The sequence below is a fragment of the Salmo trutta genome, chromosome 18, assembly GCF_901001165.1.
Source record: "Salmo trutta chromosome 18, fSalTru1.1, whole genome shotgun sequence".
In the NCBI taxonomy this organism is placed as follows: domain Eukaryota; kingdom Metazoa; phylum Chordata; class Actinopteri; order Salmoniformes; family Salmonidae; genus Salmo; species Salmo trutta.
Genome location: NC_042974.1, coordinates 23,515,576 through 23,625,879, shown reverse-complemented (window position 1 = coordinate 23,625,879; position 110,304 = coordinate 23,515,576). Strand labels below are relative to the sequence as shown.

Sequence of the window (110,304 nt, the reverse complement as noted above, 5' to 3'; positions counted from 1 at the left end):
AGTTAAGAACAAATTCTTATTTACAATGGCGGCCTACCCGTCATTGTATGGAGGGTAGGCCACTTGAGGCTAGGCCACAATAATGATGGAGGCCACTGTGTTCTTGGGGACCTCCAATGCTGCAGACATTTTTTGGTACCCTTCCCCAGATCTGTGCCTCGACACAATTCTGTCTCGGAGCTCTAAGGACAATTCCTTCGACCTCATGGCTTAGTTTTTGCTCTGACATGCACTGTCAACTGGGGACCTAATATAGACAGGTGTGTACCTTTCCAAATCATGTCCAATCAATTGAATTTACCACAGGTGGACTCCAATCAAGTTGTAGAAACATCTCAAGGATGATCATGGAAACAGGATGCACCACAGCTCAATTTCAAGTCTCATAGTAAAGGGTCTGAATAATTGTGTAAATAAGGTATTTCTGTTTTTTAAGTTTAATACATTTGCAAACATGTCTAAAAATCGGTTTTCGCTTTGTCATTATGGGGTATTATGTGTAGATTATTGAGGGAAAAAATGTATTTAATCCATTTAAGAATAAGGCTGTAACGTAACAAAATGTGGAAAAAGGGAAGGGGTCTGAATACTTTCCGAATGTACTGTATGTGTATGCTGTAACATTTTGTCTGTCATGTGTTATTGTCTCCAAATGGTATTAACAGTTATGTACTGTATTACGTTTATGAACACTGCATGATTTTTGTTGAATATGATACCTTTAATGAGAATCTTTAAACGTGTCTTCCAGCCAGCTTCAGAAGATGGTCCAGGATATCAAGAAGAATGATGGCAGTATCCTAAACAGGCTGAGAAGGTCAGTTGATCAAAATAAATGTTTGACACTCCATAAACAGAGAGCATTGCTTAACACTACTCTCTGTTACCCACAAGTTCGCAAGGACACCAGTTGTGCCCCAAGTTCCTTATATTGAGTTATACACTACACTGACGAGGTAGAGGTTGGCATTTATCTGAAACGCAGTATATGAGGGGAATGAGATTCCAGCATCTCTATATGTGGGAACAAGAACAGAGAACAGTATGGCATTGGAAATACAGCTCAGTTCAGCTGAGAGTGCAGTGCACTCACATGGTATAATTTCTTCAATGTTTTTTTGTGGTGATAAACAAGGTTATTAAAGGTTTTTAACTCGTTTTTTCATTTATTTTTAGTTGTATAAAAATATATGTCATATTTTGGTTTGGTTTTATATTATTTAGTTTCAGTTTTAGGTTTAGTGTTAGGGACAAGAGGGGGGGGGGGGGGGGGGTTGGTTGAAATTCTAAAGTACATTTCAATGTGACTTGGATTTAAAGGGAATAGCCCCGAGACAAAAATTTGCTGGAAATGTATCTCGCCCATGTTTAACCCAATCCAATGCTTTTTAACTTTTGCAAGAAGAATCAAATTAGCTACCAAGAATATTTTTTTGCACGTTAACTAGTGATAGCTAGTGATAGTAAAGCACAAGCTATGCCTGTTTGAAACATCGCAGTCGCCTGGCCGCATTAACCCCCAAGATAATAGTTTCAGTACAGTTTTTTTTTTACAGGTTTGTTCATTATTTTATTTCAGTTTACTAAATCGTTTTTTCATGATTAGTTTTAGTTTCAGTTTTAGTTTACTACAGTAACCTTGGTGATAAGTGTCTATTCCTCTTTCTTCAATCTGAAAATAGGCAAACAGAGAAACATGTACAGACAGCTGGCTTTACTCTCTCTCTTTCCCTCCTTGAAAATGAGCCGCTGGATCACACCTGTATATGTAAACATGCTGTAGAATTAAAGTATTCAGTAATAGATAATGAAGAAATGGCATAGGTTTCAGAATGAGCAGGTGATACTACACAGAACTGGGAGGAGTAACATTAATGTGTACAATCACTCTTCAGGCCCAAAGTTGAATGTCTAAAAAATAGTCCATTCTTGTTTCTAAAACATTGGCTTTTACTCCTAACTGGTCTGTCTGTACTGTAGATTTCAAAACAAGTCATCTCCAAAACTACCTGTAAGAGACTATCAAGGTAAGACCTATCTACATGTCTCACAATGTGGCCCTTGAACTAGTGTATATAATAGTAACAATAGTTTGTTTTTGGGGACAATGGTCAGCAATATTTTTGCAGCAATATGTTCAGAATATGATTTCAGAAGCTACGATGCATGTCTTCCCAATGCTGTAATATCCAATGACTTTGCATCTCATACTGTGGGGCCCTTATTTAATATTTATCTTTACAGGTAATGACGTGAAAGAAGAACAGCGGTCTGAAAAAGAGTTTGTGAGTTCAATCCACATGCTATATTGATTCTAAAACACTAAAATATTACAGAAATGCTTCTAATATAAACTTGCATCTGACAGTGCTCCCACAGACGTTTGACTAATGTCAGCAGCTGTACAGTGTTTACACTTTACATCGACCAAAGAGGTGGGACTGAGCATCTTAACGATATCATGATGTTGCAGGACAGTGACACTTATGAGGTCCCTCAAGAGGAGAAGGATGACAGCTATGAGACTCCTCCCTGTCAGAGAGTCTTCACCTCAACTTCGTCTGCCTCCTTTCCCAGGGGGGACTACATAGGTGAGAACTCGTCCACTCTGCCACACACACACACACACACACGTACGCATCCATGCCGGCATGCACACACGCAGGCACTCACACACACGCACAACCACACAAAACTACTACTTTAAATGTGCAAGACACATTTCAGTTGAATGCATTCAGTAGGTATCCCCTTTTCCCTTTCCTTACTCTCTCTCTAACACACACACACACACACGCACGCACGCACACACACACACGCACACACACACACACACACACACACACACGCTCACACACACACACACACACACACACACACACACACACACACACACACACACAGTACACACACACACACAGTACACACACACGCACACACACACACACACACACACACACACGCTCACACACACACACACACACACACACACACACACACACACACACACACACACACACACACGCACACACACACACACACACACGCTCACAACACACACACACACACACACACACACACACACACACACACACACACACACACACACACACACACACACACACACACACACACACACAGTACACACACACAAATCGACCCATCATGCAGCCATGCATGCCAAGCTTCTAGGTAACAAATGAAAGAATACCATGTCTGGCTATTCAAGACTACTCTATCCTCTATCTACATGTATCTATTTCATGTAGAAGCTGTGTTTAGCTCATGGTAGGAGGACTACTGTATATAAATCACATATTTGACATGCTTGCATGCATGAAGGAAACGGCTGATAATATTTCTGAGTGACCACTTGAAATGACGTGGAAACAACGTTGACTCAACCAGTATGTGCCCAGGGAGTAGTCAGTGGACTGTGGCAGACACCGGTCACCGCAATGACCACGTGTTGTAGCGTTATGCAAATACTGATGTCCTGTTTCTGCTTTTGCTTCTCTTTTCCAGGCAGCTGCCACAGCAGGCCACACCACTCACCCAGGAAGCCCATCTGGCCTCCAAAGACCACCAAACCATCAAAGTCACCATCACTGCCCCCTAAACCCAACCAGCAGGACTATGATGAAGTAATGTGAAGTTGTTAGGCAAAACAAGAATGATTCTTGTTGCTTTCTGTTTTCATGACAGTGCGTTATCTGTCATACCTTTATGACAGCATATTGACACCGTATTTGCCTCATACTTTTTCATGACACATTGTATGATCGCTGTCTTTAGGAAGACTACGTCAACCCAGAAAGTGACGATGAAGACAACTATATAAACCCCACAGAGGAATCACCTGCTAGTAAGCTATCCCAATAAATGAATCAGACACTGGAAATATGATCCATATTTACAGTATACTATGTTCCTCAATTATATTATCTTCAACATACAGGTGTCATGAAACCATTGCACATTTTTATCTGTTGCCAATCACCTTCAGACAAATGTTACCAAGACACCTTAATGTCAACATACAATCCACATGTAAACTTCCCTTCAGACCGTCCGATGCATGGAAGAGGCAAACTGATAACGAGCAGTCCTTCAATGTCCAAGACTGTGCCAGAGCGCTCAAATAGCCCAGGTATGTAACTGCATCTCAGCAGAGGCACTGAATATATGGAATTGTTTGGGGGGATTGATTGAATTTCAACAGATTTCCACACGTTTCCTTTATTGTGCTTAATGTGCCCGACTGAGTTAGAATTTTGAGGCTTAGTCTTTTTGTTTTGTTTTTCAGATGTGTATGAAGTTCCTGACATGGAGGTAGGTTTGATAACCAACGGCTAATACATTACAATTAATAGTATAGTTAATGACTGTAGGACTATGCTTGATGTGTCCCATGTTCTCTTTCATCTAAAGGAAAACTCTCCTCCCCCAGTGAGCAGGTCAGTTCTGGTTCAGGGATGGTAGCACTTTTCAGACCGGGTCAAATGGGATCAACATTTCCCCTGACAGAAATACAGTATCTAAATATCTATTTATTGGAAAAGACACAAAAATGACAGCTTTTTTACATTTATTTTTTACAGACCTTCCACACTCCTCAGAGTCCCTACACAGAGTTTGCCCCCTAGAGCCAGCCCAAGGTGCTAACAATGACTACAACCTCTTCTGGAGACCAGGAAACATGGATTTTATGCATGATTGCCATTGAAAGATAAACTATTTAATAAACATGAGGTCGTTTTCCTCTGTTTCATTGCCACACTGACATGAATAATTCATATGTTCTCTTCCTTCTCCAGAATGCACATAAGGAATTGTCATCCCATCCCAGTAAGTGCTACTATACCAAAAAGACTCTGGACTTTGTACCTGACCCCAAATACTTTCTTTGATGAGATAGTAATAGAACAGTAAAGAGTGGATATTATCAGCATTGGAATCATGAACCATTTTTCGGTTATTGTCACCCAGATCCAGGAGCCCATAGATGATGACGAATATGAAGTCTGCAATCCAGACACAAGTATGTTTTCATCCATATTACCACCATCAGCCAAATGACTAAACCTTCGAACATCAATGTGACAATAATACATTCTAAAAGAAAACAGACAACTATTAACAAAGAACATTATTCCATATCCTCCAAAATATTTGATGTACTATGTTGGTAGTTACTTCAACTGGCTAATTATGCCATCTAGTGGATTGCCAGATGCAAAACAAAAATGGAACATTAGTAAGTTGCATGGACTCACTCTATGTGCATAATAGTGTTTAACATGGTTTTTGAATGACTACCTCATCTCTGTACCTCACACATACAATTATACGTAAGGTCCCTCAGTCGAGCAGTGAATTTTAAACAAAGCGGCTTGAAAATCTATGGCAAGACTTGAAAATGGCTGTCTAGCAATGATCAACAACCAACTTGACAGAGCTTGAAAAGAATAATGTGCAAATACTGTACAATCCAGGTGTGCAAAGCTCTTATAGACTTACCCAGAAAGACTGCTGTAATCACTGCCAAAGGTGATTCTAGCATGTATTGACTCAGGGGGTTGAAAACTTATGTAATGAAGTTATATTTGTGTTTATATTTCATATTTTGTTTTACAAATTTTGGAATTTTTCTTACATTTTGACATTACAGAGTATTTTGTGTAGATCTTTGACAAAAAATGACAATTTAATCAATTTTAATCCCACCTTGTAACACAACTAAATGTGGAAAAAGTCAAGGGGTGTGAATACTTTCTGAAGGCACTGTACATGAGACACAACACAACATACATTACAATGAATGGAAGTTAAAATATTGTAAAAGAGCATAAAATAACTTAACACTGTGTTACTTAACAGAACTTACTTTATATGTGTGAATTTACTGTATGTCATCTCTGTTCTCCTAGCTGGCAGTACAATGTCTGGGGAAAAACCTCTGCCTGCACTTCCCAAACCAATGCCCAGAGAGACGTACGTGTCACTCACTAAAATTATATATCATATTTTCTGTTCATTGCTGGCTGCTCGTTCACTTAGAAGACCACCGGAAAAGTCTGGTTTCAGGCTATACCTAACTCACATAATCCTCTCTATTTTAGGAAGCCATTGAAGCCATATTTTAGAACGGTAGGGGAAACTCAAAAGTATATTTTGGGAAAAAAACAAAGTGTGAAATTCTAAATTCTATGGGAAATGGTGCAGGGTGGTCATGTTTGTCTTTTTTCAGAGGCCAGATATTGCATCTGGGGGAAATGAAGGTAGTTACCTATTCCTAAACTGATTTCCTAAACTGATTTGATTTTATAACCTTTTATGCCTATGAAATGCATTATAGTACATAAAACACACAATTCAATGAATGACATTGTTAAATCCAGAAAGTGTTTATGCAGTCATCCACTTGCATAATAGTAGACCACTGTAACACACTCTCTTGCTGTATCTGCTTTTCCACAGGCACAGCACTGGCCACGAGGCACATTAACCAGAATCTCACGGCCACACCCCAGCCCTCTGAATACAAGCGTGCCATGTAAGAAACATCATGACTTCATAAGAAATCTCTCTATTTTGCGCCATGCAGATATCTCTTTATAGCCTGGCCCCAGATCTGTGTGTACTGTCTTGCAGAGTTAGCAAGACAGCACAAACCGACATGTGTCAAGGCCAATATAAATTATCCCGGAATGTTCTTCTTTTCTCTACTGCAGGATTCCTCTGCCACAGATGTTGACCTCTCACAGTAAGTACAGGTCTGAGAGAGTCATGTTGATTATAAATGATACGCAAACGGCCACAGGCAGATGACCATAACCTCGACCCTGACAGTGACACAACACAGCAAATATTTATTCTGTGAATGGATTCTGCTGTGTCTATACAACACTAAATAAGTACTTAAATAAAAAAGAAAATTATACTGTTTTCTAATTCCCAGAAACTGATAGAGGAACTGTACCCACAGATGAAAATGGGTTAAAAGATGCTGAAGAGGTGATTAAAAACTTGACCTAAATGTCACAATTTTATTTATAACATACTACGATGTAGCTCAGAATGCTGGTGATGGCATGCACAATGCATGGATGAATACACTATTGAAGTTTGTGAAAACTGCAAAGCATATTAGAGCCACATGGACTTGACTTTAAACCCACTTTCTTGTTACTGTATTTGTGTGGTTGTTGTAGGGGACAGATATCTTGAACAAACCCTGGTATGCCAGCACCTGTGACCGTAAGACAGCTGAGGATGCCTTGGTTCGCTCAAATAAGGCGAGTCTCACTCACAAGAATTACGGACAATTAAACATACTCTTATTATAATCTCGGTCTTAAGATCAACTTGCATTTTTTAATAAACTAAATCACGGGTGTTAGGATAAAAACGAGACTTTGATTGCTCCAGCTGACTGTACTGTGCATCTCCTTTGTTTCAGGATGGGTCCTTCCTAATAAGGAAGAGCTCTGGTCAGGACACACAGCAGCCATACACTTTAGTGGTGTTTTACAACAGTAGAGTCTACAACATCCCAGTGCGCTACATCCAAGCATCGCAGCAATACGCACTTGGAAGGGAGAAGAAAGGAGAGGAGGTAGACAACATCTCATCTTGACGGGCTACAAAACAATTTTCTGATATCCATGAAATATAGATGGCTTGATTCCTAACCTATAGGCCTGACACCTTTTATTGTATTCCCTCAGCGTTTCACCAGTGTTTCCCACATCATTGAGAACCATCAGAGGAACCCCCTGGTACTGATTGATAGCCAGAGTAACACCAAGGACTCTACCAAACTGTGCTATGCTGTGAATCCTTAGGCCTCACTAGACACTAACTAGTCCAATGGACCATCAGGGATTTAAGGTTCGGACTTGGAGTCACATTCCAAATCAGTGCGTCTAGTGGAAGACCTGTGTGCAAGTCATCAGGCAATTTGAGGCTGCTCTCAGTCTGAAATGACTGACCATCTGTTCAGGGTTTGTGACAAACAGTTGGATTAGTCTAGTCACATTCACCAGCCATGGCTATCCAAGCAAGATCAGAATGAAATTGACTTACTGTAATGTGCTAGTCTCTCTAGACAGACGGGTTGCTTTTGGCAATGTACCAATGCTCCAGCTTAACACGTCTGTACGTAATATAACGTCAGTTGGACATAGAGGAACTACATCACTGCCTTCTCCGCCTGTTGCCCACATCCCCCGGCCACAAAATAGAAGCTATCAAGATGAAGATCACAGAGGTTATTTTTAATGAGTGCATTTGGTAATTGGCTAGTTTGCATCAACTACCTTTACTAAAACCACTGCAAAGGTTTTGCCTGCAAACTTTGTATCGTGATTTGATGGGAGAGGTGCCTGTCTGAGGAGGACCCTCCTGGAACAATTTTTTCCCCTCTTTTCGAAATGTACTAAGTCAGTCCGTCATGATTACCAGACCCTAGTCACTGCTATTGCCTAGGGTCGTGTTTCCGAGACCAGTACTGTGCCAATTCAGTAAAATAGTTCATGTGTGTACATTTTCAAACTTGCGTTGAACATTTTGCATTCTATGGGGTCTTTTCCACCAACCAAGCATGGCCCCTCGAATAGTGCCATTATGTATTCTTAAAGAATCAAATATTGTAGAAATATTATAAATAGAAAGTAACTACAGTAAGCGTGAATGGTATATGATGCTGGAAAGCAACACCAATAGAACAAAGAAATGTCTGCAGCATTGCATTTTATACCTTAATCTTTAGTTGTGTTCATTAACTCAAAATGATTGATATACCTTTCCTTTCTTAATTGTGTTACCTGACTTACATACATATTCAATAATCACACATATATTGTCAAACTATTTGTATTTATTGATCTGTACAACACATAATGCTACCAGGTGTGTATCAAGATAAATTCATATTCATTGTGTAAAGGTCAGGCACTTGGAGAAAAACAAATATTTTTTAAGTCAAAATTGTACCTCTTTCCCTGACTTCTCAATGCTATTCCAAACCAGGTACGTCCTATAATTCATCCATGCCAGAGAGAGAGAGAGAGAGAAAGAGATGCCTAGAGGGGCTGCTGAACATACGCGCCATTACAATGATACACTGTGATTGTGATGTGGAGAGACACTGACAATTTTCTGTTTAAATGCAAAAATACATGGTGGCTGACTAATGCAGATGTGTGCAGACATGTGCAAGGTCAGAAAGATGTGCTATGTGTATTTATGATTTGGGTCCATTTGACCAAGGGTCCTGGGCTGACTAACTAAAAGTAGCCCTTGTCATGGATACTGTCAGAACATAAGGAAACATACAGTAACATGCATATCAATATTGCCATAAGCTTCATAAAGTGAGATAATGGGAAGAAGTATTCACTGTCTGTTCATAATCCTATTAAAAAACATGATCATTTCAAGTCACAATAGGAATTTCTTTCAGAAAAACAATATTTTGCATGTAAAACCAGCATTGTTAGGCTATATGCAGACATGCCATCAGTCATCCTATAACATACTATGAATTTTGTTGAATTATAAAAAGGTGAATACTTTGGACTACTCCTGCAGGAATATCTTAACAAAATGTGCCTCACACATGGATACTACTATATTTGAAACCATTAATATTTTTGGTACGTACTGTCCTGTATGCATTCAAACAAAACCAAACACATTCACTATTTTCTATGACCAATAACAGGGGCGGAGAATAAAACACAGTGTACATCTGAAAATCAGAAATAAAATGTCAAATAAATTAGCTTTTCAATTTTTTTTTGATAAAGCCTAGTAACATAAGAAACCTGCCATCCCCTCCAAAACCTATAATCATACCACACACACTATACATACCCGTATAATGTTAAATGTTCACGTTTAGAGCTTTAGGAGTATGGCTCATTCGTGTCCTTATTACAGTGTTCTGTGAAAGAGTCTCTATGACAATGTACTTACATCAACTTATTTAGCATTGCATATTGGCTAGACATAACTGAAACAACAAATAGATTGCATCCTATCTAAAACGATGATAGCACTGAAACATAAGTGGGTTTCAAATGAAATACTTAGATATGAGCAAATGAAAAAATAAACATTAAAAAAAGAAATGCAAATTTTACCTGAGTGTTAGAGCCCTGTATTTTCAAAGAACTCATGTTGTTACATAGATTTTGTACACTATTATTTTGTCATCAACATTATTCTCTAATAAGACAGTGAAATTAATTTCATATTTTCTGTCCATTGCTTTTGTGCAGGATCACCTTTCTCAACTTTGAATCCAGTGTAGATTACATTATGACTTTTCACATTCCAGCTTATCCCACTCTCTAGTAGATTCCATCAGATGGCGCTGGCCATGTCCAATCCAAACCTCCTGATCACTGAAGACTCGGCCACAAAACCAGCAGCTAAATCGTAATGGAGGCTCAGTGCTGTGTGAGATTGCATTCACCACTTTGTACTTCTTTCTGCTCATCTTTTTCAGCTTCAATTTCAAGATGAATCTCTCTTTCACTCTGCTCTCAGGCCACATACGTTGATGAGAGATGGAGGTATTCGTTGGGGCATTTGCCCTAAACATATTACAATCCATGCCTGCAAGGGCCTTCAATGTTTTTCGAGACAGCAGAACTTTTTGGACCTCCCCTTTGTACCTGTGGACAGTTTCCATGATATTTGTAACCTCGGGAATGTCTGTGTCTGGGTGATTTAGCACTACAACAGGCTGGTCTCCCCTTGGACATGTAATGAGTTGAGTGGGACTTAATGGCAATAGCTTCAGGGTCCTCTCCACATCTCTAGGGCCTGGCTCCCAGTGATGCGCCGCTGCTGGTGAAGCCTCTTCTTCTTCCACAACTTTGCTGGAGGGTTTATTGGCTTTTGAGAGGGGCTCAGGAAAGTCCTCTGTGGACAGTTCGCTCTGCCTCTTTCCTCTGACTGTCTGTTTATTTTGCTGTGGTGAGAGGCAAATCCTGTCAAAGACCTCCTGTTTTCCTCCATCTCTTAGTGTGGTATTGGGAGGGAAGTCCTGAGAATAAACATCTGGAGTATGGACTGGAATCTCTGACCAGTTTGTTATACCTGTTGAAATATTCAAAAAGAGAACAAATCACAATTAGTTCAGTAAAAAGGGAAGTAAACTGCTACAATAATGTCTATCATACAACATAGAGCAGCATGGACAGAATCATGCATGACAGGTAATCAGAAGTAAATAAGGGAAATACATTTAACAAATCAAATGTAATTAATTTAAGCAAGATAGTGTTGATTACCTTGTGGGGAAGTAAGGTAATTGAGTATAGGGGAGGGAGACACCATGATGACCTGAGCTTCTGTAGTTCCAACCCCTTCCAGGTCAGGCTTCTCTTCCGTTATCTGGTCCAAATCATTTCCATCTGATTTGGCTCCATTAGATACATGAGGTAGGCCTACCCTTGGACAATCTTGGCCATCTAGGCCATGAGAATCCACGCCATTGTTCCTTCCTTCTGTGTTTTCAGAACTGACATTAGTGTTTGGAAGGTCCACATTTTCAAAATGATATTCTAGGTTACTCTTTGTTACAGTGCTTGGAGGGATTTTAGAACTTGGCTGACTTTTCAAGACAAAGACTAAACTGTTCTGGCTCATAGTGCAACTTTCAGATGCAGTGTTGTCTTCCTTTGTCTCAACGGAATGCAAGGATGCCTCTGTTTTGTCTGATGGTGTAACCTTAAGAACCAAATGCTTTTTGCCATCCACCATTTTGAAACCCATGGCCTCTGTAGTGCAATTGGGAGGAACTAAAATCGAATTTTTTACCATGAGGGTACTAAGGTTGTTAACTCTGGAGCTGAAATGTCCAAGGTTTGGAATAAAGCCTCCCTCTGACTTTGATGACCTACTGACCACTTTGGAGTTGGTATGTTTCTTTTTGCCATTTTCCGCTGACAGTGCTCTTTTAAGAAATTGCTGCGTCTCCTCCAACGTTTTCTGTGGGTGCTCTAGTCTGTGGTAATTGTTCAGCAAACCTCCTCCTAACAGCGGAAGAGGACCTTGTGACATCCACTGCATTTCCTTAACTGGGTTCTTCTTCAGGAGGAGCTTTAATGCTGGTGATGATTTTTTCTCTACAGTTTTAGGGCTGACCACTTTCGTTCTCCCCCTTTTTTTGTCCCCCATATTCTTGGAAGAGCACAGAGCTTCAGGAAAGGATTTTAGCTTTTTCTCACTTTTCTCCATTGTCAACTTCGGCACTTTCATGTCCTCTGCCGTATCTTCACAGTGATTCACATCTTTGGGTTCTGCGTCATGTCTCTGGTGTTCCTGGCCAACCCTTGTTTCCTGGTTCTCTCTATTTTCTTGAGTTTGATCAAATTCTACTAACTTTAGGGTTGAAATAGTGCCAACATCATTTTGTGTCAAGAATGATTCTGGACAAGTGGGTGGCCTGGTCTTTGGGGGGATAGTTGAATTCGATTGGCATCCGTTTGCATTGGAGTCCCCAGCACTAGTTTGACAAGCAATCTTCTCTGATTCCTGCTCAGTGACACACAATAACGTCTTTGTTGTGTCAGAGGTCTCTTGCTTTGCTGCTGGTGTAACCTTGAGAACCAAATGCTTTTTGCCTTCCACCATTTTGAAACCAATGGCTTCAGTAGTGACATCCGGAGGAACTGAAATCTTGTTTTTGAGCATGAGGACAGTGAGGTCTTTGTCTGTGTTTGTGAATCCAGCATTGGATATCAAGCAGTTTTCTGAGTTTGAAAAGGAAGTGATGGCTTGGGGCACATTTGAAAGTACAGTCTTAAGAGCTTCGTTCCATGTCTGCCCACCTGTTTCAGCAGCCACAGACTTCTCTAAAAATTGCTTTGTCTCCTCCAAAGCCCTCTCTGGATTTGACAATCTGCAATATTTATCCAGGAATCCTTCCCCTGGCAGAGAAAGACAGCCTTGTGACATCCAGTTATTTTCCCTCACTGTACTCGTCACTGTGTGCTTCAGTCTTGGAGATGAGTTATCTACTGTTTTAGGACCAACGTCTTTCATTTTCGGCTTGTTTTTCTGGCTCTTCTCTTCACCATGAATGGTGGCCATGTGCTTTGTGATGATATATTTTCGATGAGATTTATAGTCACAGAACTGGCAACTGAAGCGGAATTGTGCTGTTTTGGCCATGAGATGTCTCATCAAATCCTGGTCAGCAGGACCTGCTTGCGGCGCAATGTTATGTAGATACAGGTGCTCCAAAAATGCTCCTACATCTCTTGTGGAGAACTTGCACTTCTCACAACAGTAGTGGCCGTTCAAGCTGTGGTGCATGTTTAAATGTGTGGTGAGCTGCAAGAGGGTGTGCTGGACATTGTCATTGCATATGTTGCAGCTGACAAAAGTGTCTCTGTGGCCTAACTGGTGGACTTTAAGGCGGGAGAATTCATGTGTAATAAAACTGCACATGTGACAAGGAAAGATTGGTTGGCTTCCTGGGTGAGTCTCCTGAAAGTGCCTCAGTAAGTCATTAGGGCTGAATTCTGTGCTGTCCTTGCATTCAGAGCATCTAAACCCAAGTACATTCCCAGAAACCTTTGTCACATGTTGACCCTCTTGTGCTTTAAGGGGCGTCTTCTTCAAATACGTCTGCTCTGTGCTTTTCTCCATGTCCTCTGTTATCTTCTTTGGCCCATGCTTATCTTTACTTTGCATGGCTGGGGGCTGAACGGCAGCTTTCCTGAGACGGAGTCGTTTGTTCCAGTTTCTGTCATCATCGACAACTTGTATATTACCTCCAGCAGGGACATCTAATTCAGCGCGCGCTGGATCCATATCAATTCAGGCCTCTGTAACAGAGTTAAAAGAAACAATCAACAATTGATTTGCAAGCCAGACATTCATTATAGACATTGAACTTCTGACCTCATTGTAAAAAACATAAACAGTCAACCATATTGATTTAACTTGGTTTTATATTTTTGAGAGAAGATATCAAATTAGCCTAATTAGCCCAGCACAAAACATTTGCAGCAATTTAACAATTTCCTGGTCTATAAACTGGCAACCATCAAATATATGCAAATGTCCCCTCGGAATCTAGTCTACAGCCCACACAAGAGACCTGACCTGAGAAAATACCATATTAGGATGTATGTTTGAAATGGGGATAAAATGATCCTGATCTGTAATCATTTATACAAGAATTATGCTGTGTTTTATTACCACAGTCAATAAGTGCAAACTCTTGTAGTGCAGTAGGCTTCACTATAAGGCTAGTAGCCTACAAAATTCAAAATTCAAAACTACTCTGCTGCCTACCTGCGTGGTGTATTGCCTGAGTAGTGCATGTTCTCACAACATAACCAACAGCATGGGCCAACCTTATCCACCTGTTGCAGATTCAATGTAATTACATTTCAGACTATTTACTATAGTGGAAATGTCTTACTCCATAATCTTTTACTCAAATGATGTGCCATGTAAATTTCTCAATGTGACTGACCACAGGACTTGCAACAATCCACCAAATCTGACAAAAAAAATGCATTTGTAATGGATCTCAGTCGAAGAAAAGATTATATGCTAAAGCACACCTGTTCAGATTATATCCCAATAGGTCTCAGTAGAAGATAATATTATATGCTAAATTGGTTGCTGGCCGCAAAACAATATTACAGAATGTCAACTTTGCATCAGGTCAAAGATGTCAGCCATTTCTATTGTGCTATTTGACTTGAGCAAACAAACACACTGAGAAGGTTCATTAACATGTAACAAACAAACGCGTTCATTTATTGTTTTAAAGCAATTCATATTTTTGCTTCGACCATCACTTATCATCACCTTTACCTCACTGCGTTGTAAAACATTTTCTCTGAAGTGTGAGCTTTCGAACGGCTGGCTGATTTGCCAATTGATTGATTTGAATTAAATACACATGAAGAGCTTAGGTTGTGACAAAGTGCACAGAAAAATTGCGCGACAAAAAGTTAATCTCATCAATGTATCTCAACCAAAATGTATTTACCGCTGAGTAAAACTCTGATATAATTGACAACGACGACATAATTCGAGACTTCGGTTGGCTTTTACCTTTGTTTTGTAGGCTTGACAGCTCAGCGAATGGCAGCCATGACAGCTTCATCCGGGGATTACGCAGAGTTGAGCGAGAGCTGTACAACAGAGTAGCCTACCAGCACGGATGATTAATGGCTCATGCACCGTTTAGCCTACATGGCGGAGGCACGGCTTGAGTATACTATCCAAAAGTGTTTTATTATATCGCTAGTCGGTATAATACTTTTTTTTTTACTGTTACTTTCAGTACGTGCAGCTCCATAGTTTATAACAGTGGTATAACTGTTCGAGGGAGTCATAACAAGATTGCACTTCCTTTGCCCCTCCAAATAGCCTACTGTTCACTGAACCATCTCTTCTTGGTATTTTATTGTCAGCCTGTTAGTGAGAAGATTATTATGAAAAATAAATACAAAAATGTAGATTTCACCCTTAAAAATAATAATAATACGATGTAAGGTAAATACTGCTGGGTAAATGTTCACTTGTATGTGATAGGCTATTTGGGTCATATATTTGTTAGCACTTTGATAGGGGTGGGATGGTGCCTCAATCAGACCAAAGAAGCCTGCTGATTAAATCACATGAGAGACTAAAGATTCTGGAGAGAGGAAGCAGGAGGCTACGTGCCCATGTCCTTTGCTGCTTGCGCAATGGAAAAAGGTGTTGGACTAACAGATCAAGGAATTGGGTTGAAGACATGCTTGGGATACAGCGCTAATCGGTGGCTTGTATGCATGGATGCCAATAGCCACCAGGTTTCCCCCAAAAATGAAGAAGAAAAAACCTACAGAAATATACATTTAGTCCCTGTGTTTCATAATTTTCCTTGAATTCGCAAGAGGCTGAATGTATCTCACAGAAGAAATCATCCGAGCGAGCGAAACAGCGCCCCTCTGTCTCTCTACGTGTAGGCCATATGTCTGATGCTGTCTGGTCCAAACGAGTATGACATTGTTGCCGTCCGTAGCATTGAAGGCAAGAGAAGCCAGCGAGCATCTGGCCTACCTTGACCAAAAAAAGTATAACAAATGTGCCAATCAAGTTGAGCTAAAATGAGCGAGCTCGACTCTGAATGGTCCTGGCGCACCCAAAAAAAAGTGTGAAGGGAAGCAAGTTTGGATTTTGGCGTCACTCCCATCAAATCCAATTGAGAGCATATGTCATTGGCAGAAAAACTTAGAATTGTTACATCTCGTTGTGTTGTTGTCTTCCGGTGGCTAGCTAGCCAGCTAGCTAAAATTGGCCCGTTCCTAAATTAGCCGTGGAGGAGATAGGGATTTGGACTATGTTTTTACATCATTCTCCAATAATTATAACAGCGATTCTGATCCAAACATGAATTAATATATTGTTGTGCCCCTGGCCCGAGAGGTTGGAAGTTCAATATGTAGCTAGATGTAGGCCTAAAATACAAATTGTAACTAGCTAACGTTGCCCATGAATAGAAGTTAGGCTAGCGACGAAGGATTTTAGCTAGGTAGCCAAGGACATAAAAAAATAAAAGCGTGTACTGTATGACCGAGTGCGAGAACGTTTCGTCAACATGAAAGAGAGGAGGATAGCATTGGCGTTTCTCTACAAGTAGGGTGAGTTAACATGTTTTTCTAATTGGAGCAAATTGGTTTTTAAAAAATATATATTTTAGTTGTCACTGTATTAGACTAAGCAGAGGTGATTTGATTATGTTGAAGTTGAGGGGAAAAAGAAACCGGCACACTGCTCTTTAATAAGCTTTAGTCAGAGCTTTCGTGAGTTTTTTAAATTAGCACCATTATGTAGACATAGCCCCACCCAGATCCGTTCCACGCATCGAATGTGGTTGGAGTCGAGGGAAAACACTCTGCGCCGGATATGCTACTCCACAGAGGACTATCTAGAAAAAGCAGCGGAGGTGCGTAATAGGTTTCTAAGAAGAGGCTACTCTTCACAATGTGTGGGTGAAGCTCTTAGTTTGGGATTGGGTGGGGGGGACACTAGATGAACTGCTACAAAAAAGACCCACTAGAGCTAAAGAACACTCTGTGATGTTCACCACCACATATACGTTGAACTCTCGAAAAGTGGGAGATGTTGTCAAGAAACACTGGCATGTTTTATCATCGGACCCAGCTTTGCCAGCTGAATTTAAGAATCCACCACTAATTGTATATAGGAGAGGTCGCAATTTACGCGATAAATGGCTCCATGCCAACTGAAAAAAAAGAAAATCAGCCAGGCTCTTTTACGCCCTCTTCGGAATGGTAGCTATAAATGCAGAGGTTGCGCACAGTGCAACAATATGATGGAGTGTGAATATTTCTGCCACCCACATACGGGAAAACGGTTCCAAATAAATGACATTATTACCTGCTACCCCCCCCCCCCCCCCATAAAAGTTCAATCAGGAGAAACGACAGGGATTATCCAGTCGCAAAACATTTTAATGACCTGAAACATGACATTTCTAACTTTAGATTTTGTGGCATAGAGAAAGTTAATATATCAGACAGGGGGTGTGATATAAATAATACTCTGAGCAAAATATAATGTTTTGGGATTTTCACCCTCCAGACAGAAATGCCTATATGTTATGTTGTAAATGTGAGTATTAATTATGCCCCCATTTCAGATTACTCTGATGTTTTTCTTGCGCTGTACCCAATGATTTATGAAAACTTGCTTGGTAGGTCGATGTCCTCATTGTGGTTTTACAGACGTGTTTAATACGTTTTATGTACACACTTTCTTTGAATATTTATGACAAGCATATTGTTATATTTGGTAGCACTTATTTGTTTTCCCTCGACTCCAACCACATTCGACGAGTGGAACGGATGTGGGTGGGGCTATGTCTACATAAGGGTGCTAATTAAAAATGCCCACAAAAGGTTTGACGAAGGCCGTGAGGCCGATGCATGAAGCTTAATAAAGAGCAGTGTTACTATCAAGAGCAGTGTGCGTTTTTTAAAAAATTTTCTCATCTTATTCAACTGTTACCATGCACCTGCCAAAAGTGCCTTTTGAATTTTGAAATGTGGAAGTTGAAACGGTGCTGGAATAATGGAGGCAGCTCCTGTTTTCTTTGTGACTTGCTGTAACTCTCTGTGGTTCAAGAGTTGTTTAGTGGTCTGAAAATGTTGGAGACATTAACTTGCTTGACCATGCTGTAGGTCATGTAACTGTCTGTTACTGTACATGCAATATGCTTTGTGGGCTTCACTGGACAGAGGTTGCTATCCGGTTTTGTGATAAAAACAAAGGTGTGGTTGAATTTATTCTGCCACTGTGTCTTATTGTCTCGGCCTTCAGACTTATATATCACGGTCGCAAGGCATATGCGTTAACAGGTTATAGAGCAAACAATGCAATTATCACAACACATAGGTTGTAATATGTATTTTTTGAGGGGTGGGGGGGTCTTGGCTTCCCCAGTGATTTTTAACCGCTAATGACGCTAATTGAAATCCTTTCAACGGAGCATTTAGTCGTCTTTTGTAATCCGTGATGATATTAATTTAGCTGCTTGAAATTATGGCAATACTTTACCTAAAGCCTATGGTAATGATTTATTATTTGTTACAAGCATGTATGAGTTATAATGTCTTATATAGCCTTATAATAAGTTGTCTCTATGTATGACATTTTCTACTGACTCAAAATAGTTGATATTTAGTTTAGATCATTATGAAATTATAATAAAGGGTAATACATGCTTAAGACAAGTCTTACAATGCATAATAGCAGCATCATAATGCATTACTGGCAAGTGTTACTCAAATGACTCCTAATTTTGCAGCAATTTTTCAAGAAGTCTCATAGCCTGTGCTGGGTTTTTGGCTGTGACATTGTTGTCCATCTCTTTTTAATTCAGATGACCACCTTGGACCGATTTTTCGCCTATATTTGCTATGCCCTTATAAACACAGGAAGCTGGAGAGCTGTAGAATAGAGTGGACTGAGACATATTTGTGTGAGACTTATTCAATTGGCACAGCACAGGCTCAAATACATAATAGAACAAATATTTTTTGAAAAAATATATTGAGAATCAAATATAAAATGTATTAACATTTTAAAAAGTCTTTTCACCCTTACAATAATTTCCAGATATTGTTTTAAACAGAGGTTGCATGAAAGTACATGAAGGATTACTTGTCGTATACTGTTCAAACGTATTATTAAGTTATGAGTAATGGTTACGAAATCACCAAATTGAACAATGTCTGTGGTACTAACAGTACTTCCATTCATTTCACTTGCAGCGTTGGCCCCCTCTGTCAGACACTGACAAAAAAATAGGCCTACACCAAACAATGCATATTGAGCAGCCCATTCACATTTTTCTTGTTTGTAGTCTTCAGGTCTGGGGCTAATGTATAGTTCTATAACGACGAAAGTTAGTTATTTGCAATCCCTTGTTCGAAAAGAAAACATTGGTACCAAATATGCAGCTGTAAGTGGTGCGGTAGTCCGTGTACATTTCCGTGTGTGAGCATGCATTTGTTTTCTCATGTCTTGCATGACCATAATGGGAACGAAAAAGCATATGCATGCTAGCACACGGAAGAGTATCGCTCGAGTCCAACAAAATGGAATTGTAACGGTTCTGTAACCACAGACGCTGGGAGGCGGGAAGCAAGTACAGGGTGAGGATTTAATAATAAATAGACATGAAACTAAACAAGAACAGCGTCTGCACAAGAGAAACAAAACAACATCAATGCAGACACCGGGATGAAACTGAGGAAGTGACAGATATAGGGGAGGCAATCAATGACATGATGGAGTCCAGGTGAGTTCGATGAAGCGCTGGTGCGCGTAACGATGGTGACAGGTGTGTGTAATGATGAGCAGCCTGGCGGCCTCGAGCACCGGAGAGGTGTAGCGGGAGCAGACGTGACAGGAATATAACGTTGCGAATAATGTTCGGAACGTCTAAAGACCTGCATCACTATACTTTTAACTTTGTCATTTCTAAAAGGACATATATGGTTGTTTTTGGAGCCTTTTGTTCATTTTTATCCATGTCCCATACTGCAGAACGAGCAATGAGGAAGTCATTTCCTGGTGGGGTAAGTTTCACAAAACAAAAAGTGAAATCTAAGAAAAATAAGTGTCTGGACACTTCTATAACATTCCATTTACATTAAAAAAAAAAGATAGATTTGGTTAAAAAAAGTGAACTTTCCTTTAAATCTCATGAGCCAAATTCAATATGGAAGGTTTGTCATTTGAGTGTAGTACCACTACTATCCACTGGAGGGGAGCAAAGCTGTACTCATTTGAAGCACAGGTTCCAGGTGCTTCCAATGGTATCTGGTTGATACGGTCAGATATAGTTTGATAAAATCGAACAAAAACTGAAATAAAAACAGCTTAGTCCTCGAAATCGGACACCAGTCAGCTCATGGGCTTATTAAAGGCATTTTGTTATCACACTGGATGTTACGAATTCCCTGCCAGTGACTTTAACACAATCTCACAGCCCTCTCTCAGAGACACAAACATTCAGACTTTCTGACTCTTCAGTAGGCACCCCTCCCCCGGCAGGAGCCTAGCATGCTAGGGGGTCATAAACTGGCCCTTCACGTCTATGACACTGGCCACTGGTTTGTCGCTAGGGGCTATTCCCAGGGGTCCAGTCATGGGTTCATCAGCCTGGCTCTGCAGGTCACATTCTTCTTGCAGTCTCCTCCAAGCAGAGAGAGAGAGAGCAGCAAGCTCACCTCTGTCCTGGACAGCAACATCTCAATTTTATCTCTGGGCCAATGGTAGGCATGTTTAAAACCACTACCATTCCCATAATTTCCATACAATGTCTTTTGTATGTCAATAAAGTATCCTTGTGTGTAACTCTGTGAGGTTGCCTCATTCCCCTCTTACCAGGGGAGGTGCTAGCGGGTCACAGATCAGCTCAAATGGACACTGCACAATGCACAATGCACACTCAGAGGTGTCTGATACTGACCTAAGCCTAAACCGATTCCTCCTATACTGCTGTGTAAATCCACCAGATCATGACGTAGGACGCTACATCTTAGGCCAATCTACCACCATCCAGCTGAAACAACTCCAGCTTTTTTGTATTTGAATGTGAGACATGAATTTACAATGACTATGCTAGTATCCATCAAATGGTCTACCTGATACTGTGTTTTAGGATGGGGTAAATATCATGGTATAGGCTACACAGAACAGTACTTTCCCAGCCATTCATTTCAGACATGAAGTTTATTAATTCTGAAATGGACATTTCCTGTTTTGATGTAATAGCTGATATTGCTCATGGGGCACCTTTCTTCATTAGAGGCTGTAGACCAGCATTCCCCACACACTGCCCTAGTTCTCTACCTGAGAGACTGTGATACCAACGAATACCCATCAAACTTTATTCTAGATCTGGCTGAATATGTTTTGACGTAGAACTATGTGTGACCCGTTACAGAAAGCTGGCCATGTGACACACGTTACTACTTCACAGGAGAGGCATTTGAACGTATTTTCATCAATATGCGTTTTTTTTGCAGAAATGCCTTCTTGAACATGTGAACTTTCATGTGCCTTAATAAAAACTCGTATGTAACCTATAAATAAAATGTGAAATTACAAAGTTGTTTAGACATGGAGAAAATACCAAATCTTGCCTAGCTATGATTGGTTTAGATAATGAGGGGCTGGGATATTCATGAGAAAAAGAGTCCGTATCGTCACCCAAGGCTTCTCTGTCAAAGGGCACATCCTGCTCTCTGCTACCGCGGATATTTGAAAGATCCATTTACTAATATTTTCATCATCGACTACATGCAAAGTGCAGCTACAGCTTTCAATACCAGTGTTGTCCTGAATACAGCTGCTGGTATCTTATCGACACAGCTCTGTCTTCTGTGACTAAATCAGTCTGGACTGGTTGAAGCCGAGTGGGAAGGATTGTTTATAAAGTGTTTCAGTCTGCCGTGAATCATCGTAATCCATACACCGGTAAGAGTCTACAGTTAAAATGCCAAGATAGCTACATGTACAGTTGAAGTCAGAAGTTTACATATACCTTAGCCAAATACATTTAAACTCAGTTTTTCACAATTCCTGACATTTAATCCTAGTAAAAATTCCCTGTCTTAGGTCAGTTAGGATCACCACTTTATTTTAAGAATGTGAAATGTCAGAATAATAGTAGAGAGAGAGAATCATTTTTTTCAGCTTTTATTTCTTTTATCACATTCCCAGTGGGTCAGAAGTTTACATACACTCAATTAGTATTTGGTAGCATTGCCTTTAAATTGTTTAACTTGGGTCAAACGTTTCGGGTAGCCTTCCACAAGCTTCCCACAATAAATTGGGTGAATTTTGGCCCATTCCTCCTGACAGAGCTGGTGTAACTGAGTCAGGTTTGTAGGCCTCCTTGCTCGCACATGCTTTTTCAGTTCTGCCCACAAATCTTCTATAGGATTGAGGTCAGGGCTTTGTGATGGCCACTCCAATACCTTGACTTTGTCCTTAAGCCATTTTGCCACAACTTTGGAAGTATGCTTGGGTTCATTGTCAATTTGGTAGACCCATTTGCGACCAAGCTTTAACTTCCTGACTGATGTCTTGAGATTTTGCTTCAATATATCCACGTCATTTTCCGGCCTCATGATGCCATCTATTTTGTGAAGTGCACCAGTCCCTCCTGCAGCAAAGCACCCCCACAACGTGATGCTGCCACCCCCGTGCTTCACGGTTGGGATGGTGTTCTTCGGCTTGCAAGCCTCCCCCTTTTTCCTCCAAACATAACAATGGTCATTATGGCCAAACAGTTCTATTTTTGTTTCATCAGACCAGAGGACATTTCTCCAAAAAGTACGATCTTTGTCTCCATGTGCAGTTGCAAACTGTAGTCTGGCTTTTTTATGGCGGTTTTGGAGCAATGGCTTCTTCCTCGCTGAGCGGCAAGGCATTGTGTCGAGGCACAGATCTGGGGAAGGGTACCAAAACATTTCTGCAGCATTGAAGGTCCCCAAGAACACAGTGGCCTCCATCATTCTTAAATGGAAGAAGTTTGAAACCGCCAAGAGTCTTCCTAGAACTGGCCACCCGACCAAACTGAGCAATTGGGGGAGAAGGGCCTTGGGCAGGGACGTGACCAAGAATCCGGTGGTCACTCTGACAGAGCTCCAGAGTTCCTCTGTGGAGATGGGAGAACCTTCCAAAAGGACAACCATCTCCGTAGCACTCAACCAGTCAGGCCTTAATAGTAGAGTGGCAAGACAGAAGCCACTCCTCAGTAAAAGACGCATGACTGCCCACTTGGAGTTTGCCTAAAGGACTCTGAGACCATAAGAGACAAGAAACCAAGATTGAACTCTTTGGCCTGAATGCCAAGTGTCACATCTGGAGGAAATCTGGCACCATCTCTACGGTGAAGCATGGTGGTGGCAGCATCATGCTTGGGGATCTTTTTCAGCAGCAGGGACTGGGAGACTAGTCATGATCGAAGGAAAGATAAATGGAGCAAAGTACTGTACAGCGAGATCCTTGATGAAAACCTACTCCAGAGCGCTCAGGACCTCAGACTGGGGTGAAAGTTTTCCTTCCGACAGGACGGAGCATTGAAGGTCCCCAAGAACACAGTGGCCTCCCTCATTCTTAAATGGAAGAAGTTTGGAACCACCAAGACTTCCTAGAGCTGGCCGCCAAGCCAAACTGAGCAATCGGGGGAGAAGGGCCTTGGTCAGGAAGTTGACCAAGAACCCGATGGTCACTCTGACTGAGCTCCAGAGTTCCTCTGTGGAGATGGGAGAACCTTCCAGAAGGACAACCATCACTGCAGCACTCCACCAATCAATCAATCAATCTATCTATCAAATGTATTTATAAAGCCCTTTTTACATCAGCAGATGTCACAAAGTGCTATACAGAAACCCAGCCTAAAACCCCAAACAGCAAGCAATGCAAATGTAGAAGCACGGTGGCTAGGAAAAACTCCCTAGAAAGGCGGGAACCTAGGAAGAAACCTAGAGAGGAACCAGGCCTCTTCTGGCTGTGCCGGGTGGAGATTATAACAGTACATGGCCAAGATGTTCAAACGTTCATAGATGACCAGCAGGGTCAAATAATAATAATCACAGTGGTTGTAGAGGGTGCAATAGGTCAGCACCTCATGTCAGTTGGTTTTTCATAGCCAATCATTCAGAGTTAGAGACAGCAGGTGCAGTAGAGAGAGAGAATCAAAAACAGCAGGTCCGGGACAGGTAGCACGTCCGGTGAATAGGTCAGGGTTCCAGTTGCAGGACAGTTGAAACTAGAGCAGCAGCATGATCAGGTGGACTGGGGACAGCAAGGAGTCATCATGCCAGGTAGTCCTGAGGCATTGTCCTAGGGCTCAGGTCCTCCGAGAGAAGCGAGAAAAGAGAGAAAGTTAGAGGGAACATACTTTAATTCACACAGGACATCGAATAAGACAGGAGAAATACTCCAGATATAACAAACTGATCCTAGCTCCCCGACACAAACTATTGCAGCATAAATACTGGAGGCTGAAACAGGAGGGGTCAGGAGAAACTGTGGCCCCGTCCGACGATACCCCCGGACAGGGCCAACCAGGCAGGATATAACCCCATCCACTTTGCCCAAGCACAGCCCCCACACCACTAGAGGGATATATTCAAACCCCCAACTTACTACCCTGAGATAAGGCCGAGCATAGCCCACAAAGATCTCCCCCACGGCACGAACCCGAGGCCTTTATGGTAGAGTGGCCAGATGAAAGCCACTCCTCGGTAAAAGGCATATGACAGCCCGCTTGGAGTTGCCAAAAGGCACCTAAAGGACTCTCAGACCATGAGAAACAAGATTCTCTGGTCTGATTAAACAAAGATTGAACTCTTTGGCCTGAATGCCAAGCGTCATCCCTATGGTGAAGCATGCTGTGGGGATGAAGCATGCTGTGGGGATGATTTTCAGGGGCCGGGACTGGGAGACTAGTCAGGATCAAAGGAAAGGTGAACGAAGCAAAGTACAGAGATCCTTGAGGAAAACCTGTTCCAGAGTGAGTGCTCAAGGTTCACCTTCCAACTGGACAACGACCCTAAGCACACAGCCAAGACAACGCAGCAGTGGCTTCGGGACAAGTCTCTGAATGTCCTTGAGTGGCCCAGCCAGAGCCCGGACTTGAACCCGATCAAACATCTTTGGAGAGACCTGAAAATAGCTGTCTAGCGACGCTTCCCATCCAACCTGACAGAGCTTGAGAGGATCTGCAGAAAAGAATGGGATTAACTCCCCAAATACAGGTGTGCCAAGCTTGTAGCGTCATAAACAAGAAGACTCAAGGCTTTAATAGATGCAAAAGGTGCTTCAACAAAGTACTGAGTAAAAGCATGAGCATAATTTTATTTCTAACTTTATTTTTTAAAACATTATCGGTTGATCAGATTAGAGCCAAAGCAATGTAGCAGTTACTGGAATAACTCAACATAAATTAAGCATGGGAAACATACAAGACATGAAATAATACATTTTATTTTCATTCACAATAACTGACATAACTGGACCTCTTGTGATTGCCAAATCAACAGAGTTGATTGGAATTTGTTTCAGTGCACCTCATACAAACAAAAGACAGTAAAAACATTATCACAAAATAAAAAACATCCATAAAAGCATTCGTATTTTATCAATACTCTAGATCTCGAGGGCCTCTGTACATACTGGTGACAAGTGTTAACCAGAATAGTATTGTCCTCACTAAAGTGCCAGTCAAAGAAAGCTACTAGACTATTGAGACACAGACGCAGCCACAGTGTGTGTCCTCAAGGTGAGGAGGTGTTGAAGGTGCCCCCCGGTGGTTGGCAGGAGGCAAAGATGTCCTTGCGGGCGAACATGATGACCTCGCTCAGTTTTCATAGTAGCAGGAACTGCAGGAAGTCGACCCATCATGGCTTGGAGCTCTGGGTGCTGCCGCTGGTACAAGGCATGCTCCACCTTCAACTCCTCCTGTAACACACATGTCAGGTCATGTTGGAAACTTAGGGGTTAGTGGTTTATGTGTGTGTACCTGTGTATGTGTGTACTTGGGGTAGGACCAGTAAGAGCCTCATGTTGACAGAGAGCCCACCTGCACTCGGGTAGCCAGGTGCCTGAACAGGATATGACGACAAAGAGAGAAAGAGATGAATGGAGCACTGGTGTCTTGTATGTAAATTACATTTGCTTGATTTATTGTTTAAGTAGAGTGACGTCTTACCCGTCAGGTAGGAAGTAGCAGTGCCAACACTGCCAAGTGCCTGGAATGTCCTCCAACTGAATCCACTGTCCTCTCCACCCCAAACACCTCCACCACCATCTGCTGTCTGCACCCTAGATCCCTCTGAAGACAGATAGACCTGGGTGTTGCCGCAGGTAATACGCATGCTCCGCCATCAACTCCTCCTATAACATACACATACACACAAGTCAGGTCATGTTGGAAACTTAGGGGTTACATCAAAATAAAGCTTAACTTGTTGTTAATTCAGCCAAGGTGTCAGATTTCAAAAAGGCTTTACGGCGAAAGCAAACCATGCGATTATCTGAGGACAGCGTCCAGCACACAAATGCATAACAAATCATTTTCAACCAGGGAGTTGCGACACGAAAGTCAGAAATAGCGATATAATATATGCCTTACCTTTGAAGATCTTCTTCGGTTGGCACTCCAAAATGTCCCAGTTACATTACAAATGGTCCTTTTGCTCGATAAATTCCTTCTTTATATCCATAAAAACTCAGTTTAGCTGGCGCGCTTCAGTCAATAATCCACTCGGTTTCCCTCCTTCAAAATGCATACAAAATGAATCCTAAACGTTACCAATAAACTTATCCAAACAAGTCAATCAATGTTTATAATCAAACCTTAGATACCCTAATACGCAAATAAACAAAATTTAAGAAGGAGAATCATTATTGTCTTTACCGGATATAAACAAAGAGAACGCGCTCTCTCGGCCATGCGCTTGGAAACACTACAGCCAAAACGGGAGCCACTTAGAAAAACTACAACTTCTCCCTCATTTTTCCAAAAACCAGCCTGAAACTCTTTCTAAAGACTGACATCTAGTGGAAGCCCTAGGAACTGCAATCGGGGACGATTTTGCCCTATTATAAAAGTGCCAGGCATTGAAATCAGTGGTATGCTGAATATTTTTTTTTTCTTTTCGGTTTGTCCTCGGGGTTTCGCCTGCCATTTTAGTTCTGTTATACTCACAGACATTATTTTAACAGTTTTAGAAATTTTAGAGTGTTTTCTATCCAAATCTACCAATTATATGCATATCCTAGCTTCTGGGCCTGAGTAGCACTTTTCATCCGGACGTCAAAATACCGCCCCGTATCCCAAATTAGTTAATAGTGTGTGTGTACCTGTGTATTTGGGGTGGGAGCAGCAGGAGCTTCATGTTGAGGGGAGAGTCCACCTGCACTCGGCTAGCAACGTACCTTAACAGGATATGACATCACAAGCAGAAGTGATGTCCACTTACCCATCAGGTAGGAAGTAACAGTGCCAACACTGTCAAGTGGCTGGGATGTCCTCCACTGAATTCACTGTCCTCTCCACGCCAAACACCTCCACCACCATCTGCTGTCTGCACCCCAGATCCCTCTAACCATATATAGACCACACATTAACCACACAACATGGTCAATTATAGACGGTCAAATCAAACACAAACTTCAAAGAACAGTGAATTTGTAGCTAGGCAATAACGTTAGCTAGCTAGCGTGTCTAGCCACAAACAGTTGTGGTGATTTGGCCACAAACACAAATTACACTCACTTGAGACTGTGTGGGTAGCTAGCTGCCCTAACGGTAACGTTAGCTTATGTTAACTACACTAGGAACAAAATCAAAACGCACCCTCCCCTTTCCCGCCTACCTTGATTGACAGTGCTTGTTTTCCAATATCTGAAACGAAAAAGGTAGCTTTCTGTCAATTTTGATCAACTTGAAATAACATAAAACGAATAATGAGTGGCGAATCACTATCCGTCATCCTGGTTAATGTAGGATAGCCATTGTCTAGAAGGTACACGGACCCTGCCGGCCTAGTCTAGGATCAGATGGGGCCATTAGTGGAATATTGGTGATGTTTTAAAGGGTGTAGAGTTAGTTGGTAGGGCAACTAACTCTACACTGGACTCACACTTATGTACCGTAGGTGGCGGTGTATGCACCTTTCAATTTAAAGAAGAAGAAGCAGACAAAGAATTTTAGAACTAGATCAACATGGACCACTACAGTCTGTCGTTTCAAAGGGAAACAAATGAGCCATAGTGGGCAGAACAAGCAAGGAGGTGGGCAGAGCCAAGCACGAGCAAACAAGATTCTAGCATGCATTTGCATAGTTCCGTTGTGGAATGCCTACTTTGTAAAGTGCGCGTGTGCAATAACAACTCAATTCGCCTTTGCACTCCTTTTTTTTCCTTTGGCAAAGGGTAAAGTCTACAAAACTTTGTCCACTCTGTTTGTAACAGATTGTTGTTTTGGGAACAGAAAACTATTTTGAAATAAAATGTTTCATCGATGAGTAACTTAGCAGAATGTCGGCCAAAATCCATCTCTTCCATCTTCTCCCACTGCCGGTGTTGTGCCAAAAATCTCCCCCCTGACAGAATTCTCTCCCCCCCTTCTAATTTCCATAATTTGTGGCTAGAGTCAAATACTTTGTGGCAAACATCAGAGTCAAATACTTTCTATAGAACAAACTTCACATCAGGATAGGCAAGCGAAATTAATAATACATGTATGTGTTACATTAAACATAGAGGAGGGAGTAAAATGTTGTCAAGCAATAAACATTTCAGAGCAACTATGGCTAAATTATTATTCTTACACTTTCAAAAAAACTAGTTGAATAAGACATAGGAGAGATGACGAATTTTGGCAAAGAGATTTATTTATAGACTAATACAAAATCAGCAGCGGATTTAAGTACGGGCGACATGGGCAGCCGCCCAGGGCGGCATCTTGCCGGGGGCGCCCCCGGGTGCAGGCGGGGCAGGCGCCATACAAGCTAGAACAGCCACATACACTTGAAACAAATAGACAAACCGAAAACTGCAGACAAAAAGTCTTTCTGCTACTAAGATCAGTGAAATGTAGGCTAAACTGACAACAGAGTGAAGAGCAGAAATCCCAACTAGCAAGCGAGTTGCAGCAATGAAGAACGCGAAGGGGGGGGGGGGGGGGGTGAATTCTGGCAGGGGGGAGATTTTCAACACCGGCCACTGGGCTTCCTCTCGCTACCATATACATCTGGTGAAATATCTGTCTCATTGTTCTATCTGTGAAGCAGCTCTTTGGTTGTGCTTTTGCATTAGCACCCATTGCAGCAGCGCCCTTAGAAAAAACAATTGCAATTTTAAAAGTGCAGTAGCTGCAGTCGACTGTTGTATTTTGGACACAGTAATTGCAGAATAACTGCAGTTGAACTTGGGGATGCACTGTAATCCTGTGTAACAACAAAGCAACAAAAGTCCACTTTTGTTCAAAACTTATCTCACAAGATTATTGCAGGAAGAGAGTAAAGTATGTACCTGTATGCAACTATCTATGAAACTATTTCTGAAACCAAGCCAAAACATTGCAGAATATAGGGATGTACATGTACATTCCTATATAGGGATAACTACATGTACATATTACCTCAATTACCTCAACTAACCGGTGCCCCCGCACATTGACTCTGTACCAGTACCCCCTGTATATAGCCTTGCTATTCGTTATTTTTCAATTCTTCTTATTTTATTTATTTTTTACTTCAGTTTATTTTAGTAAATACTTTAACACTTTTTTTTCTCCTAAAACTGCATTTTGGTTAAGGGCTTGTAAGTAAGGTCTACACCTGTTGCATTCAGCGCATGTGACAAATAACATTTCATTTGATGAAGCCGTCTGGTCCCAGATCTGTTTGTGCTGTATAGCCAAACATTTGCATGACAATGACCATGCTGTAGGAATTGGCAAGACAGCACAAACTAATCTGGAACAAGACTAATAATGAGAAGGGCATTACAGCGAGCATGGGTTCAGTGATGTCTCTGTTGTGGAGAGGGATGGGGTTTGAGGGGCTGACATCCACAGCATGAGTGCTCCACAAGAGCAGAAAACCAAAGTGTCTGGACTTCTCCAGCTGCTCCTCTGTGGTGAAGTCAAACTCCGCCTCCAGGGCATGCAGGCGGAAGTGACCCGTGGCTCTGTCTCTCTGCTCACAGGCCTGCTATTGGTCAAACAATATGAAATGCTCACTTCAAACGTCCACTTCAAACCAAGTGTTCTGGGCAAGCTTTCATGTTTCAGCAATCTAGCTGTTTCCTGATTCGAATCCATAGCAACTACTGAGTGTTTTGTATCAACAACACAGCGTTGGGTTTATTTTGATAGAATACAAGTGTATGTTCTGAGTACAGTGTTACCACTCACCCTAATGAGTTCTGTGAGTTTCGTGTTAGCAGGGTAGTTGGGGTCAAACTGAAGGTCCCTGAAGGTCCCTGATCCATTCAAGCCTACTCGCATTGGGACCGCTGGCCATGGGTCTACAGGTAATGTAACATGGTTAGGGTTTGTATTGCAAGTCAACCTAAAGAAAAGCCTTCAATTTATAAGGTAACAGTCCCCCTCCCCCCCCCGCGCAAACTTGCTCTAACCAGAGTAGAAAGAGGAGTGGGAGGCCCCTATGCACAACAGAGAAAGAGGATAAGTACATTAGTGTCTAGTTTGAGAAACAGACGCCTCACAAGTCCTCAACTGGCAGCTTCATTAAATAGTACCCGCAAAACACCCGTCTCCACGTCAACAGTGAAGAGGCGACTCTGGGATGCTGGCCTTCTAGGCAGGTCCTCTGTCCACTGTCTGTGTTCTTTTGCCCATCTTAATCTTTTATTGGCCAGTCTGAGATATGGCTTTTTCTTTTTTATAGAATTTTTATGGAATATCTACATTGGCGTACAGAGGCCCATTATCAGCAACCATCACTCCTGTGTTCCAATGGCACGTTGTGTTAGCTAATCCAAGTTATAATTTTAAAAGGCTAATTGATCATTAGAAAACCCTTTTGCAATTATGTTAGCACAGCTGAAAACTGTTTTTCTGATTAAAGAAGCAATAAAACTGGCCTTCTTAAGACTAGTTGAGTATCTGGAGCATCAGCATTTGTGGGTTCGATTACAGGCTCAAAATGGCCAGAAACAAATAACTTTCTTCTGAAACTCATCAGTCTATTCTTGTTCTGAGAAATGAAGGCTATTCCTTGTGAGAAATTGCCAAGAAACTGAAGATCTCGTACAACGCTGTGTACTACTCCGTTCATAGAACAGCGCACACTGGCTAACCAGAATAGAAAGAGGAGTGGGAGGCCTCGATGCACAACTGAGCAAGAGGACAAGTACATTAGAGTGTCTAGTTTGAGAAACAGACGCCTCACAAGTCCTCAACTGGCAGCTTCATTAAATAGTACCCGCATAACACTAGTCTCAACGTCAACAGTGAAGAGACGACTCCGGGATGCTGGCCTTCTAGGCAGAGTTGCAAAGAAAAAGCCATATCTGAGGCTGGCCAATAAAAATAAAAGTGGAAGATGGTTAAAAGAACACAGACACTGGACAGAGGAAGTTTGGAAAAAAGTGTTATGGACAGATTAATCTAAGTTTTGAGGTGTTCGGATCACAAAGAACAACATTCGTGAGATGCAGAAAAAATGAAAAGATGCTGGAGGAAAGCTTGACGCCATCTGTCAAGCATGTTGGAGGCAATGTGATGTCTGGGGGTGCTTTGGTGGTGGTAAAGTGGGAGATTTTTACAGGGTATAAGGGTTCTTGAAGAAGGAAGGCTATCACTCCATTTTGCAACGCCATGCCCTGTGGACGGCGCTTAATTGGAGCCAATTTCCTCCTACAACAGGACAATGACCCAAAGCACAGCTCCAAACCATGCAATAACTATTTAGGGAGGAAGCAGTCAGCTGGTATTCTGTCTATAATGAAGTGGCCAGCACAGTCACCGGATCTCAACCCTATTGAAGCATGGGGTGAAATCTCTTCAGATTACCTCAACAAATTGACAACTAGAATGCCAAAGGTCTGCAAGGCTGTAATTGCTGCAAATGGAGGATTCTTTGACGAAAGCAAAGTTTGAAGGACAAAATTATTATTTCAATTAAAAATCATTATTTATAATCTTGTCAACATCTTGACTATATTTCCTATCAATTTTGTAATTCATTTCATGTATGTTTTCATGGCAAACAAGGACATTTAGAAGTGACCCTAAACTTTTGAACGGTAGTGAACATACAGTTGAAGTCGGAAGTTTACATACACTTAGGTTGGAGTCATTTAAACTTGTTTTTCAACCACGCCACAAATTTCTTGTTAACAAAATATAGTTTTGGCAAGTCGGTTAGGACATCTACTTTCTGCATGACAGAAGTAATTTTTCCAACAATTGTTTACAGACAGATTATTTCACTTATAATTCACTGTATCACAATTCCAGTGGGTCAGTAGTTTACATACACAAAGTGCCTTTAAACAGCTTGGAAAATTCCAGAAAATTATGTGATGGCTTTAGAAGCTTCTGATAGGCTAATTGACATAATTAGAGCCAATTGGAGGTGTACCTGTGGATGTATTTCACGGCCTACCTTCAAACTCAGTGTCTCTTTGCTTGACATCATGGGAAAATCAAAATAAATCAGCCAAGACCTCAGAAAACAAATTGTAGACCTCCACAAGTCTGGTTCATCCTTGGGAGCAATTTCCAAACGCCTGAAGGTACCACGTTCATCTGTACAAACAATAGTATGCAAGTATAAACACCATGGGACCACGCAGCCATCATACCGCTCAGGAAGGAGATGCATTCTGTCTCCTAGAGATGAATAAACTTTGGTGCGAAAAGTGCAAATCAATCCCAGAACATCAGCAAAGGACCTTGTGAAAATGCTGGAGGAAACAGGTACAAAAGTATCTACATCCACAGTAAAATGAGTTCTATATCGACATAACCTGAAAGGCCACTCAGCAAGGAAGAAGGCACTGCTCCAAAACCGCCATAAAAAAGCCAGACTATGGTTTGCAACTGCACATGGGGACAAAGATCGTACTTTTTGGAGAAATGTCCTCTGGTCTGATGAAACAAAAATAGAACTGTTTTGCCATAATGACCATCGTTATGTTTGGAGGAAAAAGGGAGAGGCTTGCAAGCCCGAAGAACACCATCCCGACCGTGAAGCACGGGGGTGGCGGCATCATGTTGTGGAGGTGCTTTGCTGCAGGAGGGACTGGTGCACTTCACAAAATAGATGGCATCATAAGGGAGGAAAATGATGTGGTTATATTGAAGCAAATCTCAAGACATCAGTCAGGAAGTTAAAGCTTGGTTGCAAATGGGTCTTCCAAATGGACAATGACCCCAAGCATACTTCCAAAGTTGTGGCAAAATGGCTTAAGGACAACAAAGTCAAGGTATTGGAGTGGCCATCACAAAGCCCTGACCTCAATCCTATAGAAGATTTGTGGGCAGAACTGAAAAAGCATGGGCAAGCAAGGAGGCCTACAAACCTGACTCAGTTACACCAGCTCTGTCAGGAGGAATGGGCCAAGATTCACCCAACTTATTGTGGGAAGCTTGTGGAAGGCTACCCAAAACGTTTGACCCAAGTTAAACAATATAAAGGCAATGCTACCAAATACTAATTGAGTGTATGTAAACTTCTAACCCACTAGGAATGTGATGAAATAAATAAAATCTGAAATAAATCATTCTCTCTACTATTATTCTGACATTTCACATTCTTAAAATAAAAAGTGATGATCCTAACTGACCTAAGACGGGGCATTTTTACTAAGATGAAATGTCAGAAATTGTGAAAAACTGAGTTTAAATGTATTTCCAACTTCAACTTTAGGTAAAATATCATTTGTAATACTTATATGGATGTATAATATCACAGCCATCTTTGTACAATTTCCACCAAATGCATATTCTTCATTATTGTTCGGTTACCTGTTGTGAGAGTGTATCAGTGGTAGGTTCATTCTTCTCCAACTCATCAAATTTATGGCAGAAGAAGAGATAGGCTTCTTCCTTTGAGCATGACTTCAAAGAGAAAGTCAACGAAGGCAGTCCAGATAAGAGACATGCACTCTCATTTAAGTTAGTCTGTAGCAAATCAATAGTACAACCAAGCAATGAAAGCCAGACAATACCGTGCACGGTCAGACATCCATGTCTGTAATTTTTTGTTTTTATTTAACAAATTCTTATTTACAATGATGGCCTACCCCGGCCAAACCCAGACGACGCTGGGCCAATTGTGCACCGCCCTATGGGACTCCCAATCATGGCCGGTTATGATACAGCCTGGATTCGAACCAGGGTCTGTAGTGATGCCTCAAGCACTGAATGCGCTGCCTTAGACCGCTGCGCAACTTGGGAGCCATAATGCAAAAATGACAAGACCTGTATTTTCCCTACCTGCTCGTCAGCAATTTTCTGAAGTTATTTTATTCTCACTTCTCTTGATTTTACATTGAAGGGTTTTTCAGTAGATGAGGGAACATAAGAAGAATGACAAGACCAGCCTGTTCATATATCATGATTATAGCGTCTATTGAGGATTGATAGACTGACTCTAACCACAACTAGATAGCTCACCTTGTAATCCTGGAGCATGAGTCTACCTCTTTCTTGACTTCTGCTGAGCCTGATATGAGGGTGCTGTGGTATCACTCTCAAATTTGGTCAACAAGCGGAGTCAGTAAACAGACACACAACAACAACAATCAAATGTACAATTCGCTACTGAAAATGATTTTTTAAAAGCAGTATGCCAAATGCCAATACCCCATTCTTGGATGTGTACTCCATCTTGAAGTTGAAGCTTTTCCTTATTCTCTTTAGCAATCCTCGAAACAAATGCCAGATGTATGTGTCATACAGAAGTGTTTCACTAGTGCCAAGTGATAGCCTATTTCCTCAAGCGTCACCTTGAATTTGAGCAAAAATGAGATAGGCATTTCTTAAATTCAGTTAAATACCCACGAACCTCTTCTAGTGAGATCTGGCCTCCAAGTCACCATGGTGGCCAAACTAAAACACTTAAACAAACTCTGACAAAATACCAGTAATACAATCATGGTTAAATTGTAGAAAAATAAGTTGCTAACTCGACTCTCAACACAGATGAAAGGGGTTAGTTAGCTAGCTAGTTATCAAATTTGTCTCAGTATAGCTAGCTAGTTTGCTAGTTAGGTTACTGCCAAATGCATAATGCTAGCTAGCTAGAACTTGATAGGCTTTTCTTCAGACAGCTCCCTGGCACTGTTGCTAGATAGCATCTGATTCTATACCAAACAAAAGTCTGAGATTTCGTCCCCATAATTCCACTTCGCCATAATTTCACTGCTCCACTGTGTTAGCTAGCTATGGCCATCTATTGCCAGACCAGACAGTGTGCGCTAAATAAACATTATCCTCTTTGCATGAGCCTGGCACTGACAGTTTCAGCACTGGTCAGCTCCTGATGCTGAAACTCAGCTATGACAGCTGGTGGCTGCTTGCAGAAATAATCATTTTTGTTAAATGTACAAATTTAGCAGCTGGACACTTCAAAAATGAATACATTTGAGCTTGACCATTTTTTTGAAAGATGCGACTTTGTGACTCACAAGAAAAGTTTTAAATACTTTATTGGTGATGAAGCTTTGATGGACAGTTACATTAATTGTATTATTTATTTTATCACCATGAGGTTTGAGTTGCAACAGGTTGGTTTCACAGAGTGAGTAACATACTGTACCTTTTCAAATCAAATCAAATGTTATTGGTCACATACACATATTTAGCAGATGTTAGTGCAGGTGTAGCGAAATGCTTGTGTTCCTAGCTCCACCAGTGCAGTAGTATCTAAAAACGATTCACAACAAAAACACACAAATCTAAAAGTAAAAGAATGGAATGAAATATATAAATATTAGATTGAGCAATGTCGGAGTGGCATTGACTAAAATACAGTAGAATAGAATACAGTATATACATATGAGATGAGTAAAGCAGTATGTACACATTATTAAAGTGACTAGTGTTCCATTAAAGTAGCCAGTGATTCCAAGTCTATGTATATAGGGCAGCAGCCTCTAAGGTACAGGGTTGCCTAACTGGGTGGAAGCCAGCTAGTGATGGCTATTAAACAGTCGAATGGCCTTGAGATAGAAGCTGTTTTTCAGTCTCTTGGTCCCAGCTTTGATGCACCTGTACTGACCTCCCTTCTGGATAACAGTGAACAGGCCGTGGTTCGGGTGGTTGATGTCCTTGAAGATCTTTTTGGCCTTCCTGTGACATCGGGTGCTGTAGGTGTCCTAGAAGGCAGGTAGTTTGCCACCGGTGATTTGTTGGGCAGACCACACCACCCTCTGGAGAGCACTGCGGTTGCGGGCATTGCAGTTGCCATACCAGGCGATGATACAGCCGACAGGATGCTCTCAACTGTGCAGCTGTAAAAGTGTGTGAGGGTTTTAAGGGCCAAGCCAAATTTCTTCAGCCACCTGAGGTTGAACATGCACTGTTGGTAAAGGTTCTATGTTGAATGACAGGCGCGTGGGAGTGCTTTTGTCAATTAAAAAGGGGAAACAAGTCATTCCCGCGAGTAGCTTTTTCTTTTCTTTTTTTGCCGCTTTGTGCACTTCCTCTTTAATGTGCTTTTCGATTGGTCGCTGAAATGACTTGGAACCAATCAGCTGGCGCCTGCTATGGAGGAAGGAATAAATGCAAGATGGCTCCTCATATAAAATCAGCCTCCTGGGTTCCCTTTAGCGAACACAAAAATTACTCTTTAAATCTTATTAGATTAAAGTACTTATCTGGGAGTAGTTCAGAAGGTTGATACGAGGTTTAAGGTGATATAAGTTTAATAAATTACATTTTTCGGAGGAAGAAATTATTGAAGAGACAAGAGGGACCTACTTTGAAGACTTGATTTGATGAACTCATTTCGACAGGTTTCGGGTGGTGAGCTGTGAGAAGAGACGCACCAGCGGCCTCCCTTGCTAGGCTAGCTAGCGCTTTGGATTAGCGTCAAGTAAAGCGGATAACTTTAAATAAATGATCGCTCCTGTTCAATACGGATCACAAAAGAGCACATTTACACATTAAATTAATCGTCATGGCCGTTTCAAGGTGAGATTCCCTAACTATGTATTTAATATCCAATATTAACTTAGCCACTAGTTATCTAGCTTGTTAGCATGAACAGGCAATGGCATGGTGTTGATGGCTAGCTAGCCTAACACAACGGCCGGTGGTGATACCGGGCCAACCGCGCTTGGGTTCATGGCATGCGTTTTTCAACTAGGCAACGTTAGTTCTAGCTAAACAACAGTTTTAACTACCTAAGTTATATAGCAAGTTTAGCCAGGCAGTTTACTACTGAGCTACTAGCTACAAAAACGACAGCAATTCTTAATTAGCTAACGTTAAGTAGATAATTTGTTAGTTGCCAGCAGACCTGTCGCATGCAATTGATCATGATAATATAGTCTTAAAGACATGTTACCTTTTAGCTGTTACTTGATGTGCCATCTGCTTGCAAACGTGCCAGTATGTCATCTTGTGAATTGGATTATTGCTCATGCTTTATCCAGAGATTTATTTTGATGAGATTACTTTCCCACATGTGTGATTATTGTAGGGTGGTTTGTTTCACACGTGTCATATCCAGCATGTGTAAATGAGTTTGCTCTAAAATAACATGGACAATGGTTTCTGATCATAATCTCATGTGGCAGGTAGCCTAGTGGTTAGAGCGTTGGGCCAGTTACCCGAAAGGTTGCTGGATCAAACCCCCGAGCTGACAAGGTAAAAATATGTCGTTCTGCCCCTGAGAAAGGCAGTTAACCCATTATGGCTGGATGTAATGCAGCCCCCACACCTTCAGAGGGGTTGGGTTAAATGTGGAAGACACATTTTAGTTGATGGCACTCAGTTGTTCGGGTTTGCAAGAGGATGCATATTTGAAGCCTTCAGCTAATGCATTAGTGGTGGATTTGGCTCTGGTTAGCCCCTGCAGTCTTAATCCATACACGCTATATAGGCTATACACTCAATTGGCAGTGTCCCCCCGCCTCAAACAGCCTGAATTCTTCAGAAACATTCCACATCCAGAAGAGGACCCCCTCAGAGCCTGGTTCCTCTCTTGGTTTCTTCCTTGGTTCCGGCCTTTCTAGGGAGTTTTTCCTAGCCATCGTACTTCTACACATGCATTGTTTGGGGTTTTAGGCTGGGTTTCTGTACAGCACTTTGTGACATCAGCTGATGTAGAAAGGGCTTTATAAATACATTTTATTGGTCCATGGTGACGCGATGTCATCACGCAGTTACTGCAGATTGGACACGGTACATTCATGCTGCGCACAGGCAGTTCCATCTCATCCCAAAGATGCTCTATTGGGTTTGAGGTCTCTGGACTGCGACGGCAACTCAAGAAAACAGAACTTGCTGTCATGTTCCAGGCAATATTTTTCCACTCCTCAATTGTCCAATGTTGGTGATTGCCTGCCCACTAGAGCCCCTTATTGTTTTTAGCTGATAGGAGTGGAACCTGGTGTGGTTGTCTGCTGCAATAGCCCATTTGTGACAAGGATCAACAAGTTGTGCGCTCTCAGATACTGATCTGCACACCACTGTTATACTACACTGTTATTTATCGGTTTGTGGCCTGTTAGCTTGCACGATTCTTGCCGTTCGCCTTTGACCTCTCTCAATGAGCTGTTTTTGCCCACAGGACTGCCACTGTCTGGATGTTTATTGTTTGTCGCACCGTTCTCTGTAAATCATTGACACTGTCCAGGAGGCCAACCATTTCTGGGACACTGGATCTGGCACGCCTGGCATCAACAATCATACCACGCTCAGTCGCTTAGGTCACTCGTTTTTTCCCATTCTAACATTCACATGACTCACTGTCTGTAGGATTGATACATTTTTTTTGATGGGATGGTGTACCTAATAAACTGTCTGGTGACTGTATCCATAAACATGACCCGAAGGCTACCTGGATGCAATGATCCATTGACTGTTAGCCAGGCTACAGACAACTTCTGGTTTTTTAATTTCAATGATATGCGCTTTGTATCTGAACATCTGCTTATATTTTGATATCAAATTACCTAGTTTGTAGTACAATAACAAATCAAAACATTTCCACCTGGATCATTTGAATGCTCAAAGGGTAAAATAATTTTGTTTTGCCCTGCATAAACTATTCCTAATCCAAACAAGATGTACCTCAACCAGAACTGTATTAATGGATAGCCAAGAGGTGTTGGATTTGTTTTACTGAGTGGCTGGGCATGTTGCCACAGCACATAATCACTTTCCCTTCCTTTTTTTAAAATGTCCCTCTGTTTTATTTTTAGCAGAGTTGTGTTCAATAATCTTATCTCGGGCACAGTGTACTCTAGGAAGTTCAAGTTCCCACTTAGGATACTGCCGACAAGACCGGAGTTCTACAACGCTCCGTGGAGTTCATGTTCTGTTAACATTTGGAAGTATAATGTTAAACTAATGCAACTTCTCAAGTCTCATGTGCAATTGAGATCAATGCATGCATAATATATTTTTGTATCTACTTTTTTCTCCCACTCTCTCGTCTTCCAGGCTTGATCGTCTTTTTATCCTGCTTGACACTGGAACTACTCCGGTGACGAGGAAGGCTGCTGCCCAACAGCTGGGAGATGTGGTCAAACTCCACCCACATGAGCTCAACAACCTGTTGTCGAAGGTAAGTCTCCTCTTCCTCATGAGTGCCCACAGTTGGGTCCCTATCTACACCAGTGTCGTGTTCATTGGGCACCAAAAGGAAGAAAAGACTGAAATAGGGAGGGACTACTTGAACTTGTCTGAGATGTTTGTTTTCATTTTGCTACAGCATGTGCTAAGGAATATGATCCAGGGAGTCCACACTACAAGCAAGTCCTACCCCCTTGCTTGTAGTGCAGCCAAAAGGGCATCCATACTTAAATCACCCATAAAAATTTGCAAACCACTCTTTACCTTGTCTGGAAAAAATGGAGGCCCATAAAGGTCAGACTGCTGAATAGCCCACTGTCTTCGTTTCCTCGGCATGTTGAGTTGATTTATTAACTTCTTATGACATTAACAATAGCCAGTGAAAAATCAGAGCACCAAATTCAAAACATCTAATCATTTCAATTTCTCAAACATACGACTATTTTACACCATTTTAAAGATGCACTTCTCCTGAATCCAACCACGTTGTCCGATTTCAAAAAGGCTTTACAGCGAAAGCAAAACATTAGATTATGTTAGGACAGTTCATATACAAAAATAACCACACAGGAGATGTCACGAAAACCAGCTAAAATTATGCACTAACCTTTGACGATCTTCATCAGATGACACTCCTAGGACATCATGTTACACAATACATGCATTTTTTGTTCGATCAAGTTGCTATTTATATCCAAAAACAGCATTTTACATTGGCGCGTGATGTTCAGAAAATATTTAGCCTCCAATACTGCCGGTGAATCAGCACAACAATTTACAAAAATACTCATCATAAACGTTGAGAAAATATTAAACTGTTATTCAAAGAATTATAGATAAACATCTTTTTAGTGCAACCTCTGTGACAGATTTCAAAAAAGCTTCACGGGGAAAGCACACTTTGCAATCTGAGTACTGCGCTCCAAAAAAATACACCAGATACCCGCCATTTTGGAGTCATCTAAAATCATAAATAGCATTAGAAATATTCACTTACCTTTGATCTTCATCAGAAGGCACTTCCAGGTATCCCAGGTCCACAAATGTTGTTCGATAAAGTCCATAATTTATGTCCAAATACCTCCTTGTTGTTTGCGCGTTCAGTAAGCTACTCCAAATGTAGGAAGCGTGCGGAAAATTTCACGACAAAGTCAAAGTTCTATTTACTTTCATTGAAACATGTCAAACCTTGTAAAGCATCACTCTTTAGGGCCTTTTTAACGTAAAACTTCAATAATATTCAAACCGGACGACTCCAATGTCTTGAAAAACATTATGGAACACAGCTACCTCCTCACGTGAACGAGCGTCACTAAACTCATGTCATTTTCTGGGTCACCAACTTCCTGGCCTTCTTGTTCGCTCTCTGTTCACAGCAAAAGGCTGAAAGAAGGTTCTAAAGACTGTTGACATCTAGTGGAAGCCTTAGGTTTCATTTTGCACTTCCTAAGTCACTGTGTTGGATAGGCAATGACTTGAAAAGATTCCAAGCATCAGATTTGCCACTTCCTGGTTGGCTTTTTCTCAGGTTTTTGCCTGCCATATGTGTTCTGTTATACTTAGACATCATTCAAACAGTTTTAGAAACTTCAGTGTTTTCTATCCAAATCTACTAATAATATGCGTATCCTAGCTTCTGAGTTTGAGTAGGAGTCAGTTTAATATGGGCACATATTTCATCCGAATGTGAAAATACTGCCCCCTACACATAAGAGGTTAAACAAGTGGACTGTTTGATCTGGTGTAGTGCATAAGTTCCCACCATCTGATCTGACACGTGTTACATCCTACGAGTCCTGTGTTTTCTTGCTCACCCACAACCTACAGGTATTGACATACCTGAGAAGTCCAAACTGGGACACGCGTATCGCTGCGGGTCAAGCAGTGGAGGCCATTGTGAAGAATATCCCAGAGTGGAACCCATCACCCAAGCCCAAAGAAGGTGAACCAACCTTAACCTGCCACGTTATTCACAGCCAAGTGCCTCTGTTTTGTTACATTCCTGACGGTAGGAAACAAATAAAGCCTTAACATTCCCTTACTCACAGGATTAGCATTTTAAATGGCCTTTGTGGAATCTGTGACATGGCCTCTCGCTTTGTTTTTGCCACCAGGAATCGGTTTGAGTAGGTATGTTTATTTTTTTATTTTACTTTTATTTAACTAGGCAAGTCAGTGAAGAACAAATTCTTATTTTCAATGACTGCCTAGGAACAGTGGGTTAACTGTCTTGTTCAGGGGCAGAACGACAGATTTGTACCTTGTCAGCTCGGGGATTCGATCTTGCAACTTTTCGGTTACTAGTCCAACGCTCTAACCACTAGGCTACGCTGCAAATGTTTGCTCTAGGTGTTATACAACTGATGTCAGAGCTGCTCTTAAGTAACCATTGACAGTACTTGATGAGTTGTGTGTGTGTGTGTGAAGGCTTATGTTCTAACATTTGAAAAACACATTTCATCAGCAATCAACTGCTCATTATACAAAGCTCTGACGAAGGCTGGCAGGGTGACATGCATGCTTAAATAAACGAGTGATACCGGCAAGTGCAGTGTACGGGTTTATCTTTTTCCTGATTTAATATTTCCCACTCAACAGCGAAAAGTATGGTTCCTATTCTGAATGTAAGATAACTTTCACTTTTGATTGATGTTGTAACTTACGGTGCTGTGGGGATGCTTGTCTCTTCCAGAGTCATGTGCGGACTTTTCCCCGGAGGACTCCTACTCTGACCGTTTGAGTTTCTACCGTTTCGACATCTCCCGCCTGCTCAAACATGGTGCTTCTCTACTGGGTTCCGCCGGCGCTGAGTTTGAGGTCCAGGATGACAAGTCTGGTATACATCTGTATTTTGTTTTGGAACTCTAAATTCGTCCTACGAACACCTGTGTCAGTAATGTGAGGCTCCTAATAGGTTGGTTTGTCTGTTATCAAGTTATGGGAGAATCTGGTATGTGACCACATTGCTAGGCTGTTTTCGTGCTCTTTTGTGAAACAACCTCACTGGGCAAGCCACCATAGCCTCGGAGAACAGGGTTCGGGGGGGGTGATAGTCAAATGAATTCATACATGATATCAAATTGATTAATATAAATGCCATTTTAAATACTATTGAAATAGCTTGATGGTCCATGTTAGTCTCGATTTTAAGGACACTTGGGGTATCAGAAATAAATAGTTTTAATCTTTTTATATAGCTTTATAATGGCACGAAGATATGTCAAATCAGTTAATGACAAATTTCAGTCTGAAGGAAGTATATTTTGTGATGACGGAAAGTCTTTGGCATTCAACGACAGACTCATTTTCATACTAATTTCTTTCATTGCAAAATACTGCACCAACATCTTAGTTAATGTAAAATTGTGCGACTAAGATCTCTTTGGCGAAAATAAATCTGTCATTGAATTATCATAGATTAATTCTGACTATGTTGAGGAAGTGTATACTGGCTATGGTGTCAAAATGGACAAACAGAACTATTGCTACTTTTCTAGTTTTTTTCAAGTAAAGGTCTTTTAAGGGAGAATGCGAGGACACTCGTTCGGCTAGCCGAACTTAAGCATGCTGACACCTTAATGTCTTTCACCAGCCATGTAGGCGGGTGGCCAATTTTTTGGGTTCTGCAGTGCAAGCTTTGCATTTGCAAATAAAAATCAAGTTAAGTCAAGTATGCGCACATGTACGAGTTGTGATTTATAGCAGAAATGCTGCATTAGCTGTTCAAACTATTTTTGCCATTTGTTTCATAGCTGCTAATCGCACAAAGAAATACATCTATATCCCATCTCGGGCAGCAACACTGCCTGGCCTGGGGCGTTTTGTGCACTGTGCTTTTTCATTTTTCAAGGTGCTGTGCACCGGCATAGATGTTTGTCTAATTTACTCAAGTCTACAAAGTGAGACTTTGTCCTTGTGTTTCTTGGCTAGTTATATTTTGTTGAAGGTCTTGTTTTTCAATGTTAGTTTGAGTCTGCTTCAACTGATACTGAATAAATATTGTCTACTACTAGTCAGATCTAAAATCTCAAGACTCCACACTTAACATGACTTGAGTGGCCCCGTTACGATTAACCTCCCGCCCTTAAAGTGGCAGCTGAACATTTTTGGCTCATCTGATTTTTATTTTTTTTGGGGGGGGGGTTTAAGACTCTGGTCACAAAAATGAAATGAAATTCACCAATATATAACATTACTTCTTACTAAATCTAAGTGGCTGGTAGATTTTTCCATCTGTATTCTCTACATACATTTTGTTTTTCCATAGTTGGTGTTTTCTACAAGCTTCATACCCCATCTCTTTGCTCTCTCATGCCAGGTGAAGTGGACCCTAAGGAGCGTCTTACCCGCCAGAGGAAGCTGCTGCAGAGGAAGCTGGGACTGGACATAGGTGCCGCAATCGGCATGGACACGATGGAGCTGTTCAATGATGAGGACCTGGACACCCAGTACATCTCCACGCCCAGTGTCCCTAAGGGACAGGGAGGGAAGGGCTCTGGACCCTGCTCCAGCTCCCACAATCACGTGGTGAGTCAGCCACACTACCTCCATTTCCAACTCTCCTTTAGGCTGTTATTGAGTCGGTAATTCCGTTCAATTTTGAACAGCATCCTACAAAGCTTAACACTGAGGGTTGTGTTCATTAGGTCATGCTACAAAAAATCTTCTAGAACATTTTACAACGAAAAACAAAATGTGTATTTCTTATTGGATAAGTCCAGGTAATCCCTCCATTTCAAAGCCTACTGAATTCCACCCAGGTAGCATCAAGTGCAGGCTACTATCCCTTCTAAGTCTGGGTTCATCTGGTCACAACAGTGGCAGACAGTGTGAGGCTGGGCTTAGAAGCTTGGCGCTTCTTTCAGCACCTCAACTTTGCCAGGTATATTTTGGACCCTTCAGTCAACCTGGCTATTCGTACCCAAACTTGGACTGAGGAGGCATGCTGTAACTTGTTCAACCATGATTGGGACGTCTGTTAAGAAGACCTTGGAGTAGGTCCTGACATGACATGCTTTGGCTCAGACTGTTTGAAAATGTTACTAGCTGTCAAATCCTTGCTTCCGCCGTCCTTGTTTCCTCAATGCCTCTCAAAGCTCATTGGAGGAGAGGCTAAAGGTCCCTCAGAAAATTGAGGAAGGCATTGCGGAAACGAGGACGGAGGAAGCAAGGACTTGACAGCTAGTAACGTTTTCAGACGCGGCTATAGTCTGGGGAAAAACATCAGATAAATTGCAGAAAGCAAGCGTTCCATCTGAGTTGGCGTGCAGGAACACCCCCCCCCCCCCCTGTTTGTCTTTAACTATTTCTGGGTCTATCCTAATGATCAACTAGACCAGATGCAAAGCCAAGATGGCGGAGTTCCTGGTCAAACCCACTTATCTGACCTGCCCCTTTCAGGGTGCATGTGCCGTCTTCACTTTAGGATGTGAAGAAAACGCCATCATGCTCCCTGTCTGAGGAACAGTCTCTGTGGTCAGAAATGAATGACTCCCATCTTAAGATGTCTAGCTTTTTACTTTGTCTGAAAAACAAGTTGGCAATTGTTTTGTTCAATCACTAGAGACTAATGTTCAATGGTTATTGTTCCATACTCAGCCCATGCAGGCGGCTGAGATAATAGACTCGGAGTTTCGACCAGGCATGAGCAACCGACAGAAGAACAAGGCTAAGAGGATGGCCAAGCTAGTGGCCAAGCAGCGATCCAAAGACATGGATCCCAACGAGAGAAGGTATGTCCTATTTCTGCCAAAGCTTTTTAGACAGGGTTGTTCATTAGGCACCAAACTGAACAAATATTTTTGTAACTGAGTGGAAGGTGTAAATGAGCATTTATTGGACAAGTACAGATGGCTATGTTTGCTCTAATGAACATAACCCAGGTCGTTACGTCTTTGGTTTCCATCGGCATTGTGTAATGTAGGAGATGGGTCTTTCTGAATTGGTTGACCTGAGTTTATTGATCTGTGATTTGATTTCCATTCTTATTTCTGTAGTAATGACAGTTTTGATGGGGAGCCCGAGGAGAAGCGCAGGAAAACTACCAACGTAGTCATCGATCAACCAGCGATGGAGCATAAAGTCTTAATCGATAATGTTCCTGACAACTCCAGCCTCTTAGAAGAGGTAAGAAATGGGTCACCAACGATAAAGCTCTTATAAAGAATACAATCAAAGGAAACCATTTTACACAGAACTTGAAAATCCATTGACTAGGCGTCTGGAGAAACAGACGGTGTATATAGTTGAACTCTTAAAAAAACAGCGTCTTTGTCCAAACGTTGAACAGTTCTGATTAATCTTGTACTTTATTTCCAGACCCAGGAGTGGCCCCTGGAGAGCTTCTGTGATGAGCTCTGTAACGACCTCTTCAACCCCTCATGGGAGGTAATGACTTTCCGAGTCCTAGCAGATCTGTTCATGTCACCTGTAATCCTGCAGCTCCTTATGTAGCTGTCCTATAAGGATCCATTGTATAACACATAACAGGCAGCATATACACTGATCTGTGAAACCGCTAGTGCTCTGTGTGTCCAGATTCGTCATGGTGCAGGCACAGGCCTCAGGGAGATCCTCAAGTCTCAAGGTGCTGGAGGAGGGAAGCTGGTGGAATGCACTGCAGAACAGGTACTGTATCTGACTCCTCTGTGCTAGGGCCCCCCCTGGGTACAATGTTTCGAGTTTTACCCTAGCACTACACAGTGGATTGAAATAATCAGAGCTTGATAATGAGTTGGTTATTTGAATTGGCTGTGTCCGGGGGCAGGACCGAGTTTGGGGAAACCCTGCTCTATGCAACCTCAACATGAATAGTTCAGTTTACCTCTAATAGATATGACCACAATAGATGGCTGACCTTTGACCTTTCCCAGATGGCGCGGCAGCACCAGGAGTGGCTGGAGGACGTGGTTATCAGGCTGCTCTGTGTCTTTGCTCTGGACCGTTTTGGAGACTTTGTCTCTGATGAGGTGTGTCTTGTAGCATACCATGCTATTGAGTGGGATGGCTGAATTACATTTGTTATTTACTCCCTCTGGGGTAATGTTGGAAAATTCCGAAAACGTTCTAAAATGCCAGTTTACAGAATTTTGCTACCCTACTTACGGGCGCTTATGAGTCAGGAGTTGCTGTATGTCTAACATGTCGTGTCTCTCTCCTTTCTGGTCAGGTGGTGGCTCCGGTCAGAGAGACTTGTGCCCAGACACTGGGCGTGGCCTTGCGCCACATGAATGACAGCGGCGTTGCCATGACTGTAGACATCTTGCTGAAGCTGCTGACGGAGGACCAGTGGGAGGTCCGGCACGGCGGTCTTCTGGGCATCAAGTATGCCCTGGCTGTCCGAAAGGTACCAATAACCACCTGCTCCTGTCCTGTCTGCATCTGATGCCCATGATGCATGGTGTGTGTGTGTGTGTGTGTGATCCACTTTAAATCAGTAAAACAAGTGTTTTCTACATGTATAGACAGGACTCAATGTCTTCCTGTAACTTTTTCTCTCGCTCTTTTCTTTTGCCCCCTCTCTCCCACTCAGGACCTGATCTCCGCTATGCTTCCGCGGGTGCTCCCTGCCATCACAGAGGGGCTGCAGGACCTGGATGATGATGTCAGAGCAGTGGCAGCCGCGGCCCTCATCCCTGTGGTGGACGGCTTTGTACAGCTACTCCCCAACAAGGTCAGACAGGAGCATCTCACCGCGGTCCCTCTCCAAGTCTGGTCACCTTACCTGCCCTTTAGCCTTTCTCCAACCTCACCCCTCACCTAGTCCTAGCCATCTCATGGCTTGCCTTCTTGGTGTTGTGTATGTTAGCAGTTGATGTTATTCTTCAATAACACAGACCTCACAGCAAATCAGGGGGAGGAAAATGGGGTTTATTCGAAGAAAACAAATAATGCAGGGAGGTAGATGTTCATGCTCCCCCTGTCCTCAGTGATTCTCTCCACAGAACAAAGGGACATGATGTAGTTTTATAACCTAGCCTGTGGTTGGCCAATTAGAAGTCCTTGCAATAAAACTAGGCCAATGGCCAAATGGCAAGTATCCTATCCTTCAGAAGACATTCCTCCCATTGCTCATTAATTTCCATTGATCGTTATTACTCTTGACTTTTCGTCCTCTGCGTTGTGTATTTATCTTTAAAATATTGTTACATATACTACTTCATAGTAGGGTTGTGTTAAGTAAGCACCGTATGGCTACCTGGGCTTGTCCAGTAAATGCTGATTAGAGAATGCAAAGGAAAACATTAACACAACCCAGGCAGTTCATTTGCTGAATTTAAAATGTATTTTTTCAGTACTGCGCTAACTGTAGCATTTTTCTCCGTTGTGTAACTCCTGACCGCCGTGTCGTCTTTGTTGCTCAGGTCCCGTTCATAGTGAACACCCTGTGGGACGCTCTCCTGGAGCTGGATGACCTGACGGCCTCTACCAACAGTATCATGACCCTACTGTCCTCTCTGCTCACCTACCCCCAGGTCCGACAGTGCAGGTTAGTGTCTCTCCTTTCTGTACGGATATAACCTCTTCTCCCACTTGATCACAAACATCTCGAAGGGGAATTCCAATGAAGATCTATAGTTCATAATGTTACTCTAACAGTAGTTGTTTTAAAGAACAATTGTCTTGTAAAGTCTATGGCGTTGATGGCTGTGCAATGTTCTCACCAGTGATTTTTATTTTATATTTCTGGGTTCTTTTGTTTAAGAACATGACAGTGTAGAAAGTTGTATGTTTTTTGGGGGGTCATAGTACATGTAAATCACACTAGATGTTTCAGAGGACAACTTGTGCAAAGGTTAACAGGGCCAACAATTTTATATTTTGTCCCTCCAGCATGCAGCAGTCCCTAACGGTCCTTGTCCCTCGGGTCTGGCCATTCCTTAGACACACCATATCATCAGTCAGACGGGCCGCATTAGAGACCCTCTTTACCTTACTGTCCAAAGCTGACCAGGTGGGTTTGTAAGGGAAAGATGCCAATAGAGCTGTATGCACTAGTCTAGATCTGAGAGGATTGGATAGGTGTAAGCAATAAGGTAATAGCTCCGCCTTGCCCCCCCCCCATAGGCTAGGTGAAAGTTTCACCATATTGCTTATACCAATCAAATCCTCTCAGATTTCAACAAGTAGGAGTCCATTTGAGATTGGGCCAGTGATTTGAAATGCTAAACTATGACTACAACTGTTTATACAATTTGGCTGATTTCATCACTGAAGTCTGTTTTGTGGCGTTGCAGAGCTGCGCGCTATGGCTCAACCAGGTCCTACAAGACATGCTCCGACACATCTTCCAGTCTTGCATCCTGGAGAGCAATCAGGAGATCCTGGACCTCATCCAAAAGGTTTGTCACACACACTTTATCCAGGAGGTCATATATCCTGGCTGATGTTTTTAATAAGCGCATGTCTTGTAGGTGTGGACAGAGCTGCTGCGCCAGGCCCCTCAGCAGTACGTGGTGGCAGCCAGCTGTCCCTGGATGGGTGCCTGGCTCTGCCTGATGATGCAAGCCTCTCACATCCCCATAGACATCAACATGCTGCTGGAAGTCAAGGCTCGCTGCAAGGTGAGAGGGTGGTTACTCAGTTAGGACTGACCGTTACATCAGTTACAGGTTGTTGTATTCTCAAGTGTCCTTGTACTAATGTTACACAGGGCTTCTTTATGGGATAGGTTTATGTATTTTCCTCTGGTATTATGCAGTGATCTAGTTGTCTAAGGTCAGGCTCATTAGGCCACATTAACATTTTTGCTAAATGTTTTGCAACGGAAAACAAATGTGTTTCTTATTGGACAACCTCAGATGGTACTAATCTCTTCCGGACAGTTATTTTCCGTTTCGTGCCTACTGAACACTTTCCAGGCTTTGACGCATGTGTTCTCTGTGATTTGACAGGAGAAGGCTGGAGGTAAGCCTCGCCAGGGAGCCTTGGTTCAGGTGAAGGAGACTGTTCAGGAGTATATCGGTGGGGCGGAAACTGTGACCGAGGACCCAATTACGCGGGACTATGTGGTGACACGGGCTCGCCTCATGGCCGCAAAGTTAGTCCCTCTCTTTCTATTATTCTGCATCTAATTTTGATCCCTTGCGATATTGAAGACAAAAACTAATGTTGCTATTGGGACTATTGTTGGATCTGCTGGACCAACGCAGCACTGTATGGTTTCTGCAGCCAGCTGCTACTCTGGTTGGACTGCTCCTTAGTCAAGACAAGAGCAACTCTGCATCTGGCATCGTTGGTCTCCAGGCTTCTTAAGCCTTTTTCACACTGCAGGCCTTAATGCTCATTTTTTTAAATTAAATATTTGAATCGGGTATGCAAAAAATAAGATTTCACTTACTGCCAATGTGAACAAGGCTTTAGTGCCTGGAGTCCTGGTATGGTGATAAATGCTGGAATGTGTGAAATATTTTTCTCATTTAACAAACCAGTATGCAAACTGAAACTTGTATTCTCTTGACAAAAGACAAGAGAAAAAGAAACACAATGGTGGACTTGCGACAAATCCAGTTACAACATTTGCACTAAGTTACTATGAATGCCTAACAATTCATTTTTCTGTTCAGGCTGTTGGGGGCCTTGTGTCGGTGTATGTGCGACCCGCAGGTCAACTCATCCTCACAGGACATCCGACCGGCTGAGTCGCTGGGCCAGCTGCTCCTCTTCCACCTGAACTCCAAGTCTGCCCTGCAGCGCATCGCTGTGGCCCTGGTCCTTTGTGAGTGGGCTGCTGTGCAGAAGGTAGAACCTGAGTTTGTTTTTGTTATTGTTCTGTTTGGATAGGAGTTGTTCACCATAATGCTGTCGGGATTTATTTCAGAAAGGCTTTTATGGCCGGGATTCAAACAAACTCGTATAAACTTCCCGTGTAGGGTGATTTAGTAATTTCTGCTTGAGCTGATATCTCAAAGTGTGTGTGTGTGTAAAGTTGAAGTCGGAAGTTTACATACGCCTAGGTTGGAGTCATGAACTCGTTTTTCAACCACTCCACAAATTTCTTGTTAACGAACTATAGTTTTGGCAAGTCGTTTAGGACACCTACTTTGTACATGACACAAGTCATTTTTCCAACAATTGTTTACAGACAGATTATTTTACTTATAATTCACTGTCACAATTCCAGTGGGTCAGAAGTTTACATACACTAAGTTGACTGTGCCTTTAAACAGCTTGGAAAATGTCATGGCTTTAGAAGCTTCTGATAGGCTAATTGATGTGATTTGAGTCAATTGTAGGTGTACCTGTGGATGTATTTCAAGGCCTACCTTCAAACTGTGCCTCTTTGCTTGACATCATGGGAAAATCAAAATAAATCAGCCAAGACCTCAGAAAAAAATTGTGGACCTCCACAAGTCTGGTTCATCCTTGGGAGCAATTTCCAAACGCCTGAAGGTACCACGTTCATCTGTACAAAAAATAGTATGGAAGTATGAACACCATGGGACCACGCAGCCATCATACCGCTCAGCAAGGAGATGCTTTCTGTCCCCTCGAGATGAACGTACTTTGGTGCGAAAAGTGCAAATCAATCCTAGAACAACAGCAAAGGACCTTGTGAAGATGCTGGAGGAAACAGTACAGAAGTATCTACATCCACAGTAAAATGAGTCCTATATCGACATAACCTGAAAGGCCGCTCAGCAAGAAAGAAGCCACTGCTCCAAAACCGCCATAAAAAGCCAGACTACGGTTTGCAACTGCACATGGGGACAAAGATTGTCTTTTTGGAGAAATGTCCTCAGGTCTGATGAAACAAAAATAGAACTGTTTGGCCATAATGACCATCGTTATGTTTGGAGGGAAAAAGGGGGAGGCTTGCAAGCCGAGGAACACCATCCCGACCGTGAAGCACGGGGGTGGCAGCATGTTGTGGGGGTGCTTTGCTGCAGGAGGGACTGGTGCACTTTACAAAATAGATGGCATCATGAGGGAGAAAAATGTGTGTGTATATATATATATATATATATATTGAAGCAACATCTCAAGACATCAGTCAGGCTGTTAAAGCTTGGTCACAAATGTGTCTTCCAAATGGACAATGACCCCAAACATACTTCCAAAGTTGTGGCAAAATGGCTTAAGGACAACAAAGTCAAGGTATTGGAGTGGCCATCACGAAGCCCTGACCTCAATCCTATATAAAATGTGTGGGCAGAACTGAAAAAGTGTGTGTGTGTGTGTGTGAGCAAGGATGCCTACAAACCTGACTCAGTTACACCAGCTCTGTCAGGAGGAATGGGCCAAAATTCACCCAACTTATTGTGGGACGCTTGTGGAAGGCTACCTGAAACGTTTCACCCAAGTTAAACAATTTAATGGCAATGCTACCAAATACTAATTGAGTGTATGTAAAAGTCTGATCCACTGGGAATGTGATGAAAGAAATAAAATCTGAAATAAATCATTCCTATTATTCTGACACTTCACTTTCTTAAAGTGGTGATCCTAACTGACCTAGGACAGGGCATTTTTACTAGGATTAAATGTCAGGAATTGTGAAACTGAGTTGTAATATTTTTGGCTAAGGTGTATGTTAACTTCCGACTTCAACTGTATATATCCGCAGAACTGTTTCATTGAATCCTAGCCGATGTGAAATTAAACCTAGTCTCTCCCCCCCCACACCCACACACTTCTCGCCTCAGGAGTGTCAGGTGGTGTCAGCCTTGGTCCAGCCTCGCCTCTTAGCCATCCTGTCAGAGCAGCTGTACTACGATGAGATCGCCATTCCCTTCACACGCATGCAGAACGAGTGTAAGCAGCTCATCTCCCTGCTGGCCGACGCTCAGATCGACGTGCGCGACCGCCTCAACTGCAGTGTTTTCACCATCGACCAGGCCAGCGAACTGGTGAGAACACTGTATAAAATAGTGATCCTCTAAAGTGGTCTCTCAGTTGGTAGAGCATGGTGCGGTTGTGAGGCCGGTTGGACGTACTGCCACACTCTAAAACAACATTTGAGGCAGGTTATGGTAGAGAAAAACATTTGAAATCTCTGGCAACCGCTCTGGTGGACGTTCCTGCAGTCAGCATGCCAATTGCACGCTCCCTCAGCTTGAGACATCAGTGGCATTGTGACACAACTGCACGCTTTAGTGGCCTTTTATTGTCTCCAGCGCAAGGTGCACCTGTGTGATGATCATGCTGTTTAATTAGCGTCTTGATATGCCACACCTGTCATTTGGATGTATTATCTTGGAAAAGTAGAAATGCTGGGATTTGACTGCCTTAATGACTTGTAACTGCCCTTGTGGCAGTAATACGGTCACTGCAACAGCCCTAACCAACACTTTACATGTTGCGTTCATATTTTTATTCTGTGTGTGTGTGGCTAAAAAAAACTGACCCCGTGGAGTTTGAAGGTGGCCAGTGGATGGCCCAGAGGTTAGAGGCAGACCTGTAGCCAGAGGGTTGGTGGTTAGAATCCCTCAACGGACACTAGAGGTCTGAACTGTCAGGAGCAGAACAATTTCTGTTCTGAATCAATACATAACTGAATCAACAATGTCAGTCAAACACTGGATTTGGCTGCCACATGATATACTGAACAAAAATATGAAACAAAATGTAAAGTGTTGGTTTCATGATCTGAAATTAAAGACCCCAGAAATGTTCCGTATGCACAAAAAGCTTATTTCTCTCAAACTCTGGGCACATTTGTTTCTGTTAGTGAGCGTTTCTACTTTTCCAAGATAATACATCCAACTGACAGGTGTAGAATATCAAGAATCTGATTAAACAGCGTGATCATTACACAGGTGCACCTTGTGCTGGGGACAATAAAAGGCCACTCTATTTCTCTACCATAAGCTGCCTCAAATGTTTTAAAGAATTTGCGAGTACGTCCAACCGCAGACCACATGTATCCACGCCAGCCCAAGACCTCCACATCTGGCTTCTTCACCTGTGGGATCGTCTGGGGGGAGGGGGGGTGTGTAGTGTGTTTGTCTGTAATGAAGCCTTTTTTGTGGGGGGAAAAACTCATTCGGAGTGGCTGGGCCTGGCTGCACCCCCAGCCCAGTCATGTGAAATCCGTGAAATGTATTTCAATTGACTGATTTCCTTTTGAACTGTAAGTCAGTAAAATCGTTGTTGCGTTTTTATATATTTTTGCAAAGTATACATTTCGATTTCAGACAAGGACAGATTTTTCTCTGCAACCCACCCGTATAGAATTGTTCCGAAAGCTGATTTGTGACCCGTCAAATAACTTTCCTGGCTACCACAGGTGTGGCTACTACCTTTGAGGGTTTAGAGCTTGAAGTAGTCAGCTCATACAAGTACTTGGGAGTATGGCTAGACGGTGCACTGTCCTTCTCTCAGCACATATCAAAGCTGCTAAGCATTTAAAATGTATGGGGTAAGATTTTCTTTAGGAATCTAGTAGATGAGAACTTATATTTAAACAATATAAATAGGAATGTACAGATCAAGTGTCTTTACTTAAGTACTTTGTCTACATTCATACAGTTTCTTGACTGTACAGCTCGCTAATCATTGAAATTAAAGGTATGTATGTATGTATGTATGTATGTCCGTCCTTTGGGCGGTGGACTATTCTTGAGACACATGGGAAATGTGTGTGTGTGTGTGGGGGAACCTAGCAGCAGCGTTGCAGTTCTTGACGCGCCTGGCACTTATTATCATACCCTGTTAAAATCTATTTAAAAAAATAAAAAAATAAATTATAATCTTGCCCATTCGCCCTCTGAATGGCACACACATACACAATCCATGTCTCGATGCTTAAAAATCCTTTAACTGGTCTCCCCTTCATCTACGCTGACTGAAGTGGATTTAACATGTGACATCAATAAGGGATCATAGCATTCATCTGGTCAGTCTCATGGAAAGAGCAGGTGTTCCTAGTGTTTTGTACACTCAATGTATTGTGTGGCGGGGGCAAACATAAGCTCTGCACATGGACAAATTAGGAATGTCTCAGCACCACACAAGACCGTTCCCTGCATACGTGGCTGGTACCCTAGGCCATGTCTTCCTCAGCGCTCGCATAATTGAATTCTCAACACAAGCTCCTGGGTTTATAAAAATGTCATCTTGATTTTTTTTAACCGTTTTCCGACCTGCAGTATAGTTCTGAACTGTGGGACGACCCGCGGGTAGAAATGTTTTCATATCATCCGCCAGCTGGTTTTTGTGCAGGTCAATGGCAGGGAACCGTGGGTATCTGATCCAATGCAAGACTCTACAGTTCAGTTTTAAGCTCAGTGGGGATGATGATGATAACTTATTATATTGGACAGAACTGTGGCACCTTGTGCTCTCTTTTAGCAAAGTTGATCATGACACTATAGATTGAGAGGAGCACTCTGTATTAGGTTGCTTTGTGGGGCGTGTTTGCTTGTCTGTGTAGAAGGCCATGGTCCTGTGCCAGTCTGCCACGCAGTCATAAGGGTGTGATCAAATCAAATTTATTTATATAGCCCTTCGTACATCAGCTGAAATCTCAAAGTGCTGTACAGAAACCCAGCCTAAAACCCCAAACAGCAAGCAATGCATGTGAAAGAAGCACGGTGGCTGGGAAAAACTCCCTAGGAAAAACTCCTGAGAAAGGCCAAAAACCTAGGAAGAAACCTAGAGAGGAACCAGGCTATGAGGGGTGGCCAGTCCTCTTCTGGCTGTGCCGGGTGGATATTATAACAGAACATGGTCAAGATGTTAAAATGTTCGTAAATGACCAGCATGGTCAAATAATAATAATCATAGTAAGTGTCGAGGGTGCAACAAGCACGTCCGGTGAACAGGTCAGGGTTCCGTAGCCGCAGGCAGAACAGTTGAAACTGGAGCAGCAGCATGGCCAGGTGGACTGGGGACAGCAAGGAGTCATCATGCCAGGTAGTCCTAGGGCTCAGGTCCTCCGAAAGAAAGAAAGAAAGAAAGAAAGAAAGAAAGAGAGAATTAGAGAGAGCATATTTACATTCACACAGGACACCGGATAAGACAAGAGAATACTCCAGATGTAACAGACTGACCCTAGCCCCCCGACACATAAACTACTGCAGCATAAATACTGGAGGCTGAGACAGGAGGGATCAGAAGACACTGTGGCCCCATCCGATGATACCCCCGGACAGGGCCAAACAGGCAGGATATAACCCCACCCACTTTGCCAAAGCACAGCCCCCACACCACTAGAGGGATATCTACAACCACCAACTTACCGTCCGAAGACAAGGCCGAGTATAGCCCACAAAGATGTCCGCCACGGCACAACCCAAGGGGGGGGCGCCAACCCAGACAGGAAGACCACGTCAGTGGCTCAACCTACTCAAGTGACGCACCCCTCCCATGGACGGCATGGAAGAACACCAGTAAGTCAGTGACTCAGCCCCTGTAAAAGGGTTAGAGGCAGAGAATCCCAGTGGGAAGAGGGGAACCGACAAGGCAGAGACAGCAAGGGCGGTTCGTTGCTCCAGCCTTTCCGTTCACCTTCACACTCCTGGGCCAGACTATACTTAATCATAGGACCTACTGAAGAGATAAGTCTTCAGTAAAGACTTAAAGGTTGAGACTGAGTCTGCGTCTCTCACATGGGTAGGCAGACCATTCCATAAAAATGGAGCTCTATAGGAGAAAGCCCTACCTCCAGCCGTTTGCTTAGAAATTCTAGGGACAATTAGGAGGCCTGCGTCTTGTGACCGTAGCGTACGTGTAGGTATGTACGGCAGGACCAAATCGGAAAGATAGGTAGGAGCAAGCCCATGTAATGCTTTGTAGGTTAGCAGTAAAACCTTGAAATCAGCCCTTGCCTTAACAGGAAGCCAGTGTAGGGAAGCTAGCACTGGAGTAATATGATCAAATTTTTTGGTTCTAGTCAGGATTCTAGCAGCCGTATTTAGCACTAACTGAAGTTTGTTTAGTGCTTTATCCGGGTAGCCGGAAAGTAGAGCATTGCATTAGTCGAGCCTAGAAGTAACAAAAGCATGGATACATTTTTCTGCGTCATTTTTGGACAGAAAGTTTCTGATTTTTGCAATGTTACGTAGATGGAAAAAAGCTGTCCTTGAAGCAGTCTTGATATGTTCTTCAAAAGAGAGATCAGGGTCCAGAGTAACGCCGAGGTCCTTCACAGTTTTATTTGAGACGACTGTACAACCATCCAGATTAATTGTCAGATTCAACAGAAGATCTCTTTGTTTCTTGGGACCTAGGACAAGCATCTCTGTTTTGTCCGAGTTTAAAAGTAGAACATTTGCAGCCATCCACTTCCTTATGTCTGAAACACAGGCTTCTAGCGAGAGCAATTTTGGGGCTTCACCATGTTTCATTGAAATGTACAGCTGTGTGTCGTCCGCATAGCAGTGAAATTTAACATTATGTTTTCGAATGACATCCCCAAGAGGTAAAATATATAGTGAAAACAATAGTGGTCCTAGAACGGAACCTTGAGGAACACCGAAATTTACAATTGATTTGTCAGAGGACGAACCATTCACAGAGACAAACTGATATCTTTCCGACAGATAAGATCTAAACCAGGCCAGAACTTGTCCATGTAGACCAATTTGGGTTTCCAATCTCTCCAAAAGAATGTGGTGATCGATGGTATCAAAAGCGGCACTAAGATCTAGGAGCATGAGGACAGATGCAGAGCCTCGGTCTGACGTCATTAAAAGGTCATTTACCACCTTCACAAGTGCAGTCTCAGTGCTATGATGGGGTCTAAAACCAGACTGAAGCGTTTCGTATACATTGTTTGTCTTCAGGAAGGCAGTGAGTTGCTGCGCAACAACTTTTTCTAAAATTTTTGAGAGGAATGGAAGATTCGATATAGGCCGATAGTTTTTTATAATTTCTGGGTCAAGATTCGGCTTTTTCAAGAGAGGCTTTATTACTGCCACTTTTAGTGAGCTTGGTACACATCCGGTGGATAGAGAGCCGTTTATTATGTTCAACATAGGAGGGCCAAGCACAGGAAGCAGCTCTTTCAGTAGTTTAGTTGGAATAGGGTCCAGTATGCAGCTTGAGGGTTTGGAGGCCATGATTATTTTCATCATTGTGTCAAGAGATATAGTACTAAAACACTTTAGTATCTCCCTTGAGCCAAGGTCCTGGCAGAGTTGTGCAGACTCTGGACAATGAAGCCCTGGAGGAATACCCAGATTTAAAGAGGAGTCCGTAATTTGCTTTCTAATGATCATGATCTTTTCCTCAAAAAAGTTCATAAATGTATTACTGCTGAAGTGAAAGCCATCCTCCATTTGCGAATGCTGCTTTTTAGTTAGCTTTGCGACAGTGTCAAAAAGAAATTTCGGATTGTTCTTATTTTCCTCAATTAAGTTGGAAAAATAGGATGATCGTGCAGCAGTGAGGGCTCTTCGATACTGCACGGTACTGTCTTTCCAAGCTAGTCGGAAGACTTCCAGTTTAGTGTGGCGCCATTTCCGTTCCAATTTTCTGGAAGCTTGCTTCAGAGCTCGTGTATTTTCTGTATACCAGGGAGCTAGTTTCTTATGACAGATGTTTTTAATTTTTAGGGGTGCAACTGCATCTAGGGTATTGCGCAAGGTTGAATTGAGTTCCTCGGTTAGGTGGTTAACTGATTCTTGTCCTCTGACGTCCTTGGGTAGGCAGAGGGAGTCTGGAAGGGCATCAAGGAATCTTTGGGTTGTCTGAGAATTTATAGCACGACTTTTAATCTTCCTTGGTTGGGGTCTGAGCAGATTATTTGTCGCAATTGTAAACGCAATAAAATGGTGGTCCGATAATCCAGGATTATGAGGAAAAACATTAAGATCCACAACATTTATTCCATGGGACAAAACTAGGTCCAGAGTATGACTGTGGCAGTGAGTAGGTCCAGAGACATGTTGGACAAAACCCACTGAGTCGATGATGGCTCCGAAAGCCTTTTGGAGTGGGTCTGTGGACTTTTCCATGTGAATGTTAAAGTCACCAAAAATTAGAATATTATCTGCTATGACTACAAGATCCGATAGGAATTCAGGGAACTCAGTAAGGAACACTGCATATGGCCCAGGAGGCCTGTAAACAGTAGCTATAAAAAGTGATTGAGTAGGCTGCATAGATTTCATGACTAGAAGCTCAAAAGACGAAAACGTCATTGTTTTTTTTTTTGTAAATTGAAATTTGCTATCGTAAATGTTAGCAACACCTCCGCCTTTGCCGGATGCACGGGGGGTTTGGTCACTAGTGTAACCAGGGGGTGAGGCCTCATTTAACACAGTAAATTCATCAGGCTTAAGCCATGTTTCAGTCAGGCCAATCACATCAAGATTATGATCAGTGATTAGTTCATTGACTATAACTGCCTTGGAAGTGAGGGATCTAACATTAAGTAACCCAATTTTGAGATGTGAAGTATCACAATCTCTTTCAATAATGGCAGGAATGGAGGAGGTCTTTATACTAGTAAGATTACTGAAGCGAACACCGCCATTTTTAATTTTGCCCAACCAAGATCGAGGCACAGACACGGTCTCAATGGGGAAAGCTGAGCTGACTACGCTAACTGTGCTCGTGGCAGACTCCACTAAGCTGGCAGGCTGGCTAACAGCCTGCTGCCTGGCCTGCACCCTATTTCATTGTGGAGCTAGAGGAGTTAGAGCCCTGTCTATGTTCGTAGATAAGATGAGAGCACCCCTCCAGCTAGGATGGAGTCCGTCACTCCTCAGCAGGCCAGGCTTGGTCCTGTTTGTGGGTGAATCCCAGAAAGAGGGCCAGTTATCTACAAATTCTATCTTTTGGGAGGGGCAGAAAACAGTTTTCATCCAGCGATTGAGTTGTGAGACTCTGCTGTAGAGCTCATCACTCCCCCTAACTGGGAGGGGGCCAGAGACAATTACTCGATGCCGACACATCTTTCTAGCTGATTTACACGCTGAAGCTATATTGCGCTTGGTGACCTCTGACTGTTTCATCCTAACATCGTTGGTGCCGACGTGGATAACAATATCTCTATACTCTCTACACTCGCCAGTTTTAGCTTTAGCCAGCACCGTCTTTAGATTAGCCTTAACGTCGGTAGCCCTGCCCCCTGGTAAACAGTGTATGATCGCTGGATGATTAGTTTTAAGTCTAATACTGCGGGTAATGGAGTCGCCAATGACTAGGGTTTTCAATTTGTCAGAGCTAATGGTGGGAGCCGTCGGCGTCTCAGACCCCACAACGGGAGGAGCAGAGACCAGAGAAGTCTCGGCCTCCGACTCGCTTAATGGGGAGAACCGGTTGAAAGTTTCTGTCGGCTGAATAAGCGACACCGGTTGAGCATTCCTACAGCGTTTCCCTCCAGAAACCATGAGAAAGATGTCCGGCTGCAGGGACCGTGCGAGGGGGTTTATACTAACGTTACTATCTGTACTTGCTGGTGGCACAGACGCTGTTTCATCCTTTCCTACACTGAAATGACCCTTGCCTAACGATTGCGTCTGAAGCTGGGCTTGCAGCACAGCTATCCTTGCCGTAAGGCGATCGTTCTCCTGTATATTATGAGTACAACGACTGCAATTAGAAGGCATCATGTTAATGTTACTTAGCTTCGGCTGTTTGAAGTCCTGACGAACCATGTCCAGATAAAACCTCCGGGGTAGGAAAGTTGAATGGAAAAAAAAAAAAAAAAAACATGGTGTGATGACACCATGTTGGAGAGACAGATGGCAGTGTGATAATATTGACTCTGTCTGGTCCTGTCTGGTCCTTTCTCACTAACACCGTTCCTGTTCCACTGGTTGGGAGCAAAAACAAATCTAGCCTAGGAGAAGGTTGCTGCTAATACTAAAGGTATGGACAGACCAGTAGGTTTGAGTGTCTGGCGTAATTTGCAATCCAAGTACAAACCGATTCTACATGTTGTAACGACTCGCTAGGCGTGACTGGTAGGATGGCAACAATGACAAGTCCAACACACGGGAGTATAACCTTTAGTTACAATTTAACTTTTTAATGAGAACTAGTTGGTCTGCTTACAGCTTCACTTGTAGTCCGGTCACTACTTCCTGTGGCGAATACAATGTCCAGGGCTTCAAACAATATTTGTAGAGATCAGCCTCCGGCGTCCAGCTAGGAGCTCTCCCGTGCTGAACTAAAGCAGCACCTTAAATTTCCCAGGTGCGTTGCAGCCTAACAAGGCTGAGTGGCCTCCGGTGTGGGCGTAGCCTTGCAGCCTACAATGCTGGTTGTGGGGCGTGGCTGACGCTCCGAACAGTGGCTTTCGTAACACACCATGTGAACGAACGGCCCCCTACTGTACAGACTGGCAATCGATCTGGCGAGTTATTTAAAATATATATAATTGAAGCGTACCCCCATGTTTCTACCACATTGGTTATAGTGCAGTCGGAATGTATTCAGACCCCTTTCACTCTTTGCACATTTGTTACATTACAGCCTTATTCTAAAATTATATGTAAAAAAAATTATATATATTTCCCTCATCAATCTACACTACCCACAATGACAAAACAAAAACAGTGCTTTAGAAATGTTTGCCAATATGTAGGCCTGGGCAATTATTTTCTGTGGAGGGCCACATTAGTACATATTTTTTGCCATCATGGGCCAGAGTCATATTACAGGATTATACATGTGTATGACTGACCGATCTCTACTGTAAATCACATCCAGATATGCTACTTATTTTTCTTTTTTAACATGCGCAGAAATAAACCACATCCATGTTCTCCTTTTGGTAGGTATTTTCATTATTAAACATGCAATGAACTACACGGAGGGAAAAGTACACTGCATTCAGCACCACGGACAGAACTCTTGTTAACGGGTATGCACAAAAACACGAGAGCTCAACATTACATTTATACTACTCAATCAGTGTGCGGAGTGAAGTCTTTGATGGGCATTGACTAGACAGTGAAGTCGTATAGTTTCTGACGTCACGATGCGCAGGATTGCTGAGAGGTGAGTCAGTAGGAGATGATCTGTGCCTTGACTTATTATTTCCTCACTGAAAATGTATGTCCGTATACATAGGTTGACCCAAACAGTACAAACATCTTCTGAGCATGACTCCTAATCTTTGGAACGTTTTGCTCATTGAGATGCATAGAACCTCGTCAGTGACATTGTTTTGAATAGTTCTCCAATCACGGAGTCAGACTGAAGATCGGTAAGCTCAAGTTGCAGGTCAGTGGGAGCATTATCCACATTGAAGATGAAAGGAGAGGAAACCAACAGCATGTCATTTTCCAACACTTTGAAATCCTCAATGACTTGTATACTTCTCCCGCTGGTCATCTCTAGTGCTTAGGGACGTTGTCCTGTTGGAAGGTGAACCTTCGCCCCAGTCTGAGGTCCCTGAGTGCTCTGGAGCAGGTTTTCATCAAGGATCTCTCTGTAGCTTTGCCTCGACCCCGACTCGTCTCCCAGTCCCTGCTGCTGAAAAACCATCCCCACAGCATGATTCTGCCACCACCATGATTCACCGTAGGGATGGTGCCAGGTTTCCTCAAGATGTGACGCTTGGCATTCATGCCAAAGAGTTAAATCTTGGTTTCATCAGACCAGAGAATCTTTATTCTCATGGTCAGAGTCCTTGCCTTTTGGCAAACTTCAAGCCGGCTGTCATGTGCCTTTTACTGAGGAGTTGCTTACGTCTGGCCACTCTACCATAAAGGCCTGCTTGGTGGAGTGCTGCAGAGATGGTTTTCCTTCTGGAAGGTTCTCCATCCACAGAGGCACTCTGGAGCTCTGTCAGTGACTGGGGTTCTTGGTCACCTCCCTGACCAAGGCCCTTCTCCCCTGATTGCTCAGTTTGATGGGGCGGCCCGCTTTTGGAAGTCTTGGTGGTTCCTAACTTCTTCCATTTAAGAATGGAGGCATGTGTTCTTGGGGACCTTCAATGCTGCAGACATTTTTTGGTACCCTTCCCCAGATCTGTGACTCGACACAATCCTGTCTCGGAGCTCTACAGACAATTCCTTCGACCCCATGGCTTGGTTTTTGCTCTGAGATGCACTGTCAACTGTGGGACCTTTATATAGACAGGTGTGTGCCATTCCAAATCATGTCCAATCAATTGACTTTACCACAGGTGGACACCAAGTTGTAGAAACAGCTCAAGGATGATTGATGGAAACAGGATGCACCTGAGCTCAATTTGGAGTCTTATAGAAATGGTCTGAAAAGGTATTTGTTTTATTTTTTAATACATTTGCACACACAAATAAATAAACCTGTTTTCGCTTTGTCATTATGGGGTATTGTGTGTAGATTGAGGGGAAAATAATTTCATCCAGTTTAGAATAAGGCTGTAATGTAAGTGGAAAAAGGGAAGGGGTTTAAATACTTTCCGAATGCACGAAGTCTATTGATTCACTGGCCACATTCTCAATACAGATTAAATGTAGCATCAAAGTTGGACTCTAGTCATTACATTCATGTTGAAAAAAATACCATTTCATTTTCCCATCTATTTTTGTTCTTGAATGATTGTTTTGTACGGCGATTCATTTTATTTGCCTCAGTCTGTCCATTCTCTCAGACTTGGTCAGTTCCATTTCCCTAAACCCCAGGATTCAAAATGGAATAGGACTATAGACCCTATGGCGGTTAATAGAGGCTAAACTCCATTTTATAGAACTATGACAAACCCATGAATGTTATTACTCTGCTCTTCCCTCTATCTATAGGTGACCACCATCTTCACTGAGTCCACCGTGGGTCTGAACATGAAGTCCAAACAGTTTCAGCCACTGGATGGCAAGCGTCAGCAGGCCCAGTCCACGGTGGGCGAGACCAGTGTGGAGTGGCAGCAGCTGCACCTGCGAGTCCACATGTTTACCGCCTGCGCCGTGGTCAACTTGCAGGTAGAGATGGGTGTGTCGACACCAATGTCATCAATACTGCTGATACCGGCAACATGAGCGATACCGTATGCATTAAACAGATCAGGGTTTCCGGACATTTTAAATTTACTGGACATTTTAAGACATTTTCCGGATCCATATGCATTGGTTGTGCAACCTGATTAGGGCTTCCACCCACGGTGCTCAGAATGCCGGGAATCACATTTAGGTTATGGTAATTCATCTTAACAGAACATACAACTTGGATGCAATGGTGTCATTTTTACCCAATTCTGATGAGCAATTTGAAGATGTTAGAATACGTAGGCATTGAGTCCATAAGGCTAGGGGATAAAGAAACTCATTCATTCCCAATAGGACACTACAGCAGAAATCATGATTTGGCCACAGAGGATCATTAGCTTTTGTTTTTAAATCGCATAGTCTACAGTAGAGGTCGACCGATTTTAATCGGAATGGACGATTAATTAGGGCCGATTTCACTTTTTCATATCAATCTGCATTTTTGGACACCGATTATGGCCGATTGCACTCCGCGAGGAGACTGCGTGGCAGGCTGACTACCTGTTACGCGAGTGCAGCAATGAGCCAAGGTAAGTTGCTAGCTAGCATTAAACATATCTTATAAAAAAACGATCAATCTTAACATAATCACTAGTTAACTACACATGGTTGATATTACTAGTTTATTTAGCTTGTCCTGCGTTGCATATAATCGATGCACTGCCTGTTCATTTCTCATTGAATCACAGTCTACTTTGTCAAACGGGTAACGATTTAACAAGCGCATTCGTGAAAAAAGCACCGTCGTTGCACCAATGTGTACCTAACCATGAACATCAATGCTTTTCTTTAAAATCCATACACAAGTATATATTTTTAAACCTGCATATTTAGTTAATATTGCCTGCTAACATGAATTTCTTTTAACTAGGGAAATTGTGTCAGGGTATATGCAGCAGTTTGGGCCGCCTGGCTCGTTGCGAACTGTGTGAAGACCATTTCTTCCTAACAAAGACCGTAATTCATTTGCCAGAATTGTACATAATTATGACATTGACGGTTGTAGAATGTAACAGCAATATTTAGACTTATGGATACCACCTGTTAGATAAAACACAAATGGTTCTGTATTTCACTGAAAGAATAAACGTTTAGTTTTTGAAATGATAGTTTCCGTATTTGACCATATTAATGACCTAAGGCTCGTATTTCTGTGTGTTATTATAATTAAGTCTATGATTTGATACAGCAGTCTGACTGAGCGGTGGTAGGCAGCAGCAGGCTCGTAAGCATCCATTCAAACAGCACTTTCCTGCATTTGCCAGCAGCTCTTCGCTGTGCTTCAAGCATTGAGCTGTTTATGACTTCAAGCCTATCAACTCCCGAGATTAGGCTGGTGTAACCGATGTGAAATGGCTGGCAAGTTAGCGGGGTGCGCGCTAATAGCGTTTCAATCGGTGACGTCACTCGCTCTGAGACCTTGAAGTAGTTGTTACCCTTGCTCTGCAAGGGCTGCGGCTTTTGTGGAGCGATGGGTAACGATGCTTCAAGGGTGGCTGTTGTCGATGTGTGCAGAGTCCCTGGTTCGAGCCCAGGTAGGGGCAAGGAGAGGGACGGAAGCTGTACTGTTACACTGGCATACTATAGTTCCTATAAGAACATCTAATAGTCAAAGGTATATGAAATACAAATGATATAGAGAGGAAATAGTCCTACAATTCCTATAACTACAACCTAAAACTTCTTACCTGGGATATTGAAGACTCATGTTAAAAGGAACCACCAGCTTTCATATGTTCTGAGGAAAGAACTTAAACGTTAGGCTTTTTTGCGGAGATTGTTTTATATTAGCCTAAATTGACACACAAGTCTGCAAATGCGACTTTATTATAATGGGGAAAATTTGCTTCCCTAAACTTGAAATCCACATGCTGTTATTATAACTGTCCACATTTACTTTTCCACAGCCAACAAGATGAGTAACACGTAGTAAACTCACTAGCCTATCCCCCATACACAGTTGGTGACGACAGCCATGGACGGTCTGCTTCTAGCTCCTAAGCAACTTTTAAGTATTTTGTTTTTTGGTTATTTTTTTACATTAGCCCAGAATGTTTTTTTGTGTTATTACATATATCAGAGCGGCGGTAACTCACCCGCGTTACGACCAGGAATACGACTTTCCTGAATTGAATCCTTTGTTCGTACCCCCCCAGGGCAATTGAACATATCCCAGAGGATGCTCCAAGTCGCCACTGGCGGAGAAGAGATATTCGGAGTGGACTTCCGAGTATATTACTCGCTAATGTTCAGTCTCTGGACAATAAAGTAGACGAGGTCAGGGCTGGATCTCCTTCCAGAGAGACATCGGACTTTAACATACTCTTGTTTCACGGATATACTGTCCCTGTCCATACAGCCAGCTGGGTTCTCAGTTCATCGCGCAGACAGAATAAAGAACTCTCTGGGAAGAAGAAAGGCGAGTGTTTATGATTCATAATTAACTACTCATGGTGGGATTGTGGTAACATACCGAAACTCAAGTCCTTTTGTTCACCTGACCTAAAATACCTCACAATCAAATGCCCACCGTATTACCTCCCCCAGAGAATTTCTTCAGTTGGTCACAGCCGCGTATATTATCCCTCAAGCCGATACCACGACGGCTCTCAAGGAACTACACTGGACTTCATGCAAACTGTAAACCACATCCTGAGGCCAGATTTGAGGAAAATGCTACCGGAGTTCTATCAACACATTGACTGTAGTACTCGCTGAGGAAAAACACTAGATCCCTGCTACTCACCTTTTCGAGATGCCTACAAGGCCCTCCCTTTGGCGAATCAGATCGACTCTATTTTGCTCCTCCCTTCCTATAGGCAGAAACTCACAGGAAGTACCCGTGCTAAGGTCTATTCAACATTGGTCTGACCAATTGAAATCCATGCTTCAAGATCATTTTAATCCATGGACTGGGATAAGTTTCCCGGGTAGCCTCTGAGAATAACATTGGCGCTTGCACGGACACGGTGACGGAGTTCATCAGGCAGTGTATAGGGGTTGTTGTTCCCACGGAGACTAAGACCTACACAAACAAGAAACTGTGGATAGAAGGCAGCATTCACACAACAAAGCGCGACCCATCGCATTTAACCATGGCAAGGTGAATGGATATATGGTTGAATACGAACCGTGTAGTTATTCCCTCCGTAAGGCAATCATGCAGGCAAAACGGAGTCGCAATACAACAGCTCAGACACGAGACGTGTGTGACAAAGGGAAAACCAGCCAAGCTGTGGACACCGTCTTGTTCCCAGACAAGCTCAAATCTTTCACCCTCTTTGTGGGTAACGCATTGCCACCGACGCGGCCCGCTCCCACGGACTGGGGGCTCTCGTTCTCCATGGCCGACATGAGTAAGACATTTAAGCGTGTTAACCCTCGCAGGGCTGCCGGTCCAGACGGCATCGCTAACCGCATCCTCAGAGAATGTGCAGAAAAGCTGGCTGGATTGTGTACGGACATATTCAATCTCTCCCTTTCCCAGTTGGCTGTCCCCACTTGCTTCAAAATGTCCACCATTGTTCCTGTACCCAAGAAAGCAAAGGTAACTGAACTAAATGACTATCGCCCTGTAGCACTCACTTCTGTCATCATGCTTTGATGCTAGTAAAGGATCATATCACCTCTACCTGACACCCTAGACCCACTTAAATTTTCTTACAGCCCCAATAGATCCACAGACGATGCAATCGCACTGCACACTGCCCTATCCCATCTGGACAAGAGGAATACTTATGTAAGAATGCTGTTCATTGACTACAGCTCAGCATTCAACACCATAGTACCCTCCAAGCTCATCATTAAGCTAGAGGCCCTGGGTCTGAACCCTGCCCTGTGCAACTGGGTCCTGGACTTCCTGATGGGCCGCCCCTAGGTGTTGAAGGTAGGAAACATCTCCACTTCGCGGATCCTCAACACTAAGGCCCCACAAGGGTGCATGCTCAACCCCCTCCTGTACTCCCTGTTCACCAATGACTGAGTGCCCCGCACGCCTCCAACTCAATCATCAAGTTGGCAGATGACACAACAGTAGTAGGCCAGATTACCAACAATGATGTCAGCCTACAGGGAGGAGGTAAGGGTCCTGGCAGAGTGGGGCAAGGAAAATAACCTTAACGACAACAAAACGAAGGAGCTGATATTAGAGTTCAGGAAACCGCAGAGGCAGCACGCCCCTATCCACAGGACCGCAGTGGAGAAGGTGGAAAGATTCAAGTTCCTCGGTGAACATGTCGCAGACGGCGCCTTTTCAACCTCATGAGGCTGAAGAAATTTGGCTTTGCCCCTAAAACCCTCATACTTTTACAGATGCACAATTGAGAGCATCCTGTCGGGCTGTATCATCGCCTGGTAGGGCAACTGCACCGCCTGCAAACACAAGGCTTTCAAGAGTGGTGTGGTCTGCCCAACGCATCACTGGGAGCACACTGCCTGCCCCCCAGGACACCTACAGCATCTGGTGTCACAGGAAGGCCAAAAAGATCAACCACACGAGCCACAGCCTGTTTACCCCGCTATCATCCAGAAGGAGAGGTCAGTACAGGTGCATCAATGCTTGGACCAAGAGACTGGAAAAACAGCGTCTATCTCTAGGCCATCAGACTGAAGAGCCGGCTACTCAACCCTACACCTTAAAGGCTGCTGCCCTACAGTATAGACATGGAATCACTGACTACTTTTTATGTTTACATACTGCTTTACTCATTTACTCTGTATTGTATTCTAGTATATTTAGTCAATGCCACGCCGACATTGCTTGGCCTAATATTTATGTATTTCTTAATTTGTGAATTGTTAGATCCTAGCTACAACAGTGCAATAGTAACACAAGCATTTCTCCTTAATACTATCTGCTATATATGTGTGACCACTAAAATTTGATTTGATAGTAGAAAAGTTGACCTAGTCTATTGGTCAGCTTGTCTTTCGGTGTGAGAAAGAAATGGCCTATTCCAAACAGACTCGGGGACATTTGGGATGATGGATCCCACATTCATAAAACCAGTAGGCCTAGGCTACATCAAAAACATGCAACAGATCAGAACGTTTTAGCTTAATGTTAAACTGTTTTGTCACAAGTGCAGCAATGCGCATTAGGCTACGTGCAAATGTTCGTTACATAATGCAATTAGCAGGGGAAATGCAATTTGTGACGGGTTTCATGTGACAGATGAAAATATCCCCTCTTTCTAAAGGATCTCTAAATATGCAACAAGTAGCATGGGTTGCTAATAAGACTAAGATTGTGCCTTTGGCTACTGGACAAAAAGTGGATTTTAAAAACCAATAGAATGAGGGGGGCTACTTGTTTCAATGGTATATGGAAGTCTTTATAAAACATTGCCTGCAAGTTTGGTTAGATTTTGGCTAGGCTGCTTAGAAGCAAGATAAGACATGCCTGGTGTGGTAAAACGTTCAGGTTTCAAACAAGTGTAGGTTTTCAAAATTCATACTGTCTCCAGCTGATTGCAAGTTGTGTGTGTGTGTGTGTGTGTGTGTGTGTGTGTGACACGTTGACGCTTGCTTAGTTGCCTATGCACTTGAATTGCGACGGGAAGTGCGCTTCAATATACCAGTGATGGGAAACAATTGATCTAGCTCTTTTTAATCATGGCCATGTTTTTTTTTTATACACGATTGCGTTTAGAATTGTTGTGCAATGATTGGCCTTATTAAGGCACGTTTCACTCCAGTAGCAACAAACTTTGAGCTGTAGCAGCAAAATTGACTGGTATTTCAATAAATGAATGGGATGAAATGCATTATTTCGCTATGGGATAGTGAATTATATATATATTTTTTTTACCAATTGACCGTCTGGGGAAAAAAATGTGTTTTTAAAAAATATTTTTTTTTCATTTTCTGACACAAACCGGCTAATGGAAACACTGCCGGAGATGTTCTTGGTATCATATGGAAAATGGACTGTACCATGTTATAAATCTGGCTTGTGTTCATTAGGCACCAAACGGAGACTGGGCTAGTCCAATAACACAAACACTTCTCACATCCCAACCTGCAGGCGCTGCCAGACAAGCTGAACCCGGTGGTGCGTCCTCTGATGGAGGCGGCTAAGCGGGAGGAGAATACCCTGGTGCAGGGCTACGCTGCCTCCTTCATTGCGAAGCTGCTGCAGCAGTGTGCTGGTAGGCAGCCATGTCCCAATTCCAAGATCGTCAAGAACCTGTGTTCATCGGTATGCGTGGACCCCCTGCTCACGCCCTCCTCGGCCTGTCCTGTGTCCACGACTCAGGAGACTGCTAAAGGTATGGGATGGTAGATCTGGGTGATATAGACAGTCATATTGCAATAAATGTATTAATTTTGCTTGATAACAATAAAAAAATGTGTGGTCAGTTGGGCATACTTTCCAGTAGCGGCAGGCAGGGCTCTAAAGTGCGACCAGTTTTTGGTCACATATGCAAAGAATAATTTTGCTGTGCGACCTGGAGTTTTAATTTGGAAGCACTGTGCAACATGTTTGTTCGTCCCTTGTTTCAAGCCCTGAAATGAAAGATCCCAGAAATGTTGCATACGCACAAAGCTTATTTCTCAAATTTGTGCACAAATTTGTTTACATCCCTGTTAGCATTTCTCCTTTGCCAAGATAATTCATCGCCCTGACAGGTGTGGCATGTCAGGAATCTGATTAAACAGCATTATTACACAGGTGCAACTGGTGCTGGGGATAATAAAAGGCCACTCTAAAATGTGCAGTTTTGTCACACAACACAATTTCACAATGTCTGAATTATTATTATTTTTTTTTTATTTTTTTTGAGGGAGCGTGCAATTGGCATGCTGACTGCAGGAATGTCCACTTGAGCTGTTGCCAGAGAATTGAATGGTCATTTCTCTACCATATGCTGCCTCCAACATCATTTTAGAGAATTTGGCAGTACATTAATTTGCTAAAAATGTCTAATTTTTGCTTGGTCATTACAGGGGTATTGTGTGTAGATTGGGGGAAACAATTTAATCCACTTTAGAATAAGGCTGTAACGAAATGTGGAAAAAGTCCAGGTCTGAATACTTTTCCAAATGCACTATATATGTATGTACAGTACCAGCCAAATGTTTGGCCATCTACGCATTCCAGGGTTTTTCTTTATTTTTACTATTTTCTACATTATAGAATAATAGTGAAGACACATGGAATCTTGCAGTAACCAAAAGTGTTAAACAAATCAAAATATATTTGAGATTCTTCAAATTAGCCACCCTTTGCCTTGATGACAGCTTTGCACAAAGGGTGGCTACTTTGAACAATATCAAATATATTTTGATTTAACACTGTGGTTACTACATGATTCCAGGTGTTATTTCATAGTTTTGATGTCGTCACCATTCTACAATGTAGAAAATAATACAAATAAAGAAACCCTTGAATGAGTAGGGGTCAACTTTTGGCTGTATGTGTAATTGTTGTAATGATCAGGTTTCGCTGTACAGATTGTTAGCTTCATGCTTGCACCATTTACTCACTGAAATTCTGAAACATTTTTTAGAAGGCTAAAACCATGATTTCTTCAAACGGTAAAGTACATTATCCTTATGATTCATGTAATGAAAGCATCTACCTGTAGATGTTTTCTCTGGGGCCTGCTGCGTCACGCGAGCCTCTCCTTTCCCGGGGGGGGAGAATGCTCCGGGGGAGGAAGGAAAGTGTTCTGATTTTGTATGTTTTTAAAATCAAATTGACTTAGTTGAAGAGAGGAGGTTTTCTGTAGGTATAATTTATTTATAAGCTGAATAGCTACTATTTTACAACCAAGATATTTGATATGCTTTTAAGATGCAGCACATGCGAAATGCACATTGGTGATTTGCGTAGGCCTCATTGGGTGGGACGCTACAACTGCAATGTTTTTTGGGACTTTACAGTTACTGTTAGATTAATACATGGCTGCTAGCAGTGGGTATTATGTTTAGAGTTTTGCGATTTAGCTGATGTGTTTTGAGTTTACACTTACTCGGGTGATAAATTGGCCTATGATATTTGTACACAAAGATGCAGGCAATCAATATTGAAAAAATATGAATAAGTCAGACCATTTTGGAGCTCTATTAACATATAACACATAGCCCAAATGCCTGATGAAATAACTAATTTATTGAATAACATCTCACTAGTAATTACCCATTTTAATAAAGCACTGACTTTTAAAGATGATACAAATTGTCTAGTGTGGCACTGTAAAAACGTTAATATAATTGGTGCAAACAAATCATGGGCAGGTTGCCACCAAAGGAAAATGTTAGTCTGGAGTCCTGTAATATTATTCATCACCTGAGGAAGTGTGAACTCTAAACACTTAGCTAGATTGTTAACTCTATGATCTTGTTGCTCGATAGCCATGTTGGCTAATTGATTAATCAATCAGTAATTGTCATGTCCTACAAAACAGTGCTAGGCCTAGGCTACTTGATGTTGGCCTAATCGGCGACAATGGCGTGCTCTGCTCAGCGCTGCTCCGTGGGCGCATCAAAACCGTACTACATGGCTTACGCCGGTTGTAAAGTGGTACCATGAACTCAATATTGAGAGGTGAGAAATAAAATCTCTGACGCTCTCCTCTCAGTAAGTAGAACGAGTAGTTGTTTGAAAACAATTTTTTCCCTCAATTGCATTTTCAGCAATGGTCATATCCTTGTGCTTATCTGAATGCATCTCTCCCTCCATTCGCACAGTGGGAGGAGTGAGTGGCTCGCTCACACAGCAGCCGAAACGGAGAAGGGCAGATACTTTCATAGCAGGAATCGACATGATTCATAGGCTATTACTGTTGACCAAATAATGGTTTTAGAACAAACTGTTCTTGTCGTCCCATCCTGTTTCAGTAAATGAACACAACCCAGATTAGGTTTCTCTATTACATAAAACCCTCTTACTCACTTTACTGTTTTCTCTACCATTCCTAGCTGGCATGTCGGAGAAAGAATGCATGCACCACGTGGTCAATAAGACCAAGGGCATCATCACCTTGTACCGCCACCAGAGGGCAGCATTTGCCATCACCAGCAAAAGGGGCCCCACCCCCAAAACCCCCAAGACACCCACCACTGAACTGCCCCCCGGCAGCACCATCACCACAGACACTGATGAGGTGGGTGACAGAGGGCGTGAACGGTTACCTGAACATTTACCTGTGACTGTTTTTTTTTTTTTTAATGATTTATTTTTACTGTTTCAGAATAAAAAAAACTGTCTCGTCCAGAGAAGAGGCGCAGAGTTCTCTCTGATGACGGTTGCCAGGCACTTTGGCCAGGAGCTGACAGGGTCACTGCCCTACCTGTGGGAGTCCATGGTGGGACCTCTGAGGGCTGTGGTGGAGGACAACGAAGGCATCGGTATGCTACACGTTAGATTGACATTTTAGTCATTTATCAGACTCTTATCCAGAGCGACCTTACAGTTAGATCATATGGGTTATGTTCATTGTGATCACTGTAGGAAAACCTTTCAAAACGCAAACTGAAAACGAGCATTTCTTATTGACAAGTACAGGTAGCCCTTCCTGTTTCAGTCCATTTGGTGCATAATGACCCAGATGTATTGCTGTTTGCTACCCGCTGTCCACTTCTAGATTGGCGTCTTCATATAACTCTTCTGATCTCCAGCACCATGGGTACCCCTTCAGTTAACACACACAGCCTTTTCCTCCTGTTGGATTCTATCTTGAAATATACTTACTACACTAGAAGTTAATGATTACATGTATAAGGCATGTATATTGTGAGGTCAATGGAGGATGGATAAGAACTAGGGGTACGGAAAGTTAGAGTGAGGAAACAGACAATTACCTGGTTGTGCTCACTAATAAGGTTGGATAGCCGTGGATTATGGAGGAGTGAGGAATTCAGGCCGAGGTCAAGTTAGATGAAGTGAGAAGGAGCAGTCCTATTACACACACACACAACTTATATTTCTGCCTAGCAACAGAAATGTATAGGCTGTCTAGATGTGGAAGGACTTGACTCCGCCTAGTAGGAGGGTATAAATACTTGTGCTGGTGTAAACATTGCTTTGTCTTTGCAGCTGTTTGACCCAGTGGGTGAATAAACTTGGTTTGAGCTTTTATTAGTTGTCCGTTAGGTTCTGACAAACAGAGTGAAAATGAACAGTTGGCGCTGTCTGCCGGATTCGCCCCGATTTACAGTCGAACTAGAGAGTCAGAATCAGTGAAACAGGAGCCGGCACCACTCATTCTGACATCTTGGGGAGATGAGAGTCGTAGGCTGACCAATTATAGGATATGGACACAGAAAGCCAGGGCGCCAAGTCTATGTCCAAGAGGCTTCTAAACAGCTACTACCACCAAGCCGTTAGACTACTGAACATCTAATCAAATGGCTACTGGGACTACTTGCATTGCCCCCCCCCCCCTCTTTTACGCTGCTGCTACTCTCTGTTATTATCTATGCATAAGTCACTTTAATTATTCTGCCCACATGTATGTATTACCTCAATTAACTCAACTAATCTGTGCCCATGCACATTGACTCTGTACCGGTACCCCGTGTATATAGCCTCGCTATTGTTATTTTACTGTTGTTCTTTAATTATTTGTTAAATTTTTTCTTTTTTGTTGTTGGTATTTTTCTTAAAACTGCATTGTTGGTTAAGGGCTTGAAAGTAAGCACTTCACTGTAAGGTCTACACCTGTTGTATTCGGCGCATGTGCCCCAAAAAATGTATTTGATTTATTTAGTAGGCCCATTGTGTAACTACTGGTTGGAAATACGGTATATGGTTATGGGTAGGTTCCATAAGCAGGGGTCCTGAGTGGGATTATTCCTCAGCGAGATCCATAGAAATACATGGTTTAGGGTGGGTTCCGTTAGGATAGTTTCTGCGAGATCTGTGAGTGACACTACAGTGTAGGGTAAGTTCCGTGTAGGATAGGCCCCTAGTGGGGTTATTTCCCTGTGAGTAAGTGGGACGAAAGTTCCAGCCGCCGTGACTGTGAGGCCATAGAGTGTGTGTGTGTATGGATAAATTGTCATGCTTGTGTACTAGTACAAAAGGTTGTAGAGAAGTAGTCCATATAGAAGGACAAAGGAAGGAAGTGCATACTAAGGAGAATAGGAGATATCTGAAAATATCTGTGCTTTAAGATGAAACATTGTCAGTGAGTGGTAAAGTGGATGGTGATAAAAGGTTGCCTACAAGTTTGCCTACAAGTTCTGGAAGAGAGCCTTGTTTGAACATGATTCGAGTGTATTAGCAGTAGCAATAAGGAGAGAGGTTGACAGATTATGTGGAAATAAGAAGATTACTGTAAATAATTTAGGTTTTGTGTGTTGTCAACAACAGTGATATTTGGAGTGTGACACTGGTATAAGACATTAGGTCTCCCGTATTCTCCAGTAGTAAATTGGCAGACGCTTCAGTATTGGTTCTAATACAAGGTATCAGGTGGCGTGACCAATTAATAGGCACAAATACCATAACTATTCTCCGGGGAAATGGGTATCCCTACCTTGGAAAATTGTAAATACAGGGTGTGTATTAGAGCCGTGAGTGAGAAAATCTAAACACCCTAGTCACAGTAGAGAGAGGCGCAGAAATAACTACCATTGAAATGGCATCCGTGGTTTCTGACACTCCCAAAAAAGGGGGAATAGAATAGGAAAACTACAGCAAAACATGGGTACGCTAAAAGAAGCGCAAGAGCATTCTACCAATTGGGGAAAATGTAGAAAACTGGATAAAAATTGGTCAGCATTTCCCTGCTGATGGAAAATTACAATCTAATAAAGAATTCAGATATGTTATTGTGAGTTGGCACAATGACATAAAAGAAAAATCAAAAGCTCAATACACTAGCGTTTTGATGTCAATGTTCTATCAAAAGAAAAACGAAACTGATAAAAACAAAATTAGTAGTTGTACTCAGCATTTAAAAAGACTGGGTACGTGAGTACATTGATAGAATATGTACGTCTGCTTTGATGGCAGGTTTGACCATTATTTTCAATGGGATGAAATAGTGCAGGAAGCTTGAGAGTGGAATCTAATTCTTTCTGGACAGGGGAAAACATAATGACATCAATGCTGACACAGGGAACAAACTGAGGAACAGACAGATATAGAGGGGGCAACAAAGTGAAGGAGTCCAGGTGAGTCCAATATTGCGCTGAAGCACGTAATGATGGTGACAGGTGTGCGTAATGATGGGCAGCATGGTGCCCTCAAGCGCCAAGAGGGGAGTGGGAGCAGGCGTGACAGAGCGTGTGGTTAATACAGCCACAGTGAAAGCTATTAACAGTGGCTTTAACGGCCAAGGTAAGACAAAGAACAGGAAGGAAAGGGAAGTGAATCTGTCTCAAGGCACAGAGCATCAGAACCCTGTTTTAGGTGTGGGGCCGTTGGTCATTGGAAAAGTAAGTGTAGGGCAGCAGGGAAGCCAACTGCAACCGCTCCCCCTGGAGGGAACGCTGTGATGTAGTCGTTTGCCGCATTAGAAAAAGAAGAGCAGCAGACACTCTTGAGGGCAGCGGAGCAAGGGAGCTCAAAATTGGCTACATTTGTGACAGGGAAAAGTCTTACATTTAGCGGGGTAACCGGGCAGATTCAAAAGCGATATGACTAATACCCATGTCTCTGACCATATAGGACCAGTAACAATATCCAGATAATTTTACATGACAGCAGGTGTGGAACCAATTTTGGTGTTGGATAATCTATGTGAAAGGAATGGATTCTAAAATGGATTCTTAAAGGTAAAAAGTTAAAATTCATTGCAAGCTCAGAAAACCTTTTTATTTATTTTTCTCCTGAGACACTTTATAGCTTTATAGAATTGACGAAAGGGAGGAGGGGTCACGAGAAATTAGAGTGGAGTTAATATTATAAGTAATTGTTTGTAAAGTTTTGTGCTGGTGTTAACATGTCTTTGTCTTTGCAGCTGTTTGATCCAGTGGGTGAATAAACTTGGTTTGAGCTTTTATTAGTTGTCCGTTAGATTTTCACTCTGTTTGTCAGAACTTAACACACCGATACTACACATTCCTTTGTCTCATGCCCTGCTTCACACTTGTCAAATCTAGGAATCTCTCTTCTACACACCGCTGCAACGTGTTTGAAGTTTTATGATGCTTGTATCTAAACCAAAGTAGATAATTACAAGATTGTTCTATACATCTGTTGGGGTCTCTATAAGCTTCATTGTGAGGTCCTAAACCTAGTGTGAATGCACATCCTTGAGGTTGATATAGTAAAAATGTTTGCCTTGGGGTAAGTCAATGGCAATTTGAGCAAGTTGGAGTGTTTTCTTCCCAGGCGTAATGCAAGGCATTATCTTTGGGATGTGAACTAAAAACAGGGCCTGGCCTATGTTAAAAGTGATTAAAAAAGTACAAAGGGTTTGTTAGGTGTTAAGTCTGTCTTAAAATCGGCTTAAAATTATCAAAAGATTTAAAAAAGCGATTGTGATAGTATTGAATTGTATTTGGGAAATAAAGATAGACATGGTTTTAAAAAGGAAGTGGTAATATTTAATTCATCAGCTTGTGTTGAATGACCTCTGTTCTGACTTTCTGGTGAGGCCTGATCACCCTCTCCAGAAAGGCTAGAGACATTGGGTGAGATTTAACTCTTACATCTACACGTTCCGCTAGCGGAACGTCTGCTCCAATATCCAATGATGGGCGGGGCGCGAAATACAAACTCCTCTAAAATCCGAAAACTTCCACTTTTCAAACATATGACTATTTTACAGCTATTTAAAGACAAGACTCCTTTATCTAACCACACTGTCCGATTTCAAAAAGGCTTTACAGCGAAAGCAAAACATTAGATTATGTCAGCAGAGTACCCAGCCAGAAATAATCAGACACCCATTTTTCAAGCTAGCATATCATGTCACATAAACCCAAACCACAGCTAAATGCAGCACTAACCTTTTATGATATTCATCAGATGACACACCTAGGACATTATGTTATACAATACATGCATGTCTGTTCAATGAAGTTCATATTTATATCAAAAACCAGCTTTTTACATTAGCATGTGACGTTCAGAACTAGCATTCCCACCGAACACTTCCGGTGATTTTACTAAATTACTCACGATAAACGTTCACAAAAAGCATAATTATTTTAAGAATTATAGATACAGAACTCCTCTATGCACTCGATATGTCCGATTTTAAAATAGCTTTTCGGATGAAGCACATTTTGCAATAATCTAAGTACATAGCCCAGTCATCACGGGCTAGCTATTTAGACACCCAACCAGTTTAGCCTTCACCAAAATCACATTTCCTATAAGAAAAATGTTCTTACCTTTCCTGTTCTTCGTCAGAATGCAGTCCCAGGACTTCTACTTCAATAACAAATGTAGGTTTGGTCCCAAATAATCCATCGTTATGTTCCATCAAGACGTTTTGTTCGTGCGTTCTAGACACTATCCCAACGCTAAATCTCGGCCACGAGCATGGGGCAGAATGTGACAAAAAATTTCTAAATATTCCATTACCGTACTTCGAAGCATGTCAACCGCTGTTTAAAACCAATTTTTATGCAATTTATCTCGTAGAAAAGCGATAATATTCCGACCGGGAATCTGCCTGTCTGTATACTGAGGGAAAAACCGAAAGCCGGGGGCGGGGCGGGTCGCGAGCGTAAGGCTTAGTCCACTGAGTGACCACTTAGCTTTTGCTCTCCTTTGTTTCAGCCAGGGCTTTGAATTACGTCATTCCTGTTTTTCCCGGGCTCTGAGACTCCATTGGAGACGTGGGAAGTGTCACGTAACAGCAGAGCTTGTGTGTATCATCAATGAAGAGATATCGATGTATATTTTTCTCTTTGGTGTTTTAGATTGGAAGCTCCAGATGGAGCGGGGGGATGCTGCGGCCCAGGATCTGGTCAACTCACTGCAGGTCCTGGAGGTCACTGCTGGGGCCATGGCCCCCGAGCTCAAACCTCTGGTAATAGAACATGTAGGAGTCTCCCCAGTAGAAACACCACTTAGCCCTATTTACCAAACCACAGTGGAAGATGGACTTATCAAAGTTCTTGTCTTCATTAAAAGGGAAATTACAAAACTTGTTTTCAGACCTCAAAATTAGTCTTTCAAGATGAGTCCACATCCCTTGCCATCTGCTGTGTAGTTCTAACTATATCAAGCCCAAATTAATGGTGAAGAGCACCAGTATCTGGAAATAACCTGGTGGTGTTTTGGATTGTGCCATAGAGATCGATCTACAAAACAGGTGGCTAGCGACAGAAGACTTTGACATGGAAACATCCGACAAACTGATTTTTTTGGAATGCATTTACTGTATCGTTTGCATTTCGCTACACTCGCAATAGCATCTGCTAACCATGTGTATGTAACCAATAAAATGAGATTTAATGGTCATTTCTCCCCCTCTGTGTATTTCAGTTGTTGGAGCACCTGCCCCACCTGTTCACCTGTCTGCAGCATCCGTACACGGCCGTTCGTCACATGGCGGCGCGCTGTGTGGGCGTGCTCAGTAAGATTGCTACCATGGAGACCATGCACCTGTTCCTGGAGAGTGTGCTTCCATGGCTGGGGTGCATCGAGGACAGCACTAAGCAGGAGGGGGCCATCGAGGCCATGGCCTGTATCTTTCATACGCTGTCACGCAGTTAGACATGATCCCATACTACGTGTATGGGCAACCAACCAATATGATTTTTTTTATAAGTAAGGTTGGAATATTATATGCCATGTAGTAGACACTTATCTAGGGCTGGGAATATACCAGTATCGCGATTCTGGTTAGTATCGTGGCAAGGAAACAAAACATGAAGCAGTGTTAACTTCTTTAGCAAAAGAGCTCTGTTGGAAACAAACATCATTATTGTCATCCAGAGTCACCCTTATTTTTTTAAGGGACCAAAGAGTTGGGTTTTCCTTTGTGTTCATTTTTGCCATGGAAAAAATATTGCGACACTGGTATTGTCCTGGCCCTAATTTTATCGAAAGTGACTAACAGTACATTGAGTGCATACACTTAGTAAATGTGACCCCAGCGGGAATCGAACCCATGACCTGATGTAACTGAAAGTGTTCAGGGTTCACTATGGGTGTAATGACACCAGGGGAGTGGGTGTCATTGTCATGTGGTTTGTTGTCCTTGACCCCCTTGGCCCCCGCAGGTGTGATGGAGCAGTTGGATGTGGACATCGTGCCATACATTGTGCTGCTGGTGGTGCCAGTGCTGGGCCGCATGAGTGACCCCAGTGACAGTGTCCGTTTCATGGCCACGCAGTGCTTCGCCACCCTCATCCGCTTGCTACCCCTAGAGGTAAACACACACAAACCAATACAGAACAGTCAGTATGTTTAGGGAGATTTGTTTGAGCAAGTATGCATTTAGGAGTAGTTATTTGCTTTTTTGGGATGCCAGGTGATTTGTGATATTGCGCAGTCTGACGCAATGTAGTCAATTTCAAACATTCACTAGATCTGCTGTATACAGTGCATTCGGAAAGTATTCAGACCCCTTGACTTTTTCCACATTTTATTACGTTAGTCTTATTCTAAAATGGACTACATGTTTTTTATTTTTTTTGCCATCAATCTACACACAATACCCCATAATGACAATGCAAAAACAGCTTTAGAAATATATGCAAATGTGTATAAAATAAAAAACGGAAATCACATTTACATACAGTACCAGTCGAAAGTTTGGACACCTACTCAAGGTTTTTTTTATTTTTACTATTTTCTACATTATAGAATAATAGTGAAGACGTGTGGAATCATGTAGTAACCAAAAAAGTGTTAAACAAATCAAAATATATTTGAGTTTCTTTGTAGTAGCCACCCTTTGCCTTGACAGTTTTGCACACGCTTGACATTCTCTCAACCAGCTTCATGAGGTAGTCACCTGGAATGCTTTTCCAACTGTCTAAGGAGTTCCCACATATGCTGAGCACTTGTTGGCTGCTTTTCCTCCACTTTGCAGTCCAACTCATCCCAAACCATCTCAATTGGGTTGAGGTCGGGTGATTGTGGTGGCCAGGTCATCTGATGCAGCACTCATCACTCTCCTTATTGGTAAAATATACCTTACACAGACTGGAGGTGTATTGGTTCATTGTCCTGTTGAAAAACAAATGATAGTCCCACTAAGCGCAAACCAGATGGGATGGTGTATCGCTGCAGAATGCTATGATATCCGTGCTGTTTAAGTGTGCCTTGAATTCTAAATAAATCACTGACAGTGTCACCAGGAAAGCACCATCACACCACCACCTCCATGTATCACGGTGGGAACCACACATGCGGAGAACATCCGTTCACCTACTCTGCATCTTATAAAGACACGGCGGTTGGAACCAAACATTTCTAATTTGCACTCAGATTAAAGGACAGATTTCCACCGGTCTAATGTCCATTGCTCGTGATTTTTGGCCCAAGCAAGTCTCTTCTTATTGGTGTCCTATGGTAGTGGTTTCTTTGCAGCAATTCAACCATGAAGGCCTGCTTCAGTCTCCTCTGAACAGTTGACGTCTGTTACTTGAACTCTGAAGCATTTATTTGGGCTACAATCTGAGGTGCAGTTAATTGCTGATTTCTGAGGCTGGTAACTAATGAACTTATCCTCTGCAGCAGAGGTAACGCTGGGTCTTCCTTTCCTGTAATGGTCCTCATGAGAGAGTTTCGTCATAGTGCTTGATGGTTTTTGTGACTACTTGAAGAAACTTTCAAAGTTCTTGTAATTTTCCAGATTGACTGAACTTAAGTCCATCTTTACTTTAAGACATTATTTGAGCTGTGCTTGGCATAATATGGACTTGGTCTTTCACCAAATAGGGCTATCTTCTTTATACCACCCCTACCTTTTCACAACACAACTAATTGGCTCAAACGCATTAAGGAAAGAAATTCCACAAATGTACTTTTAAAGGCACACCTGTTAATTAAAATTATTTCCAGGTGACAATCTCATGAAGCTGGTTGAGAGAATGCCAAGAGGGTGCAAAGCTGTCAAAGGCAAATGGTGGCTACTTTGAAGAATCTCAAATATAAAATATATTTAGATTTAACACTTCTTTTGGGGGGAGGGGAATACTACATGATTCCATGTGTTATTTCATGGTTTTTATGTCTTAACTGTTATTCTACAATGTAGAAAGAGTAAAAATTAAAAAACCCTTTAAGTAGGTGTCAACTTTTGACTGGTACTGTAAGTCGGTTGTCATTGTAAATAAGAACATTCTTAAACGGCTTACCTAGTTAAATAAACAATTCAGACCCTTTACGCTGTACTTTGTTGAAGCACCTTTTGGCAGCGACTACAGCCTCGAGTCTTCTTGGGTATGACACTACAAGCTTGGCACACCTGCATTTGGGGACTTTTCCCGAAGCCACTCCCACGTTGTCTTGGCTGTGTCCTTAGGGACATTGTCCTGTTGGAAGGTGAACCTTCGCCCCAGTGAGAACCTGTTCCACAGTACTCAGGACTTCATTAAGGATATCTCTGTACTTTGCTCTGTTCATTTTTCCTTCGATCCTGACTAGTCTCCCAGTCCTTGCTGCTGAAAAACATCCCCACAGCATGATGGTTGCCACTACGGTGCTTCACCGCATGGATGGTGCCAGGTTTCTTCCAGACCTGACACTTGGCATTTAGGCCAAAGAGTTCAATCTTGGTTTCATCAGACCAGAGAATCTTTATTCTCATGGTCTGAGAGTCCTTGCCTTTTGGAAAACTCCAAGCGGGCTGTTCCTTTTACTGAGGAGTGGCTTCCGTCTGGCCACTCTACCATAAAGGCCTGATTTGTGGAGTACTGCAGAGGTGGTTGTCCTTCTGGAAGGTTCTCCCATCTCCACAGAGGAACTCCAGAGCTCTGTCAGTGACCATCGGGTTCTTAGTGACTTCCCTGACCAAGGCCCTTCTCCCCTGATTGCTCAGTTTGGCCAGCTCTAGGAGTCTTGGTGGTTCCAAACTTCTTCCATTTTAAGAATGATGGAGGCCGCTGTTCTTGGACCTTCGATGCTGCAGAAATCCTGTCTCGGAAAACCTCACGGCTTGTTTTTTGCTCTGAGATGCACTGTCAACTGTGAGACTTTATTTATTTTTTAAATTTAAAAAATAGACAGTTGTGTGCGTTTTTCAAATCATGTCCAGTTGAATTTACCACAGTTGGACTCCCAAGTTGTAGAAACAGCTCAAGGATGATCAATGAAAACAGGATGCACCTGAGCTCAATTTCGAGTATCCTAGCAAAGGGTCTGAATACTTAAGTAAATAAGGTATTTCTGTAAAAAAAAAAATTATACATTTGCTAAACATTCTAAACCTGTTCGCTTTGTCATTATGGGGTATTGAGTGTAGATTTGTGAACAAAAAAAGTTTTCAGTTTAGAATATGGCTGTAACAAAAATACTTTCCGAATGCACTGTATAATTTCTTAACCATGGGCAACATCAGCCTGGGAGGTTTACAGGGATATTGGTATCCACAGTACTCAACCAATTTTGTATTTTCTTTACTCAATACTTTAATTTTTATGTAAATGCACTAATTTTAAGCCTAAACTGCAGTGTTCTGTCTCGTGGAGAAATGTGCCATACTACAGGATATTCGTTTTTAAAGTTTGCTTGAACACTAAATTGTCACTACAATGCAGGCCCCTGACAGTTTGCAAACCCCTGATCTATATGGTTGTTTCCTACTGCACAATTTGGTAAATTCTATTTTGCCCTGTAGAAGGCAGTATAGCTCATTGTTGTCCTATGCTGAATAGTGGGGCTATATTTCATGTGAAGGTCATTTGGAGGATGTGTTCTCCTTCCGTTTTGATTGCAACTTGGACCTCTGTCAGTTCATTTGTTCAATCGGAGATTAAGTGGGAGTAATGAATCAGGCACACTGCAGAACCGGACAACTCAATGTCATTACTTTCCATACCAAGACGTACGTTGTTCACTCTCATATGTAATATTTAGGAGGCTTGTCTTTTGCACCTGATATTATTTGTTGAGAGATCTTACAGCCTTTTCGCACTATCGTGCTGAGCCAATTCGTATTGCGCTCAGATTTTCTTTTCTCATTGTCCTTTCCAGCAAGGTTCCAGCAGCTATGGTGGATGCTCAACCAGGCCAGCGATGTACAGTTGGGCTTGGTTTGGCTTAGGGGTGTGAAAGAGGTTTGAGTTTTGAGTCCGATTTTAAATTATTTTATTTTTAGGCTGGTATCCCGGACCCTCCCACCATGTCGGACGATCTGATTCGCCAGAAGGCCAGAGAGCGTCACTTTCTGGAGCAGCTGCTTGACGGCAGGAAGCTGGAGAACTACAAGATCCCTGTGCCCATCCAGGCCGAGCTCCGCAAGTATCAGCAGGTGTGTTTGCAAATCTGTATACACGTCTGTCTTTTTTACTTGTCTGTTTATTGATCCATCTCTAACACTCATACATTAACAATCAGAACCGCTGTTAGCCCTTGACTACATGTGCATTGTGTCAAACTACTGCAAGCTAAAACTGGCGCAACTCACACAATGCAAGTTAGCCTGTCCTTGAGGAACCTGTAGGCTGCATCTTGCGTCCTACCCACTCATGCTGCACAAATTTAACACACTTGAATAATGCTGAACTTATGAACTCTTAATTTACTGTTCAGCAAAATGATGTCCAGACAGGATACAGCACTTTACAAAGAAAGCTACCGGTATTTGTGATATTGCAAACAATATGCTGATTTCACTGGGGTAAATAACTTATCATTCCCTTGCCGAACTCCCAACATGTCAATTGGTGACAGATTTTAATGCTAATATAAAAAATCTACATAAAAACAATCAAATCAAACTTTATTTGTCACATGTGCCGAATACAACAAGTGTAGACTTTACTGTGAAATGCTTACTTACAAGCCCTTAACAAACGGTGCAGTTCAAGAAGAGTTAAGAAAATATTTACCAAGTAGACTAAAATAAAAAGTAACACAATATCGACGCTATATACAGGGGGCACCGGTACGGAGTCTGTGTGTGTGTGTGTGGGGGGGGGGTACAGGTTAGTTGAGGTAATTTGTACATGTAGGTGGGGGTGAAGCATGCATAGTTAATAAACAGCGAGTAGCAGTGTACAAAAGGCAGGGGTCAATGTAAATTGTCCGGTGGCGATTTTTATTAATTGTTCAGCAGTTTTATGGCTTTTGGGTAGAAGCTGTTCGGAGTCTTTTGGTCCTAGACTTAGCGCTCCGGTACTGCATCCTGTGCAATAGCAGAGAAAAGTTTGAGTTGGGTGACTGGAGTATCTGACAATTTTATGGGCTTTCCTCATTCCTCTGCCTATTATATAGGTCCTGGATGGCAGGAAGCTTGGCCCCAGTGATGTACTGGGCCGTTAGCACTACCCTCTGAAGCGCCTTAAGGTCAGATGCCGAGCAGTTGCCATACCAGGCAGTGATGCTCTCAATGGTGCAGCTGTAGAACCTTTTGAGGATCTGGGGACCCATGCCAAATCTTTTCAGTCTCCTGAGGGGGAATAAGCTTTGTCGTGCCCTCTTCATGACTGTCTTGGTGTGTTTGGACCATTCGGTGAGGTGGACAACAAGGAACTTGAAACTCTCGACCCGCTCCACTACAGCCCCGTCGATGTTAATGGAGACTTGTTCGGCCCGCCTTATCCTGTAGTCCACGATCAGCTTCTTAGTCTTGCTCACATTGAGGGAGAGGTTGTTGTCCTGGCACCACACTGCCAGGTCTCTGACCTCCCTATAGGCCGTCTCATCGCTGTCGGTGATCAGGCCTACCACTGTCGTCAGAAAACTTAATTAGATGTTGGATTCGTGTTTGGCCACGCAGTCGTGGGTAAACAGGGAATACAGGAGGGGATTAAGTACACACCCCTGAGGGGCCCCAGTGTTAAGGATCATCGTGGCAGACGTGTTGCCTACTCTTACCACCTGGGGGCGGTCTGTCAGGAAGTCCAGGATCCAGTTGCAGAGGGAGGTGTTTAGTCCCAGAGTCCTTAGCTTAGTTATGAGCTTGGTGGGCACTATGGTGTTGAAAGTTGAGCTGTAGTCAATGAACAGCATTCTCACATAGGTGTTCCTTTTGTCCAGTTGGGAAAGGGCAGTGTGGAGTGCGATTGCATCTGTTGGGGCGGTATTCAAATTGGAGTGGGTCTAGGGTGTCCGAGAGGATGCTGTTGTGAACCATTACTAGCCTTTCAAAGCACTTCATGGCTACCGACGTGAGCGCTAAGGGGCGGTAATCATTTACGCAGGTTACCTTTGCTTCATTGGGCACAGGGACTATGGTGGTCTGCTTGAAACATGTAGGTATTACAGACTCTGTCAGGGAGAGACTTGACAGTTGGTCCATACATGCTTTGAGTACACGTCTTGCTTATCTATCTGGCCCAGCGGCTTTGAATGTTGACTTGTTTAAAGGTTTTGTTCACATCGGCTACCGAGAGCATATCAGTCATCCAGAACAGCTGGTGCTCTCGTGTTGCTTGCTTTGACGTGAGCATAACAGGCATTCAGCTCGTCTGCTAGGTTCGCTTCACTGGGCAGCTCGTGGCTGGGTTTCCCTTTGTAGTCCCTAATAGTTTTCAAGCCCTGCCATATCCAACGAGCGTCAAAGCCGGTGTAGAATCTAGGTCCTGTATTGACGCTTTGCTTGTTTGATGGTTTGTCTGAGGGCATAGCGGGATGTCTTATAAGCGTCCGGATTAGTGTCCCACTCCTTGAAAGCGGCCTTTAGCCTGATGAGGGTGTTGCCTGTAATCTATGGCTTCTGGTTCAGATATGTAGGTACGGTCACTGTGGGGACGATGTCGTCAATGCACTTATTGATGAAGCCGATGACTGAGGTGGTATACTCCTCAATGCCATTGGAGGAATCCCGGAACATATTCGTCTGTGCTAGCAAATCAGTTCTGTAGTGTATCATCCGCATCATCTGACCACTTCCATATTGAGTGAGTCACTGATACTTCCTGCTTTAGTTTTTGCTTGTAAGCAGGAATCAGGAGGATAGAATTATGGTCAGATTTGCCAAATGGAGGGCTTGGTTTTGTCTCACCAGGGGTGATGGTCGGATTCACGTTTATCGTCGAAGGAATGAACGTTACACCGAGGCCTGTACTCTGGAGCGGGATCGATTTGGAGGTGGAGGGTCCGTCATGGTCTGGGGCGGTGTGTCACAGCATCATCAGACTGAGCTTGTTGTCATTGCAGGCAATCAACACTGTGCGTTACAGGGAAGACATCCTCCTCCTTCATGTGGTACCCTTCCTGCAGGCTCATCCTGACATGACCCTCCAGCATGACAATGCCACCAGCCATGCTGCTCGTTTTGTGCGTCATTTCCTGCAAGACAGGAATGTCAGTGTTCTGCTATGACCAACAGAGCCCAGATCTCATCCCATTGAGCACGTGTGGGACCTTTTGGATTGGTAGGGTGAGGGCTAGGGCCATTCCCCTCCAGAAATGTCCGGGAACTTGCAGGTGCCTTGGTGGAAGAGTGGGGTAACATCTCACAGCAAGAACTGGCAAATCTGGTGCAGTCCATGAGGAGGAGCTGCACTGCAGTACTTAATGCAGCTGGTGGCCACACCAGATACTGACTTTTGATTTTGACCCCCTTTGTTCAGGGACACATTATTCCATTTCTGTTAGTCACATGTCTGTGGACCTTGTTCAGTTTAGGTCTCAGTTGTTTAATCTTATGTTCATACAAATATTTTCACATGTTTAGTTTGCTGAAAATAAATGCAGTTGACAGTGAGGACGTTTTTTTTTTTGCTGAGTTTATATATAGATATCGATAGATTAAATTTTTTTTTATATATGTATTCAGACCCTTTACTCAGTACTTTTGTTGACGCACCTTTGGCAGCGATGACAGCCTGGAGTCTTCTTGGGTATGACGCTACAAGCTTGGCACACTTGTATTTGGAGTTTCTCCCATTCATCTCTGAAGATCCTCGCAAGGTCTGTCAAGTTGTATGGGGAGCTGGCTGCACAGCTATTTTCAGGTCTCTCCAGATGTGTGATCGGGTTCAAGTCCGGGCTCTGGCTGGGCCACTCAAGGACATTGAGACTTGTCCCAAAGCCACTCGTGTTGTCTTGGCTGTGTACTTAGGGTCGTTGTCCTTTTTGGAACGTGAACCTTTGCACCGGTCTGAGGTCCTTAGCGCTCTGGAGCAGGTTCTCATCAAGGGTCTCTCTGTACTTTCCTCTGTTCATCTTTCCCTTGATCCTGACTAGTCTCCCAATCTCTGCCACTGGAAAAACATCCCCACAGCATGATTCTGCCACCACCATGCTTCACTGTAGGGGTGGTATTGGCCAGGTGATGAGCGGTACCTGGTTTCCTCCAGATGTGATGCTTGCCTTTCAGGTTCAAGAGATCTATCTTGGTTTCATCAGACCAGAGAATCCTGTTTCTTATGTTCCGAGAGTCCTCTAGCTACCTTTTGGCAAACTCCCAAGCAGGCTGTCAAGTGCCTTTTTTTTTACTGAGAAGTGTCTTCTGTCTCGCCATAAAGGCCTGATTGGTGGAGTGCTGCAGAGATGGTTGTCCTTCTGGAAGGTTCTCCCATCTCCACAGAGGAACCTCGGAGCTCTGTCAGTGACCATCGGGTTCTTGGTCACCCGCCCTGACCAAGGCCCTTCTCCCCTGATTGGCCAGTTTGGCTGGGCAGCCAGCTCTAGGAATAGTCTTGGGGGTTCCAAACTTCTTCCATTTAAGAATGATGAAGGCCACTGTCCTTGGACCTTCAATGCTGCAGAAATCTTTTGGTACCCTTCCCCAGATCTGTGCCTCAACACAATCCTGTCTTGGAGATCTACAGGCAATTTCTTCGACCTCCTGGGTTTGTTTTTGCTCCAACATACACTGTCAACTGTGGGACGTTTTTATATATATGGGTGTGTGTGCCTTTCCAAATCATGTCCAATCAATTGAATTTACCACAGGTGGACTCCAATCAGTTGTAGAACATCTCAAGGATGATCAATGAAAACAGCATGCACCTGAGCTCAATTTGTAGTCTCATAGCGAAGGGTCTGAATACTTATGTAAATCAGATATTTCTGTTTTTTATTTAATATCTGCTAAACTTTCTTTCTCGCTATGTCATTATGGAGCATTATGCGTGGATATAATTATTTATTTTTTTAATCCGTTTTAGATTAAGGCTGTAACGTAACAATTTGGAAAAGGTCAAGTGGTCTGAATACTTCCCGACGGCACTAATTATTTTGGATGAACGTGTGAAGGTAACCTGGATGTATTTGCAATTCGTTTTGGCTTATTTTGTGCACAGTAAAAAAATCATGGTAAATGTTATCTATTCAGCACTTTCCACTTCATTTTTAGTGTCATTGTTTTTTGCAAAGCTCTACAAAAAGGCATTGCTTTTAAATGCTGCAGGGAGGTCGGCTGCTGCTGACAAATTACTTTTGGACAGAACAAATAAATGGTAGAATTGATGGGTTTGTGTACTCTGCTGGTATCCTGCTGAGCCCAACATCCATCTCTCTAGTGTAATGGAACCCTGCAGATTTTTTGAATAAAACCTTGGCTGGTCAACAAAGGATAGGATTACGCTCGGCTTTTATACCCCAGCATAAACTCGTCTAGACTGGTGCTGAATAAGCATACCACTGTGACATTCAGAGTGTTTGATTAGTTGTTTGGGATACAAAGTGATTTGTAGATCAGTGATTTGTGCAGTCCGACTTCTATGTAGTCCATCTCATACACTCAATATAAGCACGGTAAAGATGTTTGCGTGAATCCTTTGACTCACAAACACAGTGCAACAGCTCATTGCATCCCATGGTTGTCTGCTCTGTCATAGCTAGTATGTAAAATGTGATTGACAATGTTATTAAAATTAGTTGTTGATCGACAGTTTCAATAACTTTGATCTCTCCAGGACGGAGTGAACTGGCTGTCCTTCCTGAACAAGTACAAGCTCCACGGTATTCTCTGTGATGACATGGGCCTGGGCAAGACCCTGCAGTCCATCTGCATCCTGGCTGGGGACCACTACCTCAGGTACTGAACTGCATGACCACACACTAGTTACGTTCTAGGCCGACTGTATTGCAGTTGTCCTGCATTTATCAACAAATGGTTGCATGTCATCAACTGCGCAGTTGGTCATCAGATTGCTATGTCAGAATGTGGTAATGTGATATGCAGAGAGAACAGTCTATGACTTGGTTGACTGGAGTCTCTGACAATTTTATGGGCTTTCCTCATTCCTCTGCCTATTATATGGATGGCAGGAAGCTTGGCCATACTGGGCCGTACGCACTACCTTCTAGCGCCTTACGGTCAGATGCCGAGCAGTCTCCATACCAGGCGGTGATGCAACCGGTCAGGATGCTCTTAACAGTGCAGCTGTAGAACTTCTTGAGGATCTGGGGACCCATGCCAAATCTTTTCAGTCTCCTGAGGGGGAAAAGGTTTTGTCGTGCCCTCTTCACGACTGTCTTGGTGTGTTTGGACCATGATAGATCATTGGTTATGTGGACAACAAGGAACTTGAAACTCTCGACCCGCTCCACTACAGCCCCGTCGATGTGATTGGGGGGCCTGTTCGGCCCACCCCTTCCTGTAGTCCACGATCAGCTCCTTTGTCTTTCTCACTTTGCGGGAGAGGTTGTTGTCCTGGCACCACACTGCCAGTTCTCTGAACTCAACTGTTGTCGTCAGCAAACTTGATGGTGTTGGAGTCGTGTTTGGCCACGCAGTTGTGTGTGAACAGGGAGTACAGGAGGGGACTCGGTACACACCCCGAGTGACCCCAGTGTTGAGGATCAGCGTGGCAGACATGTTGCCTACCCTTACCACCTGGGGGTAGCCCGTCAGGAAATCCAGGATCCAGTTGCAGAGGGAGGTGTTTTAGTCCCAGGGTCCTTACCTTAGTGATGAGCTTCATGGTCACCATGGTGTTGAGTGCTGAGCTGTAGTCCAATGAACAGCATTCTCACATAGGTATTCCTTTTTTCCAGGTGGGAAAGGGCAGTGTGGAGTGCGATTGCATCATCTGTTGAGGTGGTATGCAAATTGTAGTAGGTCTAGGATATCCGGAAGGATGCTGTTGTGAGCCATTACCAACCTTTCAGAGCACTCACGTCGGTAGCCATGAATTGCTAAGGGGTGGTGATCATTTTGACAGGTTACCTTCGCTTCATTGGGCACAGGGACTATGGTGGTCTGCTTGAAACATGTAGGTATTACAGACTCGGACATGGAGAGGTTGAAAATGTCAGTGAAGACACTTGCCAGTTGGTCCACGCATGCTTTGAGTACGCGTCCTGGTAATCCGTCTGGCCCTGCGGCTTTGTGAATGTTGACCTGTTTAAAGGTCTTGCTCACATCGGCTACCAACTTATCACACAGTCATCCAGAATAGCTGGTGCTTCAGTGTTGCTTGCCTCGACGTGAGCATGAAAGGCATTTGGCTCGTCTGGTAGGCTCACGTCACTGGGCAGCTCTTGGCTGGGTTTCCCTTTGTAGTTCCTAATAGTTTTCAACCCCTGCCAAATTTGAGTGTTAGAGTGTAGTAGGATTCAGTCTTAATTCTGTATTGACGCTTTGCCTGTTTGCTGGTTCGTCGCATAGTGGGAATTCTTATAAGTGTTCGGATTAGTGTCTCACTCCTTGAAAGTGGCAGCTCTAGCCTTTAGCTCGATGCAGATGTTGCTTGTAATCTATGGCTTCTGGTTGGGATATGTACTTGCGGTCATTGTTGGGACGATGTCGTCGACGCACTTGTTGATGAAACCTGACTGAGGTGGTATACTCCTCAATGCCATTGGATGAATCCCGGAACATATTCCAGTCTGTGCTAGCAAAACAGTCCTGTAGCATCCGCGTCATCTGACCACTTCCGTATTGAAGCTCAGTTGGCTAGGAGCATGTAAAATGTCAGCCATCCTCTTCGGCGCCATCAACCCTTTTTTTTTAAGGCAAGCCTAAACATTTTCCTGGCAAGTTGCATGAACTCGCCCTGTGTGCAATAATGGTGTTTAACGTGATATTTGAATGACTACATCTCTGTACCCTGTGCACACAATTATCTGTCAGTCGACCAGTGAATTTCAAACCGTTTCAACCACACAGACCAGGGAGATTTTCCAATGCCTTGCAAAGAAGGGTACCTGTTGGTAGATCGGTAAATAAAAAAACTGACATTGAATATCCCTTTGAGCATGGCACAATTATGAATTACTCTTTGGATGGTGTATCAATACACCCAGTCACTACAAAGATACAGGCGTCCTATTTAGGATATATCAAGAATAGTCTGATGGGTGACAATATTAGCGTATCACTTGTGACTATATTATCACTTGTGAATGATGCCCAGCTTGTGTGTAGTAAGGCAAGAAACAGCGCATGCCATTTTGGGACCTTTTTCAAATCCTATTCACATACCTCATGTAGCCTAGCCCGTAGGCCTACATGTTTTGATAAGGCTTGTATCATAACTAAAGTGGCCAAATAACTTAAAATGTAAGCACATTACACCGGTTGTAAAGTGTATTAGACTTTGGGGAAGAATTTTCACCACCTTTTTTATAATAAAGCATTACATGCATAATCGATTTTGTTGTCACTTTTGAGAATGGTGTGTTGCCTACTGCTGTGTGACAAAGTACATCTGGACAGTTCTTCCAACATCTTCAATATGCGCCTCGTAATTCGATAATGACGCCCACAGTTGCATCCCCGATATGACTGTCTTCACTTGTAGCCTGTGAGAAGGACTCGACTACATGCTGGGCATTGGCTAATAAGACTTGAGATATGTGAGAGGCGCACGCAGCCAGAAGAAGGGAATTATAATTATTCAGCACAACGGCCACTGGCCGCATAAGGGATGGATTTTTTTTTTTAGGGGGCATTACAGCCATGCAAAGGGCATTCCGCCTGAAAATTTGAGGCATTATAAAGTGCTTGTCAAATTGTGAATGAGAGACTGATGTGTATGCAAAAAACAAAGCAGAGCTCATGCTTTTCATGCAACTTTTTCCCAAATCCTCAGTCACATCATGCAGACTTAAAATGTAATCAAATCATACAGCCCAACGTTTGTATCACAACTAAAGTTGCATAAACAACTCCAAATGAAGCATATAGGAGGACCTGTTTCTTTGTTAACCGCTCAACACAGAAAAGCTGCATGTGCGTACTCCTCAAATCATTTGCCGAAAATATCCTGTATTTTATTCAGCGGTGTTCAATTGTATTCTTCATACTATAAAGTAATGCCATGGAATTGTGAGCAAATCTTATCTGCTAAATGAACTAGTGTAGCCCACAGCCATATGGCATAGCCAGATCAGGGCCGAGCATAAGAGAACTTAGATATGCTAGTCTGTTCTTCTGAAATAGACTACATTTTCTAAATATCATGTTTCTTTAGACCTGTGTAAAATACATTGATTTATTGTGATGGTGTAGGTTCTTAAGTGTTCCAGTGGCTTGTAGGCTATGCGTGGAAGCCTGTAGATGCTAAATGTGTTTTTTAATTGTCAATTAGCGTGAGACCGGTAGTTATTTGCTGGACAAGCTCCGGCTGACAATTTCATGACCACCACAGCCCTAGTTTTCACTCAACTAATGAGGCTGAATATCACAAGCCATATTTGCATTTGAATGCTGTAGGTGGTGTGCACATGTGCAAGATCAGGAACAGTCTGCCTACCTTGCTTTGGTCAGCATGCGAAGCTGGGCCTAGCGAGCAGTTTGACGAGGCTACTGATATTGCCTTGGGTTGTTCGACATGCAAAATGACTGGTAGATTTAATGATTGTCAACACAATTATATGCAGGGCTCTAAAGTGCGACGAATTTGGTTGCATATGCAATAAAATACTTAGCAGTTTCATTTTTGGAACACTGTTACTATGAAAAAAATCTCCTAGATAATGATAAGGGGTTTATAATTGAGGCTTTCCCTGTACCATTTGTTTCCGAGTACCCTAGAGAAACACGTGAGCGCAGATTTGTTAGCGTCATAGTTGCACCATTGCTACAGCGTAAAAGGGTTGAGTCTAGCCCAACCAGATCAAAAGATCTGTTCCATATTACCGGTGCAACATTTTTCTTCTTATAGCGGATCACCGGGACTGCCTTTATACATTCATAAACCATGTCGTGGGCCGTTGTAAAACTACTCGCGCGTCAACGTCGTTAAACAATTGTTTAGACTTTGTTCAGTCATGTTAGCTTGCTAACCAATTAGCTAACAACCTGGTAACTTTACCAGTATATTTGGGGGCACAGAAAGAAAAGGGATAGATTCTAAAGGAGATCAATGATCATAGCAGTGAATAAATCACAGATCTCTTGCATGTGGTCATTACAAACCTGATGTTTTTCAAGATTGTGTACAGTTTTCAATTTAACGCATCTCAATAGGAAAACGGTGCTTTTACGCAATGTAGAAAACGAATATTCCAATGACAGGTATTCGTATCAACATTTTAACTTTTATAATAAACTTAGTGTTACATATTAGCATCTAGGGCACATGTGCTTCAAAAGTAGCTAGAATTCATATATTCTCAATGAATTTATCATTTTTACACTGATAAAGTTATACAAATAATGACTACATCTCAGCTGCCCAGACCTGCATGCTCACACCCCCATCATAGTGCTGGCATTGTTTGCCACTTGGCCTTGAATTGTACAAATTTAGTTTCTCAGTCACCCATGCCATTTTAATATTTTAAATAAGTAATTATATTTTTTCTATTGTGTCAATGATGGGGATTAACTTCCAAGTTTTTAGTTTAATTTTTTAAGATGACAGGCTGGACGATTCTCTTCTATCACTTCACCCCCCCATATGCCATGTCTTGAAATATGCAGACAGACTGATTTTTAAAAGTAAGTTTACATTGTAATATTTCTGACAGCCAACTTTCTGGCTCGGCCCACAACTTCTAGACTTTATAGCATTCCCAAAAAGCACGGATGAGTCGTTTTTTGTTGTTGTACACTTACATTGCATTCGGAAAATATTCAGACCCCTTGACTTTCCTCATTTTGTTAGGTTACAGCCTCATTCTAAAATGGATTCAATTGTTTTTTTCCCCCTCAATCTTCACACAATGCCCCATAATGACAAAGCAAAAACAAGTTTTTAGAAATGTTATGTAAAAAAACTGAACACGTTTGCATATGTATTCAGACCCTTTACTCTGTACTTTTTTGACGCACCTTTGACAGTGATTACAGCCTCGAGTCTTCTTGGGTATGACTCTACAAGCTTGGCACACCTGCAGATCCTCAAGCTCTTTCAGGTTTGATAGGGAGCATTGCTGCACAGCTATTTTCAGGTCCCTTGAGATGTTCAAGTCCAGGCTCTGGCTGGGCCACTCAAGGACATTCAGAGACTTGTCCCGATGCCACTCCTGCATTGTCTTGGCTGTATGCTTAGGGTTGTTGTCCTGTTGGAAGCTGAACATTCGCTCCAGTCTGAGGTCGAGCGCTCTGGAGCAGGTTTTTGTCAAGGATCTCTCTGTACTTTGCTCCGTTCGTCTTTCCCTCGATCCTGACTGGTCTCCCAGGCCCTACCTCTGAAAAACATCCCCACAGCATGATACTACCACCACCATACTTCACCATAGTGATGGTGCCAGGTTTCCTCCAGATGTGATGCTTGGCATTCATGCCAAAGAGTTCAATCTTGTTTCTCATGGTCTGAGAGTACTTTAGGTGCCCTTTGGCAAAGTCCAAGGGGGCTGTCATGTGCCTTTTTCTACTAAGTGGCATCCTTCTGGCCACTCTACCATAAATGCCTGCTTTGGTAGAGTGCTACAGAGATGGTTGTCCTTCTGGGAGGTTCTCCCATCTCCACAGAGGAGCTCTGTCAGTGACCATCGTGTTCTTCGTCACCTCCCTGACCAAGGCCCTTCTCCCCCGATTGCGCAGTTTGGCCAGACGGCCAGTTCCAGGAAGAGTCATGGTGGTTCCAAACTTCTTCCATTTAAGAATGGAGACCATTGTGTTCTTGGACCTTAAATGCTGCAGACGTATTTTTTTTTTTTTACCCTTCCCCAGATCTGTGCCCCGACACAATCCTGTCTCTGAGCTCTACGGACAATTCCTTCAACCTCATGGCTTGGTTTTTGCTCTGAATTTACCACAGGTGGACGCCAAGTTGTGTAAACATCTGAAGGATGATGAATGGAAACCTGAACTCAATTTCAAGTCTCATAGCAAAGGATCTTATGAATACTTATATGAATACTTATGTAAATAAGGTATTTCTGTTTTTTATTTTTGTAAAGTAACAATGTGGAGGAAGGGGTCTGAAATTCTTTCCGAATGCACTGTAAGACATGACTCTGCTGTAGAATGTGGATTATCTCTTGTATAATACATTTGATACGTTAGTTTATATTGGATTAAGTCTACATTTTTTTTACTTTAATTTCATTAGTTATGCATAAACTTTCCCTCCTTAGATAAAAAATATAAACCATTGGAACCAAGAGATTGTTAGTTGGATATGTTCTATGCAAGGTTTTGTGTACCTTCCCTATCATTTGAACATCCTTTTCTGACTCGAACAAGATTACCTCTAGGTTGCTCTGAATTTCTTGATATGTAATGTTTAACTAAATCTACATTGGTCAGTCCAAAATTGTATTTTAATTTTGTCATGGAACTAAATGTATGTCCTGTTACCAAGTCACCTTAAATTGGTCAACATGGGACATTTTAATAAGTGATTTCTGAAAAGCTATCCAAGGATTGTTCCATAAGGTTGTGTTTTTAGGGAGTGTTATTGGTTTAGATTCTAGAGATAAGCATGTTCATCTTCAATATGTACCCATTGTTCCTCTTTAATGCATGTTTAACTAGATGTCGCAAGTTAAAGCCTTGGGTAGCTAGTTGATACAATTACAAGTCTGGAAGGTTAAAACCACCCTCAGACTTAGGAAGATGTAAAATGTTCCTTTTATTCTATAAATGTTATTTGCTCTTAAAGTCCGATAGAGTATATTTTTTTTAAAGAATGTCTTTGGGATAATTGGTATTACCGAAAATAAATACAAAAACTTTGGCAGCCATGCAATTCTAGAGGTTTATTCTACCTTTAAGATTACGTTTAATTAGACCTACTTTCATATTGAGTGATGGAATAAAGTTATTTGTTAGTTACTTAAATATTTTCTGGTGCTCTTCAATTTCATTTGGTGCTCATGACTTAGGTTGGGAGCACCACTGCTACCAATTACATTTTTTGTTTTATTTGGATTCCTGGTTACATGAAGTTTGACACTGAAGGAGAGGACACATCCATTTTGATAAAAGATGAACAGTATTTTTGAGGGTAGAAAGAATAATATGAGAAATAAATAATTTGATCTGGCGATTCGTAACGTTTGAATCGATTTTCTGACTGATGCATACTATATTTGGATTGGTTTGGGGTTCACGGACCGTTATTTTTTTATTTTTTTATAAATGTTTAAGATGCAATTGCGTATCACTAAATTGTTACATCCCTACTAAATACATATCCAGGCATTGTGAAATCTGGCAGGAAACTGCAATGTAGTTGTCCTGGAACGCGCCCATAGTTTGAGTTTCAAATGTACACCTTTGGCACATTGGAGAGGCTCCTCTGTTGTAAAAGGAGTTGTCATATTAATTGTTGTTACATTGTGTACAGGGCACAGGAGTATGCAAAAACCAAGGCGGTAGACAGCACCCCCCTGCCCTCTCTGGTGGTGTGCCCCCCCACCCTGACAGGTCACTGGGTTGACGAGGTGGGCAAGTTCTGCACCAAAGAGTACCTGAACCCACTGCACTACACGGGACCCCCTACAGAGCGAGCCCGGTAAGACCCCTGTACCGCCCTGACCCACCCAAACATACACATGATTCCACCACAGAGATGGAACACAGCGTCATTTGTTTCAATTATTCACGTTAAAATATTTAATCAATTTTTTTTTTTTTTGTATTGCAGGTTACAGCATCAAGTGAAAAAGCACAACCTGGTAGTAGCCTCTTACGATGTTGTACGGAATGACATTGACTTTTTCAGGTGATTTATTTATATATAATTCTCTATCTTATTTGGAAGGCTGGATAAGTGATTTTATAAATAACATAAGTTTAATTTTTGTTTTAGGAATGTAAAATTCAATTATTGTATCCTCGACGAGGGCCATGTGATCAAGAACGGGAAGACCAAGCTCTCAAAAGCCATAAAGCAGTTGGCTGCCAACTTCCGAGTTATCCTTTCAGGAACGCCCATCCAGGTGGGGGCATGAAACGTTTTACATTTTAGTCAGTGAAGAATGAGCAAAGGCTTCTGCAGTGGAAATGCATCTGATTTTAAGTTGCTAACACACTTGCAGTGTGTTTGTTTTGGTACTAATCTTTAAACCATGATCTTCACTGCATTAGATTAATGTTGCCTAATAATTTCTCTATTCTGGCCTAATGATTCCAGTTCCTCCACCCTGTGGGGTGGCTGGATGTATTAGTTTTACATTGACAGGTGTATTAGTGGATGAAATGAAGTAAGGACTTTATGCCGAGCCTATGACATTAATGGTAATATAGGCTAGATTGTGCTTATTGTCTACTCTACTGCAGACTTATTTTAGACGAGTTAAACCCAAGCATTCAGAGTACTTGTAAAACTTACAACTCGCTCTCTTTTTCTCCTTCTCCCACCTCTCCTCAGAATAATGTTCTGGAGCTGTGGTCGCTCTTTGACTTCCTCATGCCCGGCTTCCTGGGCACAGAACGCCAGTTTGCTGCCCGCTACGGCAAGCCCATCCTGGCCAGCCGTGATGCCAAGAGCTCATCGCGCGAGCAGGAGGCCGGTAAGATCTGATTTTGGTGTCGTCATCAGCCCTGAGTGCCTAAAAATGAGTGCACGGAAGCTGGATCTTGTTCTTTTGGCACTTGAAATGGGTTGAGGAAATTGCAGTACTCGCTTTTCCATGGCAAAATTTAACCCGACGCGGATGACTCTTTGCTCCTTTAACCAGTTACTCTTAATTTGAAAGGTACAGCCCTGGGCCTAGATTCACAAAACCTTAAGTCTATTGTTAATTTAAAAAAATGGCAGTTAAGAAATGTATTCTTAAGAAGAAAGGTAAGCAAGTTGCTATTCCTCAATGGTTCTTGAAAAATGTCTTGCGCTATTTCTTATGTTTCTCCTTAAGCAGAAAGTCAAGAACAAATTTTGTTTCTTAAATACGTTTATTGGAAATGTTTCTAATTCCAAAGATGGCTAAACCCTTGTCTTAAACTCAGGGCAGTGAGAGAATAAACTAATGAAAGTAATTGAACATGTTTAATTCCCTCAAACTTCATCTGAAAGTTTTAGTATTATTTTAGACCCTAGAACATGTTTTAGAACAGTAATCTCAGTATGAAATATGCTAACGTGATTGCCATTGCTAGATAAATCGGTTGCCTAGCAACAAATATCTTAAGATTAGTAAGAAGCTATTTGAGAAGTTCGTAAGAAAATCATTAAATCTTAAGATATTGCTGAGGAATTGCACTTAGGAACTATCTTATGAACTTTTTTCCCTTTAGCTCACACCGATCCCGTAGAGATTATGTGATTAGCACGAGGTTGTAAATTACAAAAGAAAATCCCAGGACATCTGATGGGCAGAAAGCTTAAATTCTTGTTAATATAACTGTACTGTCCAATTTACAGTAGCTATTACAGTGAAAGAATTCCATGCTATTGTTTGAGTGCACAATTATGAACTTGAAAATGTATTAATAAGCCAGTTGGGCACATTTGGGCAGTCTTGATACATTTTGAACACTAAGCAATGATTCATTGGATCAGTCTAAAATGTTGCACATACACTGCTGCCATCTAGTGGCCAAAATCTAAATTGCACCTGGGCTGGAATAATATATTATGGCCTTTCTCTTGCATTTCAAAGTTGCTACAGGCAGTTAGATTTGGGTATGTCATTTTTGGCAAATTTTAAAAGAAAAAAGGTTGGATCCTTAAGCAGTTTTAAGAAGCTTAAGTTTTTGTGTGTTGCGAATCTGGACTCTGGTCTTTTTCGGAAAGCAAACTCGAATCTTACTGTTGGCAATGTCATAAGAATCCCCCCCTACTGCCATAGATCATGCACTATGGTTGTATTTTTAGAGTACGCAATGTAGGTCAAGTTGCCAAAAGTGCAAACATATTTACCGTAATTTCCGGACTATAAGCCGCAACTTTTTTCCCACGCTTTGAACCTCGCGGCTTAAACAATGACGCGGCTAATATATGGTTTTTACCGCTTTCAATTTTTTTTATTTTTTAAAAACACATTCTGTGACATGCTCAGTTTTTTGGCGGCATGAAGCTTTCATTAGACCAATGAAATTGCCGAACGGGTTAAGGTCAAACACCTTTTTTGTTTACTGTTTAGATTAAATCGAGCGCTCTCAAACTTCCCATAATTCTGATTACGGTAGTCATTTTGTCACCCTCCATCATGGCAAAGACACAGAGAAATGCATATGATGCAGCTTTCAAGTTGAAGGCGATTGATCTGGCTGTTGGAAAAGGAAATAGAGCTGCTGCACGGGAGCTTGGTCTTAATGAGTCGATGATAAGACGTTGGAAACAGCAGCGTTAGGAATTGACTCAGTGCAAAAAGACAACTAAAGCTTACTGCTAATTATGATTTTTTTTTTTGTTACAAGCCGTGTTTCATTAAAGCCTGTGTAAAGTTCATTTGTTTCAATGTACCAGTAGGCACCTGCGACTTATTTATGTTCAAAATAAATGTAAAAAAATTTAGTGGGTGCGGCTAATATTCAGGTGCGCTCAATAGTCCGGAAATTACGGTAGTGTGCATGGAAAAGGGTACATCCTGACGGTCATTGTAAAGCAATTAATTTCCTTCTCCATCCACATTACCTTGTATGCATCCTCCACATGTGCTGTTGATCTAGTAGTGTTCCTATAGGCATTTTATTAGAACGACACCATCAGGCAAAAGATCAGACTTTTTTTCCCCCCTTCATTAAAATATTTTTCGAACGGTAATTGGTGACATATGTCATGTCAAACAAACCTAGACTTTCAATCTGCTTTGTTTTTGTTTCCTTGCCACAATACTTCAGTGTATTGCGATACTGGTATTGTCACAACCCTATTTAGCACTAAACTGAAGAAACGGCAAGATACTATCTGTACTTAACAAATCCTTGTTGGTTTCCGTAGCATACGGTGTGCCTTAATAAACATGACCCTGAAGAAACTGACACTCTCACACTGACAGTGGTGTTAGTATCTTGTAATGACGGTGTTCCCCTTCAGGGGTGCTGGCCATGGAGGCGCTGCATCGCCAAGTTCTGCCCTTCCTCTTGAGGAGGATGAAAAAGGACGTGCTGCAAGACCTGCCCCCCAAGATCATCCAGGACTACTACTGCAACCTCAGCCCTCTACAGGTACACCACATGGAGGACCCACCTTGAAACACTTACAACGCAACGTACAGTACCAGTTCAAAGTTTGGACATACCTACTCATTCAGGGGTTTTTCTTTATTTTACTATTTTCTACATTATAGAATAATAGTTAAGATGACATAACTATGAAATAACACACATGGAATCATGTAGTAACCAAAAGTGTTAAACAAATGATTCTTCAAAGTAGCTAGCTACCCTTTGCCTTGAATGACAGCTTTGCACACTCTTGGCATTCTTTCAACCAGCTTCACCTGGAATGCTTTTCCGACAGTCTTGAAGGAGTTCCCACATATGCTAAGTACTTGTTGGCTGCTTTACTTTGCGGTCCAACTCATCAACCCAATTGAGATGGTTTGGGATGTTGAGTGATTGTGGAGGCCAGGTCATCTGATGCAGCACTCCATCACTCTCCAGCTTGGTCAGATAGCCCTTACACAGCCTGGAGGTGTGTGTTGGGTCATTGTCCTGTTGAAAAACAAATGATAGTCCCACTAAGCGCAAACCAGATGTGATGGCGTATCGCTGCAGAATGCTATGGTAGCCATGCTGGTTAAGTGTGCCTTGAATTCTAAATAAATCACTGATAGTGTCACCAGCAAAGCACCCCCCTCATCCATGCTTTATGGTGGGAACCACACATGTGGAGATCATCCGTTCACCCACACTGCGTCTCACAAAGACACGACGGTTGGAACCAAAAATCTCCAATTTGGACTCATCAACCCAAACAACAGATTTCCACCTGTCTAATGCTCATTGCTCGTGTTTCTTGGCCCAAGCAAGTTTCTTATTATTATTGGTATCCTTTAGTAGTGGTTTCTTAGCAGCAATTCAACCATGAAGGCCTGATTCACGCAGTCTCTGAACAGTTGATGTTGAGATGTCTGTTACTTGAACTCTGAAGCATTTATTTGGGCTGCAATCTGAGGTGCAGTCAATTGCCGCTTTTCTGAGACTGGCATCTCTAATGAACTTATCTTCTGCAGCAGAGGTAATGGTCTTCATTTCCTGTGGCGGTCCTCATGACAGCCAGTTTTATTGTAGCACTTGATGGTTTTTGCGACTGCACTTGAAGAAACTTTCAAAGTACTTGATATTTTCTAGATTGACTGACCTTCATGTCTTAAAGTAATGATGGACTGTTTCTCTTTGCTTATTTGAGCTGTTCTTGCCATAATATGGACTTAGCCCTTTTTGGTAAAAAACCATCTTCTGTATACCAGCCCTACCTTGTCCCAACACAACTGATTCTTTAAGGAAAGAAATTACACAAATTAACTTTTAACAAGGCACACCTGTTAATTAAAAGGCATTCCAGGTGACTACCTCATGAAACTGGTTGAGAGTGCAAAGCTCAGGGCAAAGGGTGGCAACTTTGAAGAATCTCAAATATAAAATATATTTTGGTTACTCTGTTTTTTTTCATAGTTTTGATGTCTTCACTATTTTACAATGTAGAAAATAGTCAAAATAAAGAAAAACCCTTGAATGAGTCAACTTTTGACTGGTACTATAGATACCGTCTTCATTTGGAGAGAAGAGCATTCACTTGTGTATTTTCCACTTTCTAGTCACCATAGAAGCTGAGGCTGCTACAAATCGTAATGTTTCAATCCATTAAATGAAAGCCGTGTGTGTGTATAGCTTGTTGTATACATACAATCTGTTTGATATTGACTACATTGCAGACGGACTGTGTAGAATCACTGATCTACAAATCACAGTTCATCCCAAATAACTACTCATTAAGTTATTTTTAGATTAGCAATTCTGTGCCTGCCATTGCTCAAACATTCTGTCCCCGTGTCTGTCTCTCTGTCTGCAGGTTCAGCTGTATGAGGACTTTGCCAAGTCCCGGGCCAAGGTTGGTGTGGAGGACACCATCTCTACAGCCTCCACCCAGGAGGAGGAGAAGCCTAAGCTGAAGGCCACTGGCCACGTGTTCCAGGTACACACACATTATGTGACTGCCTTTGTAGTTTCTGGATTGTCCCTGACCATGAAAGGGGTCTTTTTCTCCACTGAGCTTCTCACATGTGAATGTGACCTGCATATACCATACTTGCTATTTATGTTATTAATGTCCTCTTCCCTCCAGGCTCTGCAGTACTTGAGGAAGCTGTGTAACCACCCAGGCCTGGTACTGCTGCCACAGCACCCTGAGTACAAGCGCATCACAGACCAGCTGGCAGCACAACACTCCAGCCTTCGAGACATCCAGCATTCGCCTAAACTCTCAGCCCTCAAACAGGTACCACTCTTCCCCAATACCTTATCTCTGGGTACCACTAATTCCCCATTCCTTACACCAGTGTTTCTTAATCCTGGTCCTGGCACCTGATTCAAAGCTTGATGATGAGTTGATCATTTTGAATCAGCTGTGTGGTACTAGGGCAAAAACCAAAACCTTGGGGTTCCAAGGACCAGGATTAAGAAACACTGCACCACACTAAAGGCGTCTGCATGCGTCCCAGCTGAAACAGTTTGTGTGTATATTAGGACGTTTTTGGTCTTCAGCAAGGGTTTTTCTTTGGTTTGTGCCAAAAATATTTTCTTGGGCATCCTGAAGTCTACTCCCCTTCCTCTGTGATTGGTCAACATTAGGGATTTTTCAATGACGAATTAGATTTGAGTTTGCTTAATTCGGACTATTTTGAGGAATAGTATACTGGCTATGGCGTCTCAAAATGGACAAACTGTACTATTGGCGCTTTTTTCTCGTTTTTAAGCGGCTGTCTTAAGGGAGTATGCGAGCACACTTGTTTTTGCCGAGTTCTGCTTGTTTAGGCGCCAGTCGAACTGAAGCATGCTGACACCTTTAACCCAATCTAGCCCCGTACCACTCCTACCACCTCTCAGCCTTCACAGGTACCATTATATCACTATTCCCCCCCAATCTCCTCTGCTTCAGAAAGGGCAGTGATGGTGAGGTGCAGATATTGGTCTATCACCTACACTCAACTCCATACTTAACAGCTACAGATCAAAACACTGAGTGAGTAAGTTGTAATACTGAGCTTTTTTCCCCCCTCTTTCCTCCTCCAGTTGTTGTTGGACTGTGGTCTGGGCAGCAGCGGTTCAGCGGAGGGCACAGAGGCGGTGGTTGCCCAACACAGAGTGCTGATCTTCTGTCAGCTGAAAAGCATGCTGGACATCGTGGAGCACGACCTGCTCAAGCCCCAGCTGCCCACAGTCACCTACCTGCGACTTGATGGCAGCGTGCAAGCGAGCCTGCGCCACTCCATCGTCTCCAGGTAATACATGAGGAGCATGGTCTTTGGGCGACACAAATGGTGTTGGTGTCAAACAGGGAATAATGGAATACTTTGATTAGTAGTGTTGCCAGCATTTAATTATTTTTTTTTTATATATATAAAATTATTTTAAACTCCCATCTCCTTCCATGTGATTTATTGTTTTTATGACCGGACACCTTAGAAGTAGTTTAAGAGACCGGTATTGGGCACAGATGGAAGGCAGAGCCGAGGCTCGAACCCACGTCGCCAAGGGTGTCCGTAGTCAGGAGCTTAGATTGCTACACCAGACTCCGGCACTGTCCGTGCCTTTGCTGTAACGTCACCCATTGTCTAACTCGACAAATTTGATCTGATTTTAAAGGCACTGTCCTTCTCTCAGCCTCCGTCTCACGTGCTCTTTCCCTCGTCCCCTCATTCTCCCTCTTGCCATCTCCTGTGCTCTGTCACACTCGCTTTCAGGTTCAACAATGACCCCTCCATTGACGTGCTGCTGCTCACCACACACGTGGGTGGTCTGGGTCTGAACCTGACTGGTGCTGACACGGTGGTGTTTGTGGAACACGACTGGAACCCCATGAGAGACCTACAGGCCATGGACCGCGCCCACAGGATAGGACAGGTACAATTCCTCTTCATGGACACACACCCCTCTTCACACTACTGAGTCAAGCTGAGCTGGCCTGGTTAATCACCCACCGTAGTTACTGGAACCGTGCTAGAAAGGACAACGACCAAAGAAAATATCCAGGCCCAACACAGTGCGGTTTGGGTCAGCCCTACAGTGTAAATTAGGCAATGGTGTGTTGGAGGAGGATCAGTTTGAGCAAGCCGAGGCGCACAATCACTCATCTTGGTTCTGTGCATGCCGACTGCAATCTAGTTGATCTCAAACATGCGCACCGGCTTGGCAGCCTATGTAGTGAAAAGTGACATTTGTAATGGTGTCTCTTTATTGTTGCAGAAACGCGTGGTGAATGTGTATCGTCTGATCACTCGGGGCACCCTGGAAGAGAAGATCATGGGCCTGCAGAAGTTCAAGATGAACATCGCCAACGCGGTCATCAGCCAGGAGAACGCCAGTCTGCAGAGTATGGGCACCGACCAGCTCCTCAACCTCTTCACCCTGGACAAGGTCAGTAGCTCTCCCTTGGGTACACACACTTCGTCTCTCTCTCGCCTCTTCTTGGTCATCTTCATGGTCATGCTTCTCTTTCACTCACACATCCATTTAACCAGTATTGCCTGTCCAACGTGTGTTTCCATCTCTCTAACTTGTCTCTCTGTCTAGGATGGGAAGGATGATAAAGGCGAGTCGTCCTCCGGAGGGAAACCCTCCATAAAGAACGTGCTGGACGGTCTGGGGGACCTGTGGGATCAGCAGCAGTATGACACGGAGTACAACCTGGACAGCTTCATGCACACGCTCCACTAGCCTCTCTTACCCAGCCAGACTAAAGGATGCTCATCCACCTCCAGCCTAGCAGGGTCTACACAGCCCTCAGGATGCTATTCTCAGAATGGGATCCCCCCCCCCTCACACGCACACGTTTAGCCACATTGACATTCGCCCCACCCCCCCGACGCCAAATCCTCCGCCACAACATCCAGGGTTCAGAGCTATCTGCCAGTCTGATCCTGGTTATCCCTATGGCTCCCTCGGTATTCTCCCACCCAGAGGCCTACTGACTTGACCATCTAAAAGCCTTCCCACCTTCAGTCCTGTCTGCCCTGTGCCCTCTTTTCCCAGGGGGACAGAGGGCCCTCTAGTCTGTCCTCGGGACTGCCTGTGGTGGTTCTCCTTATAATCGGCAGGCTGAAATCACTGTCACCCTCTAGGACTACCAGTGCTCTATTGACATATGGTCAAAAACAAGGTGTGATCGCTAGAAAGGGGGGTTGGGATTGTTGTGAGCTGACCTATAGGAACATACCCGTGTGCTGGCTCTTTATAGCGGGCTACTGGATTGTGCTGTACTGCAGCTGCTGGCTAGTGGGGGTGTTTCGGGTTGTAGACCTGTGACCTATAGATGACGCTCGTCTCCCCACAGATGTCCTGTGTAAGCACATTCATTTCACCTTTCTCACCACAGAACTCTATCAGTCGACCGACCTGGCAGATGATTGGGAAAAGCTGTAAAATGTTACTCTGAATGGCACTGCAGGGACAAACTGAAATGCCCCCCCCCCTCCAAGAGGACTTGTTAGAGTTTTAAGAAGAGAATGCAGACCTGTAAATATTTCTGTAGTTTCTGCTTTTTGTTTAAACTAATAGAATTATAATAAATTCTACAGACCTTTCAGTGTGCGTCCTGTTTTGTGCGTGCTCTGTCTTGTCCCCATAGTCTGCATTCCCATGTTGATTTGAAGAACACTGTACATAACTTTGAACATGGCCAGTAGAGGGAGTCTTCTTGCATTTAGGAATGCTGGCACATATTAGCTCTGAATGAACAATTTTAGAGGTGCATGATGTTGAAAAGCAAGAGAAAGTAACTGTTGCTTTAAAGTGATGACTACACCTATTCAGTGATACTGAAGCTGTATAAAATGTTAAAATACTGATCACATTACACAGTAATTTGAAACGTCATGCACAAACTTTCGTTTGAGAAATTTGATCGATTGGGGGGGGTTGCTGGTGCACACCATTAACGATACGTAATTAAAGTGTGGCACTGACTCGCCCATGTATTGATGTTTCCAATGAGTTTGGCGTTGGACTAGCCACGTGGGACGCGCAGTTCCAAGCAGGCAGATGCGCCACGGTCATAGCGTCAGGGTTCATCCGTCCTAACTGAAGCTGCGTAGCTTTCGGAAACCCTGTGTAGATCTCACTTCTTTCATAGTCTAACCAGGGCCGGCTCTCAATTTACTTTTAAGAGTTAGAACAGAATGTGCACCAGCAGTCTTGTTTTGTCAGTCAGTTGGTATATTAGTCTAGTCAGTTATCTACATTTGTAGTAATCCTGGTCGAATACCAACCAGGCATGCAGGGCACGTGCCCGACTGCACCGGTAGGTTTTCTTAGTCATACTGATTTTTCTTTCTGCCACTAAATGTTTTTTGCTTAGGGCCCACAAAAGGCTAGAGTCAGTCCTGAGTACACCCCTCTGTTAGGAAGAACACAAACTACACTGAACAAAAATATAAATGCAACATGTCAAGTGTTGGTTTCATGAGCTGAAATGAAAGGTTTCCCCAAATCCATACGCACATCTTTTCTCACGAATTTTGTGCACATCCCTGTAAGTGAGCGTTTCTCCTTTGCCAAGATAATCCATCCACCTGACTGTAGTGGCATATCAAGAAGCTGATTAAACTGCATGATCATTACACAGGTACACCTTGTGCTGGTCCTAACATGCCTCCTTTTGTCCTGGTCTTGTACACGTTCAAATTGTGCCCACATTTTTTTTTGACAGTTGTAGACTCATTTGTGATCCAATTGTAATCAGATTTCTGCCCATCTCCAGAGGCAGTCAAGCACAAATTGTCTGGATATCTTACAACTGTAGACAGACCTGGACAGTGAAGCCATTTAAATCATAATTATCCTGTCAATGATTTTATGTCATCAATGAGTCTTAGATAAATATATTGAAAGATGTTCACAATCCCAACGCAGTGGACAGGTTAAAGATGCATTTCTGAAAATGTTGGCACAATCAAATTCCAAACTTTCCCTTAGTGCCAGGTATAAACAAGACTAGAGAGACGACATATAGCGAAGATCTTGGTGTATAAAGTGACACTGAAGAGCAAAAAAGCATCGAACAACGAGTGGTCTGAGGCAGTCGGTAAATAACAAGCGTTCTGAAGTACAACTTTAGTAACAATGCTTTTGGTAAAAAGCTTAGACTTAACGATTGTAGTCTTTGCCACAAAGCAAGGTTTAACTTATATGCAAATTCAAAATGCTGCTAAACCCCTACGACTTAAAGGAGAGGGATGATTAAGTAAAACTGATAAACCTACATTGCTTCAGTAACCCGTAATGTAACACAGTCTTAAATGTATTTCAGATCTTTTGAGATTTATTTTCACACTTCACATTTTTCCATTCCAGTCACACCAGTCAAGCGCCTTACTCCAGGTAGAACAAGGGATGAGAGAAAGAGGTAGAAAAGGAGGCCATGCAAAAGACGACAATATTTCACAGCGTCATACAACTATATTTAATAAGACTTGCTTGTTATTAGTACAGAAAAGGGAAAAGGTGGGAACTACAAACTTGAAGCAGTAGTAGTAAGCATTAGCAGCATAGAGCGCCATGTTTTTTAAATTACAGTTATACTGCAAATTCAGACAAGCATAGGTCCAAGTCAACAATTTCAAAGCCTCGTCAAGATAGAACCAGTAATCAAACAAAAAATAAGTAATACTTTGAAAAATGAACACTTCACTTTTAAAAAGTACATTTTAAAAGTATTGATTTTGTCTGAGAAAAACTTTTGAGCAAGTTATCTTTTTTTTGAGATCACAAAATGAAGGGCCTACTGAGAACATCCATGAAGCATAAGTGAATATACTATCCAAATCTAGTGTTATATGAAATAGGTATATTTCTATAGGATTATATGAAATTTCCTCCACACATGATTTCCATCTTAGCCAAACTGTCCCTTTCAGTTGCACATAGTTTAATATTGTCAGGGTATAGTATTTGCTTAACAAATAAATAAAATGTAATAATAAATACTAGACAAATACTTGGTGGTATGACTAATACTGACCCTTGGGAGAAAGCACTGGGTTAGTACGAGATTAAGTTAATTAGTAGAACACCACCTGTACAAACTGGTAGAAAAGGCAAGCTAGAAATAACATTCTCAGACCAGCATTTGTATTGGTGTTTTTTTTCCACTTATTGATGACAATACTAGTACAGGAAGTGATGTCACAACACTTCATATGGAGCAATAGTCTATGGATATGAGGGCAAAAATCAGCTTAATGCCATCCCCGAAGAATGCACCACATACTGTATCTTGGCTCAAATTTAAATCTAAGGCCAGTTCGTACACACTAAACTGTGACTAAAGAAATCAAGGTGGTTTGAGGACAGAAAGAAAACATGTCAAAGATTTAGATGTATGACTCCTATAATCGTGAATAAATTCCAACAAGTCACACCCTCCACTTAATTATACAGTTGATCTTAACATTTACATTCATTCTTAAATACAATCTCACTGGTGCACATAGACACTTTTCAAGTTCCTACAGGGGTTTACCCACCATCTGAAACTAAAGGGAGGGTCATGTAACATGACTAACGTTTTAAAGGTATTAATGTGATGTTTCACATCAGTGGAAGTGTTGTGACATCTTGGCCATACAATGTTATTGACAGTAATGTTATTGACTATACAAGATGGGGTAGTAGCAGAAGCAGTAGGAGTGGTAAGTAGCATTGTCCAGCTTCCACAACATCACAACATACCACATTCTGCCTTTTTATTTTATTGCCCGTTCATTTGTTTTACATTGCCAATCACTTAACAATACCAACCGTCATAGTTTTTTTTCTCTCTCCTTAAATCATCGTCACACTAATGTAAGCAACATCAGCGAGTTAACACATTAAGCTTTGCATTTCAAAAATCTACACACTTAAGTAACAATATTACAAAGGTTTTTCAGCTTCCAAAATAAAATAAAGTGAACAAATGAAAAAAGTAACTTTTTTTGAAAGAATTAGCATCATAAAATGAATTTATTCCAAGTAAAAATATAAAATAATATTAATGACATTGACCAGATATGAAAGTCTCCCCCAGAAATAACTATTAATGGTTGAGAAATAAGTCTGTAAAGAAAATACGAAATAAAAATACGTAAATGTTTAAATTATTTTC

The 110,304-nt window shown here is 42.5% G+C and overlaps 3 protein-coding genes and 1 long non-coding RNA gene across 6 annotated transcripts in view; 2 read left to right on the top strand and 2 right to left on the bottom strand.

The window, feature by feature from the left end:
• The window catches only part of LOC115153046 (B-cell linker protein), a 12,799-nt gene extending 3,356 nt beyond the window's left edge, over window positions 1-9,443 (top strand). For both annotated transcript variants that reach the window (XM_029698077.1, XM_029698076.1), the window contains exons 2-22: window positions 752-817; window positions 1,981-2,027; window positions 2,245-2,285; window positions 2,474-2,591; window positions 3,526-3,644; window positions 3,796-3,865; window positions 4,067-4,150; window positions 4,307-4,332; window positions 4,432-4,457; window positions 4,602-4,658; window positions 4,818-4,848; window positions 4,990-5,041; window positions 5,931-5,994; window positions 6,123-6,150; window positions 6,251-6,281; window positions 6,481-6,556; window positions 6,735-6,766; window positions 6,962-7,017; window positions 7,215-7,298; window positions 7,463-7,618; window positions 7,731-9,443. In XM_029698077.1, coding sequence (XP_029553937.1) covers window positions 752-817; window positions 1,981-2,027; window positions 2,245-2,285; window positions 2,474-2,591; window positions 3,526-3,644; window positions 3,796-3,865; window positions 4,067-4,150; window positions 4,307-4,332; window positions 4,432-4,457; window positions 4,602-4,658; window positions 4,818-4,848; window positions 4,990-5,041; window positions 5,931-5,994; window positions 6,123-6,150; window positions 6,251-6,281; window positions 6,481-6,556; window positions 6,735-6,766; window positions 6,962-7,017; window positions 7,215-7,298; window positions 7,463-7,618; window positions 7,731-7,847 — 1,381 coding nt within the window. In that variant the 3' untranslated portion in view covers window positions 7,848-9,443. The remainder of the gene's footprint in view (window positions 1-751; window positions 818-1,980; window positions 2,028-2,244; window positions 2,286-2,473; window positions 2,592-3,525; window positions 3,645-3,795; window positions 3,866-4,066; window positions 4,151-4,306; window positions 4,333-4,431; window positions 4,458-4,601; window positions 4,659-4,817; window positions 4,849-4,989; window positions 5,042-5,930; window positions 5,995-6,122; window positions 6,151-6,250; window positions 6,282-6,480; window positions 6,557-6,734; window positions 6,767-6,961; window positions 7,018-7,214; window positions 7,299-7,462; window positions 7,619-7,730) is intronic.
• Window positions 8,864-15,614, bottom strand: LOC115153045 (zinc finger protein 518A-like). The gene is made up of 3 exons (XM_029698075.1): window positions 15,097-15,614; window positions 11,307-13,850; window positions 8,864-11,112 (listed from the first exon to the last, which is right to left on the bottom strand). The coding sequence occupies exons 2-3, from the start codon at window positions 13,834-13,836 to the stop codon at window positions 10,325-10,327; spliced, it is 3,318 nt and encodes a 1,105-aa protein (XP_029553935.1). The 5' UTR covers window positions 13,837-13,850; window positions 15,097-15,614; the 3' UTR covers window positions 8,864-10,324.
• A 9,793-nt stretch (window positions 15,615-25,407) lies between these two features.
• On the bottom strand, window positions 25,408-26,512 carry LOC115153044 (uncharacterized). Its single transcript, XR_003867629.1, has 2 exons — window positions 26,288-26,512; window positions 25,408-26,180 (listed from the first exon to the last, which is right to left on the bottom strand). It is a non-coding gene; the product is annotated as an uncharacterized LOC115153044 (long non-coding RNA).
• Window positions 26,513-36,818: 10,306 nt separating this feature from the next.
• On the top strand, window positions 36,819-106,746 carry btaf1 (BTAF1 RNA polymerase II, B-TFIID transcription factor-associated). Of its 2 annotated transcripts, XM_029698074.1 has the most exons (40): window positions 36,819-36,975; window positions 37,078-37,255; window positions 39,734-39,857; window positions 41,693-41,807; window positions 42,558-42,701; window positions 44,184-44,392; window positions 45,464-45,597; window positions 45,862-45,991; window positions 46,184-46,252; window positions 46,403-46,492; window positions 46,738-46,833; window positions 47,034-47,210; window positions 47,397-47,537; window positions 48,229-48,353; window positions 48,698-48,818; window positions 49,102-49,206; window positions 49,279-49,428; window positions 49,759-49,904; window positions 50,431-50,605; window positions 52,510-52,713; window positions 63,490-63,666; window positions 69,755-69,998; window positions 72,655-72,839; window positions 72,927-73,083; window positions 78,559-78,668; window positions 79,127-79,328; window positions 79,867-80,015; window positions 83,913-84,065; window positions 89,626-89,747; window positions 97,399-97,566; window positions 97,699-97,776; window positions 97,864-97,993; window positions 98,425-98,566; window positions 101,035-101,165; window positions 103,015-103,137; window positions 103,288-103,440; window positions 104,235-104,443; window positions 104,906-105,065; window positions 105,408-105,578; window positions 105,735-106,746. In XM_029698074.1, exons 2-40 carry the CDS (start codon window positions 37,242-37,244, stop codon window positions 105,876-105,878), a joined length of 5,577 nt encoding a protein of 1,858 aa, XP_029553934.1. In that variant the 5' UTR covers window positions 36,819-36,975; window positions 37,078-37,241; the 3' UTR covers window positions 105,879-106,746. The 2 variants fall into 2 exon arrangements, with proteins under 2 accessions (XP_029553934.1, XP_029553933.1); XM_029698073.1 differs by having other exon boundaries at window positions 36,819-37,255.
• The last annotated feature ends 3,558 nt before the right edge of the window (window positions 106,747-110,304 follow it).

Coding starts and splice junctions, on each gene's coding strand:
- btaf1 (XM_029698074.1), top strand. Junction 45,992..46,183: donor ACTCCAGCCTCTTAGAAGAG/GTAAGAAATGGG, acceptor CTTTATTTCCAG/ACCCAGGAGTGGCCCCTGGA. Junction 63,667..69,754: donor GCGCCGTGGTCAACTTGCAG/GTAGAGATGGGT, acceptor CCCAACCTGCAG/GCGCTGCCAGACAAGCTGAA.
- LOC115153045 (XM_029698075.1), bottom strand. CDS start 13,836: ATGGATCCAGCGCGCGCTGAATTAGATGTCCCTGCTGGAGGTAATATA. Junction 11,113..11,306: donor TTACCTTACTTCCCCACAAG/GTAATCAACACT, acceptor ATATTTCAACAG/GTATAACAAACTGGTCAGAG.